Here is a 141,417-nt window from a genome sequence, read left to right as displayed (position 1 = left end):
TGTCGAAGATGAAGAAATCGCATCGGATACTCGGGATATGGGATATGCGGTACAGGGTATGGGTTAAGGGAAGTGGCGAACGGAGTAGAGCAATTAGTGAGCCATCGTCTCAATGTCGGAAAACTTTCACAGCGAAAAGCAGTCGCCTGGGAATATTTTATTTCAATTTATCTGAATAGAAGTGAGCATAAATTACACTGCATATCGGCACAATGCCATCTATATAGAGCGTATAGCGCGACAGCAACGGAAAAGGAAGTTAACGAAATAAGCCAGATAGAGAGATATAGATATGGCGACACAAAGCCCCAGCCCAATAAAAGAAAAGATAAATGTCGAGGCGACAGCAAAAAAAACTGGCAAGGAAACTGGGAAACTGGCAGGGGAGGGGGAAACACAGGTAAATATCGGCCAGCAGCCGAAACTCAATACCATCATCCGAAGGGCCAGATGAAGAAATTGTGCCTGCTACTGCCTTCGAGAGTAATAATTTCTGTTGTTTTATTCCTATTTGGCTTATATACTGTTTGCATCTCGTTTTCGCTTCTGCCCCGGATCGTATCGTATCGGATCGCATTTCACCTTCTTCTCTTTCAGGTGTCACCGATAGGCATCTCTTAATGCCCACGGAGAGCGCCGGCGAAGACAAAGCCACAACTTTACAGGTTCTCCTCATTTGTGCCCCTCCAGGTCGCCGGTCAATGTCGGATCCGGAGTACATATGTGTGTCTATATGTCTTTTGGGTATATCTTCTGTGTGCTCCGCGCTGCCGTGTGGTCCGAATTCTCATTAAGCGAAATATTCACATAATCCCGCATTTATTTGATATGCGATAGTGCACGTGGAGAGCGGAAAAGGGACCAGCCAAAATATAAAAATATAAACGCCGAACCGGGTACAAAATATCCTGTCCACTCCATTCATCTGCTCCTCACAGGTATAATAGCTCCTTTTTGGCAATGCCGGAGCGAATTGAAGTTGAATGGCAGCGAGATATGATTAAAATGTTAGATAGGGGGATATGTGCTGAATTAATTTGATTAAACTGGCAGTTGGGGAAAAGGAGCAGGGGCAGATTGTACCAGCAGGATATTAAGCAAGGGCTTCATTTGACTAAGAATGTCATATTACAGCTAGCTAAGGATGTTCATATTAATATCCTACTTTTACTTATTCAAATCCATGCCAATATTTATTATCAAAGCCAAACAATCAATCACACTGTGCGGCAAATTAAATTGGCTACTGATAAACTCCCTGATCCCCTGAGTTATGCGATCATGCAAATAGCTTTATTAGCTATATTACACAACGCATTCTCATTTGGACAATGCCTTCCACACAAGACAGCTGTGTTGATGACGTCAGAGAAAGGTCTATCCGGGGCGAACTTGAAATATTTATGCACGTATTATTTAATCTAAAACGGATGCCGATCGTCTGCGACTGGGTTTCCCCATTCGGAATTGCCCTCGAAATAAAGTGAAAATTACTCAGCGCAATTATGCAGATCATTGCCCTTGAGTTATGGCTTGCGTTGTGTTAATTTCTCCGATCTTTCTCCCACATGCAACCTTCTCCATATAGAACATAGAGGTACATAGATCCGAGGAACCACACCGCACTTTTCATTTGGAGTGTGTGCTCAATATGCAACCACACATGTTCAGCGGGGCACGCACGAAGGTTCCAGCGGAGATGGTATCGTGAGGGGATTCGTACTTGTACGATAGGTAGTTCCACTCATATAAGGATAAATAAATTTTTAAGAATTGTTTTCCCATCTAAGGAATGTTTATAAAGACTATTTCAGATGGAAACACAGAGTTTTTGATATATTATATGATATGATATGACCTCCTCACGCTGCCATCTCCCGACTCACCTATTTATAGCAATGCTCGTTTATTACGCCCGAGTTTAGGTTTTCCATTTGGGCTGGGTTAGAGCCACATGTGAGCGGCATGTCTGGGGTGTCGCATTCCCGTTCTGGTTCTCGATCGGAGCGGAGTCGCTCTCGTTACGTTTCGATTCGAATTGAGCTGAATGGCGGGCCGAACCCACATTGGCTGTCACATCAGGTACCGCGGCATCCAAATCCATCTGCCTGTCTGCCCTCCTAATGGAAATTGTCATCGCGACAAGAGAGACAAGCAGGGCCTGGAACGACCTCAAATGGAGTTCGAACTGAATCGAAGTTTGGGCCACGGAATCAACAATCCAACATTAGCTTTGAGCGCTACTCGAGAATGTGCTGAATCACACTTCCATGTAATTCCATCAGCACGGGAAAAGGGAGGCATACATACGTAGGTACAGAGATGAAGACGGTGGTCATTACCATGATCCAGAGCCAAGTCCGCATGTGTTTTAATTAGAATATCGTGAGTTGTTTGGCTTTCGATCATATAGCAAACAATATCCGTACATGCGAGTTCGTACTGTGTGTTTAGGCCGTGGGTGGCATTCCCAATGACTCGGCGCAAACGCAAGTTGAGTGTAAACCGAAAACAACAGAGTCTGCCAAAGAATTTCCATAATAATTATTATTCTTTTCGGATCAGGTCTTGTCCGCATTTAATAAAGTAATCAAAGCCCTCTCGAGAACGGAATTGGGTTGAGCATAATGAGGTTGTGTGCTTGTTTGGCAGGGGAATGAGTTTGCGCGAAGTGCAGAACTGACGTCTTCGAATTGGATTCGCTGAAATTTGAATACAATGCTGCTGGTATTTGGCGGGTTTTCTAAAAATAATACTCGTATAGGGAAATTGGCAGTGGTCATTAATAACACGATGTATATCATGGAGTGTATGACAGCTGAGCTGGAAATGATTGGATTAAGAAGGGTTAGGGTGTGATAGTCAGCATTTCCTATTAACCAACATTTGCCATTACTTTTAAGATACGTTTTCCAAATCGTTATTAATATTTACCATGTCAATCGCAGTCAGCTGCTCATGTTGCTCGAATACCTGTTGCCGCGTGTTGCTGTGGCTGCTCCCGCTGGCAACATGTTGCAGCTGGCACACGTGGCCGCAACAAGCGGAACGTAGGAATGAAACAAGATCCACACACAAGTCGCTTCGGTTTTAAATGGTTTGGCGTCGAGATTTGTGGGCGAGAGGAGTGGGAGGCTGGCCAGGTGCAAAAAAGAGATAAAGAAAACCCAGGTGCGGGCGGCTCAGTTGACTTCATTACCGGACACTTGAAACGGGGTGACAAACAGCGGGACAGTGCGGTGCGCCTAATGACACACGGACACTCCAGCTCCATTCGAGCTCCCCACACGATCCGCACCACAGATGGGTGCGCCCCCCAATCCCCTCTGGCGTGATAATGATACGACCCGGCACTGTTGACACCCAGAGCATCCTTTAAGCCCCCTTTGAGTCCAGTGTCGTGACAGGTGTGGAGGGAGCTGCCGCTCTGGGCGGGGATTTCCCACATGCAACACTCGGTGTCTGGGATTTGGCCGTTGCCATTGCGTGTCTGCAGTCGCCTAATGCCGCAAAACGCAAAAAGGCGTTGAAACTGCTAAATGCTCGGTTATTGCCAAGGGGACAATGTCCTGCGGGAGGAATCATACTTCATAACTATTGGTAATGGGAATAATTCTGGAAATATATTTATTTAGTTGCTATGCAGCTTGATTTTGTGTGCCCCATTTGTTAGAAATAAGGTTTAGAATCTCCGAAGCCAAGTCGTTTTCAGGAGAGGTGGTACATGAATCACCTCCCCCTGGGTGACAACTAAAAAGTCGATTTCAATAAATAAAGTTCCCATGATAATTAGCCGACCAGTGTTCAGAAAACCGTTCCTCCAGCGGCGCAAAATGCAAAGAACGCCGCAGAAGAACATGAACAAGTAGCTGGAGTCGCGAAAAAAGAATTATTCGAGGCAAATATGCTGCACTTGTGGCTGCTATCGTGGGTAATTAATAAGCCATGGCAGCGCAATTTTTTCCACTAATCGCTGCAACAAATTGCGGCATGTGTGCAGCACACGTTGCACGAATGGCGGGGCAGAGCATTTCGATTACAAATTGCAAATGAACGCAAATCGATTAAGTTGTTTGTTCGGAGAGCCGAGCGGAGGAAATATGAAATGATCATGCAAATATGAGGAGGGGTGAGGCAGAAAGGAGGGGCAGGTTGGCATGCACGTGCTGAAAGACAGCACATTAGCTTTGTTCTATGGAGTGAAAGTATCTCCAGCTCCTCGCTGTCTCTGACCACTTTCTTGCCCCGTTCGCCCCCTTTAAGTTGGCTGTCTGTGACCGTGGATCTTCCTCCTATTTGCAACTTTTCCAGCAAACAATGCTCCATGCTCGGTACCCCCACTCCGTTGACTCCATTCAACTGGGAAATGTTTATTTAAATGCGCAAAATGCGTTGTGGAAGCCCAACTAGATGCACAGTAGAGATCCGACACAGTGAACTTGAGCACGTTTTTAAGGCACAGTAAACTTGTGCCATTACGAAACATTTTATGGATGGTACTCTTTCAATATTCGATAGCAACCATTTATGTTTAATGCTAGATTTTTAGTTAACTACTTAAATACAATAAAAGGTTTAAATTATTATGATCTATATGGCCATTACCTTCGAGGGCTCACTGTGTGCTTACCTGCGCCTAACTAGCCAGCTTGTTGGACCCATCGAGCCTCGAAAGCCAGCCAGAGCAGCCATCCAGCCAAAAAGGCCTCCTCATCCCCATCCAGTCCAATCCCAATCCCAAGCCATCCCATCGCATCCACATCCACATCCAAGTTGATTGCCCAGGCCATTAAGTGCAGCCAGAGCCAAACTGCTGCGCATGCGCAGCCTTCGCTCCATTTGCCGGGGGGTTGGGGTCGCCCCGCATCCGCCGACCCCCCTTGCCGGCAGCCCCTGTGTAAGCGCGGCATAATGAGCCGCGCAGTTACATTTATTTTAAATCTGATATACATATTTCTCCCCGCCTGTGCCCCTCTTTTTGCATTGTTGTTACTCGTATTTTGGCCTTTGTTTTTGGTATTTATTTCTGCTTTTTGGCCAGACTGCAGCAGCGGCAGCAACTGAATGGCCATTGTTGCAGCTCGCCGTCCTCGATTCCGCCGCTGCAAGTTGTTGTTGTTGTTGGCGGTGGTGCCCCGACGCCGCTGGCGACTCTTACAAAGACTTTAGCGGAGACTAGCCTGGCTTCTGATAGATTCCAGGGTATTGCCCAGGTCCCATAACTTTGAGGAGGACTTTAACAGGAAGGAGCTTAGTGTTACGGAAAGATGCATTGCAACTTATATGTTCCTATCTAGATATATCTCGTTAATGATACTCAGTTAGTTCCAAAAACCATACTGCGAAAGGGCATTGCGGATTCGGTGCTCTGAGTGAGAAGTGGAAGTCCACCGTCTCTTGTTGTGATTGCGATTCGGCTGGCGGAGAATGAGCGGGCTACGCATGGCTGCCTAAACGCAAATGTATGCAAAGAGCCATTGAATTTGCACCGCCGAGCAAAAGCAAAGAATGGTTGCAGATTCTTGCGTCTAGATTTGTGTTTATTTTGCCCGAACAATGCACATGAATAATGTGTGTGAATCGCGGACCGAAAACCTGTGCAGATCTAGAGATCTCAACTCATACCATAGCCAAATAACCGATTCGACTCCATTGAATATGGTGTGTGTGCAGTTTGTGGCATTAATCAAAGCGCACTCGCCGACAGACGGAGTCGCCATCTCGTAATGACCAAATATAAGAAACGAAATAGGCCCCCGGCTGACCATTGGACCATTGGACCAGTGGACCACGGGACCTCTGGACAGACCATCTAAATGCATTGGCAAACAGAAAGGCAAAGGCATTTGGCATTTCACACTTTTACAGCCGAAAGGCAGCCAGTCGACCGCCCAGTCAGCGCCTATTGATTTAAACAATCTTTCTCTCATTTTACCAGATTTTCACTGTTGTACTTATATTTGGATTTTTGGGAAAGCGTGCACTTTGCTTTGTAAATGAAATGTTGAGCGAATCGCTCCCTGCTGCACTTATATATTTCGGATGTGTATGGATTATTCCTATCAAATATGAAAGTAGTCCATGCACCCATGCAGTTTGCCATTCCGCTAAAGCTGCAGTTGGATTATTCTCGCCCATGGCAGCGTTTACCGTTCTGGACTTCATTATCATTTCGAAATCCCAGTTTCCATGCTGCCGGTCGGAAACGGCCTTTTAATGGCCGAATAATACCGCAGTTGCAGTTGGCATTCGGATCGGAAATCTTTAGTCAAGGCGGTGTTAACATCGCCCCAAACTCGTGACCATCGAACCGGTGGAAAAGGCGGTGCAAACTCGGTGCCAGCTGCTCAGCGCAGACTGCCTGAAATCATCATACGATATACATATATTTGAACGGCTGCATATCGGGTCCTTCTATTCCAATTCCTATATATATTCAATTATTGTCTTTCTGCTTTCGCAGGAGTCAAGGAGCAAAGGAGTGTCGGGGGACTCTAATGGCAAGTGCAAGGAAAGTTTTCGGCCGAGGCAACTAAGACAATGAGCTGTAATCGAATGCTATGTCCTTAATGGATAAGTATTCCAGATTTTCAAACATTGACCTCAAATTTTATCATCAGTTCAAGTCTGTGTTTTCATGTTTTACCAATAAAGTACATTCCTTCTACCACATAATCTACCCACATGGTACGATTAATTCACCTACCACAAGCCAAGTCCATCGAGAACCCATATGCTCTGTCGCTCGGAATGTAGAACCCTTTTCTACTACCGGCGGCAACGGCAGCGGCTGCAACTGCAACTGCAACCAGAGTCAAAAAGTTGTGGCTGCTGCCGTCGATGCCTCTGCAGCTGAAGAATGCAACAAGAAGCATTGATTTCAAATAAATTTCGCTGCCGGCCAAATTGTATGCCGGTTGCTCTTTTCGGGATAGTTGTCGGTCCATGGGTGTGGGGCACTGAGAAAAATCACCTCAATCTGAATTTATTTGAACTTAACTTTCCAAAAAAAGCACATTTTAAATTGAAATCAAATCTTTTTATTTAAAGAGGAAAGCAAATATTTAAAAAATATGTATTTCGCCTATTTTTGCCCGAGTGTATTGACTCTGGCTTTCGAGGACCCTGGCTTGGTGCCTTCTGCCTTCTTCAGTGGGTGTGTTTTGGGTGCGCACAGAGACAGACGGCGAGATAGAGACGGACAGATAGACAGGGACGGGGATAGGGCTAGGGACAGGGGGCTTCGGGGGGCGGACGGACACATACACACGCCCCGATGCAGGCGCTGATATGGGATGCATGTAAATGCAATCGTATCTTACGGCAGTGCACTTTCTAGCCAAAACCCACACCCGAACCCATGCCACATCCAAAGTCAGAGCACAAGTTCAAGTTGCACGGTGCACGTTGCACGTTGCTGCTCTCCATCTGGCATTGTTTGCTCTTCATTGTTGTTTTGATACCCGGCGGATGGGAAGGTTAACAGGGTATACCGGCACTTTGAGTCACTTGGAAAATCACTGAATAATTATCCAATGAATATGCTTATATTTATCACTTATAGGTTGCATATTTATATCTCTGTCCCTTTATAATTTATATTATTTGTAGAGCTAAGTAATGCAAGTTCGAGAGAGTTTTAGAACATAATTTCCAATCGTTTCCATTTTTTCGGGGGATCCGCTGCCCGCTTATTGTTGTAGTTCTTGTTGGCGGCGCGGCGCTTTGGCTGCTCCTGTTATTCTACTAAGTTGATAACCATGTTCAAATAAATCACCTTTTGCGTGGCTGCAAGCGAAAGGCGAACCGCTACGGACATGGACATGGAGATGGAGATGGAGATGGCGATTGGGTGGCCAGGGGGGCACAGAAGGTCGGCGAGAGGGGGTACCGGGGGCGGGGGCGGACAGCATCCGTGGCATGTTGCGGCTGTGGCAGCCAACTATGAGTCGGTTGTCGTTGCATTTCGGCTTTTATCTTTTGTTTGCAATATTCAGATGCATCTCGCAGATAATTTGTTGCTTTGCTAACCGAAAAGGTAACTTAGCCTCGGTTTCGCGTTCAAAATCGGTCCCCTACAACCACATCCGAGGCACCACCGAGCACCACCCACCCAGATGCGCACAGTGGGTTCAGTGGCTCTGAAAATGGTATAGGTAACTTTAATAATGCATTGCAAATAACTATATTTAAACGCGTCACTTACACAGAAATGCAATAACTAATTTTCAGAGAAATACATCTATTATGAGCACATTTTAAATATTTATTATTAATTTAATTGGGCTTGTTAACCAGTTTTCGGTATATTATGATATGGAAAATTCCTTCTTTTGCATTCTGAATTTAAATAATGCAAGGATTCAATTGCTAAGTATATTACAATGGAATTACCATTTATTTTCCATTTCCCATACTTGTGTGCCACTGCCATTGGCCTATGTGCGATTATTTTAGCATAATAAAAATATATCTGCAAAATGTTTTTGTTTTCTGTGGCTGGCGGCGGCCTTTCCTCGGTCCGCGTCCCTGGATAATGGCATAATGTGCCCGAGCCTTTGATGCCATATCGATTTCAAGGCACAAAAATTGCCATATCCGCCCCCTGTCCTTCCTCCTCCCCCCACCACATTCCCCTCACGCCTTGCCTGCACTTGCCCCCTTTATCTGAGGATATCGCCACAGCCGTTGGTCTATCTGTGTCTTTGCAGCTGCCGTCAATTTTCTGGCTGGGGGAGCCTCTGGACCCGGCAACTGCGGCTCAGACTGATACTCAGAAACTTGGCCCGGGGCTGTTGGTCTCATTAGCCAAGTTTGGTGGGGGATGGCGAAGAGGGGGAGGATCCGGGGATCGGAGCTGTGGCAGAGACAAGTTTTTGCTACGTGACAAAGGCACAACACTTGACACACACGTTCCGGCGAACACAACAAATTAGCAGGAGTTACAAATACTTGACCTTTTGCTTGGCGGGTCTTCTGATTAAGTTGTTGCTTATCAAATGACATTAACTAATTGCGAAGAGTGTTTGTGCGCTGTCGTGTGTGGAAAGTAATGACAAATGTAAGTCAGGTCTATTCGGGGGCGGGAAACTCCCCGAACATTTATAAATTTAGAATCCTGGAATCCGCTTTTTCCACTTCTCCGCTGTTCCCTCCGCTAATCTCGCATAAATCCTTGAAAAAGTCCGATTTCGATTGTGTCAACCCCATTGGAGCGGAAAAGTTTTTCGCCATTTGATCTGGATCCAGTTTCGAAGGGCCAAGGGTGGCAAAAGTCGGCTCAGCTGCGCCAACAAAGAATTGTCAACAGGAGGAGGAAAGTTTTACTTTCGAATCGGGCGCAAACTTTCTCGGCAATTGTTTAGACCGACTTGAATAGATTTTGCCGAGCGTTAGCATAAAAGTCGACAGTTGATGTGTTGAAGGCAGGACGAACCAGATGGGAATCGCTGGGATGTGGGTGGTAAGCATATCCTTTGGCAGAGCCGTAGAGCCATACAAATTACAAAGCAAACACATTTCAAATAGCCCTTTATAGCCCTATCAATGATATGAGTTAAAACTAATTATTTTAAGTAATTTCGCATCTATATATAGAACTATAGTGTAATAACGAAATGAAATCGCATCTTACACTCCTAATTAGCTGATTAACAATCGCTTACATCTCAAAGGAGGCAGAGCTCCGGCTTTCACTAGTCAGATCTGTGACTTGTTGGCCATTATTTATGCCGCAGAGGAAATGTGTCTCGCATTTGGTCATGATTGTCATGTTGTCACACAAAACCAAACCGAGTTTAAGTGGGGACTCCTCCACACGGCGAGTTCAAAATATGGAAACACCACCGACATTGTGTGTACATAACCGAGGAAACCGAGGAGCGAAAACCAAAGTGCGGGGACCAGAGAGCTTTTGCAAACGTATTTAATTACATTTGCCAATTGTCTATGAATATGCTAGCAGCGTGCAAATACAAATAAACAAATTAATAAATGGAATGCAGCCAGCCAGCAGGATGCCATTGTCCTTGAACAGGCCAAGAGATAAACTCACGCCCGAATTTCCCCTTCGGTTTGCGCTGTGTGCACAAATCTGCCTAAAATGTTTGCTTTGAAATTCGGATACCATTGATAAGCCCCCGGTTTCCCCGCTGCCCAGTTTCCCGAATCACTCGATGGTTCCTGGTCACTGATTGAATTTCCAGCGCAGACCAAAATCGCATTTGCATGGGTGTGTTGTGTAGCAAATTATGGTTGGAAATTAAATACACATCTCTCCATTTAGTTTGAATGGTAATGAGGTAACCGATAGGCACCCAGTTCAGTTTACATCTGAGTTGCTCTCGGCCTGCTCGTAATTTAATTTAAAACTTTGCCAATTTATCCAAGTTTGTCGTCTCATTTCGGCTATAGTGTCTGGAATTTGCCTCTCAATTTGGGAGATTTTCCAGAGGAAAAGCGGGAAATGTATGGAATCCCTTTGTTATTACTTAGAGGTCACTGTGGCTTTTGTTTATTCTGCGAATTTTATATATTGCTATGCAATAAAAGGAGGCAATCTCTCAATATTCAAGCAGTTTATTATTGCACCAAAAATACATGGAAATGGTTTTCAGGGGGAATCAAGAAATATTGCCATTTATTTTACATTTTTTAATGCGCTGGCTTGGCTATCGCACATATTTCTCTGTGAGTCACTTTTCAGACTGACACATTTGGATATTTTTAGCGCCTTGAGAAGCTCAGCTTAAATAAACAAAGCGAATAAATGAAAGGAATCGGATTATGGCCAATGTGTTGGCATTCGAATCGTAGGAGTACGAGAATAAATTCACAGATCTGAGCAATATGTTTGTTTTTACATTCGCAGTGGCCGATCAAAACGAATTCAGCTGCCCGGGAATTTCATGTCATTTCCCTTGAAGTCAGTCCCCCACTGAATCACGACCGAATCGGAGAAAAAAAAGGAGCACTTACAGGGAACTATTAAATGCAAATTATGTCAGTTTCATCTGGCAGATGCCCCACCCTCGAAAAACCTACTTTCATGGCATACAAATTAACAATTATCGGGGGACACGACTACTTTGAATGGTTCTTTTTCTAACGCTTTCGGCTAATTAAATTGAATTCAATTGAAATTTAGAACGTTGCGCATGGCACGTGATTGTCTTTGTTTTCTTTTGGGCTCTTGGCTATGGCTTTGGGCCCTTTTCGGCCCAGTATAGAACGTAATTAAACAAGAGACAACGGTAAAAAGAAGGGCGGGGGATTCCCGTGTAATAATGAAAACTTTATGGCTTTCCGATAAACGGTCGGAGTATATTTTGTCTCTTTGGCGCTCTAATAAGCAGCTGAAAACGTGCTAGGAAATCCGATACCAATTGAATGGGAAAATGGAAAATATGTTGAGCCAATGGGGCGGGGAAAACCAAAACCGAATTCAACCGGAAGCCAATGTAAATAAAGTGGCGAACATGTTTGTTGGTTCCGTCAAAGCAGCAAGAAGCAGCGAGAAGCTCCGAGCTGCAGCCACAAAAAATATCACTTTGATCTGCGAGCTGCCCCAATCACCACCCCCATTTTCCACCCGCTCCACGGTTTTCCAGCTGCCCAGCGCATCAGTCAGCAAGTGAAAACTTTCGGGCTAAAAAGGGTTGCCAACTTGCCGCTTAAGTTTCTGTTTGGGAAATGTTCCCAAATTTGTTTACACTTTCCACGGGTGTCTGATTTTTTACTTTCGGGAGTGGGCGGCGGGAAATGAGAATGGAAAATGGGTGGGGATCGTTTGGTGGTGGATAATTAGCGGATGCGCCACGCTTTTGTCTGGTTTGCATTTCAAAGTGAAATTCAAGTAAATGAAATTCTTGGAAAAATGGGAGAAGTAGTTTGGGTTAGGAATGGCAGCGTGAGAAAGGAAGGACTGATCGTGAGGGGATATAATCTTACTTAGTAAAGAGAAAAGTATATTACAATATTTTGTAAGCTTTTCTGAGTGTATTAACCATGTAGTAAATAAACTCTTGAGGGGAGTCGGTTATTTCTTTCACGTTCTGTGAGTTGGCCATCTCCAATGATGCCCTAAATTTGATTTGTTTGTTTTTGGCTAATTTGGGGAAAGCCCCAGTTGTTTCCTCTTGTTAGATGCCCAGTTCCTCAATCATCGCCCTCAATGATTGAGACTGATTCAGTGTCCAAATGTTGTTTAACTCCAAAACAAATGAAGTTGCTGGCCCGCTGAGAGATGTCGGCGTGGACTGAGGATTCCCTTTGACAGGAAGTGGCAGATCAGCCCAAACAAGACGCCTTCTTCGGTGGCACAATAAAAGGGAATAAGTACAAAAAAGTGGGGAACCTAAGCCGCTTCACACTTGGCAAATCCCCAGCTTCCTCCGTGCAATGTCTACTAATGTCTGCAGATGTGCAGCCAAACATATAGAAAATGAAGATAAATATGATGCTCATCATGATCAAACTCCCACTTGGAACCACAATGCATTTCCCTTTCCCAGCTCGCCAGGTTGTGCTTTTCGCCCGAATCGCACTCTCGTTTACGTTTAATTGAGTTTATTGATGCATATTTGAAGTTGCCCCTCCTGCATTCGACTTCGATTCCGCTCTCGATTGTGGGCGGAAACTGCGAGGGTCGTTCCAGCACTTGAAAGTGCAAAAATGCAATTAATTAAGCGCATTTATTTGCACACTCAATGGGCCGTTCGATGAGTGCGTGGATGTTCTGGGCCAAAGTGGCTGCGATTCCCTTCGGCTTGGTGGTTCGCAGAACGCGTGCCGATTTGGCCATCTGTGGACGGCTTGATGGTGGGCCTATTAAAGCTGGCTAAGCATTGATTAAAGTTAGATATCAATTTTACAAACTTATGCTCATATCATGTTCATAACACATTAATACGCTAATGAAAATGTTCTGAGCATAAATCAAGGGGTCTCTCTCTTGGCTTTCAGGCCAAGATCTGACCTCCAGTGATATGCCACTTTGACCTTGCAACCTCTTCTCTATTTTTTCCCCTCCAAACTGACCGTTTAAGTAGAATCTCTTGCAACTCCCACACAAATTTCCCGGCTGCCTCGTGTTGCTTTCGAGTTCATTAAACGCCGAGCGGCTAATTAAGGCGCAATCGAGTTAATTTCTGTTCTAAGCGAGGCGGTTAATTAAGTGAGCAGACATCGGGAGTCGGATATGGATTCGGATTCGGATTCGGATTCGGAATTGGAATCGGGGGCGTACCAAAATTATGCACTAATGTGTCGGCATACACACACTTTTCCCCACGGCGCACTTTCCCGTCGATTGGCATTAAATTCAATTCCATTCCATTCGATTCGATGGGATGCGATTCTGCGACTGCAACTGCTACTGCGGCCAATGGTAATTCAATTAAGGCCTGGTTGCATTGTGTTTAGTTTGTTGAACTCGTCGGAGGAATCTGCCCCGATTGATCCGATCCGCCTTAGCGCTCAGCGCTAATCCAGCCCGCATCTGAACTCCACACTCTCGATTGAGAAAGAAGAGCACCCGCAGCTCCAGGGCGCCATAAAGAAGGTGACTTTACTGGCTCGGAGCAGTTGGCACTTTGCAGTTTTCCGTTTTCAGCTTTAGTTTCTAGCGGATAGTTGGTAGTCGTCCTCGCAGCGGGTGAGGAAATGGCTCAGGTGTGCTGGCCTACAAATGCGATAAGTTCAGCGCGGTGCGATCGATGAGTTATGGTTATGGGAGCATTTAGAGTCGCATCTCGTGAGTGGACATTTCGTGATTTGACTCGCTAAAAAGGCATATCTAAAGTGTTATGGATGCTCAAGGGTGAGGCTCATGAGTTGGCCAACTCAGATTTTTCATTGGCAAAAACAGCAGGCATCTGGCGATATATTTGCAAATATTAATAGCCCTTTTTGTGATATAAATATCTGAATTATGTTAAGGTATAACCTATCCTGTATATTGGAATTTTACTAGTTGTCCAAGGATTTCGCTGAGTTCTTGATCGCCCCTCGCTGTGTGAATGCGCATCACTCGATTGCACTTCAGACCACTCATCTTTCGCTGGTTCTGGCCATCAAACACGGCCATAAAATCAGCTAATATGACCAGATGCATTTGCGTGGCTCATACATATATCTGCCATTCGAAAGCCAGTTGCTCAACTCAGTATTTGCACATCTCACACTCAGGTGTGAAAATTATAATTGAATTCAATAAAGTTGTCGTGTGATGGCATTTGATTTTTCCTAATTGCCTGGCTCCCACTCTGTCTACATTTTTTCCCTTCCTGCATAAAGTGGCAGGTCTTACGATTTCAATTAACGTTCGATTCGATTTGTGGGTGCTGATGGGATGGGATGGGATGGAATGGCTTGGGATGGAGGTGGAGAGGTCATAGTCCATCACAATTCCATGTGACATTAAATTACGTTTTTATTTCGTTTGCCGTAAACCGGAAATTGCGACATACGCACGGAAGTCAAGTCAATAAATGGCGAAGCTTTCCCAGCTGCCGCACCCCCCTTCCGTTTTTCCATCCCCTCAGCGGCTCAAAACTAGTTACACAAATTGCTGGAAAAACTCAATAACATTTATGAAACTTGAGCGAGGCGAACTTCTCCGACCAAAGCCCCTTTCCGCCCCACCCCGCCCATGTGTTCCGAAAAAGAGAAATTCCCAAAAAGAAAATCAGGGGAAAAAGCTGCCAAGGAAAAAATTGTTTTTCAATTAAAAAGTTTATGTTACTGCTGCTTCTGCTGCTGCGTGCAGACAAATTTGCCATTCAATTTGCCCGCTGGACACGAAGGGGGTCGTCCAGGATATGGAATGTTCGATGGGGTTAAGGCGGCCAAGGGGACCAAGGGGTTAAGGTGGGGCCAGATGCCTGTGCCTGCGCCTGTGTGGTCCCACTGAACGTGCTCAGGTGCAACTTGGTTTGGCTGCGAGTGTGATGCATGCTGGCTGCCATAAATTTCAGAGGAATGCGTCTGATTTTCAAGTTAATTGTTTCTGTTACAGTTTAAATGGATGTGAAACAAATTGGAAAACATGTACGGGTTACGACGTTTAAAACGTACAGCATCACAGCAAAAAATAATCAATGAAATGATCAGGTCTATATAACATGTGGTATATATTATAATTTACATATCATACTGCAGAGGATTTATTAAAATGCATTGAAGTGTACCCAGTGACCTCTTTACCTTGCTCGTTATCTGTGATCCACGTCGACCACCCACACGGCCATCAAGGTGTTAAACAAGCCCTGAATTTCCCGGCCATTTCCTTCGAGTTCGTTTGCCCAGCAGAGAGTACAAAAAATAAAAAAACGCTGATAAGTTGACTGGCTGTTTTTCCAGCCAAGTTTACATAGCATTTAACACTCCCTTCCCTCGATTTTTCTGTTTGGTCTTATGTGCCATAAATTATGCAGAGTGTGAGCATATTTGATGTCCTCCGCCAGGCGACTGGATGCCAGGAGCACCTGCTCTCCGACTTCCTGGCCATCATTAGCAGTCAACAGGCATGCGAGAAATGGAGAAATCCAACCGAAAACCGAAAAAAATCGACATTTTTTGTCGCCCGCATTAGGGATATATGGGGGATATGTATCCCCTGTATTATTAATGCCTGGCACGTCGATGGTGTGGAAAACCCTTCTCCCCCAAAACTTTAGTTGTCCCCCAACCGCGACTAAAACTCGATAAGCTGCTTTCTGTGGCCGGCTGTTGTTAATCTTAACACAACATTTAACTCAGCCTTGTGGCTATCTTCGGGCGACCAGGGGCAGCCGCCCACGCATCAGCCACCACCCACCACCCACTTTTAACCACCCACCGGGAGTGCAACATTCGCAAGGCCACGTGTGGCACATTAGATTCGTCGCCGAGCACGCGGCGCATTTGCTGTGCTTTCGGGCAACTTTTGCGTAGCTCCGATGCAATTGACTTGAACTAATCCAAATATTATCGCCAACAAAAGGGGGAAACGGGTGGATGTGGCAACAATTGCGATTGTCGCACGCCAACATCATTAAAAATTGTTTTGATTAATAACCAGAACGCAGGAGCACGCGTCGGTCCTTGTCTTTTGATCAGCCCTTTTATGTTGTTTCTCCCTCCCTTTATTTTCAGTAAATATTTGCAAAATGCGGAACTCAAAATGTAGCTCAGGGGAGAGCCGTCTGAAGATTTGGTAATTCACCTGGGAGTTATCAGAGAAGAAACGGAGAAAATTTGTTTACCCCAGTAAAGAATTGTTCGTGTTTGCCTGCAAATTGTACAATGAGCAGCCGATGATATCAGTTTTGTACCTTTATAGGGGTAAGATATGCTAAGCAAACGAACGTGTCGGAAAAAATAATTCCCGGAACAGATGGAAAATTTGACGGCTATCGGGCTTATCTGAAGCGGAATAAGACCATTAGAAAGTGGGTCTTTCAGATACGATAACCGCGCTGCCATTAGCCAATCCGAAAGTTCTGATCAAGTAAGATCCCACTATCTGCAGCTTATTTTATTACCCATCAATGCTGGTATTCAAAAAGATCCATCTTATTCCGAGCTTGTTTTACATTCAACATTTCCATTTCCATTTCCAATGGCGCCTCTGTTTATGTTAGACTCAGCTGTTGCCCAAAATGAGATCCATAAAAGAGATACATTTAACAATTTGTTGTGTCGCTGGCGGATCGCTACGACCTCTTGACGAATGCAACGAAAAGCGCCACTCAGATCGGAGAGCCATCAGGTTATTGGGGCTAAGTGAAAGTAAATTTTCGGTATTTTTATGGGATCCATTGGGCTGGAGACAGATGCCATTAATGTTGCATTCCATCTCTTCGCCGGCTGGAGTGTTGAAAGCTCTTTTGTCCGTCGCCCCGCCACTTCACACCGAATTGCTTAATCAGAGTGGTTCTCTTGTGTGCATATCACATGAATATCGCATATATATCGGGCATATATCGCACAGTCGCATTCTTGGTGTGGTCGAGACGCAGTGGCTTGACAAAGGCGATTAAAATAATTGGCCAGCGACGATTCTTCGATTCTCGTTCGTGGTAAAAGCCATTCCGAGCTGATTTATCGCATTATAAATTTGTGCGCATGCCTAGGAAGCTAAGATTTTGAAATTTTAGAAAGTTGTCCCCTCCCCGAATTGGCCCCACCTTCCCAGTTCTCCGCACTCGGATACTTTATTGGCTACTACGCATCCATAAATTACGCCTAATGAGCCGGCTAGACGTCGAAGACAACAAAAGACTCGGTTCTCCGGGTTGGGCCCTTTAAGTATATGTATATGGTGTTCTGAGTTGGGGGAAGTGGTGTGAAATTGTAATTGAATTGGAATGCGCAATGAGGCGGAAATGTAATGCAAAATGTTGAAACAAATGGATCTTGTTTGTCAATTAAAGTGTGACCATAAAACATGTCACAATGATGTATGCCCAAAGTGGATTTCATAATCCCCGGCACACACAGAATTACACGAGTTTTATACTTTTACGAGCGGCTGATACAATTGGAATTCGGTCGTTAATGAAGTGAGCGATCTTTCTGACTGGATATAAATTTAGAGGTATTTTAACTTAAAGTAATTACTTAAGAAATCTAATTATATGCAGGAATTAACAACCCCATCAATCCCAGGATACATCATTACCGATTTTACAGTCCCATTAGTACGGAATAAACCCCTACAACTTATACTCTATCAACCATGAGCCTAACTGAATGTAAGTCCAACTCCTTATCAAACCTCAGGGTCTTCGAATAGATCACTACACACATCACTTCTCCTATCAGCATCACCATCATCATTTCCCGGGGTCGAATGGTGTGTTAGGACACATGAATTCTGGGTAAATAAGAACCCTTTTTTAGCCAACTGGCCTAAAAAACTAAGAGTGAGGTTGGGGAATGCGGGGTCATGGCGACAGCTATAATTCAAATGGGAGCAGCATTACTCAAAGCGAGTTGTGTGTGCGGCTGACAGTCGGCGGAGCTAACGAATGGAACCCGGCTTCTTCCCTTGGTTTTGATTCATGGTCGTTGGCCACTGGCCCGCTGCCCCTCCTCCGCATCATCATCTCTTGGCCAGGCCTAATCGCCTTGGCGACACCTATTTTCGTAGGCGCGACACCCCGCCCATGCCCATGCCCCTCCACCGACCACTATCCACTCGATTTGGGACCCCAAGTCGCACTCACATCCGTGCGTATGAGCATCATCAGTTGGCAGACCGTAACTAAAATGAGACGCCAAACAAAAAGCAATTACGTGTGCTGCCTGGCCCTTGAGTTACATAAACTCGCACTCGTATAGTAGTAGGTGGACCATGTTCGGGGTTAGCAGCCCTGAATAAAATTCCTTATCGCCATGCAAGTAGTACCGAACAGGGATATTCTCGGGGTGGGGGCGTGAGATATAATCGGTAGAAGGAATATTTTCAGATTCATTGTTCACTTTTCATTCGCGTGGCTTAATATAATAAATATGTAATACGTAATACGCAATGTACTCGATGAAGACTGTGTACCATCTCTAACTTCGAGATGCACAGCTCAGATACATGAACAACAGAGGTGGAAGCACCGAGAGGCCCGAGATACGAAGTCGCCGAACAAAAGGCAGCGGCAATTAATCTTCGCTTCTGAGTTTGGCTTCAAGGTGAGTTGTGTGGCATGCGCCCGAGGGCCAAGAGCCCGACGTGTTTGGGCCTCTTCCTTAACCCATTTGAGCCCCGCCGTCCTCCGCGCCCCTGCTAATGATGGTGGGTTAAATGCCGTGCTGCATTCAACTTTAACTCATTGAATTATAAATTATGCCTGCCTCGATTTGTGTGAACCCATAGGAGGAGGAGGGCGGGGGTGGAGCTGGAGCGCAGGAACTTTTGGCATTGCCCAATTGACAGCTATTTTGGGGATCCGGACGCCCTTCTCCTTCAGCTGTGCGCACCCGAAAGCGGACCATATGTACCCGAAGCCACGACCTGGGTAATTCGCTTTATGATCCCTGCCCGACTTTGGCCTGGAATCTGCTCGCCGGGCCGATTGCCAAATCCAGGACCCAGGATGTCCGAGAACGTGTGAAACATCCAGTCAGGCGTAAGTGCGCACGGCATAATTTTTGGGATAGGGACTCGGTTCAGGTTCGATTGGGAATGGCGCTCTGGGTTCAGTGCACGTGGAAAATATGCTCCTGTTTCGGGCCCGACCGGCATGCAAAAGGATCGAGTGGAGTTCAGTGGAGTGTAAGGCATGGACACACACAGCAAATCACCTGGAAGTAATGCCATCGGTGGTATCTCCCGAAAACAATGACAGCCTTTCTGCAATTTATTGATTCTGTCTGACATTGAAACTGGGGCTGCTGATGTCTGCATTTGCTCGGGTCGTCATGCGGAGGTCTAAACGGGAGTTTGATTAATGTTTAGTAGCGATTCTGGACTGGCCAAGTCAGAAGGCAATTGAAATGATAAAACGCATGACGGAATGGCGGTAGTTTGCATGCCAACCCATGGGGACTGTCGCTCTAAATTCTGAAATTCCATTTTGCCAGCTTTTTAATAACCAACCCATATAGGAACTTGAAGTTTTTTGAACCCATAGAATATTCTGAGCATATAGATTCCAATGCAAGCCGCAGGCGAAATTGTCGACTCTGAGATGACCCACATATTACCCAGACTTGGAGTCGTATCCCATCTCATCTCACACTTCTGGGGGCTCTTCTTTTGTCTTCGGTCTCATTTTCCCCAGCCTCTTGGCTTTTTCCGTTGTTATCTTAAGTGCACTTTTGAAGTGTTTTATTTATTGCACGACTTTCCTCTCGCCGGAGTTTCCCTCCCCCCCTACCACCTAAATGCGGAAAGTGTTTCATAATTCGGAGCCGGGGATTGACTCCAATTCGGATTCGTATTCCCATTTCCATTTCCCCCGCCCAGACGCAGCTCCAATTCCTCACTTGGCCTGGACCACACGTCGTCAGAGTCGCCAAGTGTCTCCCTGGCTGGATATGATGGTATCATCTCGATTGAATCCAGGGGCGCTGGTCGCCGCGATATGTGTGTGGTTTTTATGGGCCAGCCCATAAAAAACTGAAAAAAACCAACAAAATACGTTCTTTCTTTGTTATTTATATTTGTTACAGTTCGAGCGCATCTCTGGGACTTTTCCTCCGGTTTTTATCTATCAGGGCGCTGTCTCTAATTGCATAGAACTGCGACCGCCCGTTCCTTCAGACGATATATGGGCATCTTCTCGTTTGGCTCTCGGATGGCTTTGTTTTGATTGCTGCTGGTCGAAATCTGGAAATAACGTTTACGATGATGCGATTCGGTCCATAAACCAGCCGGACATTAGATAAGCAATCGTTTGTCTTGGTCTTCGACAGGGAAATCGGTCAATTCATCAAGTGGTAGGTAGGTGTTCCATTATTTAAATATTATTTGGGATCAATTAAATAAAATTCATAAATAAGTAGTTGGGATGGAGTATTTGAGTGTGGTCTTTTATTTAAATAGGTATTAGTTCTCTGAAAAATAAACGATTATCTGGCGGGGAATATCTTTCCAATTATTCATAATGGTATCCCATGTGCTGGTTTCATTGGATTCCACACTTTTGGCACCCATAGAATTTGCATTGCCTTCCACAGTTTTTGTACTCATAGACTTAAGTTTTTCCTCTAGTTTTGGCTTTATGACTTCCTTCATTGTGTTCCAGAATCCTGGGGAGCTCTGTTGATTCTTGAAGTTGCTCTCACAGACCTTGAGTTTTTCGTCATTTTCTTTTAGACTTTTTCTTAGTTGGTCCAACTCCAAGATATTCCCACTATTGATCTTAATTTCATCCAACTTCTTTAACAAGTCGTTGATCTGCGACTCCAGCAATAGCAGTTCCTGTTCCTTTGATTCAATCAGTTGACCATAACCATCGATAATACTTTCCAGTCTTTCATTGGAACAAAAACTCGTTTTTAGAATCAACAAAAAAGCGAAAAGTTCTATATATTTCCTCATTATTATGATTTTGCGCTGAAATCTGATCTGCTGTTTACGGCTCTGCGAACTGAACTAAATTGTACGCAATCTTTACTTAATTTTTGCACTGCTCAATGTTCTTCACAATCAATGTGGACTATTGACTATTGACTACACATATGTAAATGAAATGATTATAAGATCTAATTATAAGTTGTGTGACTTAATTTCCAAGGGATTGGCGGGTTCAGTTGTCAAGAAATTGTAAACATCTTTAGCATTTGCCTATCTTCCATATGTAAGCTGTAATAATTTTTATGGAGCTCCTCAGTTCTTTCCCAAATGATAGGCAACCTTAGTTGCTTATCAGCATTAATCACTCTTTGTTTATACTTCCATTTTGCCTCGGGTTTTTAATGGTTCATTTCAATTGGAATTTGATGCTAGAAGTACCCCGAAAGTTGAAACATGAGCCGCTAAACATTTCGAAAGAATATGAGGTTTAATTTTCTTTTTTTATTATTTCAAAGTGCAGTTGCTTATCTCGCAGCCTGATAACCTTCACAAGTCTGGGCGCAGAACAAAGAATAATAGAGAGTGAAATTGTAATATTTCCCCATTCCGATTTCGATTTCGAGGCCCGCACTTCAAGTAACCCTCCGGATGAATCCCGTCCCTTGTTCGATTCCCACAACTCGAGAACTGGAGGCAATTTGCAAAATGTGTTGAGAATCTTTCGGGTGATTAGAGCCCGACACCGGGACTCGAATGTCACTGCCAGCCAATTGATTGATATTCGAGCCGAGAGGGAGCGTACTAGATATTTACCAAAGTGATAACCTTGGTTCTGGGCCGGATTATGTTGTGATCCGATCGACGTGTGCGCTCAGTTTTCCCATCACGTGCCACACGCGACCTTGGCTTTATTTCTGCGACATTTTCTGCAACATGCGGCAACCTCTTGAATTTCAGTGGAAAGTGTCGCATGCTCAAAGGGGGAGAAGTCCGGGGAACGGAGGGTTCGACTCTGGGTTTGGCGGCTCTTCAAAGCAGCTGCAGCATTTTCCTGGCAAGCGAAAAACGCCACAGTCTCGCAAATCCTTTCGCCTGTCTGCGGCTGCTTTCCCCATTTTTCCCGGCTTTTCAGCTTCAGCTTTTTTATTTGGCATCCTGCACTGTCTATGCGGCAATAAACCAAATTAAATTCACAAATTAGCCTGCTGCAGTGGCACTCAGTCGGCAAACTTATGCTTTTCTATGATTTATACTTCAGACTTTGTACGGATTCGGTTAAAGGCACGTTAACGTTAAAATTAGTAATAGCAACTGGAAACAATTGCAACATTAATGTTCAGCCACCGTTCTCACCCTGATTTTTCATCCTGGCCGAAAGTATCTACCCCGACCCATATTGTGGAAAACAATCACAGTTTCTTCAAAACAAATTCTTAACGCAAAACCAATAAACAATTACGCATCACCTATGCGGCACTCCATTGTCATTGTCATCCCCTGGCCACTCGATTTCCACCCCCATTTCCCCCTCCTCCCAGCGGGCACTTTTCCCGAGGACCCTTGGCCAGCGAAAATGTGGAAAGCCGGCAATCAGTGGCCATTGAATTGCATTGCCGTTGCCGGATTTATGCGCCATTATTTCGTGTAATCCATGTGAAATAGGGGCTCTGGACATGCGACTGCAGTTCACTTTGGGAACACTTTTGAGGCATCGCGCCACACGAGCGAAAATGTTGCAAAAGTGGTGCGCAAGCGTGAGGACCGGAACCAGAAATGGAACGGGATCGCATTAGCCGGATGTCCGCTATGGTGGCCAGCTGTCTCTGGCCACGTATCCCGATTTTCCACCCCCTCAGAAGCCGAAGGATATTCGCAAACAATGCGAATGGAATTGGTACATGCAATTTCCAATCTTTGGAGTGCCGTGCAAATTGGCGGGGGTAAAAATGTTTGACAACTTGATCACTGGCCGGTTGTCCGAACAACAAAGTTGTGGCATTCTTCTCCGGCCACGCCCCCACACCGCAGTCCGCCCTACACCTATGTAGCTACAAATCACTCAGCCCGAAAGCCAACTCAAGTCAAGTCAGAGAGTCGAGAGCACGGCATAAATGTTTAACAACCAAACTGCAGTTTAATTGCCCAGCCGAGGCGGAGCAAAAACAGTGTTTATTTTTCCTCCAGTGCAGTTGGTTGGTGGAAATGACAGGCGATGCCGGCGGAAGAAGAATAGCAAAAATAAAATGTGACCCAAACAATCTGGCAGATAGGCTCGTAAAACGAGCGGTGCCAACTAAAAGACAAAAAATAAGCTGGAAAATAAAAACGAAAGGTTTTTCTGCGGTCGAAAAACTGAACACTGAAAAGATGAATACAACAACGCAAAAGCAAATTATGAAGAAAACAAAGCCCGCTGCATGTCGCCATACAAGGCCCCTCGTTACAGTGTCCCCCGACTAACAGGCAATTAATTAGTTTACATGCTGAAAAAGAGTCGAGATTGCTGCAATTCAGCTATGTGGTGTTGTATGAGCTACAAGCCATAGAGGCAAAACAGTCATTATCCTTAATGGCAGGTTGGCGTTGGCAGATTGGATGTGGATGGGGATTTGAAGGTGGGTCTACTTTGAATAATCCTCCTTATCACCTCAATCAATAACAGTTTTAGATTGAATCGAGTTTATCTAACGATTATAGCTCGAAAGATACATTAGTATCTCAACTATGTGGCACTCCCTTTTTATACGATTTCAACCCACTGTGCGCCCTGCTTTTGGTCCCCCCTGCAAACATGAGATGGCTGAATGGAGAGATGCAACATGTGTTCCGGGAATGAGCCGCGTGCCGTTTAATACACGGTATGTTATAAATTTTATTGTTGTGTGCGTGTTCTGCCGTAGTTCCCGGATTCGGTGTTCAGTGCTCAGAGATCCCAAGTTCCCAGTGTTTGTATAAGTTGCATGCACCAGGCCTTGCCTTTCCGGCCTTCTTTGAAGCGCCTCACCACATCCAGAGAGCAGAAACGGCGGAGCGGAGCAGTCAAAGGGCAACCGATCGTAAAGCAGCTGACATTTATGATGGATATCCATGTACGCAGATATGGATGCAGCGATGGGATAGACCGCCTGGTTAAATGGGCCTCTTTTCTGGGCATTTTCTTGGGCATTCCGGCTTCGATGGCCGAGAATTCTGCGCCATTTGGGACTATTTGTCGCCGACTTAGATGCATTTTTCATCTTCCTGTGGTGGGGCAGTTGTGCTGGTTCATCTGGTATTTCAGTTCAGTGGTGTTCCAGTTCATGTTGATGCTGTGTCGCCCACACAAACTCGCAATTACGATGTTTATTCTCGGCGACAAGGGCTGAATGCATGCTAGAAATAAAAACATGCCAAAGGAGCTCGGCAGCAGCATCATTATTATCATCATCCTTTTGTCATCGCATGCAAACATCCCGACATGGCTCTCAAATTGTAAGAATCAAACGGCAAATAATGCAGACAACTACATAATGACAACGGAAAACACAAAACTAAGAAGCACTAACCAGAAGACAAGAGTCATTGGCGAAGTCTAGATGGTCTTTCCCCTGAAAGGACCATGCACTTGAAACAATGGAAAAGCTATCTAAAGGTATGAACACATTGTATATTTAAAGTGATTTTAAAGAAATGGAAGTCTTATTGGGCCATCTTAGTGGGATAATGGGATGTATGTATCTCACGTAGAAACTGAAATACCCTTTCGATATTTTAGGACATCCTTATCTAAGGATGCCACGGAAGTCAGAACGACAATGCCTTGTGCCATTTTCCACTTGCTACTCCGCCTTTTTCTTCTTCTGTGTCAGCTGCTGGTTTTTTATTTGTGCACAAATATGCACAGAAAATGAAGAAATAATTTGAAAATTCAGCAGCACAGAATGCACATATAAACATGGCAGGATTTCCATGGATTTCCCGTTCTGGTCGTGTGGTGTGAACACAATGGCGCCAAATTATTTAATACTTCAAATGTCTGTCCCTGGATTCCACTCTTTTTATTTCGTCTCTTTTTGCCTGGCCAAATGATGGCAAACATTTTGCAATTGGGCTGAGTTGGCAGAGTGGGGCATCATCATTTCTCTGAGTGCAATTTGGGTTTGCTCTCGGCTCGAGTCCAACATTTAATGAAGCCCCATTTGGGCGGCTTTTGTCCGAGCGTAATGCAAAATGTTTTCCCCAAAATGGGGATTTTCTTCGATGATTTCTGTAATTTGTTGCACTCATATGCCGCCAGCAATTGTCTGCTGCAAAAGCGCCGGGCGAATTCAAAGTTGATTTTGTGGAAGGAAGTCCCGGCTTCTCTGTGAAAGCGACTTTTCACTCTACTCCAATCTTTTTGCCCCGGCAAAGTCAGCAAATTCCTGCATCATTAAGTCCTGCAAATGGCAAAGTGCAACGTGCAATCGCAGCACAATTCAACTTTAACAAGCAATTAAATCGAAACAAACGCCGGCAGGAGGCGATTTTCAAGGGGTTGCAGTCGGAAGAGTCAGTGACAGGGGGTTGGAGCGAGATGAATTCCAGTTGACATTGATTTATTCTAACAATTACAATGCAACGTAAATTCTGTAATTATTGTCCATGTAAACAAGCAACTGAAAAAGGTGAGAACTGCGGCCAAATAGAAGACTTCCAGGGAAATGTTGTTCCAAAGCGACAGCTGCTGAAAAAAAACAGAGACATTCAGAAATGAAGGGGTAACTGAACCCCTGGCGCCTTGCATTTGCTTGAAATAATTACTTTTCGAAAGCGGACCCAGCATCCCCGCCTCCTCTTCATCCACCCCCTCCTGGAAAAGCAGGACCACCACCCCTTTTCCGCCTGCATACATATGTCGCCTCGTTGCGATTTTAATTTTGAAATTTATGCTAACAGCAGTTTGAGAAACTGCCGCAGACAGCGGGGAAACGAGTGGAAAGTGAAGCCCCGTCTAGACCCAGAAATACCCTTTAAATAAACGATGAGCCAAGTGAAGCTTGGCTCGGAATATATATTTTGATATTCCCTGTAATCCAAACTGAGTCTGGAACTGATAACCCCATCACTTAAAGGACACTTGCGGCAGGATAAACCGCTTGCACTAGCAACATCGCTGGCGAAGCAGCAGGTTGCCAAGGGGTTGTCCTTGTGGGGTGGTGGCGAAAGGCCGAAAGGAGTGGGTGGGTTAAGGCAAATGAGGCAGCCGTATGACATTATTTGTGCAGCACTTTTTGCCATTCACCACCGCCGCCTGTACGGTACACCCTCGATATGTCTCCGTTCGCTTTCTGCCTTTTATTTCTGCCTTTTTTTGTCGCTTTCGCCAAGGGGCCACGAGTGGCTTCATCAATGGACCGTCGTCATCGGTGTCCTGTTCATCAGCCTCATCAACGCAAAGTAAATATTTGCATAATGTGCAGCTGTGTGTGCCACAGCCACCCACCTACCACCGCCCACCGCCCACCGCCCCCTTTTAAACTGTATCTACATGCATGCGTGTGTAATTTGTGGGTGGCAATCGGGCGGCAGCAGCACTTGGCATGTTTAATGTTTACTTTACAAAATGCAATAACAGAGACAGCAAACGCAACTGCGGTGGAAGGGGGCCAAGACCATGATAAACAAAACAGCATTTGGCCAGCCTCGGAAAGCAGAGCCGAACCTCGCCCATTAACTGGACGCCCTTAGCGGGCTCATTTGAGTGGATAACAATGTGATCAATAATTATTCGGAATCGATCTTCAAAAACCCGCTCGAAACTGAAACTCATCACCGGGAACATCACCGACGTGATGTCATGGAAGAGGTTAATCCTGTGGAGTGCCTTTCTGGGCTTTTCAAGTGCATCCAGCGGCGAGCGATGAATCATTATCAATGGAGCCGCAGCGGATGATTGAAAGATGGGTTCTCGGGCGGTTGGGGGGTATTTGTTACCGTTTGGCTTATTGTCCGAAATGGGAAACATTACCGGGAACACTCCTAACGAACCTGGTCGCATGATCTGCGGGAGACGTGATCGGTGAAATAGTACAAAATGCTCTTAAGTGGCCATATTTCGGGTAATAGGGGGCCTAAATTGAAATGGGTAGCTTGGCTCAGCTCATGATGTAGCTGGTAATGAAAATTAAATCAGTTTTACAGTAAGTCATGTTACTCAGTACTCAAGTTGAGAAAATGGCTTGATTTGGGTAATAGTTAGTCCGCAGGAGAGCCGCAGGAGAGATGCGCACCTATTTAAAACATAATAATCTAAGTACAATTCGGTGTTAGGGGGCGTTCCCGGCTATAAGTACTTCAGATTGCTGCAGTTTCCCACAGTTACTTAATCACCGAGAACCATCATCGAGTGGATACTTATTCCCAGTGGAATATTGCCGTTCTGGATAAACCATATGTACCACTTTTCACATTTGTCAAATGCAGACCACCTACTCGAGCAGCTGTCGCAGGATCTCGAGTGATTGGAAGGCGAGCATAGTGTCGAAACCATATCGAAACCTTCGCCACGCCCCCTTTTCGAGGCGCAGGACTGCGAAGGGCACTTCAGGATTCGTCACGTGTGATGCGAGCTTATGTAAATAGACGAAGACGCTGAAGGGTGAGTGAAATTGATAGTTGGTGAATGCCATCGACACGCTGTTGCTAATTAAAATGGATGATCGATCGCGGAGGCAACGGGGAGGGTGCCATTAAAAAAACAGCCCTTGAGAACCAGCTCCGCGCTCGGAGGGTGACGAAAGTAACGCCTGGTATTATCCTTAAGCCGACTTACCAACACCTCTCCAAGCCCCGATCACAACTATTCGCCTTTCTTATGGCCAAATTCATTGCAGTCGCATCCGGAGGTTGAGCAACACGCAAATCTCCTGCGACAACATAAATAAAAGCGTGATTTAAGAGTTGCGGGATCAGCGTCAAAACTACAGCTGGGATTACAACTGGGATGCTGGGTTCCGAAATCGCCACGGGGCTCTTCCATTTTTTAGCATTCCTCCTCCGGGGGTTGTTCCATGTTGATTAGCCTTCTGCGCACAGCGGAAATGTCCCATTTCTATGCCCTCCATTTTTTATAGAGCACACACATCCCATCGTACATCCCATAAATTACGGCTCCGAATTGGGTCCGTCCTTTGTTGCGATCCGTGTAATTTGGTTTTGGCACGGCCGCCGTCGGGGGTTCATAATCAGGGAATAACAAACTGCGCAGGATAATTGCATTCGAGGAGTTGTGTAAATGTGTTTGCTCGCAAACAACGGGTAAAGGTTGATTTTTCCAGTGGGTGATCCCCCCACTGCCGCTCATAATTTGATACAAAATACAGGCTTTTCATAGGCAGGGTGAGTTTGGAATGGGTCAGAAGCATTTGATGCATGCGAGCAGTACATACGAAGGACTTCTAGTCTGGAAGGATTGATCTTAAGGTAGTAAGTAGTAGTATTTACATTCATACTTGATGCTGCTTGGTGGTGCTCTTCTTTTATTCCATCTACATATGCCACTCCCCTTAAAATGCATTTGAGTCCTTAAAGTGGGGGAGTGGTGTAAAATTAGCACACGGCCCGACCCCAGCAACTAATTGCATTAATATGTCAATATACAAACGCGACTGACTGTTTATGGCTGAGACTCGGATGCGGAGTGAGTGCGAGTGCGAGTGTTTTTGTGAATCAGTGTGAGTGTTTGAGTGTTTGAGTGTGCACGCCGCACTACTTAAGATTACACAACAACAACATTTCGAAAAGTACTTAAAGTTTTTATTTATTTTGCGTCGCTCTGCTCGACACGCAAACATAAAACCCGAGGATAGAGAGGAAAAATAATAAAATTGATGAAAGCAGCGCCAGGGAAAAACAGAAATTAATTCAGTTGCCACCCACTTGGTTGCTCGGTTGCTTGGCGCGCTTCCCAAAAATGTTTTCTTTTAGATTTCGGAAAACTTCGTTTCTATTTGCATTCGCTGCGGAGTGAAAATGGTTTTTACTTTGCGGGAATTCCTATCTTATGATTTATGCCACATATCTAGCCAGACCGATCGCCCTTAGCGGCCCATTAGCCTGGCTCAGCCCCAGAGAAAGGGCCTTTGAAGTGCTGCTGCTCCTGGTATTTTCCCCCCGCTTTTCATCCGCCGAACGACGTGCTAATTTGGCAAAATAATAAAGCAAACAATTAAAAACACATTCTGCCTTGCATCTGCCTTTTGGGGGGCAGAAGCATCAGCACGAATATGTGAAATTTATGACGACGTGCTGAAAGGCTTAATGGCATCTTTGGGTTGCATTACGTTGCATTATCGATCATTCGATATGTTGGAAAATATTTTTAAATATTAAAATGAGTTTTGAAACTTGAAATATGAACGCTACTTAAGTTTAGAACTATTTTTATCAGCGACCAGCAATTAAATGTATGAGTTAACCCATTTGTTGTACATTCCATTTTAATGTTTATTGGATCCCAAGAACTCCCAGTGTGAGCTGTGCGTACGAAACTTCCAATTTAGTGATGTTGCCGCCAAAGCCTTGGTGTGTCAGATTATAAAGCCGCCAGATCTGTGCCCCAAGCAACTGATTGCGCACATCAAGTTGCTGTAGGAACTGGAACCCTTCGATCACCCCCTCTGGCCATAAACAATGCAAATGTGGCACAGGCACTGGTCTCACCCACTCGCTCCCAGTGTCCAAAAATTTAATTTATGCGCGGGCAATTAAACATGCATCATTTACGTTCGCATCTGAACGCGAGCGACATCGACATGATTCGACGTTCAGCATTCGCCGGCGACAGCGGAGGCGGCAACAGCGACACGAGCGGCCCTCCCAACATACACTGAGAGAAAATGGTACTCCTTTGAAGGCCTGCATGTTAGGATTGCTATGCAACCAATGTGCAATGCAATACGGAATAGAAACTTACCAAGCTGAACCTATACTTCAAGCACATGGATGGATTCACTACCTCCTTTTCTCCCTGTGCATAATCCCCAACTCTCCCCTGCATCCGAGCCCATAGATCTCTCAACACTTGGCGCATCGACGAGTGGAACAGCGAAAGAGGGCGAAATAGTGGGCTCCACATGACATCTTGGCATTGTCCATTCGCCAACGCCCCATCATTTGTCAATATTAACTTTAATTAGCGAATATTTCGTTTCTTGTGGCTTCATTTTATGTATATTCTGTGTCCCGATTAACTTGACATAGTCGGCGACCACTTCCTCCTGGTATTCTAATGAATCACAATTTGTTTTATTCGATTGGCCAGCGTTTTTTCCATTGCTCCAGTCAGATCAGATCGTTTATATTCATTGCCAGCGGGAAGTTCGTTTTTTGTGGGTGGGAAAATTATGTTTTTTATGGAAAGTTGAATGGAAGCGTCACCCTCACCGTTGTTAATTAGGCAACTTTTATTTAATTAACATCATTGAACTGGGAAATATGTGAATAAGTATTAGTATCTTTTATTAAACTTTATTCACTTTAAATGCATTATTGAATGAAGTTGCATCAACTGAAACTGTTGCCACATTAGAAATACATGCAACTTTGATTGCTAAAAATAGGTATTTATTTTATTTTCCCACACATGGTTGGCAAACCAAATAGCCATTAATTGATGAATTTTTAATAGAACATCGCTGGAAAGCCTTTTACTTGTTGAGTGGCATACCTTTAACGGATTTCTGTGTCAGTTTTTTCCCGATTTTGTGAAAGCAGCTCGAATGTGTAACCAAAACAGGGGAAACGGCAGCCGCAGCCGAAGAACGTGCGAAATCCGAAATGAATTGGTAATTTATTATGCAATGTCATGGCTTTCATGTGGGCCAGAGCAGCAGAACACCAGAAACCCAGAGGAGGAAGACGGAGGAATGGAGAGCTGTGGGCTAATTAATGACCAAATGGATCTGGTCATGTCAGCGCTTATCGTCGGCGTCCGGTATCGACAACATTTGCCAAATTAATGCAAATCATGCAAACACCAGAAGATCCAACCGTCCAGAGAGAAGGATGATTCCGTCGATGATGATGATGATGCAGTGGGTCCGGTATCAATGCGCGCCTAATGAGTCAAGTGGCCGAAAGGATTTTCGGTGGGTGCGGATGCCGATGCGGTTGTATCTCTGTATCTCCGTATCTCACTGTCTGGCCGAGAACCCCTGCCAATGTCTAAATCCCCAAGCCAGATAAATTGTGTTTTCGAGGGCATTACTGTGGCAAATGAATGAATCACATCCGAGGCATCCACACAGCCTCAGTAACAATATGTTGACAATAAGTCGGGGTCAAGACGGGCTAAGATAAGGCCCAACCTGCTTTCCATGTCGCAGATGAGTGGACCGCACAATGGCCACCAACAAATACACAATTTTGCCATTTGCCTTTATCAATTCATCCATCATTCGTCTCATTCATTCATTCGGGCGACTATTCATTAAGTCACGGCCAGAAGGGGCGTGGTCATAGCCCACAAAGGTATATTATATCTCACGTTGGCATTAATCATGTGACAATTGAGCCGATAGGCGAAATGAGATGCGTTTTCCATCAAAGGATGGGCAGCCTGAATCGCCCTTTAATTGATCGATTTAAGTTAACACAAACTCAACTGTTGAAAGGGGCATCCTAAGAATTCTTTCAGTTTTTTACATAAGAAATACCTATATTTTCAGCTGAATTCCTTCGACTTTCTTTGGCAAAACAATGTACCACAACAAATGTGGGTCATTGCAATCCCTTCAGTTAGCCAAATTGCAGCTTGTTCAAGTCACCAGATAAGAAGACATGCAAAAACTGCCACCGCAATATCTTTTGTGTACTCTGTGATCCCAGAAAACACAATCCATTCATAAAGGCAAACATCGCAAATCGAAAGAATGAGGTGCCAGAAGTTAGGTTGCCCTTTGTGAAAGTGTGAAATATTTGCGCGAGATGCCCAATGAATATCTTTCGCAGTGCGGGTATATTTTCGTCTTTTGTATTTTCGGATACGGATTCGCATGGCTTTCTGGCTTTCTGGTGAAATGGCCTGACACTTGACGTGGCCGAACATGAGGCATCGTGCGGAAGGGGAAGGGTGGGGAGGCGCTGAGTTACGCGCATCCAATGGCCATAAATAAATGCGAAATGCATTAAATGCCGCGCACACAACAACGAACAACCAACATCCAACAACAATCATCGGACATGGGGACAACTTCGGCTCGATTCCCGCATCGCACGTCTCAGTAATTAATTAAAGCATTAAGTGCTAATTTTACGACAACTCGATTTGTGCGTTGGCCCCCTTGCAACTTGCAACTTGCAACTCGCCATTCGCAATTTGCATGCTGCCATCTCACCATCTCACCATCGCATCTCCCGACATCTCGCCATCGGAATTTGGCAGCCGCTGAATAAAAAAGGAAAATTTGAAGAGGATGCAAAGTGTCGTCTGTTTGGAAATGGGAATGGCAGCGTGACTCACGCCGCAGATTGATTGGCATATCGGCGGGATAGGGTGGACAGGTGATCACCTGGGCCACCCAAAAATCCAATTCGAATTTAAATGATAACTATAACTTATTCTATATGAGCAAAGTTACTTATATATTACTTTTGGAATTTTTAAGACAATTAGCTGGCACTTTCCGAGACATTTTTTAAAATGTTTAATCAATTCGAGTATCACGTTACCATCGCCTGGCAATCCCTGCCCCTTGGCTCTTCCCCCGAGGTTTCCTGGCCAATGTCGACTATCAAACGTCAAACGCGGAGTCGCCTGTCAGCCAGACACTCGTCAGATGGAAATGAAGATGGAGACGCGGACGAGGAGCACCAGCCGAGATGTGGCTGGAAGAAGTTGGCCCATGCCAATGAGACGGTCTCCCCAAAGGCAATAATAACAGGAACAACAAGCGGGACAACAACAACAACTGTTCGACTGCTCAACTGTCGCCAAGATTTTCATCTGCGTCTTGGGTTTTCCACTCGCCACTTCCCGATTTTCCCTGCTGCGACTTGTGCCTCCCCAAATCGCTGCAGTTTGCAGTTCATATTTTCACTGGCCTTTGTTTGCTTTGATGTTATTTTTAAAAAGACGGCATAGTCGGGAAATCAGGAAAGTCGGGGAAATAGGGGAAGTCGAGGGGTTGAGACAACATAAAAATGCTCATTTGTTGTTGCTGTCACAGGCGGAGACTCCCTTGTAATTAATCATATGCATTTGCTTTCATTAGCAAGTCAACAAGAAAAGATACTCTTCAGCGCATCTTAGAGATGCGGTGATGGCTTATCGAACAAAAAGCCACTCGGATATGGGAAATAGGTTAAACAATGCCTTGGGATGATGAGTGGGGAGGCAAGTAAGTATTAAAACAAAATGCAAACATTATTAACTTATTTTTTTGCAATAATTGTTGGAAATCTGAATGCAATCAAAGTGCTGGATAAACTCCATATAAACCTGAGTCTTCATTTTAGGTGAATATATCGCCCAATAAAACATGGATTTATTTTGGTTCCCTATTTGGCTGCCACAACAAATGGGAGTTCTTAGTCATCGGAAAACACAATGGATTAAGCATAGAGAGGAAGTAATGAGGGAAATTTATCAGTTGGCCCCTAAGCTTTGTGCTTTGTGCATTTATAGTTGGCCATTAAAGGATTACGAACGCTGAGCGATTTTCTGGCCAAAGTTCTTCAATCTCCTCGTTTACCATATAGCCCAAGTTTATCCGGGGGATTATTGTGCGCTGGGATGGGAGATGGAGAGTGGGAAAGATCGGAATCGTTTGCTTGAATGATCACCGAGTCGGGCGAAACCACAAAATCGGAAAAAGATTTCACAGAGCCATAAATTTGCCCTTTGCATACGCAATCCAGGTAGGGAGACCATTAAATTTGTAGCACAATTGTGGCAAAAATGTCTGTAATTACGGCAATGGCCATGGAAACTGCGACAGAGGGTTGCACTCGCATTCTCGACTGCATTTCCGATTGTCCAGGATGTTCGAGGACACGAGAGTGTTGGTAAATAATTGGTTATGGCTCTCCGGACGGCAGACAATATGCAGGCCATGCCGGAAAAATCCGAAAACAAATGAAATGAAATACTCCATCGGTGGAGGGGGATTTTCGGGAGTGGTTCGCTTTGATTCCTCAGTAGTTATCTACGCATTTCTCCATTCTGACGTCTGTCAGCCGCATTTTATATGGCCCGATGCGTGTGCGTGAGAGTTTTGTTCAATTAATGCTTGTAAATTTGCCTAGAAATCACATAAATCCTGCTGGTGAAATGGAAACTAGCCTGAGTTATGAATTCAATAAATAATAAATGAAAATATTCCAGTGAGCCTCGTTTGCCCAGAATAAATTTGTTGAAAAATAAGGTGCAATAAATAATTATAACAAATTTTTGGGCTTTGAATAGTTTAATTGTTAAGAGCTGTAGGAAACCTATGGTGCTGCATAACAATTTCGTTATGGCTCTATTACCGAAAAGGTTATTGGTTGGGAAGTCATTCACAATGATTCTGATGTGGGAGTGCACTTGTTAAGTTATTGTTTATAAACTTACAAGTTTTGTGAAGAAATAATACATTTCATGGAACTTGCCCTCTTCACTTTAATCATGTCCACACTTCCTTCTTATAAATTTCCCCCAATTGACGGCCATGCACTTCCTTATGCAAATGATTTTCATCGGAGATCATTAATTTCAATTCCGAATATGCCACACAAAATCTTTGTAGGTATAATTAACCGCCGATGCACTCAAAGCCAAGCCAATCCCAGAAAGCCATCAGCACAACAGTTTCCAGTGACATCCATGAGCTACTTACTCGGGTGAGTTCTACTTAAGCCTGTTTGCGCAACATCCACTATATGTTCTGAAGACATTTTTGGCTGCGAAGGAATGTTAATGCTACGAATACAGCAAAACATATTCCGAGTCATTAGGAGGAGTCCCCCGACTTCCAAGGAGGGTTGGCAAACATGGCAGAAGGTGAACATCAATTTTGAAACATTTTCCCCAGCGCACGAAACAGTCCAAATCGATGTCGATGGGCACGCCCCACAGGGGATATCACTACAAGAAATATTTTTATATTCAAGGTATTATCTAGTAAAACGGATTTATATAGCAATTGTACGTTTCATATTTTTTTATTGATTAAAAAGGCAGATATTGCCTTCATAAACGCTCAAGCAACATAGCTCAATATTTTCCTAAAATTTCATTTACACTTTTTTCAGTGTATCGTGCCGTATCTGAGGCCTTGCTGATTTGTAGGTGTTGTCGTCTTCATCTCGCCAGTTTAGCTGGCCTTTCCGATTTACACTGTGGCCACACAATTATGCTCATCAACATCCGTCAGTTTCTTCGGCGGTGGAAAAGTGTTAAGTAATGAGTTAATCTGCAACAAGACTCGCATGATTAAGTGCTCTGGGCCTGTTCGCACTCGGGAGGAGGTGGAGACTTCGGTTGGGGTTGGTGTTGGGGTCGAGGTGGAAGTGGATGGGAATTCCGAATCGGAATGGAGGTGGGCGAGTTAAACGGGAGGTGGTTGCCGCTCAGAGTGGGTCTTTAAATAGATTCGTTCTGACCAGGCTTTGAGTTCACTGTGGTATGCCCTCTAATTCCACTAAAATCCCATGTGGAAATGGAGATCCACAAAGATTTAAAATGCATCATCCAAGTAAAGCCAGTAATCTTAACATATAAATAAGACGAACCATTGTCTTATACATATTACCCATTTATAGATATTGTTTGCCACTGTCGTCCCACTGTGCGATGGACCACTGATAAATTATGATTGTGGCTGAGCAGAGTGAGCAGACGATTTGCTCGAATGCTGAGCCGCGCTTATTATTTATCACGCAAATTGAGTTAATGTGGCCGAGATTAAGGACTAGCTGCGATCACAGGGCACCATTGATCATTCCACCTCCAGACATCGCCTCCCGGCCTTATCAATTTGATAAATTACGATATAGATACAATGGAGCTCCGGTATCTATGTAGGTGAGTGTGGGGGGAGGTGTCCCGGCCACGAGTGAAATGTGGTCAACGGAAAAGTGTAGTAGCCCCTAACTGTGATTGACATAATTGGGCGCGCCATAAACGCAGCAGTACAGTGGGGCCCATGGTTTATGATCGCCACAGACAATGATCAATTACAATGAGCAATCTGAATCATAAATATTGTCAGTTTGACGGCAGCGAAAAGTAAAAATAAGGAAAACAACTCGATGCGTTGATTTTCCTTTGTGCCGAAACTCCAATTAAAATTGAGATTATGATGGAGCACTGAAGTCCCAAAGAGAAGCAACAAAACAAACTTAAATAAATAAAAGAAATAACTGAAAAAGTGAAACGCATCCACGCTAAGTTGCAGTATTTTTGAAGAAGGTGAACCCACAGCGAGCCATAAATTATAATTATCGACGAGATTAACTCTTTGCCGCGCCACTTAACTGCGATGACACACGCTCCCCAGACGTCGTCCAAGTGCGACAGAGGGGGCTAATCGGAGAACGAGACGGGGATACCGGAGAGGTGGATCGCTCCGAAGACGCGTCTTCTGCTGACTGGAAGAAAGCAGCCGCAGATAAGCAACAAAGACGACACTAAATCGTGTGCGATAGCAGCGAGAAGATGCGTATTTCGGGAAAGGGTAGACGTACACATTACCTGTAACTAAATACAAATACTAAATATTTTTTATGAATTGAAGGGGCTGTAAGGTTCAGAAAGCCACTAGTTTGGTTAAGTAAACACATATATATAAGGCATAAAAATAATTTATTATGGAGTTATGACATACACCTGTGACTGTGATTCCACGGCTCCTCTCTTATTTAACGTCATTCTTCTTCAGTTGAAGTTGCCATGTCATTACCCCTTCGAAAATACCCATCGACGATAATTCCTATCTTACATGACACATTCCCAGTATGAAAAAACAACAAGAGACGAGAGAAAAGGGTTGCAGTGACTAAAAACAAAAATAAAAGTTATATTGCAGGAAGAAACAGAACTTGTATCTCCCCGAGGAACATTCTTTATTTTTTGGCGATAACTTTGGCTGGACTGGACTGCCGGCGGCTACTTCAATTGATATTTCCAGGCAAACAAAACGCAAGAAGCTCGAAAAATTTATGACCCCCTGCGGTTTTATCGACGCCTCTGCGACAGCAGAACCCTGATTCGGATTCGGATTCGGATCGGTGCTGCGTTCATCCGACGATTGAAATGCGAGCGAAAGACACGGGAATCGAATCCGACATTGTCACACAGCCGAACAAAAACTATAATAATCATAATGGGGGAAGAAGAACATTGTTTTTTGTGTCTTTTAGCTCGAATTTGCCATGGCGATGAGACGAGTTCGAGATCTGGATTTGGCTCTGGGGAGTCTGTTTCCCAGACCAGACCCATTTCATTCAGTACGCATTTCATTCATGGCAGCGATTCGGGATGCCCTCAACCCTGTAACAGAATGTGTATCTGTATCTGCATCTGTATCTGTAGCTGTGACTCTATCTCGTTGCGTTGGTAATTTTCAATTTTTATAGGCATCTTGGGTCGCCGACGCTCTTGACCTGCAGATAAGATTCGTTCTATCCCTGCAACGCCTCACTTTACTTTTCCGTCCCCGATTTATGACACACCACAATGGCTAATGCTTAATTATGGCAAATTGCAAATCGAGGCCGTAAAAAAATTAACACGAATTTCATTTGTGTGTGCAGCCCGCCCAGTTCCGCTGCACCGTCCCCAGCTAAATATTTTAATTAGCTCCGACGATCATTAAACTCGGGCGGGGAAGACTGAGCGTTTTACGATCCGCCAGAAGCAACAGCCCGGCACTCAGTGAGCTGAGTTCTCGTGTCGAAAGAGTTGGCACAATGGATCGCCTCGAAACGAAAACGCACTAAAACTTAATCATGAAACCCACTCGGCTAACTGGAACATAAACAGGGATCACGGATCAAGCCTGGCAATGAAATTCGAAACACATTCTTTGGGCCACAAGGGGATTAGTCAACAAACTTTGGCAGTTTACAGCTTTCTGTAAGGTATTCTCCCCTCACGAGGACTTTCGTCCGCCGTAAAAGTCAGATGTTTTCTAGGGGGTCTTAACTTATTCCGGCACTAAGATAAAAGTACATTATTAATTATTTGAGTTTAGCCTACTTAATTGATTTAGATAGCGAATTCTTTTCTATATAGTGGGTGTCTTAGATGAGGGGCTATGAGCAATCCTTCCAAGAAAACATAGGGATCACCATCATCATTATTATCATCACCATGATCGTTATCGTCAATATCATCAAAATCAATGATGGTCGGTGCTTCCTGTCTGTGTTTGGGCTACTCAAGTCGATCAATCGCCCGAAACCCATAAGACCCCGATGTCTGCATCTCCGCTTTTTTATAAATTCTCAAATTATCAGTTTATGGCTGCTTTTAGTTTTATGAACCGATCACGTACTAACCATTCAGACGCGATCATTTCGCCAGCGCCTTTGCCATTGCCAACGGCACTGCTAAAATCTGTCCCTTTTTCCCGGATGGGTACAGTGGTTGATGGCTACAACGAATCTGGTTCTTATGGAGTTTCTCAAAAGCGAAATATAAGTCATATGGTCAAATGTAAACCAGCCTTTGTGATTCAAGCCCATCAAATTATGGCCAAATCTTTACAAATTACTTTGTTAGAGTGATCACTGTAGTTCTATTTTCGCTCCTCTTCAAGCCTCTCAACGACCCTCTTTCTCCCAGAAGCCTGCGTGCGAATCTTCAGCCGACTGGCCGATGGGATCCGCTTCCCATATCTATATCTGAATCCCCTTCGCCGCCCCGGAGCGGATGCCTTTGGATTTGTTGTTGGCGGAGCCGATCCGCTTCATTTTCAGCGCATTTTTATCGGCTGCACAGCTAATTAAAAGTGAAAAAGAACGAAGAAGGGCCCAAACTGCGGTTCCCGAGGGTCTTCGTGGCGCTGTTGGTTTGGCAGAAATTTAACAAATTATTTAATGATAGATGGTTCTTAAATTGACTGGCCGTCTGGATGGCTAACAATGGGTTGTTGGCGGTATTAAGAGATTAGATGAGGGGAGCGGGGATCCGGGGCTTGTTTTGGGATTAGCCACGGCTAAAGCCCGATGAACTTTCAATCGCAATTCAATGGTACTCGAAAAAATCGAAATGAAACGCTACTCATACTCATATGAAAAGGGCAAGCATTAAACAAACAAATGACAATTTGAACATTTCGTAATCCCCCAGTGTCGCACAATTGAAATATGTAATTAATTATGCCCATAGGCGGTGGTCGCCTGCTGTTTATTTTCTGCTACCAGAAAACAACTAAAATGGAAACCGAAAAACAACAAACATTTTTTTCGATAGAAATCTACAAAACTATTTGCCACACATTGAAAAACGTCGGGGGTTTGGGACTTTTGGATTGTTAGATTGTTGGATTGCTGGATTGTTGGGTTTTCGGAGGGACCGCCAGCAGCTTCAAAAGCTTCGCTGGCTTTTTGTTTTTGTTGCTGCTCATATTTCGATTTTAATGAATCCACTCTATGATTATCTTGATTACGAAACTGTTCCCCAAACCGAAAAAGCGCCACACAAATAAACCATTCAAATGAAATACTCCCGCCCACTCAAACAAAAAGCTGAATGCACGACTGAATGCATGAAGAGTTATCGCCATCGCCGTCTCTTTCTCCGCTGTTGCCGTCTCGCCTGGTGGTCTTTTCGGCGGCGAACTACTGAAAATATTAATTAAAAGCCATAAAAGCAACAAATGTTAATAAGCAGCTATCACCGCCTGCACATCGAAATCCAAATTCATTTCAAACGAAAATTAAAGCGAATGCAAATTCAACAAAAAGCATTTGCAAATAAATGTGCTCTAATTACGAATAATATAGGGTAGTCGGGGTCGTTTATTTGGTAGTTTGTTGGTTTAATGAATTCCAAAGTAAAAAATAATGACGTATGCATTACACTTCTAGCTTAATGAAAGAAATTCGATATGGGGTTATACTAAATACAGCCCTTGAAAATTATTTATTTTTAATTACTACCCATTGGTATTAGAAACTCCCCAAATACGATTTATTCGTATAATTTGGTAATTAAATATAAAAACAATCATTTGGTTGCATTATGCTCGCCATATCCCTATAATTTACTCAAAAGTTATTATTTTGCAAACATTTTTGTTTTTTGTCATTTGATTTATTCCAGAGCCAACAGAATACAGTCGCTGATTTTTATTGTTCGAGCTAGTTAAACTTTTATTGACTTTTAATTTCATTTGTTGCATTTAGTTTATGCTAATGGGATTACCATTTTATGTGCAAGCTGCTGCATTTTCACGAATATTTTTGGGACCAGCGGGATTAGATGATAGATGATGTGTTAAAGGCATGGACTTACCCTTCCAATGAGCCACCTCTGAAAGGCGTAATATTTTATTGACACTCTCGGAAAACTTTTTAATTACGATCATAAGTCATTGTGGAAATCATAGAACAGCACTCCTGCCCATAAATTTCACACTCAACTCATTTCCTGCTCATTATCATATATCCAGCAATTGTACAAACCTCAGACGCAATCTCAATGCGTTCTGGGTTGGGCTTTCAGTTTTCTGTTTTCGTATTGGTACACTGAGCAAAACAAAGTAACGATCAAGATACTTTTATAGCATTGTCAAAAAAAAGAACTGATAGGCATTTGGGAATCGAATATTTTATATTTCTGTGATTCTTATTGAGTAAGTTATTGCGCATTTCTGTTCGACATGTGTAATTTTTTCGAGTGTATATCATGGGAAATGGGAAGGCAGAAGCATCCACACTCGTGGCCTGTCCAAAAAACCCACTCAATAGGGGTTTGGCACTCGAGTGGGCGTTCGGCGTCTTCGGATACGTGGTGCGTGTGTATCTGTATCTTTCGGACGTATTTCGTATCTGAGGCCCCGCATCCTCATCCTCGCTCGTGTGTTGTTTGTCCACGGGATTTGTGGATGGGCGGATCCCTGGAGATGTTGGGGAAGGTAATCATGCTGTCACAGTCGCTAATTTCAATTATCTTGAGTGTGCACGTATACGTAATTTGTTTACTTTTGAGCGCACAAATGGCCCGAGAAAGGAAAAGAAGGCAGCGCATCCTTCCAATAAACTTAAACACGTACATTAAAGTGCATTTATAAGTTTCGTGAGTTTCGCCTGCCTCTCATCTTTTTCGGCTTTGGCTTGACAATCAAAATGTCATTTCATTTCGTTTGGAAGCTCGCAAATCCGCAATTGAGACGCAACTTACATGTCATTAACAAGGCTTAAACCAACCGACATGACAGACAAACAGTCAGTCAGTAGACTGTGTGACAGAGAGGGACGAGCCGGTTGGAAAGAGAGGGCGATAGGCCCAAACATGACAAAGGCAGTGTCAACATTTCAGCCTAGATAACTCAGGGTGCAGTGCAGTGTTGCCAAACTTCTTGGCCCTCTGTTTTTGGTAAGGTCATGGCTTGGCAGGCTTAATCGGGCCAGCTTAAGATGTAAATATTTTGGGTGTTGCGGGCGTAGATCAGAAATCCAAGCTTGAATCCAACGGATAGTTAGCAAATGGGATTGTATTTACTTTAGTAAGGTAAAGGAAAGAATATATAGTAATACATCTATCGGATATACTTGCAGCGTTGCCCAACTTCATCCGAGTGCTAATGAAGCGTGGCAACCGGGCTCAGATATCTCGTCTTTCAAGCAGAGCAACTCGCCCTGGCTGTAAATTGGCCAATTATCAGCATTTGAAATATGGTTTACCTGCCACAAATTCTCTCTTTCCTCTACCTGGATTCTTCGCCTCTATTAAAGGTGAGCGGCAGTGGGAATCGGGATTCGAGAGTCGGGATCGGAGAATCGGGGGACTTGAGAAGGCAACAAACTCACATACGCCGTACGCACTTTGACCTTTCTTTCTCGCAGAGACAATGCACATTGTGATGCACTCTGAGAAGGGGAGGGGGGAAGGGAATCCACACCTGCCCGCTCCTAAATGCACGCACAGTTCCTTTATAGGAAAGGTACACACCTTTATTTTACACTTCTCTGCCCGTCGAATGTATCTGTATCTGCATTTTCTGAGCAACGGCATTAATGAACCGACTTCACACTCGGCCGAGAGACTCTACCTGGAGGAAAAGTTATTGATTATTTAACAAACGCTGGGAAATTAGGCAGCGATTTATAGAGGAAAGCCCTTTCGGATATGCACTTTGATAAATTAATACAATATCGTCTAGCTGGCCATTCAATTGATTTCGAAATTCATTAGCGCGCAGAGGCGTCTAGATATTGGGACAGTGTCCAAGAACGGGTCTCCACTTTGATTTCTATTCATCGCATTGTGAAACGGATCGTCTAGAACTGTGTCTGGCTTTATTGCAGTTTGGAAATAGATGAGCTAACAGCTGGAGAGTGAGTGGGGCACTCGAGCAGATTAGATAGGAAATGGTCGCCCCTTTGGAGGGGCTCTTTCGACGCTCTGTGTCGGCGAAGGGTTAAGCGGACACGACGGAGCTGGAGGGCAATAAAGCGCAACAAGTAGGGATTATCCGAGCTCGAAATGTTTTCGGATTCGGATGGAAACTATCGAGGCTGAGCGGCACAAAGGTTGGCAATTTGTTGGCTTGACAACGTGAAAAAGAGCTTGAATGATCGAATAAAATGGAAAAGAGCTGGAGATAAACAAGTTGGACCTGGAATGGATGTGGCGTGTTAAAGTCCGTTTGAATGTAGATTCTTTTGTAGGAGCAAATGAAGCAGATTATTCATACCATAACTTATGAGTAGCACAACTATGTGTTGTGCTGCAAAGAAATCCCCATCTAATGTACACAAATCAACAACTCCTTACTAAAGGAGTAAGGAGTCCTGGAAGTCAGATACCTATTCCACATTCACACCCACTCAATAGCAACATGATGATGCACCACCACCCGAAATGTTGCCCGACTAGACGAGAAACCTAGGGCACGTGGATCGGAACGAGTGAAGACGGAACAAAACAAACCGTCTTCGCACTGCATGCAGTAAAAGTAAACAAAGGTCCAACGCGTTCCACAGCATGCAACAAGCGGGACGAACTGGAACGCGGAACAGCGCACGAAGCGAAACAGATACAAGATGGTACTCGGAAACAGAGACACGAAGCAGTAGCCGAAGTGGACTTCGGGTGGCGGCTCCGAGGCGAAACGAGAATTCGTTCCTCAGTCGCATTTCGATTGTCAGCCGGTTCGCATGTGCCGCGGATACAGATACAGTCCATATATCCGTATCCGTTCGATCCGTCGGGTTCCGCGCGTCGTCGTTCCGGGAAACGGACTTAGTGGCGCCGCCATGGATTCAGATTCTAGCGAATAACTAACTCGGAGGAATAGAAATACTGTGTGTGCCAAAACAAGAAGATCCGAAAGATTGCGCGTATCGAGAAATGAGTGCAAATCTATTTTAAATGGTGTGCAATTAAGGAGGCGAAACGAGAATACTTGACAAAATGCATTTGTGCGAGATGCGTGGCGTGCCGCAGCGGTTGCAACCTCAGTGTTTAACCAACGAAAGCGAAATTCAAATTAAAATCAAAAGCAAAATCAAAAATAAAACTGCCAGCGAGATCAAACGCCGACACAGAAACAATCGAGATTTTCATGGGGAGCGGCTAAAAATAATGCCAGTCGATCGGAGTCGACGCGCAGTATTCCCACTGCTGCTGCTCCTCGCGGGATTAAACGGATTAACTCAAGTCGGAGCGCTCAAGGGTAAGTGTCAACAGATGCAAGATGCGTCCACCTCCAGAGTTGCATTGTGGGATCTCTGTATTAGTTTGAAGGGCAATATGACAAACTATTTCCTCCCGGAGCCAGGGAAAATCCTTCGCGGCCGCATATGAGTTGCCTCCTCATGTCGCTGCACTCCCCATTTATTTATTAGCGTCATTTGTTTCCATTTACGTTTTTTTTGTTGGTCGACTCCGTCTTTTGGCTATTTTTGGTTGCAACACACGCGGCCCGACCGAACAACAAAGTGAAATTAAGGCACTGCGGTTTATTTATGCCTGCAACGTTCGCTAATGGATTTTAAGGCCGCTTTATAGACAACGCGACATCGACTCTGCCCATAGACCCATTATTCATGCCTCTCTCTCCCGATTCTCATTAGAGATGCACGTAATGGGGCGACTTTTGGATGGGCATAGCTGGATGGTTTGGGCTTTGGCGGGGCATCGCAATCGGTATCGTAATTCCAGAGATCTCTCAGAAGTTATCTGCAGGTTAGGGAAGGTTAAGAAGTATCTATTAGTATGGATACTTTAAAAAACAATGCGGCTTATTCCTCACCCTCCCTTATCACCACATTACGAACACCAAAAAACAAATGCTAACCCACTGAACCCACTTAGGGATCACATTTGGGAAAACTAAATACAACTTCCAAAGAATACACAGATCGTATTACACATCGAACACGAAAACCAAAGTGAACAAAATGCATATGTGGAAACTCAGTTGGATGAGGGTAAATCCCCTAAGGGAGGATCTCGGGAAAGATCACTCATCAAAACCAAAACCGAACTTTAGATAAATGAGTAATGAGTTCGAAAGACTAATCAACCGAGTGTAGTTTCCCGCTCCAATCTCGCAACTGATTACAGGAAAATCAAACAAAGAATCGAGTTTGTGGCTTTTGTGGTCGAGATGGCAAGTTCAAAAAGAAAACTAAAGCGAAATGGTTTGAGGTTGGCGGGTTAAGGAACGGGAGTTAAGCAACGCTTTTAAATTATACCCTTTGGCGATTTCATGGCTCTATAGCTACGCCGATAAAACATATATCTAAATGAGCTTAAGTCGTCACACCCCTTGCAACGCTGAGAATGTTGTAATCTAATGCTTATTAAACGCTTTTTAATGCCAAACCAACGACGCCCAGTCCACTGATATCGTCCATGGACACACGCAACTCGGATTTGGATTGGGATTGGGATTTTTGAATTCGGATTTCAGTAAACACTTGAACACGCAACCTGAGGCTGTGTGTTGCAGCACCAAGTATCTGTATCTCAGTGTCCCCATCCCGAAAAGCCCGATGTGACGTGGCAAGTGTTGCACGCGACGTCGCCCGTTTGATATAATAAATTGTATAAAATTATCTGCACCGGCACACGACAGGATTTTGTTCCTCACTTCTGGTGGTGTGTGACCAGCGAGATCCAGTTAGCAGCCCAGCTTTTGGGTGGTGGGTCAATCGCAGTCGGCTTGAGAATCCGTCGGGGTCATAAAAATTATCGCCTTCAACACAAAGTTGCAGGGTTGACAGCCTTGGCAACCTTCTAATGCCACTCTGGGGAGCGTTTTTCCAGCTAACTGGACTGACTGCACTTCTCTCTCCCTTTCTGTTTTTTTTTTCTTTTTTGACTCCGGGGGTGGCAGTCTATCCTTTCCTTTGTCTTGGCCGTTTATGTTGGCATTTTTTTGTGTTTTTTTTTGGGTGCCTGGAAAAAGCCTTTCGGCTCTTGTGCAATTTTCTCATGTGCATTATGCGAAAATTGGGCTAAGTAGCGGTCTCTGGCTTAGTTTTCCTACTTTCCCGGGCGAAGAAATGGAGTCAAGTGCTGTGGCAGCTCCGTAGCATGTTATTTGTTCAATCACATGATTGCCCTACCAATCGCCCGGCACTCAACGAGATCTCCCATTTGCTCCCAGCTGCAGGCTAGATAATGAGGGGTCTTATGGGATAGTATCCATGCCATAGCTTGCACCGATACGTTGGCACACAGTTTGGGGCAGGAATGTGATTGAAAGTCGGGCCAATGTGGGTGGAGGTGTTGCAAGTCGGCTGGCGAAAGGTCTTGCGGATAGCGACGTACTTCTAGGAATATTCGAAAATACCGACTGGCACAGGAGTGATAGGTTTTCAGTAATATGTAGTTTTACTTCTAATAATGAAATCAATTTGGATCGAATTCCTTAGAAAACACATAGCCACTCCTTGGGGAAAAGCATTTACTTCTAATTGCAACCAACCGTGGCTTCAGTACGCCTCTCCTAAGAGCATTCGATCTCCAGTCGACTATTTGCCAGCCAAACAATAATTAATTATTTAAAACAACAGGCTTACGACGACGGCCAGAACCCAGAACGCAGAGCCCAGAGACATCGGTCTGGAACTCTGGAAGTCTGAAAGGCTGAAAGGCGACTTGGACATGGTCAGCTGGGTAGTCGGAGCCAAGTTTTGCCTACGCAAAGATTTTTGTTATTTCTTGCTTCCTGGAGATCTGGAGACCCAGGCTGACAGCCAGTCCAGTCCAGTGAACAGTGTGTATATGTGGGTATATCTGGGTGCTGGTCGTACTTGATATAGCCGTGGGTTTTATGTACATTTTGTTGCCGTTGCTCGGCTGCGATATTAAAAATAAAGGAAAATTAAGCCTGGCAGCCGCGTAAAATGCAAACTTGCATCCGAAATGTTGCAGTTATGCCAGTTGGCGTTTAAAGCCGTTGCTGTTGGCCACATTTTTGCATGCAATGCAATGCAGTGCCTGGAAAATGGTTATTCGTTTTTCGAGAAGGCGTTACTGCTGGATTTTCCGAAAAGTTTTTTCAGCCCGTTTATATTCGTTCGTGGTGCTTAGCTCGGAGCAAATCTGAGTCGAGCTTGGTGAGAAAAAGGTTCGCAAATTGCATTGGAAATGCTTTGTGCAAAGGAGTTTTTTGTGGAGAAAGGAGCTCGCGGAGGGCTGTAACTGGAGGAGGATATGCAATTCTGGTGGGGTCAATCAACATGGAAATTTGATTCACAAGTTATGGGAAAAGCAGTGCGGGAAACCGACTGGAGAGAGGCATATCTCTGGGAGATTCATTGAAATCTTAGCTTCAGAACTATCCTAAAGAATAAATTAATGCTAACGCCAAAAGCCAACCATTATTATCCTTTGCCTGCAGGAAAAACAGTTTACAGCTAGGCGAAATGAGTTAACTGGGTGGATCAACAAGTTTCGCTCGGCTAATACGTATTTAATTACACAAATCTGAAATTTCCTGCTGTCCCGAAAAGAGGTTTGTCTTTGTCTTTGTCATTTATCCTTAAGCAAGTCGTCGTCGCCAGAGATTTGCATATTTGCACTTGATGAGGTTGCTGCTGCTGCTGCAAGTCGCAAGTTGCAAGTTGCTGCTGTGGCAGACATGGCCGCCAGCAATCGCCATTTGGGGTTCGGTTGGAGTTCGGGCTGGGGCTTAAGTTTCAGCTGCCTACGCGCGGCGAGGAAATTATGAAAAATTTTCAAAGAATCGCCTTGAGTCATCGTTTGCAGTCAGTTGCCACAACGTTGGCGTTTGGGTTTTTCTCTCTCTATTTTTGCCTCTTTCTGAGTGGGTTCGAAAAGTTTTTATAATTTGTTAACAAGCCCAAGGAGATCGGCGCCGTGGAGTCCGCAATGCCGGCAATTATGACAAGTTGACAAACGGCTTAATCTCAATCGGCGACTTGCTGTGCGATCCTCGAATCACCGAAGATGCGCGGCATTTAAATCAATGAGAGTCCCGACTCTCGATTCGATTCGATTCACTGCGACTAGACTCGACTCGATTGTCCATCGCTGGACGTTTATCGCATTGCGGATATCTAATATCTGGAGGGGACTACGACGGCGACTGCGACTCCGACTCCAATGGGAACTCCAAGTCCAAGAGCCGTGTCTAAAGTCTTGCCAGCGAGTGCGACACATGCAAATTGGCCAATGTTGCTAAACAAGTTTCGCGGTTGTTGCATTTGCGGCTTGTACTCACCTGCGTACGACGACAACGGCTACAGCAACAACAGCAAGAGCAAGTTGCAACAACAGCAGCGGCCACGACAACAAACATGCAAAAATTGGATTGCTGACTCTGCGTGCAAATAAGGCAACAACAAGGTGAAGTTAAAGCCAAAGCAAGTTGGCTATAAAAAGGCGCTGCCGTTGCAGACAATCAGCCATAAATCTAAATGACTGTCAACCCAGGCGAAACCTACAATGGAGCCTTGTTCTTGCAGCAGCAACATGTTGCCAGTCCCCCCCACCTCACCACTTACTCACTCCCAACTCACGCTCATTTGCTGCCATCGGCGGCCGCTGATAAGACACTAAAATATGCTAAAAAGCTAAAATAAACTTGATATTGATATTGCGGTGGCATTGCCAGTGCCATAAAGCAGAAAGCATTTAGTTAGGGATCATGCACCAGATGGAACTCATACTACCTGGAAAAGGGGGATCCTACTATTGGCCATGCCTTTGGTGTCTATTATGCGGCAATAGACGGAGACACCATGTGGCACCAACTAATTCAAATGGTCAGCTAAATGTGCAGATAGCTCTCTTAGTAAGTGCTAGGATATTATTTTTACATTTTATGGTTATTATGTAGCGGTTCTAATTGCTTTTGGTTAGATAACGAAATGATCTTAATACTTTCCTGTTTTGTATTTATTTAAATACAACATATGGGGCACTCAAGATTACTACGTTTAAAATATTCAACAACTTCATTTCTCTGCACCACTACTCGTAAACCTCTCAAACAAATCACGCATAAATTTCCCATGAATTTTCTCGGGTAACCAGAGCCTGGTCACCAGAGTTAAGCACTTTTAATTCAGGTATCGCCGCATCGGATTGTGTTTTATAATTCCTTTTTTTGTTCTCCGCAGCCAACTGAAAAATAAACCCAGAGTGGGCCGGGTAACCTGCCCACGTCCGTCTGGAGATTTGGTAGCTTTTGCCATTCAACGAGTTTGTCATAAAATTAATTTGGTTTTTAGTTGGTTACTTGATGATGAGGACGGTCCACCGGGCAGTCAACCTGCTCTGCGGCGCAAGATTTTACTGGTTTTCCCTCCGCACTCTGTGGCTTTGGTTTTCCTTTATTTTGTGCTTTTTCACCGACTTAATTTATTGCACTTTTGCGATGACGGCAAATGGGGAAATGCGATATGCCAATCACTCCCCAGTGCGGCGACACTTTCCCAACTCCCCGCTTCTTCTGAGGGGCATGCATTTAAGATAAGGCCTCACTTGTCGCCTCTCGGCATTCCGACTTCAACTGGCCGATTCCGATTCGTCTTTGTTTTTATTTTAGCAGTATTTACATTTGAAGACCCTCGAAAGACGACTGTCTCCGTGGCTCTGGGATCGTTTCGAGTTACAGAACTCTCCGACATTTGTTGGTGGAATTGTTTACGCTTTGGTAAATGCCAGAGAACTGGCAAACATTGCAATCAGAATTTGGAACTGGGTTAGACGGCGGGTGTGTTCGTCTCCGGGGGAGCAAATATTTGGCTAGCTGACGCACCTTGTGGGAAATGGGTTTTGAATTTCGGGGAAGGCAGCCTTGGTGCAGTTCTGCGTACAATTATTAACCCCTGAGGGGAGCCGAGGAATCCGGCTTTTGAAAATAATTAAAAGTGCAGCGGCAATTAATCAAGCGAGCGAAGGGAGGCCAAGGGATCTGGGAATTTGCATAGCACAGATCGCTGATCGGCGATCTTAAAGTGATCGCCCGACAGCTGAGTGATCTTTCTTTATCTGAGATTGATGCACATCGCGTGCAGGGCCAGCCATCCAGACATCCAACCATCCAGCCATCCAACAGATCCACGGAGACCATATCTCGATCTCTGGGCAGCCGCAGCATGATCATTAATAAACCGCTGTGAGCTGTCAATAGGCATCAACGTCCAGCGATCCGCGATCTGCAATCTGGAATTCGGGATCCGCGATCTCTGGGGGGAGTGTGGGGAAAACTGGCTGAAATCAACACGAGGATCAGCCGGACTGACAGTGTTTGGCACTCGGATTGGCTGTGATTCGGTTCTTGTGACAATTGCCAATTGCTGCTGGCCGGGTGATAACTTTATTTGATCGATCTCAACGGAAATCGTTGCGGGAGCCCCGTCGGTTCATAAACATCATTGCATTGCAGCGCATTTTGTAAACATTCTCAGGCCGGGGCTAAAAGTCATAATAATTGCCCGACAGCAGACATCCAAACACGTCGTTGTCTTATAAACAAAAATTCAATAATGCATAACAAAAAAGGAGGAAGGACTGGGGTACATGGGAACGAAGGAGCCTTTGGGCTGCCTTCGGGTCTCTGCAACATAAAATAATGATGATGAAAACGTTGCACATGCCGGGCTGCCGGGATGAGTCGGCTGACAATGATGAGGCATGATGACAGACCAACAAATCGAAGGTTTCGCAGGCTGCATGCTGCAGGCCAAAGTTGCCACTGTTGTATGTTGTTGGCGGTGGTGATGTTGCTCCTCCTGCTCCTGCTGCCGCTGCTCCTTGTCGGTTTCACAATCGACAGCAATCGTCATCGTTACCACAACACAACACAGTGGAGCACATTGTAAAACATCCGCACAAAAGGGCTTAGGTCCATGGGCAGCAGCAGTTGCAACTTAGTAGGGGAAAAAAACGATGCCCCTTTCAATGATGGGAGAATTTGCGTTTGCGGCATGTGTGACAATCATGTTTATGCGTGGCGGGAAATCGTGAATACATCATAATCATAAAATCATTAGAAGACGGCCAAAATGTAGAATCAATTTAGCATGATCATGGCAACTCACATGCAGTTAGCATCATAATTGATTCATAATTTCCTCTATATATATATATATTCTCCCATATCGCCAGCGAATCCTACTCATCCGCTTATTTATCTCCATGCCATTCGTTTTTATGAGCAAATCCTTTATCAGTCAGCGCATAACGCATAAACCCCATTGCAATATGTATCTCCCTGATCCCCTCGAACCCCCATCAATTTTCTGTCTGTCTGCCCCACACGCACAGTAAAAACGACAGAGAAAACACGAAAAAAGCGAAAATCTGCCGTCGGGCAGAAATTAATTTTTCATAATTTTTTTGCGCCCTTTCTGCTGTTGTTGTTATCGCAACTTGTTCGCCAGCCCCGCTGACCCCTCCCAACTCCGCGCCACTGACTTTGGCCATGTTTTGTGAAAATATCTGCCGTCGGTTCGGGTCAAGGTTGAGTGAGTAAAGGGGGGCACGGCTTTTCGTGTTATTATTAAAGTTGATTGTCAAATGCGGCCCTTAAGTGATTTTTATAGGGCTTTAATTGGGCGAGGACCTCGGCGGCTGGCCCTTTTTGAAGCTGCCCCAAAGGGACGTCGACTGGGAAAAGGCATGCGGCTTAATTACTCACAGTAGCCAGAGGCCAGGAAAATATCTTTTCTTTTTGCCCCATTCCTCACGTATCTGCAAGGGGAATGGCAGTCGGGAGTATCTCATTCAAGGTGCAAACTTGCGCGCGACATTCTGTGTTGCTGCTGTCGATGTGGCTGCTGCAGTTGTTGCTGTTGGCCGACTGTTGACAGCATGACGTGACAACATGCAATGCAAATCGTGTGACACGATGCCCCAAAGGGTTAATGTATAAATTACATTTTTGCACTCACAAGGCCGGACATATCTCTATTAGCCGCGCAGATACAGCTCCGATTCGGATACAGATGCAGCTACAAGGTGGGTCAAGACCCACGGAATGCGTAGGGGAAGCAATAACAGAAGTTGCCTTAACCTGGCTTAGCGAATTTTCACGCTCTCCCACACACACGCACACACGAAAAGGAGGACTTGGAAAAGCAATAAGCAAGGGAAAACAAAGACCAGACATAAAAGTTGTATAATTTCGCATTGGCAGGTCTAATCCCACCAGGTAGAGAAACCCACACACAAAACGCACACCTAAGTCCCCCCACGAAAAGTATTTATGATTATATATTTCTGGCTGTTCCTTCGTCTTGGCCAAAACCAGCTGCTTTTGATGTTGTTTTTTCTGTTGAGCAAATTAAATTTTGTTGGCCAAAAGTTTTGGCAATAAAATTTAACAATTCCCCGTCTACAATTTTTACGATTAGCTCCGCCGCTTTTGGAGTGCTGCGGCAACAATTTCCATCTACAATTTCGTTTAATGCGAGACCAAGAAGTTGCCTAATTGTGGCGGGAAAATCTATTTCACTGTCCGCTCGCCTGGAAAATGGCCGCAAAGCAAGGTCAAAGGCAATTCGAGCCGCTCAAGGAGTGGAAAATCTGAGGTCTCTGCTGCGTAGGTAGAGAATTCCAATGGTGCAGCGGCATCGTCGTCTCACAGCTCGAAGAAAAGAAAACCTAGCCGAGCCAAGTCAAACAATGGTGGAAAAACAAGGAACGCATTCCCCGCATGAGCAAGTCATAAATTTTCCCCGAAAAATAGAGGAAAACAATAAAAACGAACCCAACAAAAGGAGAACACGAATCGAAGCAGCATTGAAAAGCAAATAGTCCCAGAAAAGAGGCTGAAAAGGTTCTCCATGGCGACAGAATCCGAACTTGAATCCCAATCCGCAGAGTAGGTAGGCGACCCATCCAGTCGATGGATAGATAACTGCACTCGTGGGCTGGCCAAGTATCTAAAGTATCTTAAGTAGGTTTCGCCTTAGGTAGTGAAGCCATGGATGCAGGTGTCATTTGGCCCAGGGCACAGTCTTCACTCGAAGATTGGCTGGAGAGGCGAAGGGAAAACCATATGCCGAGGAAATTGGAAAGGAAACTGTATTAGGATTAGATATTTGAGGAACTCCTGCTGACAGAGTCCTAAGATCTTTTGTGCAGATGGAGTACTATGCTTTGTAAAGGCAGCTCAGAAACCTGTCTTGATAAAAACTAGGCTGCTAGCTGTATTATAGGAGCTCCCATCTTAGGCAGCCTTACTGATCAACACATACTTCCTCTCTCTGGGTTTTCATGAAAATGTGCCGTTCAGACGGACCGCTGCTGATACATAAACTCTGTATGCAGGCACTTAAGTGATCGCTAAACGAACGCATTCGACCAGCCCCAAATCGCATTATTCGCATGCTCTCTAAGAGATACTTCCTCCTCGAGATTCCGGGCATGAAACGCTAAACTGCAAACTCCAGACCGCAGACTCCACTTAGACAAAGCGATCATTCAAATTTCAGTCTTTAGTCAAATTACAGACTCTTTGGGGTTCGTTCCTGGGGTCTCGTATCCGTATCTGTGCAATTTCGAGCTACAAATTTGGCGCCCACACAGATACACACTCAAATAGCCGAAAATGGCAGCTAATTGGAAGTAAATCGAGTTAAACTTTCTTTCGCTAAGCCGAAAAACAAAAACGCCGCGAATTGCACGCATGAAGCCCGGGGCATTTTGAGATACATGGTATCTTGTGTTGTGTATCTCATAGTTTGCATAGCTAATTAGCCAACTTCGGCTCCGCAGTTGCCGTTGCTCAAGTCGGTCTTTGATCATTGATCAGCGTCGCAGTGCCAAGGCTAACGAACCAAATGTATCTCGTGGAACGTTCTCACATTAGTCACGCGTTTAACATATTTTCGTTTCGTTTCGAGGTCCGTTTTAAATTTAATATATTTCGTACCTGCAGAAGAGGACAGGAGGGTATGTTCGGGGGGTCAATGTATGCAAATATTTTAAGCTGCAAATCCAGCGTGCGTAACCGGGAAGAGACAACAAAATTATACACTGCGCGGAAACTCTACGCAGAAATTTAGTCAACTTCAGAGTGTTTTAATCCAACTGTATAATCCTGTATAATCAATAATCCATCTTAATCGTCTAGTATCTGCACAATCATTCTAGATCTTCTCTAGATCCCCTAGATGTTGGCAAAAGTAGACTATTTTCCTCAGTGCTGAGATGGAGATCCAGAGCCAGACCCGTACCCATCTGCATATGCTAAACACAGGGTCCGGCATTGTTTCTTCCTTCCCCTCGGCGCAACTCCTCGCCCATCGCGAGCACTTTTCTTGTATCTGATTTGCGACAGTCAAGTCAAGCCGCGCTATCTGCTGCCTTGGCTCCTTTGGGCCCCCCTTGCCCCACCTCGGTGCGGCTGAATATGGTAAAGAAGCTTTGGTAAAATGCTAGCGAATTAGGAACGCGGAATGCGATCGATACGTGCAACAGGGAGCAGGCAGCAACATGTTGCACATGCCGCAATGTTGCTGCCGCTGCTGTGCTGCTTCGTTTACCTGTGGTGGTCAAGAGCAAGAGCGACTCAGCCCGATTCGTTTCCCATATTGCTAATGCGCGGAGCTCGGGCCGCAAAGTCGTGCTCTTGGCCACTTGGCCACTTGGGCAGCTGGACTCCTTGGACTGCGCGGCCATGCCAAATGGAGTCTCCCAATGGCAATTAAGGAGCCCAAAACGTTCTGTGTTCTGCTGCCTGTCCGAGGCATGTCTCTTATTGTTGCTGCTGCCGCTGCTGCTGATGTTGCAACTCGCAATTCTTAACGGTAATTATGTTGTTCGTTTTGGCAGGCCGCATTTTGCGTAGCCCTCTGAAATGGATTGAAATTCCCCAGTGGAGTGGAGTGGAGTCGCGGTTCTTGTGTTAAATTGGATTAATTTGACAGTAAAATGCAAATGAGCCAAATGCCCAATGCCAAATGCGAAATTAAACTTTTAGGCTGCCACTCGCGAGAGGAGTACAAGAACTTTGGACATGTTGCTGGCAACAAATTATCATGCTCCTCGCGAATCCATTTCTCCTGCTGCCTTTTAAAATAATCAACATGTTTTTGGGCCGCAACTGCAGCAGCAGCAGCGGCAGAGGCACAGGCAGAAGAGGAGGCACATGTTGCTGCCGTGCAACAAGCAACAAGCAAAGTGCAGCAATAATTTTAAATTGAATTTTTTGCTTTTGCTTCTGCTGCCGCCGAAGTAAAGCAAAAGCAAACAAATCTGCCCGAAAGAGCAGACAAGTTTTCTCGGTTTCTTGGCGGTTTTCATCCTGCCCCCCAGTTGCCGGGGGGCAAGTCTTGGAGTTACTGCTGCCCTTTGGCAACATGCATCACCGAAGTCGGCGTCGTTTTTCATATTTCTGCGCTCACATGAGTCGCCAGTTTGCTGTTCTTTTTTGCAATTTTTAATTCATTTTCCTTTCGGTTTTTTGCTTTGCTTAGCCAGAGATTGCTTAATCGATTTGCCATGACTCGGGCGCCAGCAGCAACTGATAAATTGTTTTGCCATGTGTTTATTAATTATAGCGAAAATGGAATGTCAGATCTTGGGGAGGGGCGGGCTCTAAGAACTCTATCAGTGGAGGCTCCTCCAGGTGGTCCATGTTGCAAACATGCTGCCAACCCGGGAACCCGCCAACGAGCCCAAACATTCGTCTCTGTGCAGCTCATTTTGGTCATTTACAAATGGAAATTGCATTGATTTGATGTTGCAGCAGCAGCGGGTTGTATCTCTGTCCATGCCTGCCTCCCATCGCCGATGATCCGTAGGCCATCCAGTACCCAGTACCTAGTATCCAGAATCCACTTTGATGATATATTGCCGCCCAGGTAACATTCTTCCCCTTCGATTGGCCATATTTGATGCCCGGCTACAAGTTACAAGTTACATGACGTTGTCGTTGTCTCCGTGCCTCATGTTGCCGTTGTCTCCGCTGATGTTGCTGCTTTGTGCTTAGAGTTGCTGCTGCTGCAAGTCGCAGAGTTTTTGTTTGCATTTATTAGCATTTTGCCCTTTGCTGCCGCTGTCGCCTGTCAGTTGTTGCTGCTGCTCCCGTGTGTGGCAACATTTTCAATTCAATTATATTTCATGTTCATGTTGCATCGATTTACATTATAATTTGTGTCTATGGCGGAAGTCATTTGTGAGGCGGAAAAAACTGCAACACAAACTGGCAATCAGAGACTTAAGCTGCAGTGGCAAGCCGTTTAGATATGGGGATATATACAGTTTATTCCGTTCCCAAATCATCCGCGCTTCTTAGGCCTCATGAGAGCCCACATCTTAATCAAGTTCCCATTCTCGGAAGATTTTTCCAGCCCACCACAATCTCACTCATTAGACTCAATAGTTTTCTGTAACAAATCGGCTCATAATTCCATGATTAGTCAGGCCAGAGCCTAGAGTTTTCCCCGCATATGCATTTCCCAGCCAATCTTAAGTGTCTCTTTTCATTGAGCGCATCGAATTTCCCGCGCGATGACAGCTGCTCCGAATATTAAACAAAAATAGACCTAAAATGCTGGAAATATTTCAGCAAGTAAAATAAATATTTCATCTGTTTATTTAAGAAGAAAACTTTCTCTGACACCTTTGACTTCGGCATATGGCCAGTCAATCACCCAATGCGCCCATCAATCAATCAATTAGAGCGCTTTTCTTTGGGAAAAGCCAGGTTAAAGCGCGTTAAAGTTTCGGCCGTCCAGCGCCGCACTCTTAATGTTTATCATAATAAGCTGAGTAAACAGTTGCTCCCAAGACTAATGAGGGGCCGAGTGGGAAAATGGGGGCGGTAGACCTTCATGATCTAATGTTATGACAGCTCATCAAGTGTCAGCGCAGAATGCTGCCAGCGCCAAAGGAGCAGCAGCAGCAGAGGATGGTCTCTAATGACATTTACTTTTAACGCTTATTAAATGTTGTGTGTGCCAGTGCCAAAGAAGCTTAAATCAGTCTGTCCGGGGCAGGGGCAACGGCCCTCGACTGGACGTTAGATGAGGATAATAAGGGTTCGTTTTAATGGCTTTTTGCGCCCCGAAATTAGCTCAAGGGTTGCAGAGTATTCGAGTGCCCGGGAGGAGAAATGTTTGCGAATTTTCTCGTTTTAGTTGCCACTTTCTGGGGCTTAGTTGATGTATTTTTAAAATGTAGTCTTAAATTGGGGAAATACCTTCTTGGAATGGAAGCAGCGCTTCGTTCCGCCTCAACCACGCATCTGCCCGCGACGCATCTCATTTCATTTAAAAAGTATCTTTGTAGCTTCCCCCTCTTCCGAACCAATTTGTATCCCTTCCGCTCGCGCTTTAATAACAGCAATTTGTATCATCATCAAGTCTGTTTTCTCGACTCCAATAATAACGCTTAGAATCTGTTGATTTTCTTCCACTTGGCTCTTGGTCCCCTGGTTGTTTTCTCTTTCGATGCGATTTCATGGCTCTTGATTAACGTTGTTTCGGCTTCGTTTTGTGTCGCTTAAGCTGCTGGTACTTCAGTTTTCGGACAATGGACCAGTGCCAAAAAGCCTATTAGCTTTTTGATTTCCTCTTTCTCGGGGCATGAGCCTCCGAATCGGCGGAGGAGGTTCAGTGAACGCTCCGTACGCCTTATAATTATGCGCTTTTGGCAATTAAACGACATCGGACCCGCCCACCGCCCCCTTCCACTGGCTCCCTCGGAATGGCTGGCTCCAAATATGGCTAGTGTCATAATTCTTGTCAAAAGCCAACCCCCAAGCGACTGAAGTCCGCAGACGACGACAGAAAAAGCGACGAGGGGCAAAAAAACTGCATAAACATTGCTGATTGAAATCAACTTTGGCATGAAATCAATCATCGCAAGAGACGGCAACCCTTCTTTCTTCTCCTGCTATATATATATATTCCCATTTTTTGGTTCAAGTCTCGCCGTTGTCCTGCCATCCGCTTATCCGACTTGGAAATCTCGCCCAGGGCCGATGAGGCTGTTTATTTTTTCGCTTTTTATTTCATCGCTAAGTGAATACCCTAACCAAAGGGTATTCATTAACAATAAGATCGCCTAGGAGTGGAACAACATTAAGAGATATAGAAATTGTTAATTAAATTAAATTCTTATGGATCATTGCCCAAAAGCTGAAAGTGTTTTTCTAAATCAAAGTCAACTAAGCACGTATGTTTACATCTATTGAACAGAGCATTAACTTATTGGTTCTGCAAATATGTGAAATCGATGCCTTTTGTTCAGAGAGTACCACGAAATCGTTGGGCTGGAAATCACAATACACCATCCATTAGAAATTTCACTGGAATACCATTCTAAGGGTATTTCCTCTTCGACCTCGTGTCTTAATCATCCCTCCATCTCGCCCAATCCCCTTGGTCAGTGTTGAGTTTCGCGCTTCGAGTGGCCCTGGATTGTGGATTCCCGATTCCTTCGTCTGGCCGCAGGACATGCAACATGTGACATTGAGAGCCCCAGTCCGCTTTGTTAGTGGCCACTCCAGTCGGCGGAGAGTCGGAAGGTCGGAACCCTCGCCCCAGATCGCTGGCTTATTTATGATCATAGTCGGACGGATGCGAGTATTCGCTGCCGTTTTTCAGCTCATTTATTCATATTTACATTTAACATGCGTTTTTCTCTAACGAAGTCGGCGTAAATCGATATTCAATAAACGACATCTGTGAGCATTTTTTCCGACTGCCTTGCCTTTTGCTGGTTTTTGTGCTGCCCCAAGTCGACCCGACCCTCACTCTTACCCTGCTCGATAATGATCTCTTTGTTGGATTGGAAGCAGGAGGACTGAGAGGCAGGCAGCTGGCGGTACGGATCCGGGGGTTATAACATAGATGCATATCTGTCAGGGATGTCAAAACGACAAAACATAATTTATGCTGCACATGCGACAGTCCGTCCCATAAACGAGGTTTATGTGCAATTGTTTTATGGCTCTGGTTTGAGACTGGTTTTCGGATTCGGGAGCTTCTGTTTCTGTTTGCCTCTCTGCGGCTCAAGATTTCCACGAAATCAACAGGGCTACATTTCCAACATTTTCCATGCAGCTCATGATTCACTAATAAATATACCTTCTTTCTTCTCTTTCTAGGTAAGCAAAAACAAACTCATAACGATCTGCTGGAGAGATCTATCTGACTGGCCACCGATAGATGGGAATTCCAATTCAAATGTGGAGCATTTCGGTTTTGGAAACTGTGTCGCAGCCATAAATCAGACAAGCCATTGACACATTTCCTAGAGCTTTCGGGTTGTATTTTTAACAGTTCCAACATCTATCAAAAATAATTAATAGAAAACTTGTCGAAATGTCAATGGGCATGACAAATGTAATTAATTTGAAGCCACGAGAAAAATTTGACAAATTATGAACTTTGGTGCTTTTACATCACCCAAATGAATTTATTCTGGTTTTTAACTCGGTTTCAGGTTTCGTTTACCGCACAATGCGAACTGTGAAATTGTTCAAATCGGCTTATGAAATAGGCAAATTAAAATCTAAATAAAATACAATTAAGAGATTAGGCCGAATGATTAATTGGATTTTGGCTCAAACTTTTTTGTTCCGCGCAGCCGTTTTTTCATCTATTATTTAGTTGTCACAATACATACTCTATATGGGTCGGGCACATTGGTTTCGATATGAAATCGTACGAACTTTGACAGGTGATAATGACAGACTTGATGGCATTATACTTAATTCTTTCGAGGGTGCGAGGACTTGTAGTTTTCTGGGGTTGTATTCCATATTTTTCAGGGTTAAAAGTGCGGAACTTGAGGGAGTGACTTATTAGAGTGAGCTCCATAAGTGTAAATAAAGTAGATATTTGAAGTTCAAGCCTGTATCTGTAGAGTAACTCAATCGCGATCTCCCACCATTCTCACCTTCATTATGCGCAGTATTCACCATACATCATCTTTATCACTTCATCTTTTGACAAATGATCTCATATTATAATGCAGATTTCGGATTAGCATAGCTCTTAGCTGGCTCCACAATGAATGGGTATGGGTAGGATAAGGTTGAGTTTTATTTTTTCGGTTACATCATAAGCCAGTTAAACGTTCTCTTGGCCAATGCAGTTTCTCAATAAAGCAAACTGCGGCCCACTCAGAAACCCTTTTCCATTCACACAAATGGAGCCAAAAAGGACGGCGAGATAGAAAACGAAGATATAAACTATATGAAAGAGTTGATAAAAAGCTGTGCAAAAAATATGACATTGATAGTCCCCTTTCCCAGCCATATGGGTCCCTTTTTGCGAGCACCTCTCATATATATTTATGACTGGGGACTGGATTGTAAATACGCTGGCTGGAACCTTTAAAAGGATTTCAGTGTTTTTCATTTATGAAATTATTGATAAGAGCCGCGGCGCACTGGCGAGCTTTTTGCGGCGGTTTCTTTTTTAGCTGAAATGCATATTTTGCTGATAAGCGAAGCGAGTGCGAGGAAACTTGGATCCCAAATTCCCCTTGGCGGAAAGTGGTTTTCCCCTCCCGCCGACAGGAAAAAACGCACACACTCACATGGGACTCGAATGTCGAATTTAATTAACAGCGCAAAAGTCGCACAAAAATGGAGCAAGCAGAGAACCCCAGGAAAACCCCTTCAGACAATGGAAAAGTTGCTCCATCGGATGCGGGAGGGGGGGTCGGAGGTCTGGGAATTCGTACCCTGTGGCGCCAAATTAACAATATGCGTACAATGTGCGAAAAAAATCTGCAGCGCCAAGACCAAACCAAAACTTAAGCCAAGATGGAGCATCTGAGAGACCGACGACTGTCTGGTCTGGAGCATTTTCCCTGGCACCTTCGGGCGATTTGGCTCATTAGCGACTCCGCCAGACTCGACTCCGCGTGCTCTGGCATAAATTTGACATTGAAAATGGGAGATGAAAACGCTGCAGACTAGACAAATGGCTCCGGGAACAGTGGTTAGTGGTTATCGGTGGTTCTGAGGAATCAGGAAAGTTGCCTCAGGAAATTTGACATTTGTACAGGGGAGTTGAATAATATTTTCAATATTCTTTCAAAACATTTACAACGTCTTCAAACCACTGTAGCCATCCCAAGTCTAGAGTCCTCAGCAGGGAGTCGCCTGCGGTTTGCCGTCTCTTGTTTTGCCTAATCAAATGCTGCGCCCAACGGGATTGACTCCAGATGGGAGAGGAGAAGAGGTCCTTGAGGGTTCATCTGGGTGCAGGGATTGAGCCATATGTTCCCCTTCTGCGTATTAATATGCGTGTATAGCCAAACAACATTTTGAATAATTTATTTGATTTTTTGATTTCTCGAGCATTCCTTTTTTGCTGTCGCCGTAATAACGAAAACAATAAAAGCCGAAGTCGAAGTCATCGAGGGGAAAAGCAGGGAGCAAGGACATAAGCGTATGAGTTTCCCGGAGGTTGTTGAAAATCCTCACATTATGGACCGTAATCCCTGTTGGTTTATTGCGGTTTTTATTGCTGCCCCGGGTTCCATTTGGGCAAATATTTGGCTGCTCCTCTGGCCGTCGGTGCTGGGTTTCCTTGCCCGCCCAGGAACCAACCAGAATCCAGTTCCTTCGAGTGTTCTTGGCCCGATGTGAATATTACATAAATGTGATAATGATTTATGCTGCCGAAGTCCGCCCTCCCTCCACGGCCCACTCTGCTTTCTTTTTTTCTTTCCCGAGTTGGCCCACATCCGCCGTGTTGGTAGGTAAATACCAGCATTTAAATAATTGGCAACCGGGCAGCTTCCGCTGCAGGATGTTGTTGTTCTTCTGAAACCCCCGGCTTGTTTTCCCTCCCGACCGTCTAAGCAAACAAAAAACAACAATAACCAGGAGGCGAAGACGCAGAAAAGCAAACGCAAGGCGCGCAAATACAAAAGCAAACAAATATAAACAGAAAACAATGAGTAACAAATTTTCCTGAAACATTGACATTTGAACGCAACGCGAAATGTGGCGACTCAAAAATTTCCTAAACTCGTATTATAACAAAAAAAAGTTCAAGTAATTACTTAATAATTAATGTATGAAAATGTACATAGAAAGACTTAAAAATTAATGATTTTTTTATCTCCAGGTAAGACCGAAACCATTTTACACCGACTTTATGAATTCCCCCATCAATATTTGGCAGTAAAAGTGAGGGAAAAATAATAAGCGTATTTAGTCTTCACAAAAGCAAGTCGGTAAACAGAAATCCGAAATACCCATGTAAGGAAATAAACAACACCCACTCGTTTTCCCATTTTCTTGTACAAAAGCTTAAGTGGCAAAGTTGTGCAAAAGGCTTACGAACTCCTCAGCTTTTGGAAAGCATACCCCATTTTCCGAGTTGGCTGCCTGGGCGAGTTGCATGCCCATTAAAAATTAAGCATTTCAGCATAAATAAATAAATGCTAGCAGAAAGTTGAAATAGCAGCTACACAGCAACCTCCATCAGCTGGCGGGAAATCAAAAACTTTGCTGTTGCTATTTTGTTGTTACTGTTGCCCGAGAAGTCGCGCTGCACTAAAAGCTTATAAATTATTGTTCAGTTTGTTGTTGAGCCAATGCAAAAACAATAAGAACAACGACAACAATATCGGGGAAAGAAAGAACACTGGAAAAAACAATGCTACAAACAACTTACTTCAAAAAGGAAAAGAAGTACCTATGTTGGTAAAAGCTTTCTGTTCCAAGTGATATATAGGTGGATAGATAGATGTACAAATGACCTAAGATTATAAATTACGAAAACTTGGTTCGACTTCAAGCTAATTTTTTTCGGTGTACGTTAGAAAGGGAGCTCCGAAAATCAAAATGGCACTAAAACAGGAGCAGGACTAGCTGGAGCTCAGTTAATTTTTTAACAGACCCTCCTCGCCTGACGTCACAGTTCCCATCAAGGACTTTTCCAACCTGTCGCTTTCCCCATTTTTAAAAATGTGGCAAAATAGAAGAGGCAAGCGCAAAAAGGAAAATGGTTGCAGCAGTACTCAAGCTGCCACAGTTTGACATTCTGTGATTTGTGGGGCCGAACAGCGAAAAAACTCTTACTTTCTGACGAGGGATGAACAAAAGTTTACTTGTGTTTAAGGAACATTTAAATAGTTTCAATAATGGATTTTTGAACATCAAATGCATATTAATGAAGCAGTCTGGAAACTTCGTTCAACATTTCTGTGGCATTTTGTGTTTCATTATAATATTATCATAAAGAATTTACAGGTCTTTGAGAGGAATATAAGAATCCATTGTTGCCCTGTCGAGAACATGTTTTCCTACAAAGCTCTTTAACTGGGAAAACAATAAATGCAGTTACAATAATATACGTACAAGTTTGTGCATCTTCAATTACCTGAACACATGTAGCTTGTATGATGGTTTTCCGGCAGGTTGCTCCCAACAACTCCACCTGTTTGCCGGCCACCTCGCCCCCCACCACCCTAAATTGCGGCTATTCGTTGTTTGATTACAAGTCTTGTGGGTGAGGAGCAACTGGCCAGGTTATTTGCATATGCATTTCGACCAGCTGCTTGCTTACACGTTTAATGTTGCCGTCAGTTGGGAAAGTTGTGATTTTTGTTCATGGTGAGCTTGCGTATGTTGTTGACATGCTAATAATGATGCATATTGGCATAAGATGCTTGAGAACTCCCGGAGTCTGGAGTCTCTTTTAGCACCTAGTGGCCCAAAGTCAAACAACGGGGCAACAGCAAATTAGCAGAAATGCAACAGCATCAAACAGCAGTAGTTGCAGTTGTGAATGCTTCTTGTCTTCTGGTACCCTCTCTTGGGGTATATCAGCTATAAGTTCGTAGAAGTAGTATAAATTTGGTACTGGAAATGATAAAGTCAACATTTTTGGGATGCATCCTTCTAATATCGCACTCTACCCACATACCAACTTTCGTAACGATTCGTCAAGGCGTTCTCGCAAAATCATGACCCACCTCTGGGTAGCTCCCAGTCGAGGGACACGCACTTAATGTTCTCATGTTGCTCCCGAGCTACACATTTCTTTTATGCTTATGTTGGACAAACAGACAAAAACGGCAGCAAACAACAACAAGAACAACAACAATATAAGCTAAGATAACAGACAGCAGCCAGGCGATTTCTTAACAGCGCCCATATACGAAATGCATTTCCTGTTATTATTGTTGGTTGGTGTTTGCTGCTGCAACCCGCAAAACTCCCCAACACGTTAGTGGCGCATTATGAGTTCAGCAGACACAGGCCCCTATCCCCCTCTCTCTCTCACTCTGCGCCCCATCTCGCCATCTCTCTTCCCGCCACAGCGCCTGTCTCTTTCTGGCCCCCAAATGTGAGCGCGATTGTTTGCTTAGGTGCATGCTTGCATGATTTCATCGCCGGCAGCACTTTTTGCCTCTGTTCCTGTTCTGTTGCTGTTTATTTACTCAAAACTTCTTTTACATTCTCCGGAGTTCTTTGCTTACGGTGTATGCATGCATAAATTTCCGTGCCACCCACACACATGTGCATATACTAGCTGTACTTTCACCCACATACGCACAAAGGTGCAGAACAAATGAAGAGCATATACGCCAAATGAGCGTAATTAAGTGCTGAGGAAAAATGGGTAATTGTGTGGTACGGCTGAGGATCTACTGGAAATTTGACTTACTAATTTTATTTTAAATAACATTTCAATTTAAAATTTATCGAAAATACGACAATCTATTGGCTGAAAGTTAGAAAGATCTTTATTTTATTTTCTATCTACTTATCCTTAAAGACATCTTTCTTTGTTAGCAAAGATCTTATATATTTCCGTAACTTTTGATGTCATGTCCTCGTGGAAAACTCCAAGTGCATCTGCCTGTCATTGTTCTGCAGTGCTCCAAGCTTTGCTGCTCGAATTTTCTTTCAGTTTCTGCATTTTTACATGCTATTATGAAAAACTTCAACTCTTTATTTAACAACTGCCGCAGAGACCGTGCGTGTGGAAATTCTTGCTGGAAAGTTTACATTTTACCTGATTTTATTTTTGCATTTCCTTTTGGCTAGCTTATCGAAGTCCTGTCTCCCTTTCGTTTTGCTCTTCTGTGTGGTTTCGTCTGCTTCTGGTGGGATAACAAAAAAATGCTGAAATATTTATTCAACCAGCAGCAGATTTTTGCTTAATTAAATATTTTGTTTGCCGGCAAAGAAAGTTCTGGCAGGTGTTGGTAGCAAAAACTGCAAAAATTCGTATACTTTGTGTGGCGCGTTTTAATAAGCTGAGCGTTGTTGTTGGCATGACAGAACTATTTGAGTATATTTCATCATTTAAATTAGCACACAAGAATGTAGCCATGACAACGAGCTCGTGCAAACAAAAGGGGCAGCACAATCCCTTTTGGACATGGCCAAAATCAGACAATGGCTCAAAGCTCACCACCTCCCCACTTCCCCCTGCCACTGTGAAAGTACAACAAAAGGCTGCTGTCCGGGTGGCAATCACAACAACAACGTTCGCAACGGCAGCAACATCAAAAGCCAAGTACAACAGCAATTGACAAATGTCCAAGGTGCAGTCCTTTCATTTCCCCAAGCCTCTTCCCCTTTTTTCGGTGAAACACATTTGACAAATGTCATCGTTCGTCTGCTGCTGGCTTGAAATAGAATCACTGGGTGCTGATTCAGTGATTTCCCATAGTGATAACAGTGTCACGATGCGATTCGATTTGCATACTGGCAGTGCCAGGGCTCAAAGGTCACGCCTCGGGTGTCGAATTGCGAGCAGATCTAGTTACTGCCTAAGGAAGGGCTTATCGAAACAAGAGATAGCTTAATGGTTAGTCTTCGGAATTAGTTAGCAAGCAAATATTAACTAGCTTTAAGCCCTCCCTCCAACTAATGTACCCACATGGTCCCTGGAAGTGCGTGATTTATTCCCTTTTTGCAAACAGTGATACTCGCCATCTCTATTCCTGTTTGCTCTGGTTTCCCGTGCCTCTCCTGAGCTGCAAGCTCTCATTACTATCCGCTTTCAATAAATCTGGAAAACTTAATTTCCGGCTGAATGATGTTACTAACCAAAGGCATTCCACCTCTGTCCGGGGATTTTCATCGCACTCCTCCTCCGCCGGGCAAACACACACATTTTTCACCTTTAAGCGCTTTTGTAATTACATTTCAGCTGTTCAGCTGTTCAGATGTTGGTTCGGATCCAACTGCTCTCGCCGTCTATCGTTACTTTCTGCTGCTTTTAATAAAGTTTATCTAGCGGAGTCCTTTGTTTCGTCCTTATCGACATGCACAAATTTATGTTTAGTCGGCGGACGGGTCCTTTGTGCGCGGAGCCGAGGGCGGGCAAATATTTTCATGAAGTTAATTGAATTTGAGAGGAGCAGTCGCCTCAAGTGAAATTTCGTTGCTGCTTAACATAATTTCTGGCAGGATTTTAGGGCCAAGGGGTCCTCTGGACCGTGTACTTAATGGCCTCTTAATTGCCGCTGCATTAAGTGACAAAACCTGTTAAGCCGTCAAAGATGAGTTTCGTTTAGGGAACGAGAAATCCCCAGAGATGATCCTCCACATGTGATCCTTTGGAAATCCAACACGCACTCAAGTGGCCTGCTCAGCGTAGGGTTTCCTTGCACACATCCACCTCCCTGGCTGGGAATAAAAGATACGATATTAATGAACGCTTCCTCCTCTTCCATTCCAGGTGAAAATCCACGCATCATCGAGCATCCCATGGACACGACGGTACCAAAAAATGATCCATTTACGTTTAATTGCCAGGCCGAGGGCAATCCAACACCAACCATTCAGTGGTTTAAGGACGGTCGCGAACTGAAGACGGATACGGGCTCGCATCGCATAATGCTGCCCGCCGGGGGTCTATTCTTTCTCAAGGTACGCATCATAACCAATCAACTCATTCCGCATCGGCTCTATCATTATGGCCCTTACAGCTGTCGAAGGCAGCGGCGAAGGAGGCGGATGAGGCGTGGAATTCCTTTATTTGGGTTCCCAGGCCGAGTCCTACTCCTCGAGTCCCATGTGAAACGCAACATTTGTGCATAAGCAGTTCGTGTGTCTTCTGCTGCTTCTGCTTTTTTCGGCCTGCCCATATTATTTTATGGGCTTCCGTCTGGTTGCACTTTAGTTGATAGGGAAAACAACCTGATGAACAAACAGAGATCTCGTTGGGGTTAGACGCCGAGCAACCCCTATATCATTTCGTGCGTGCACATTGCGCCATTTCAGCTAACGAGACTCCTCGAAGTCCCCAAACTCCGATGGAAAAGGGGTGTCGTCTGTCTGTCTCTCCATCAGCCATTGCAATTTCCTCGGACTCTGTTTATATTAAATTCCTACTCGTTTTTCTTTCTTTCGCCGCTATTTTCATTAAATGCAACAAATTCACTGTGCTTTTGTTATTGTTTTGCTGCAGATTAATAATGCCTCAGTGGGTCTTGAATTTGTGTTAAATTTTAAATTTAAATGTAAAAAAACAACCTACTAGAAGCCCTCGAGTAATTCGGCGCAAATGCTCAAGTTGAACCTCGAGGCGAAGCTCAAGTTCAGCAATTCACTTTTATTATTGTCCATAACAATTTGTATTTTTTTGGGGGTAAGTCACCCCGACCCCCGAGGAGATTCGGTTTGTTGCCAATTAAAATTGAAGTGGCCAAGTGATTAAGGCCCAGCTAGGCCAGAGAAGGATGCTACCCCTTGGGCTGGCCTGAATGTATTTTTTAATTAAATTAAATTGCGTATACGCAGACTGGACAATGGGCCCATGGCACGTTTCCCTTTTATTTGATTTCGGATGAGCGATTTTGAGACTTTTTGATCTGACACGTGACCCGGACCGGCCTAAGCCGCCCGAAAAACTACTTAAATCTCTTAACTCGTGTGTCTAATAATCTCTTTCCCCTCGATTCCCCGCAGGTTATCCACTCACGTAGAGAGAGCGATGCGGGCACTTACTGGTGCGAGGCCAAAAACGAGTTTGGAGTGGCGCGGTCCAGGAATGCAACGTTGCAAGTGGCATGTAAGTAAATGCGCTGCTGTTTTGGCAACACTAATTGGTTGAATGTTTTAACAGGAGTACGATTTACATGATAATACACATCAGTTTTGAGTTTTTCATTGAAATTAATTATGGCTTTACCGTTTTAATTTAAATAACTTATCCAGGTATTTCGTACAGTGCTTAGCCAATATAGTTAACCACATCAAAAGCGACACAAATGCGACTTTGATTGATTGAGCCTTAGAGCAAGCCAACATATCCAGCTAATTGGAGGGTTGCATTTTCTGAAAATTACCCCAAATCGGGCAGCTGCATATAAGTCCTCCCCTTTTTACGAGTATTCTATTCCCCTTTTACTCTACCTATAAAACAAAAGCAAATGCATTTATATAAGAAGAAATCTTCTTGCCCCGTAATCGATAGCAAGCTTATGAGAGCTGCGGGGATTGCAGGTTGTTCAAGAAGCAAAGATTAATTAATCCGGTAAGCCATAAAGGATTCCGATTTCAGCTGGGCTTAAAGCCATATAAACTTGACCAGGCGCCATCCTACAAACGTTTCCCTGATAACCGAGTTCGCAACGGAAAGCCAGCGCTGCTGTGTTTTTATTGCAGTGCCTTTGGCGCTCAGTGGAGCGCATTATGCGTTTATTGAAGTGCATTTTGCATTTCGCATTTTACATTTTGTATAGTCCAACCAGTTTGCATTTTCGCTCGATAAAAATGCGAGCACAGAAGATGCAAGTGGCTGGCCGGCGAATAAATAAAAATAAGCATTGCAAATGCCATAGCTTATTAATATTTCCGTTGGCTGTTTGCGAAAGAGAGTTGAGTTCGTTCAAAGCCGTAAACCCTGAGTCCGGCTATCATTACCAAGCTTTTATTGGCATATTGAGGTAGTAGCAGCAGCAGGATCGCGAGGGGGAGCCGGAGGGTCAGGTGGGCCAGGCGGGTCTGGTGGGTCGGGCTTATAAAATATGGAGGAGCATAGCTGTAGCCCGGCAAAGTGGACGGCGCCTCTCGTACACCTGACAGTTATTAATATTGAATCAATCAAAGCTCTTACTCCGGGCGCTTTCCCGTACCACTCGTCAATCTCACTGACATTTTCCCCATCTTTCGCCACCAGTTCTCCGCGACGAATTCCGTTTGGAGCCGGCAAATACCCGCGTGGCCCAAGGCGAGGTGGCCCTGATGGAATGCGGTGCCCCCCGAGGATCTCCGGAGCCGCAAATCTCGTGGCGCAAGAACGGCCAGACCCTGAATCTCGTCGGGAACAAGCGGATTCGCATTGTCGACGGCGGCAATCTGGCCATCCAGGAAGCCCGCCAATCGGACGACGGACGCTACCAGTGCGTGGTCAAGAATGTAGTTGGCACCCGGGAGTCGGCCACCGCTTTTCTGAAAGTGCATGGTGAGTAATCTGCGGGCTGAGAGTCCCTTTTTAATATGCAAGGTTATACAATAACTTACATACCTTGCTGAATGCCCTAGTTCTGCTATGGCCCGTTTCACTAATATCTCTTTAAACACTTTATTTATTTTCTTTTCTGTTTCAGTACGTCCATTCCTCATCCGAGGACCCCAGAACCAGACGGCGGTGGTGGGCAGCTCGGTGGTCTTCCAGTGCCGCATCGGAGGCGATCCCCTGCCCGATGTCCTGTGGCGACGCACTGCCTCCGGCGGCAATATGCCACTGCGTAAGTTTTCTTGGCTTCATTCAGCTTCAATTAACCGGAAATGGCCGGGCAGCCATGTTGGCTCTCTTACTGGGGCAGTTATTCACACATGCACAGGCCGCAATTTCAAATGAAATTAAAGCTTTTTGTTTACCCATGGCTCAAGTAGAGTCGAGGGTTCGTTACACACAGCACTGTGGACAGAAAAATAGGAAACAAAACAAAAAGTTAGTTTATGCGGTTACTTTGGCCAGTGGCTTTTCGTGTTGCCAATTGGCTGCGTTTACGGAGTGCACTGGAAGATATTTCCCAAGATGGTGTTTTTCCCTCTTAGTTGATTAGTTAAAACTACATAGTTCGATATTAACCATAACCACATGCACATGCTCTGAGATTATATAAAATTTGCTTTACTTGGTAGTGCTTGTTCAGTGTATGCAGTTTTTTTTGCAGTGTGGAAAACACCTCTGTAACAACACTGCTCCCCATTCAACTCCTCTTGCTGTTGTTAGTTTGGGTTGACGGTTTGGGTGGTGCGGTTTCGGCCCAGGGTAGCCACCCTCGAACCACTAGCCACGCCCCTTTTTCGCCCTAGCTGGGCAAACACAACTGTAACTTTTAATTCCGTTAATTGCCAATCTCTGTTGGCAGCAATCAACAATTTTGCTTGCACAACACTCGACTGTTGCAATGTTGTCCTTCAGACGGAGTCGCTTGCCAACCCGAAGGGCAGTGCAACTAACCCCTCGCTGAGGGAGACATCCATCCGCCCATCCTCCGCCTGGCCGGCAATTTTCTCCAGCTAGTTTACGCTTCTTTAAAGACCTCAAAGAAAATAGTAGCAGAAAAGATTCCAGTCTGACGTGGGGGAAGGGAAACGGTAGCTCTTCTGACTGTCTCGGTTGTTGTCCTAAACTTTTGTTAAGCAAACAATTGGCACAGTGGCTAGAAATAGAAAAGCGAAAAGGTGAGCTGGTGAGCTGGTGAGCTTGTGAGCAGGAGCAGCCACATTTAAAACCTATTTCGCAGTCAACCAACCAAAAAGAAAGCAGAGTCAGCTCGCCCCAAAACCTTTGTCTTTTCTTTCTGTTTATTGTACGGGGAAAAACCACAAAAGGTGCTCTTCTCCTGGGAGGGCGGTAGTTATAGTCTATGTCGTATCTTGTCTTGGCTTACTTTGCTGCGGTTATTTGGCTCTCCGGCTGTGGAGGATACGGCTTGGCCATTTTTCCGCCACTTGAACTACTAACGAAGTAGAAGCAGAGACAGACAGCCAGAAAGTTTGTTTTTCTTTCGAATGGTTCTGGGCCGGGTCCACTGCCCACCCATTCCACACATCCCCACACACATGATATTCATTTCCCCGATATCTCCATTCTTTCGACAGGTCGTGTGCACGTACTTGAGGACCGCAGTCTGAAGCTGGACGACGTTACTCTGGAGGACATGGGCGAGTACACTTGCGAGGCGGACAATGCGGTGGGCGGCATCACGGCCACGGGCATCCTCACCGTTCACGGTAAGTTAATTGCCCGAATGCTGTGGCCAGCTCCTGGAGTGCACTTGAAAAACATTGGGTGCCAGTTTCATTTTCCTAAACGTTGAGCCCCATAAATTCAACTATAAATGCTTAGCGTCGTTGTTCTAAGTGTACTAACATTCTTCTTTTCTTCATCATTTTAGCTCCCCCCAAATTTGTGATACGCCCCAAGAATCAGCTGGTGGAGATCGGTGATGAAGTGCTGTTCGAGTGCCAAGCGAATGGACATCCCCGACCAACGCTCTACTGGTCGGTGGAGGGCAACAGCTCCCTGCTGCTCCCCGGCTACCGGGATGGCCGCATGGAAGTGACCCTGACGCCCGAGGGGCGCTCGGTGCTCTCGATAGCTCGATTTGCCCGTGAGGACTCCGGAAAGGTGGTCACTTGCAACGCCCTGAACGCCGTGGGCAGCGTCAGCAGTCGGACTGTGGTCAGTGTGGATACGCAGTTCGAGCTGCCACCGCCGATTATCGAACAGGGGCCCGTGAATCAAACGTTGCCCGTTAAATCAATTGTGGTTCTGCCTTGCCGAACTCTGGGCACTCCAGTGCCACAGGTCTCTTGGTACCTCGATGGCATACCCATCGATGTGCAGGAGCACGAGCGGCGGAATCTCTCGGACGCTGGAGCCCTAACCATTTCGGATCTTCAGCGCCACGAGGATGAAGGCTTGTACACCTGCGTGGCCAGCAATCGCAACGGAAAATCCTCTTGGAGTGGTTACCTTCGTCTGGACACCCCGACAAATCCGAATATCAAGTTCTTCAGAGCCCCAGAGCTTTCCACCTACCCAGGGCCGCCAGGAAAACCGCAAATGGTGGAGAAGGGCGAAAATTCGGTGACTCTCAGCTGGACGAGGAGCAACAAAGTGGGCGGCTCCAGTCTGGTGGGCTATGTAATCGAGATGTTTGGCAAAAACGAAACGGATGGCTGGGTGGCTGTGGGCACCAGGGTGCAAAATACCACGTTTACCCAAACGGGTCTGCTGCCGGGTGTGAATTACTTCTTCCTAATTCGAGCCGAGAACTCCCACGGCTTATCACTGCCCAGTCCGATGTCGGAACCCATTACGGTGGGAACGGTGAGTTCTGAAAATCATGCGTTTACCCTTATGTTTCCATCATTAATACTTTATTTCGATTCCCTCTTCCATCCCCAGCGCTACTTCAATAGTGGTCTGGATCTGAGCGAGGCTCGTGCCAGTCTGCTGTCCGGAGATGTTGTGGAGCTGAGCAACGCCAGTGTGGTGGACTCCACTAGCATGAAGCTCACCTGGCAGGTATGTAATCGACTCACAGACGGCTCCATTGCCGCTTCTCATCCCATTGCTCATCGTCACCTCATTCTCTCTGCCTCCTTTCTCATGCAGATCATCAATGGCAAATACGTCGAGGGTTTCTATGTCTATGCGCGACAGTTGCCAAATCCAATAGTCAACAATCCGGCGCCCGTTACTAGCAATACCAATCCGCTGCTGGACTCCACATCCACATCCGCATCCGCCTCGGCATCGGCATTGATTTCGACAAAGCCAAATATTGCCGCTGCCGGCAAACGTGATGGGGAGACCAACCAGAGTGGAGGAGGAGCTCCGGCCCCACTGAACACCAAGTATCGCATGCTAACGATTCTCAATGGCGGTGGCGCCTCATCCTGCACCATCACCGGGCTCGTCCAGTACACGCTGTATGAATTTTTCATCGTGCCATTTTACAAATCCGTCGAGGGCAAGCCGTCGAATTCGCGCATCGCTCGCACCCTTGAAGATGGTGAGTTAAGCAACTTTTAAGGGGTTCACAGAGGGTTCTTTCAAATGCTATTAGCTCCTTTGAAATGGGATATTTAGAATGCGTACGCTGTTTTTCGGTGGATGACGTCATCAATATTTATCGAAATAGTCGAAGAAAATCGATGTCTTAAATAACCAGTAGCTTGCAATTAGTTTTTTCTGTTGAAATTAATTATTTGTATGAATTATTCGCTTGGTTTTATCGATATAGTACTTTCCAAAAGTCATTATAGCTCAGCGATTGCTATCTTTCAATACTTTCACTACCAGCTTTTTGGAATACTTTTTCCTTCTGTCAATCAGGATTTGAAATCGACAGTCTGCATTGTATTTTTGGGAATTTCCCCGCCCGATCTAATGAAGCATGTGCATCGAATCCAGCGCAATCCAACAAGCCGTATAAATACCTTTACAAGAAACAACCCCCGTGGTTGTGAGCCAAGGCAACTACAACCCCAAAACTCTGAGCCTCATGTGACAAATGCAGAAGGCGGGTTACGGGGCACTTTTTGCATTGCAACAATTACCCAAATTCAATAAAAGGATATGAGCGGAAAAAGGAAAACGGCTCGGCGCACGTAGAAGGGGATATCCTTTGTCCTTGGCGAACATCAGCTGCGCTCAATGCGGGTCGCATAATCGCAAATTATTTTTCGGGGGTCGCACTGCCCAAAAAAAGGGCGTAGGCAGCTCGGTAGGTTTATTGGTTACTTTTTTATCGGGGGCCAAGTTATAGGGCGAATAATGAAAGTATGTCAATCACCGAGCACCGACAAGAGCAAATCATGCGTAGGTAAATGCCAAACAATGTTAGAAGCGCCCAAGCGGCGAAATCCCAGCAAGGTAGGGATGTCAAATCCACGCGGAAAACAATTGCTCGAGGGGGGAGCACAACATTTCCGGTTGGGGAATCAAGAAGAGTCTCAAATCAAATGCGGTTTGTGCGCAGAATACTTGATGCTGGCGATTTACATGTGTTACATCCAGGGGAGTACGTTTTGGGGTTGGTTAAAGGATTGCCTGCAGCTGATCCAGGGAATTAGGCTATCCAAAAATATCTTTGACAGCCAGGGAATATGTCAGATAAGATTGTTCCAAGCGCAGAAACTTGCTGGGCAAGAAAAATGCAAACTCAACGGAAAAAAGGAAACTTTCCAGACAGGTTTATCACTTCATTCCATCACCCGTAAAGCTGCTCTGATATAAAAACTTCCGGCAGCACCGAAAGTGCAACGAAAAGTGAACAGTTCTTAGTCAGCCAAGGATCCTTCAAAGAGGGGACAAATTGAAAAGAAAATAATTAAAACACAAAAGCCAGTCAAATAAAGTGGAAACCAGAGACACTGGGAGACCTCTTACAGTGCCGCAAATAAGTCAACAAACCGCAGCAACATAAAATGCACCAGCGTCGCGCAGCAAAGCCAAATCTCTCTGAAAGTCCTCGGATGCACCTGCTCAGCCTCAACCCTTTCTGCTCCCTGCTGTCATCAAATCAAAACTCATTTCGCATGCATCACATTTTCACTTGAGCGTCTCGTCTGACTCCTGCTGACAACAACAACGGCTCGACTCAAAGAAATTGCCAACGCAATTGTGTAAAGATAAACAACAATTATTGCTATACGCTGTATAAGGCACTCAGTACCCAGTATCCTCGGTCTTTCACAGTGGGCCACAAAAATGTGCAGTGCTGGCAATGCAAATTTGATGTGCGTTTGCTTAGGCGAGGGGGGAAGAGAGGGCTGGGAGTCCTGGCAACATTTCCCTTTTCCCGCGACAGGAAACATTTTTACCCACGTCGGAAGTTGGCAAATAAAGGTGTGCTCCACCTGGTAAATGCTAGAGCGTAGCAAAGGCAGGTTAAAGTGTGTTTAAAGTTGGTTAAAGTGACTAGGGAATACTCTTCCAAACCGTACTAGATAATAACTTCAAGCTTGATAATTAAAACATAAACTATTTAAAAATAGAGCAAAGAATACGGGTTCATTGAACAACATTTTCTGCGCAGCAAATGTTTTATGCTTTAAACATACCCCATGAGCTTTCTCCTGTTTCGTTGGACACCGAATATGAGAGAAAAGGTGTGTCCACGCTCTCCATCAGTCACATGCAACCCAATCTGAGTCACATTTGCACTATCGACTTAACCCCCAAAACCAGATGAGTCACAATCCCGCACAGACAATCGAGCCAAGGCTGTGGACTGCCTCATTTAGATAAGCTGTCCTCGGTTGCAGCAGCATTTCGAAGTGATCACAGTGCCAATTTGGAGTTTTCAATTGCTTGCCAGAGTCTGAGACAATTGGCGAATCTCGTGTGCCCGGGGGTCATTTATGCCACACAATGGCAGATACGTGTTAAGCATCGCGGTGCCTCATCAGCGGAAGAAAAGGCGAAAAGCAGAAAGCACCAGGAAGAAAGCAAAGGGGTAAAGCAAAAAACGCCCGCATAGACAAAAGCTCGACAAGCACTTTAGCATGTCGCAATGTCCCCAAGGGAAAGGGGCAAATTCAGCGAGCTGGGTAACAACAAAGCCAAAAAAGACAGAAGAACGACTGCACTCCACTTCACACTCCGCTAGACGTTGCCTATTTAGAGATTTCACTCTTTCTCCGCTTTGTTTTCCCGAGCTCCCACATTTGTCTCGTTGAGAATTTTGCACGTGTGTGTTTATTTAAAGAAATTGCTTCACTCAGCCGCACACACAAAAAGATACAAAACCTGCGAAGGGGGTTGGAGAATTGCGCGAGTAGGGGTTGCACTCTGGCAAATATATATCTTTCCATCTCGGGAAAGCCGGAAAATATGATTTTCAAGATATAGTCATTGCACCTTCACTTCTCTCCAAAGTAAAACATAATATAGAATATAAATCCCTCGATGCGCGCCAAAGACATTTTCGCACTAAATGTTGAGCTCGTTTTGCCCAGTGTACCCACTTGTAAAAAGCGACAGCAGGAAACAAATAAACAAATGAAGATGAGCTGTGTGTGCTTGTGAAGTGGGATGGGAGAACGGAAAGGATTCTTTTCCTGCTTTTCAACCGTTTCCTCTTCTGTACGCACTCGATGTGCAGGCAGGATGTGTCTGAGCAGTGCAATGGTCGGGAAACCCTTGAAGCCAACACCCGGAACTAGTTGCAGTAGCAACTTCCCCTGGTAACCCACACACTAAATGCTAATTAATTACGGCCACCAAATCTCATTAGAGCGGACGTCAGCTGGGTGACATCACGCACCACAATCAAAAAGCCATTTAACTTTGCTCCTCAATCTCAGCCCAACCCAAAATTCAAATCTAACCCGCCCGAAATTTGTTTCCTTTCCAGTACCCTCTGAAGCACCATATGGAATGGAGGCTCTGCTGCTCAACTCCTCCGCGGTCTTCCTGAAATGGAAGGCACCAGAACTCAAGGATCGGCATGGTAAGTTCAATAGAAAATAAGTCATTCCCATAAGCACCACATTTTATATAATCGTACTTATTCTATGGTATTTTCAGGCGTTCTCTTGAACTATCATGTTATAGTCCGAGGTATTGACACTGCCCACAATTTCTCGCGCATTTTGACCAATGTCACCATCGATGCCGCTTCGCCTACTCTGGTTTTGGCCAATCTCACCGAGGGCGTCATGTACACCGTGGGCGTGGCGGCCGGAAATAACGCTGGAATCGGTCCCTATTGTGTGCCTGCTACTTTGCGTTTGGATCCCATCACAAAGCGACTCGATCCGTTCATCAATCAGCGGTAAGTTTGAGTCCTTTAAGACTTGTCTATTTTTGGTTTTGGTTTCAGCAGTGAGTGGATAATTTCTATTTATATTTTTGTTTGGTGCTTCCAGCTATCCCATCAATCAGGACCATGTTAACGATGTGCTGACGCAGCCCTGGTTCATAATACTCCTGGGCGCCATCCTGGCCGTCCTTATGCTGTCCTTTGGCGCAATGGTCTTTGTGAAGCGCAAGCACATGATGATGAAGCAGTCGGCCCTAAATACCATGCGTGGTGAGTACATTGAAAGAAACCCGCACTTGTGGTGCCCAACTTGGGGCGCAAAATGGCTTTATCAAAATAGTGTTTAGTCTTACTAGTTTAGTTGAAATATTGTTAATTTGAAAATACAAAAAGTACAATTTTTCTGTTGTGTAAGGACACCACTATTTCAAAACCCATATGCATACGCCTCTGTTGCAGGGCGCCTGTGATCTTCCGGGCCCTCAGGCTCTGCATCCGTTGCGAGCTGCTAGTTTTCGTTTCCTTCCTTGCCAGACACGCCACACACACATTTGCATATATAAATAACGCTAATTACCCATTGTTGGACACAACAACAACAACTAGAGCGGCAGGGCAAAAAACCGAAATAGGTGCGAATAAATATTTTAGCAGGCCGAGCATAGGAGCCCCTAGCACCAGGCACATCGCCACATCGGCGCACTCACATGCCACACATAATAGAAATTAACATTTTGCACGTGACGGCGACTTCCCCTAGTTCACCAGTCGGGAATTCCTCGACTCAACCCCCTAATGGCTGCCATTGCAATTATGCATTTAGTTTTGTGTGCATTATTAACCAACAAGTTGTGTGTGTTGTGTGTGTGTGTGTGCTGGTCAGGCGGCCAACAGGAAGAAGCGCGATATTTGTGTGCATATGTATATATATATATATATGGATATGGGAATGCGAGGGTTGAGGCGCTACTTGTGGTCTAATTGAAATTAGGAAGGTAGTGGTCTGTTGACTGGGGAATTGGATGAGTTTAGGATGAGTTGAGAGCGCGACTGGGGCTAGGGGTCCGAGATCTTCCTAATGAAACATATAAAAACCCATTTCAGTTTTAGCAAATTTAATCTTTAAAGCTGGAAGTGACGCCACGCATTTCAGTCGAAACTCAGCACTCAACAATAGCGTAGACAAGTGAAAGCCAAAAAATCCAAATGCTCCGAAACAGAGCGCCACAAAATGTTGCATATTCATGGGCGCCATTTACCATAAACTAAGCTGCAGAGAGGGAGATCACAATATTCACCTGCAGCCAACTGAAAAAAGGCAAAATATGAGGGGCTCCGGACCAGAGGTGGCGGGCTATAAAACACTCGCTTGATGCTCAGTTATAACCCGGGGACAGTTTAATTGGTTGCATTTTTTATGCGGCACCCGCGTTGCAGTTGTTGTGTTTTGTGAGCGGGCAATGCAAGCGGAAAATTGACAATAATTTATTTGATTTGGCAGCTGGCAGTGTGAGGTAACTTTCCAACTGGATGGGGATAATATTATTTTAATGTGTTCAATTTATAGACGCGGCTTGAAGCGTTCCAGCACTTTAAATCTCGGGCAATTAAACTTTTTGTAATTTTAAACGGATTTTTGCTGTCAGCGAGTGTTCAAAATAACTTTAATGAGTTAACTTAACCTTTTTCGAAAACATCGCTGTGGGTTTACCAAAATCCCAGTAGAATCCCATCGAAACCCTTTGCGGGAACATCCAATTGTCTAGGCGGCTCTTTTGTATGTTTTTGTTTAATTTCCGGAAAGCAATTTATTCGGCTCACAATTTGTTGCACCACATTTAATTGCTCTGACTGACGGCCCCCTTTCCCCCATTCTCCATCTCTGCTCTCACCTGCAGGCAATCACACGAGCGACGTGCTCAAAATGCCGAGTCTATCGACGCGCAATGGAAACGGCTACTGGCTGGACTCCTCCACCGGCGGAATGGTGTGGCGTCCCTCGCCCGGCGGCGACTCGCTGGAGATGCAAAAGGATCACATCGCCGACTATGCGCCGGTCTGCGGTGCTCCCGGTTCTCCGGCCGGCGGTGGCGCCTCTTCCGGTGGCTCCGGTGGCGCGGGCAGCGGTGCCAGCGGCGGCGATGACATTCATGGAGGACACGGCAGCGAACGCAATCAGCAGCGGTAAGTTTTACCCCGAAAAAACCAATCCGACAATAAAGAGGGACAGATAAAGGCGGTGTTTTGTTAAAACAATAACGTTTTGGGGATGCTCTTTATTTAATATTGATATCAATCACCTAAGAGATGTGTACTCCCATTTTGGTTACAGCAATTCCTTCAAAACATAAACGGCTTATCTTGAATATTATGCGTCTAAGGTTGAAAGGATTGATAATTTGATAATTTGGGGACAGCACCCAAATAACTAAATTTGGTACTACATTCAGTAAATTAGTGATCAGCGCAGACTGATCCAACCTTACGTGCAGTCAAAAACACCCTTTACAAGGCAGAGTGTTTCGTCGACCTGGCAGCTCAAAGCGACGACAATAAAAATTCACCAAACTGTGAAATTGCATTTTTCTGCCGCGGCGACTACCAGAAAAAAGGAGCATCCACAAAAAAGGGGAGCCCATCGAAAAAACTCACTTTTTGGTAGAGTTTTTCTTTCGTTCTCCCCGGGGCAATGGGGAAAATCAAGTTAGGAATAGAAATGTTGGCCACGCTATTTATGTTGATTTTTCACCAAAGCCCAGTTGAGTTCGCACCGAAAAAACAGAGCAATGTAATTATTGAGGCCTCTGAGGATCGGCATTAAGGCGACTTTAACTTTACCGAAAAAATTGGCATAAGGATTCGGGGCTGGTATAAAATATGCTATGCATAATTTGGCCGCGAATTTGCAATTAGTTTTGTGGTAGCTGGCAAATCAAAGTTGAATCCATGTAGCCAGGCTTTTGGCCAAGGGCGATCTAATTTATTTGTCTGGCCCCTGGCAAATGCAGGAAAATAATCAAATGGGGCAGTGAAAATATTGTTTCGACTCGAAAGTGTTTTGGCGCAATGTTCCTGGCATCGAATTGTAATTGTTATTTATTTGCGGCTGATTTTATGCCGGCCGCAAATTAAACAAAAATTATTTCGAGTGGTGAATATTTATGAGTTAAGTACTGCGGATTTGGGGAACTTTAATAGCAGCCACCCAATAGTCACTACTTTAAGACAACTAAATTAAAAAATATGTGACTTGCTTTAGCTTTAGCTTCGAAACCGATTTGTTTAAAAATGTGAGTTTTTTGTGCCATCCCAGCTGGCGCCAGCAATGGCAATTAAATGCCAATCAGCCATCAAAAGCTAAAGAGTCACACTAGAAAAAATGTTTAATTTGAAAACGCGATGTCTGGCTGTTTTTCCAAGCGACTACTGTAAATAAATTCGCAGCCCAGATAATTATAATTATTTTGCACACTTAATTAGCCATTAAAACGCGAATTGAAAATGGCCATCACCTTCTCACCAGTGGCCGTGTGCAATTTAACCGAAATATTAAAAATAATAATTGCAACAAAATGATAGCCATAACAATAAAAGTAATCGAACATTAAACGAGAGTCATATGTGCCGGGAAATGCGGTTTCCTGCTGCCCAGAGTGTAAAATACCCTACTCAGAAGAAAGGAAAACCAGTTTTTGAAGAGATCATTCGACTTGAGTTCCCCTCGCAAATAGCCTTGTGATAATTAATTCGCTTAAAAATTATTAAAATGTTCTTGCCCCGTTGAGCCAGACATTTGACAAGCTCATTACTACTCCGCGTACAGAACCAACTTTCATTCCACGGCGCCACTCATTAAGGGCATTAAGAGCCTTCTATGTGGAGTCCTGGCTTTATCCCTTCGCCATGGCAACTCCATCAATGCGCCGTATATTTTTACAAGCTTTTCAGAGAGTTTTAAAATCGTTTTTCCCCTTTTTGGGGCTGGGCTCGCGATGGCCCCGCCAGGTTAATCCGCTTTCAGTATTTAAATGTGAAAATAATGCTAAAAATGCGAGAATGAAGCGGTCGACTGGCGGGATGGAAACTGGGGCGGCTGCCATTGCGGAAGTCCGGCATTTTCACCTTTGTTTTAAGCTGGTAATTTATTTAATGGATGTAAGGATAGCCGTCTCCAGCACTATTTCGCCACCTGATCTCGGCCGTGAGTGTGTGTTCCGCAGTGTCTGTATGGGAAATCCAACTAAATTCTCATATTTCCCGCTCGGAAAAGCGCGCAGCAGCATGACCGAAAATGCAAATTTGCGCCGCGCCATAAATTGCACGAATTTATAACCGAAGTGGTAGGAAGCAGGGGCGCACCGGGCCATGGAGCCAGTGGGTCAGAGGAATATTGTAATAAACAAGCCAAGTAATAACCGAGTATTCTGTGTTTCAAGTCTGTTTGTTTTTATCTGTTCATTGCAGGTACGTGGGCGAGTACTCCAACATACCGACCGACTACGCAGAGGTGTCCAGTTTTGGCAAGGCACCCAGCGAGTATGGGCGTCATGGCAACGCCTCCCCGGCCCCCTATGCCACCTCTTCGATCCTGAGCCCCAACCAGCAGCAACAGCAGCAGCAGCCGCGTTATCAACAGCGACCAGTGCCCGGCTATGGCCTTCAGCGCCCCATGCACCCGCACTACCAGCAGCAGCAGCAGCAGCATCAGCAACAGGCGCAGCAGGCGCACCAGCAGCACCAGGCTCTCCAGCAGCACCAGCAACTGCCACCCAGCAACATCTACCAGCAGATGTCCACCACCAGCGAGATATACCCCACGAACACGGGCCCACCGCGCTCCGTTTACTCCGAGCAGTATTACTACCCCAAGGACAAGCAGAGGCACATCCACATCACCGAAAACAAGCTGAGCAACTGCCACACCTACGAGGCGGCTCCTGGCGCCAAGCAGTCCTCGCCGATATCCTCGCAGTTCGCCAGCGTGAGGCGGCAGCAGCTGCCGCCCAACTGCAGCATCGGCAGGGAAAGTGCCCGCTTCAAGGTGCTGAACACAGATCAGGGCAAGAACCAGCAGAATCTCCTGGACCTCGACGGCTCCTCGATGTGCTACAACGGTCTGGCGGACTCGGGCTGCGGTGGCTCTCCCTCCCCGATGGCCATGCTGATGTCGCACGAGGACGAGCACGCGCTGTACCACACGGCGGATGGGGATCTGGACGACATGGAACGACTGTACGTCAAGGTGGATGAGCAGCAGCCTCCGCAGCAGCAGCAGCAGCTGATTCCCCTGGTGCCACAGCATCCGGCGGAAGGACACCTGCAGTCCTGGCGGAATCAGAGCACGCGGAGCAGTCGGAAGAACGGCCAGGAATGCATCAAGGAACCCAGCGAGTTGATCTACGCTCCGGGAAGCGTGGCCAGCGAACGGAGCCTCCTCAGCAACTCGGGTAGCGGCACCAGCAGCCAGCCAGCTGGCCACAATGTCTGACCTTTGCTCCCTGGTTCATCCTTGGGCCAGTCTCAGTCCAAATCCCAGTCGCAGTCCCAGTCCCAGAGTGATCTGCAGTCCCAGGAACAGCTCTATGCTCGGGAAGTGCGGGAACTACTCGCCTGGTGCGAACGCTTCAACAACGGAGGAATGGAGAACTTTGAGTAGCCCGGTTAGGAAGGAAGGGTATTTGGAGGGGGGTGTGCTGAAGTAAAGATTGTGCGAAAGAAAGGGTATACGCATTGAAAAGCTGGGCAGGATCAAGGAACAGGTGTAGCGAATGGTGTGGTGGTCTGATTTCTGTAAGGGTTGAGCTTAAAGAATAACTTGAATACTTGTGTTTTTGAAAACATTTGACCTAAAATTTTGAATCTGAACAACTGGTAAATCAACCATGCTTATTGTATCATTTCTCCCTCATGATTTATTTGTATGCAATGTATTTCATGACCCTTCAAAATTCACTGCCCTGAGCTTTGCTTGTTCCCTGCTGCGTTTGTCACAAATGAGAAATGTGACCAAGACTGAGACTGACAGAGTGCGAGATTCGTGTGAGGATTACATTTAGTTTGATTAGTATTACAAGGTTTCGTTTCTATGTGAAGAAAGCCGAGCTCTGAACTCTGAGCCATCGGCCCTATGCTAGTGATAGACATATTACTCTTTCTCCATCTCTCCGGCTCAATCTATCTCTACTCGCGCTAATCTCCGACTAAGAACTGCTTTCGTTACACTTTAGACTAAGGTAGCTATAGCAAAGATCACTGTAAATGAAAAAAAACGTATGATAAGTTCCTCCAAGTATGCAGACGATGATAGCCAAAACGCTGCGTTAGCTTTAGAGTATGCATATATAGTGTATACACCCACTTAGATAGATCGATGGGCTGCATTTTGTTTGTTACTTAAGGGGTTCGTAATTAGGCTAAGCGTCCAGGCAGATATCAATTCAGTAGCCACGAATGTTTATCCAGTAAGTGTACATATTGTAATGCACTAGCTGTAGGTAATTATACGTACGCATATATATCTCTATAAATATCAAATGAATTATTCAATATAATTATGCAAATGTGAACACAAATGAGTAGACCTAACGAATAATATTTAACATGAATAGTTACAGACAAGTGAATAAATTGTGCATATAGTAATTTAAACCGTAATCATAATCATCGCAGCCCACACGCCCCACTAATTAGTTGTTGTTTAAATACCCGTACGCATACATACACACCTATCTAACCCGTTTAGTAATAGAAATACCACCCAGGCATATATGAAAAATCCTTCAATTTGAGCCAAGAAAAGCAAGAAGATCCTTTTTACTCCCTTCTTCGGTTCGCACTAATGAACTGCGCGAAAAGGCAGGCAATTATATATAGATGTATCCATCGATTTGAGAACTTCAGCAGGCACAGGTTCATTCAGCATGTTGTTTATCGCACCCCAAATGATGGAAATTAAGTGCGTTTTGTATGTGTGTCTATGCGTAATTGTAATTATTGATATCGAATACGTATTTACAATGTAGCAATTACAGAAGCAAAATAAAAATGCCATAATTATGAAATTAAAACCAACAAAACGTGAGCGAAAGCTGTTGTCTACTGTTTGGGTTCTCTGTTGACTTTGTGCTGGGTAAATAATCAGCAGCTGAAATGATTGAATTAAACTTGCGTTGTCTATTGATAATATCTCCCGGCTGGCTAAAGTTATTTTTGCTCTTAAATGGCTGAATAAGCCGGTCAAAAGGATCTGGATCCCCTAAAGTAGGCAATTGAATGCCCGGAAACAAACCGCACCGAATACGATTATGCTCCAGGTTGGCTAATTGAAAAGTCACAACTTGCCACCTGTGACTGCACCCCCTGCTCGCCGTTCACCCCTTCCTGAAATTCCTCAAATTTTCCACTCACCCTTTTCATGGCGCGACTAATTTCAGCCGGGAACGCGCTTTTAATTAGCTGCAAACTCCAGGACCCAAATTATGCATGACTCCCGGTGCAACAGTGTGGGTGTTGCTGTGCGGGTGTGTGTGGGTGTGTGTGGCGACCGCGCCCATTTTAACTACAAAATAATTACGTGCTAGGCAATTAATGGCACGAAGGGGTTAGGGTTACAAAAATCCGGTAATTTTTTGCCGCCCGAAGCTTCCACGTGCGCCATGTGGCAACATCCGGAGGCCATTTGTTGCAAATCGACAACCGTTTCCGGTGCATGAAGTTCCGGGCGGAGAGTGGGTTCGGAAAGCGGAACAGCATTTGTGAGCTGCGGTTTTTAATGCGAAAAAGAAGCCATCACATTGTTTAATGATAATTTAAACAGCTCTAGGAGGAGGCAAATAGACGGAGGAGAGAAATGTATTTAAATGATGATTAAACAGGAAACGCATTTGCGAAACACCAAAAGAAATATACCTAAGGAACCGGAAACTTTTTATCAGATTTTATGCCCATATGTTAACCAATATCTTGATTACCCCCGTTCGGCAAACTGATATCCTGTCTAATAAATGTATTATCATTTAATAGCTTGTGTGCCAATACAAAAGTCATTGTTTATCTTGTGCTCAAGGCGGAGCAAATCAGCCAGTCATCCAACATCCTCCCAAAGGACTCTCCAGCCAGGATTCGGGTAGACGGATGGGACTTCGGTGGGGCAACAGATGCGTTCGGCTTCAGCTTGTCACCTAACGTTTAACGATAAATTTGCTGACAGCGACAACGGATAATTAGTTTCACTAACGAGAAAACTTCCATCGGCTTCCACGAACCTCCCTCACACATGGCACTTGGAGCGAAGCCCAATCCCAATCGCAAGCCCTAGTGCAGCATGTTAACCCGGGGAGCAGGAGCAGGATCGCACAGGACATCAACGGACTCGCTTCGCTGAGCTCAGTTGATTCCACCGAATCGACGATGTAGCAACAGGATGGACCATCATGCCCCAGTGCATCGTGCTCCTTGAGCTAATAAAATGATTATGTGTTATTTTTATGCTGGCAGCACGGGGAATGGAATGCGAGGACGGGACGTGAGGATGGGCCAAGGACTTTCAGGAATAAACTCCTGCCGGCAATTGCCCATGATTGTTTACATATTAATCGCAACTTTTAATGGGCGGTGAAGCCATTTTTGTTCGAGCGTTTACATAATTGAAGTGGCTTTTATTCAGCTCGGGGGAATATTTAAACGGTTATGTAGCACGCGATGGCGGGAAAATTGGCTTGAATAGTAGTTGATTTTTAACATATATTTAGTTTATTTGAACAAATAAATGAACAACAAAGCAGCGAATTAATTAATTGATAGACCCAAAAATACGCCATTCAATCAACTGGGCATCACCTTAAACTCGACGAGCAACTTGAGAACTGTTTAACTAAATTAACAATTCCAGGCATGACAACTTTTCAAGTTTCCCTGTTCAAAGGCCCCATTGAGCGGAATTTTTTATTGTTAGGTGAAAGGCAGGCAAACAAACAAACAAATAAACAGGCGAACAAAACGCACGACAGACGGAGGACAACAACGGAAGCTGGCAAACAAGCGGAAGGCTCTCCTGGCACTCAACTAATGGCTACATAATGCGTTTATTGTGGGGGACACACGGCTGCCGGGGGATGGGAACCAGCTGGGGAATCCCCCAAAGAAGTGATAACCCGGCGCAAATGTCAACGCAAAAGTCAATCAATGCATTGATGCCGAGCAGATGAGTGGGGCAGGGGGCGTGGTCCAGGGTGGACTCCATTCCCAGGGGGTGGTGGGCGTGGCAGGAGCAAACTGGGGGTGGGCACAGTGAGAAAGCAAAAGAGTTTCAAGCAAAGAGTCGAAATACAAAGATACTTTATAGAATTGAATTTTTTTGTTTAAATAATATAAGATACAATCTGAGGCTGGTTACTATGGATCCACGAAGGGAGACCTCTTCTTTTATATCAGCTTAGAAACTTTATTTTCAGTGTATTAGGTGTGGGCTGGGCGTTTTTGGTTGTTGGTAAGTACGCACTCCTCAATGGTCCAAACACAGACAGAAGTCAGACAGAGCGCATTCAAAATCAATTCAATTGAAAAACATTTTCCCCCCTGGTTTTTTGTTCCTTTTTCGGAGGGTTGACTTTTCACTCTGTGTTTTCCTTTTTTGTGGATAGTCTGCGATGTCATCGCCGCTTTTTTGTCGGCTAAAAAATCACTTTAAGAGCTTACAAAGTTCAGCCGAAATTGTGTTCAATTTCGTTTTCGGGTGGAAATGAATGATTTCCGCGATGCATTCAAAACGTTAATGAGACGTAATGTGATGGCCGTGACGGGAATGAATCCCATTTCTCAGTGGACCACTCGAGGATCGAGTTTGCAGTCTCATCCAGTCGGACAATTAATTGCCAGAGACGCCCCGCCGACAATCGCAGTCGTTTGTCAAAAACTTTGTTGCATACTTGGTGGCAGCCAGATATAGTATAAACAACGGGCCAGAGATTGCCACATCATCATGCAAATGCCTCGACAGTTTTCAGATACTTATAGCTCATTAAGCATAGAGCTCTGGCATCGGGCCCAAAGTATCTGCCCCGTCATGCCACGCCCCCATAATGACTAAGCCTCCGAGGACCGAGCGACTGACTGACAAATTTTCACAGCTCAACGCTTATTAAACTCGCCTGAAAAGTTCAATTAGCTAGGGGGATATTATGGCTTGGAGCAGAGGAAGTGGAACAGATTGAAGGCACTAGAGAGGAATATTTTGGAAAAAGTAATTCCAGTTTAATTCTACTGTTAAAAGGATAAGGAAACGAATAATAATAAATTAGCTCCATCTAAAATAAATACCTGAGTAGTGTTATATCTTTCCGTAAAAAATCCATTTAACTTCAAAGACGCCAAACTATCGAGGAGTTCAATTAATTACCCCACCCAACACACCCACAGACCCAAACAAAATGTTTTGTCAGAATTTGGAAAATCTTTTTCGGACAGGCAGCAGGACATTTGTCACACGCTCGCTTTCACCAGCTCCATCATCATCTTGATTTGGCTGGCCATTCATTCATACATTCGCTACCCTCATCCCCCGATCCTCATGGAGATGCTGGTGCGGAGGGGGTCCTGCCCCAGCTTTTCAATATTAATTGCGCAGCTTCGGAGGTCCGACCAAGACGGATAAGATGGCGATGGGCTGGTCGACTGGGGGTCGGGTCAGTCAAAACCAGCACAAAGGACCTGGCGACTGACCCGTGTCCTGCCCCTGCGTTTGACTTTTGATGAATGGCCAAGAATTCGGCATGACATGAATGAGCATTTTAAATAAATTAGTTGTATTCGAGACGCATTTCTTCTGGGCTGATTGAGTCCTTTGATTAGCCAGCTATAAATCAAAGAAAGCTGACGGATAATGTAGGGCATTAGTCGAAGAAATGTATTTATTTCTTAGAAATCGTATGTATTTTTAGAACAGCCCTTCAAATGAACCTCACAAATGTCACTTGCTTTAATCCGCCCAAGATTTATGTCTGGGGGTTATTAATTAAGACAATAAACCTGCATAAAAATGGTTATAAGTTAATTAAGCTAAATGAAAAGCTCTTGAGCAGCGCCGCTCAAGGTGAAGACGAAGCACAAAAGTGCCAGAGATGAATTTGCCTCGAGCAGGATACCCGGACGACGGACCAGGAGAGGAAGACAAATGTCTGGCAATTTGGCTAAATGGCAAACTTGGCCAAGTAAAACATGCACGGGAGCATAATCAAGACAATAATTATTATTGTCATGTGTGTATTTTGGAGCCCAGACCGAGCCGCCACCAGCCAACTTCTCCCCAAAACTTTGGTTTGCCGTCCGTCTGGCACTCATCTCGTCAGATCTGCAGATCCCTCTGTTTTTCCTTTCGCCCGACTGACTGACAACGTGTGTTAATTATGGCCATCTGGGCGGGAAGACTCGAGTTTTAGTTTCGTCCCTTTTCGGCCCGTTTTGTTCTGTTCTCTTCTGCTCTGTTCTGTTCTGGGCCCAAATCGCATTAGGGAAATTACCCTGAATGGCGAATACCTGGGCAGACATAAATAGTTGTGCGTTGTTCTGTTGTTTTGGCCATTCTCCGTCTGGGAGCTGCTTAAATGCTTTCCGACTTATTTCCACAATGCATGGAACTGAGCTAGCTTTAGTTTTGCCTAATTAAGCGTGGCAATTGGCATTCTCCCGTTGAAGGAATCAATGGAATCGTTTCCCCAGGGCAGATATGCTTAAATACATAGAATCTGCCAGTAAATACACTTGGAGAAATATTTACCATTTTATGATTTCTATGTGAAATTGACAAAGTATAGTATGTGGGAGAAATTGCTATTTCTGTTTTCTGCGTGCTCGAGTCGATAGCCAATCTTTAACCGCTTAAGTTGGCTTGAAAGCTGAATGGTATAGATACAGATACTCGGGGAAAATCCAGCTGAGGAGTTATAATTAAATTGATGTACGCACGGTCACGCCGGCGGCATAATTGACTTGTCTTGACCTCAAAGTCCTGACCAAGCATCCACAAAACCAGGCCCAAACACTTTGCCAAGTTGCGGGGATACAAATTCATTTTGGCCCCACTAATTGCTATTGACAGTTATGGCTGGGCCCCAACAACAGGATGATTAAAAATTTAATGGGTCTGAGTGGCGGAGTGTGGGTGGGGGGATGGGAAATTTCCCGAGGCTAACCGCAATCCATCAGCTCGTAGTTGGGCTCACTTTCTGCCAAAAAATCAAGGATTTGCGACAGACAAAAAATTATGAGATGCCAGCAGGCATTTTTGCTCGACCCTTGTCGTAGTTTTGTTTGATTCCCCCATTCCGTGAATAAGTTTGAAAATTTGTTGTTCGACTTGTTGCTAAATACACAAATATAATTTGATCACAAAGTTCCAGGAACGGCATTAGAACGTATTTTGTCTGGAAAATTCGTAGAATTCGGAAACTTCTCAAGGTGTTGGGTAAGTGCAGCCGCAGGCCATTGGAAATCACAAGCCGAAAGCTGTTCAAGTGCTCTTCGCAGTGAAATGAAAAGTGAAATGATATTTGGTGGGATTGGAAAGAGGTATCTGGAATCCAAATATTTTACCGCTGACAGGCTGATGTATCTCATAATTCTTGTGCTTGCCTGAAATGAGATGCCGAATACCCTTCGGCAGAGTAAGGCTATTTCAGTTAGAAGATTTTAAAATAATATTAGATACTACTGATAAAACAAAACATAGGGCATGTACGAATGCGATTCCACCATTATACCATTTTTTCCAAAACATCCGTCGCTGTGTTGAATCCATTGCTGATGTTTGTAATTCGAGCTTAGTGTAATGGAATTTTTAAGCGAATGTCACAGAAATGCACAAAGTACAATGAGACAACAAGCTGCTCAAATATGCAAAGACTTTTACCCTGAGCACACGCAGACATGGAGGACACCTTATAGCTTATTACGTACACCCAGCCAAGGAAAGCGCCACCCACACAACACAACACACCCGCCCCCTTCAAGGACTCCCCGCTGAGCTTGCAGCATGGGGAGCTGGAAAAAATGTAACTTATTTTCGTAGACAAGAGCGAATCTTGTGTTTATTTGCGCTTATATGCACCTCATCTATCATCTATCATCAGGTGGTGTGTGGGCGAAGAGGCCCCACTTTGCCTTTCCTTTCCTTTCCCATTTCCTTGCTCTCTTCCGGAGCTGCATCAATTCTGCCGTTGCCATTATTATGATTGTTATTAACTTAAATAGAAAATACTTGACTGTTTCATAAATCTCACCCACTGTGGGGAAGTGGGGAAGGAGTTCTGAAGTTGGGGTCTCGCAGCGTCAAGTAGATTTATGTTCCTGCTGCTGTTTTGTCGTGTGGTGATGAGTTCCTTACTGGTTTATTTTGGCGAGAAGAACCCGTACAAAGGAGCTTAATACACCCGCAAAAAATTGAACATCTGCTGGGATAATATTCAAATCATCTATTCAAGATGGCTGGCAATGAAGTATATCTCTGAGATCGCAATTGGAACTATTGACAAATAGAGTAGTGATCTACAGAGCATAGAACTCAAAAGGTGTGCTCAGTGTCCTGACTTTCTTAACTGATTAAATACCTCTCAACCGTTTGTGCCCTTTGCGAGCCAAGACCGCAGAATTCAATTAAAGCGTTTTGCGTTTCACCTCAGGAATTAGGCAAACTAATTGGCTGCAGTCTCCCGGAGCGAAAGAAAAACAGCCTTTCCCGCCATTCCAGTCTTTCCCGGCTTTTCCGACTAAGAGTGCGTCTGAAGGCGCGGAAAAGTTTTAATAAATCCGCAAATTACTTTATAAGCAACTCGTTTTCGGGCTGCTTATTTTGTTTGCTCGGTGGGATGACAATGAGCGCGATAAGAAGTTGGCATAAACAACCCAGAGCCCGAGGTCCACCAAAGCCGTACAAAGTGCAGGCGCCTGGAGTGGGGAATGGGACTGGAATTAAGGCAGATGGCCGGAGGATGAAAGGAAAATGCGTCCAGTCTGGATGGACTGTACAGTATATATAGTATATAGCCGCCCATTCACACGACACGTTGACTGCCGCGTTGGCAGTTTTTATTTAGCTTTTGTAAGTTAATTTGTGCACTATTGTCCGGCAGGACCCGCCGAGCGAAACGTTTGCCTTTTGCACTTTGCTGCCCGGCTAGCTTTATATTCCTTTGCTCCTTTTTAATGTAATTCAATTTCAATGAAATTTAATCGTCCGTTCATACGGCAGTGGCCAACCAGCCTCCCACCGCCACCCACCCTTTCAGCATTATTTGCGTCATTTTGTGGTGGTTAATTTCAGTGCAACGCTTTTACTATTCAATTATGTTGCCGCTTGTCGCCTCATTCGAGCATTTTTTATGCACTCTGTTTATGATGAGGCAGTCCCTTCGAAACTTCCTGCTCTATTGTCCTGCTAATGCCGGCCTGTCCTGTTTGTCAGCCCGCGTGTCCTGCGTCCTTGTTGTGCCTTTTCATTGTTATGAAAAATTAAATGGGCATAAATCATGCTAATGGCGCATTCAAAATTTATTATGCTTTAAAGCCCGCTAACACACAGTCCTCCATCAATTTATTTATGTGTTTGCAATTATTTCTGCACGGGGTGGAATCGGTTCCAAGTCTAGTTCTGAATGGTTTTCGCTTTGGCTCGGCGTGGGCAAAGTACGGTTGATCTCATCTCGATTTCAATTAGATGATTGTTAGAATGTGAGGATATTTTTATGGGGGCGCACATCAGAAGAGCTGATGATGTCAGCAGCGATGCGGAATGGGGCAACGAATTGTTTTGAGTTGAGTATTGCACCCACTCTTGGAGCAGATGAATGAAGATATATTCATTGGGCTTGGTCATAAAAATATCATTGGGAAAAGAACTGCCTAATGCGCAAAATGAAGGTACTTGCAAGTATGTTTCCCTCAAGTATATTTGCATAATTCTTTTAAGAGCATAAATTAGATTCCTCGGAAACCGTGACCACTTCCTCGTCGAGTCCTTGACCATGACTGCCGGACGAATAGCCGACAAACTCGCGGTGATTAACCCACCGGCAGCGGAATACATTCGCCCACTTAACCGCCATAACTAACTCGGCAATCCAAAATTTCATTCGCTACGCAGCTGGCAACAATGTGCCCCGCTTAATCCGCCACATAAAAGAGGGGCAATCTGGGGGCTTGGGGAGAAGGGCGGCCCACCCACATAATGCAAATTGCTATTATAATTTGCACAGCAGCGGCGCCATTCATCAGCCTTAAAGGGGGGTTGGGCTGGAAGTTAGACAAATTTCCCAGGGATTATCTGCGAAGGATGCGCTGGCTGCACTTTGTTGGTGCCACGCCGATGTTGCAACATTCTCCTGCAGCTCAACGCGTTGGCGCTTCATTCCATTTATTATAACAAGTTTTTGGACTTTTTTCCGCCGTTCCGGGGGTTATTTTCACTGCCAAAAATATATATTTCAAGTGGGTTCAACTGCAGAGCGCTTTTTATTTGGGTTTAGGATTTTTCGCCCCGAAAACGCACGGGTTTGTTGCAAACTGTTTCATGCACACAAACTGTTTCGTACATGCAGACACATTGGCACTCTGCAGATACAGATACATTTCGGCCATTGCAGTTTGCAGATAGAGATACTCCGCTTGACCCCCCGCAGAGCGCTTTTCATTTGGTTTCTAGCCCTGCCTCACTTCGGAAAGAGTTCTTGAATTCGAAGGGGACACTGAATCAACTTGGATTAAATATAATGTTACATTTTTATTCATTTGATTTTCTTATTCAAGATCAATAATTTGAAAATATTATTGGGTTAATATCATTATCGATTTAAGAGAGACCACTCATTTGTATATTTATTGTAGTGCTGCCTACGATATATAAAACTGATTTATATATTTATCTAAGTACATTAAGCAGAGTTAGGAGAGCTATCTATTCGCCTATAGCCACAGGAACCGCAAGCATTCTAAGTTGATTTTTCTTTGCATTTCGGGTTTTCCTTTTGTTTTCCTGCCTGTCGCTCTTGGCTGCCAGTTTTCCCCCCTTTTCGGGATTCATTGGTCCACCTAGTGTGTTGTTTACATGTTCATTCGCGGGATTTTTCACTTGAAATTGGAAAGTCGACGTCGGCACAAAGAGTTAAGTCCCTGCATGTGCGGGAAAGGAATCCTGAGGGGGATTGGAATCGCTTATTGTTCTGACCCACACATTGTTGCCTTAAATGAAGAATACTCTTTCTATTTTTCGCTGATGCCCGCTTTTGCGGTTGTCTTTGCATTAAGCTTGTTATGGCTTTAATTTAGAGGCATCCTTGGCGAAAATCGCATCAACGCAGCTGGAGATCCTTAAATAATTCATGTCAGGCCGCTTCGAAATCGGAAAGTGGAGGGAAAAGCGGCGAGAAGCGAACCGAATCCGAAGCAATGAAAGCCAAATTAAGCAGTGGAAAACGTTTGGCCAGATGGGGGATAATCGGTGGAGGGAGTTGGATAGCTGGATAGTTGGATGGCTGGATAACAAGGAGCCAGCCAGGAGCCAGGCTTTCTCTCCAAGGATTTTCCCAGCTGGGCGCCGCAGGAGCGCCTGATTTACGTTGCAATAATTTTCATCTCATTTTCATTACGTTTTCGGGCTTATCCTGGGCAGCCCTTCCTGTTTCTTTTCTCCAGGACTCTCCCCTCTCCGGCTTCTTGCATAAGGCCAAAAGGTGAGAAGCTCGTTTGGCCTGCAGTCGCTTTATGCCGGGGTAGCCACTTGAGCCCGGCTATTTATCATTCCCCAGAAGCTCGTACATAAGTTCAGGCCGTGCATAGGCTTCTGCGTCCCGAAGTCCTCGGTTACCAGGGCCAGCCCCTCCTTCAGCCAGCAGCTGTGAAGTTTCCATGGTGTTGCTTTTTTCAGCAAGGGCCATCAAAAGTTGTGAACAAGTTGCAGGTTTGAAACAACAACGGCGACAGGAATAAAGGGGATCAACAAGGTACTCAACGCCAGCAGGAGAAATTCGAATGCCAACGAGTGTGGCGCTTCTCAGTGGTGACAGATTTACATCAATTATTGAGCAGGTGCGGACTAACAGGTTGTTCGGTGATGGAAGGGAACATTTTTGAGCAAGACCTGTTCAAAAAAAAAGAAAGAATTTGATTCCCATTTGGAGTGTGAAATGGGCATATTCAAAACATTTTATTATTTTCAAGATTTTGCATTATCTTGTTTGATATGATTTTTAAATTTTCATGATAACTTGAATGGTTAGAACAGATATCCAATTCCAACTTAACATTCCCATCGACTCTCACTGAACACTTTCCCTAGAATGCTTAACTTTTTGATTTGCGCCGAATGTTTGTGCCAGAAAATCCTCACATCCGCTTCATTAAGTACTGAGACCATCCCAAATGCTCGACCAAACCGAAGGAACCAAACCGATTTAGCTCCGAAAAAGGATTTGCAAATGCCAGGAGGAAGGCGGAATCCTTTGCAGGCAACTCAATTAGTTGCCGCATCCATTAGATATTCCAAGCACAAAACAAAAGAGTAAAGCGATTGCAAAGCCATCGAATAGCCGAAGGCCGAGGATCCAAGGAGGGGAATTCGGGGGACCAAGGACCCCGAAAGGAGATTATTTTTTGGCCGTTCAGGAGGTCAGACCACAAACAAAGATGTCACGCAGTGCGTTGCCCAAGGGGATTTAACCATTGGTACGCCCAAAAATATAATATATGACATTTTGTTATGAATACTAATGTGAGCTGGAGGGCCGAAGTGGGGGCGACTTAAAAGTTTATGCCAAGGACTGCTTTGCATAGTCCAAAAATATATTTATTGACAAGTGGACAGGGAATGCGGGAATATATTTGGAGGAAACTACGCCCACCGGACAGGATTTGATGGGGTAGGTGGTGTTTAAATATATATCCCTTACTCAAAGTAAACATTGCTTTAAGAATGTAAAAAAGAATTAATAGCAGAGTGGCCCTGAAAATAATACAACTTCTTCGCAGCGCCCGATAATCTCCTCCAGATTCCCACTTCCCCTCGAGCTACAACATAATCAAATCAATTGGCAGACAGGAAAGCGCAGACAGTTGGCCCAACCAACTGCGACTAATGCGTCGCCATCAGATATGCAAACAATCGGCGGGCAGACGAATCTTCTGCAGTCACCAAGTTTATTAAACCGGACTATGACAATGTTTTGGAGGCACACAGTTCCCTGGGAAGAGGTAGAGTTTCAGTGCGACTACTTGGTCTTGTGGGCTGTCCTCCTGCAGGCATTGCGCAGCACAGCGGGCAAAGGAGTGCCCGAGAGGCTCCGCACCTCGCCCGGCTGGATGTTTCCAAGCAAATTGAACAGGCGGTGGAACTGGTGGCTGGTGGGCGAAATATTGTTGTAGATCTTGTCGTCCACGTAGACTACATCGATGCCCTCTTCCATGATTATGGAGTGGTAGTGGTGGTTGTGCGGAAAGAAGTCCAGCAGCGTGCTCAGTTCCTTTGTGGCCAGAGAGTTTCTCATCTCGGCGGGCTGCTTGATCAGGAACACCACGATGTCCTTGTCGCTGTAGAGGCTCTGACCAGCCGGAAGGAGCGTCAGCTCAATCACAGCCCGCTGGACGCAGATGAACTCGGGCTCGTAGGGCTGCATGGCGTGGAAGGTCAGCAGAGTCGGATCCGGCTAGTGAAATAGTGGAATCAGTATCTCTAGCTCCTTCGAATGCAACTTACATTGAACCGCCTCTTGTAGGTGTCCAGCAGCTTTTCAGTGCTGTAGATCGTGCCATGCCACATCGGCGGCAGGTAAATCTCGGTGTCCGCCGATGTCAGCAGCTTAGTGCCATGCTAAAAACATGTGCTTTTGTTGAAATCATAAATATTGTAATTGAAAAATTACCAGATCGTAGGTGTAAGTGCTCATGGTTTCGGGTGTCACCTCCTTGGGATTTCCAAAGTCGTCCAGGAACATGGTTTTGACTTTTTCTTCACTACACAGCCTTCGAGTTCAAATAGAATTTAGCACAACTATTTTGATTAACAAGTCTGTTAATTTGGTTGCAATCTACTTTGATCAAGATTTATAACCTAAGCACGCTTACTCCGAAAGTTTGGATTCTAGTGTGGACGCAGTTCAATTCATAGAAAATCCTGTAACTCATCAGTGTTGTAAAAGTAATAAATTTTGGGGTTTTCTTTTAACTCGTATACCGTTTGTGCATAAGCTCATAGAGCTCTAAACAAAAATAACTTACAACTGGAGGCTGCATTTAGGGCAATTCATGTACCCATAGTTGCATTCCGATTCCCCAAGAGACGCCAGGGAGGTGTTTGCGTCCCAACTGCCACTGCCTTCCACTTCTGAGGCGATTATCTGGTTTCGCTCGGCCCCATAAATTTGTCCACGCCCATAACTGAGCTGACAACTTAAGTGCGGTCATGTTTTTGGGGTCCAGTTCTCCAGATCTCCAGCCAGAGCTCCCCTCCATTAGGAAAACAATTACAGACGACACTGACAGGCTCGAAATGCCGGGCGCAACTGAAACTGAGATCCAGGACGCATTCTACCAGCGGAAGGAGCAGCTAGAGGAGGAGTGGGCCAGGAAGAGATAGCATTCGGCGTCTGGCCGGGATGTGGCCATAAATTATGAGTTGTCGTCACATGCTGGCGGTCTGGTGGTCTTAGCCGGTGGTCATGTCTATTAAGAAGCCCTAAGGATATCCAACTGTCCAGCTGTCCGATTTTTGACACTCCTTCGGGTTTATTTTGCCAATCCTTTGGCTTTGCATATTTAGAGCAGCCCTCGCTGGCCGTTTTGCAAACTTTTCATAGGTGCTTTCGGTGGTTTAACCCTGCTCCCTCGGATTCAAATCCCCGAGACATAAATTATAGCCCCGAAATTTCCTGCTTCATTTTCTTGCTCACGAACTAGAGGGCGTCACATGTGTGTCTAAGTGATTTTCAATAAGTTGCGAGTTCTTGGGGGTAGGGTCAAAGTTTTTGGGGCACGATTTTTCACGGCCCCCAGATGTCTATATGTGTGTGTGTGTATATGGAATTTATATACTTATGTATGGGAGCAGCATAATTTATGGCGCCTTCGCATGTGGGTGTGTGTCTGAGCTGGCGGATTTTCGCAGGCGTCGATAATGACGAGCGATTTCTCATAGCCAAAAGTGAGTTTTGGTCGGGTGTGGGATTGCTGTTGGTATGGGAACTGGGACTGGGATGTACTGAGGAGGAGCTCTCATTTCGCCAAAGCACCAGCCATTTGCAGCAGCTGCGACCGACCTTTGACATCCCCCAGGCCCAAGTCCTCCACGTTCCCGGCCCAAACTACATGGCACGTAAAAACAAACTTGATTCTCGGCCATCAAAAGCGCCATCCGTCTTCCAGCAAACGTTCTCTTTGACTGCCAAGCTGCCAAGTGCGCGACGTGATTCAATATTTTTGCGAAATTATTTTTTAATCATAGTTGCACTGGAGTCAAGCAAATACAGAAGCTTGGGAGGCGACATGATCGAATACAAAGTGAGCAGTTGCCAAAATCAATAGGACATAGAGAATAAATTGAAAGGTGATGATATCCTTGAAACGGGATGAGATATATTTATCCACTTAACTTCACAATGTATGATATTAGAGAAGGAAAAGAATAATAAATGGCTGAAATGGTTAAGGTTAATGTAATTATAGAAGCCTCAAAAACCACCTAAAAAAACCTCGAACAATAGATGACAACTACATGTGTATAAACCACACCAACTCACACATATATAAATCATAAAAACAACAAAGAAGGAAACCAGAAAGTGGCAAGAAACTTTTGCAATTTGCAAGACTTGCAGCTGGCATCGGTCGCCACTCTCGGCTATTAACGCAATCGAATGACGTTCTTGGCTCGGATTCGGATTGGGATTGGGATTGGGATTAGGATTCGCCCTGCTCTTTATGGTAAATGCCCGCAAAATGTTTGAAGCGCTCAAATGGTAAAATGGTGAAATGGCAACCAAATCAGCGGATCCCATGCCATCCTAAAAATTGCAATTGTGACAATGCTGACAATCTGCAGGCGACAGCCAACACAGAGTTCCAACCGGAAGTCGGGGGAATCGGGAAGTAACTGTGAAGGATGGGGGAAACAGACGGCAATGGCAGTTCCGTCTACATCTCGCTCAGCTCCTCTGTACACTTAGAAAAAATTGCACTTTAGATGGGCTTAAATATATAAAAGCATTAATTGAATATTTCAGGTTGAATTGTGTGAGCATTTGAAGGACTTCTTGGTGGGGCAGTGCTATTTATCTTTGTTACTTCTCATTTTGTACAGTGTATTGTCCGTCTGGCTGCTGCCTTCATGGCAGCGTCAAGAAAACGGCGACACTTACAATCAGTATGAAATTTACGCGATTTTCATTGCGGCAAATGGTTTGCTTTTTTCGGTATTAACATTTCTCGCCAGGCATTTGGGGAGAATAAAGAAAGTGGGGGCTTGATGGGTGTTGGAAGCGTTGGAGGTTGGACTTTGGAGCCCAGCTGAAGTCGTGCCAATTTCATAATGCTGTTCATATTTCGTTGGGCATATGCCGATTCTGATGCTGATTAAAGTTAAGCACAATTGAGAATAATCTTTATTCTCAAGCAATCTTTAATGCAGTTTGCTTCTTATGTAGAGTTCAGAACGTATAAAGACCAGAGGTCTTTAGTCTGGCCGATCTCCCCGTGGACTGTGCAGAGTATTCGCTGTTCCCCGAAGGAATATGATTTGCTCGCCGGTTGGCTGGCTCCTTGGCTGCAGCCATAACCAGGATAACAACAAACGGGCAAACAGCTCGCGGCTGCCACGAGCCAAAAGTGGCATCAGCTGCGGCAGTTGGCGGTGTTATATCTAACCCCTCCCGCGCCCACGCCCCCGCCTCCGCCTCCGCCTCCGCCTCCGCCTCCGCCTCCGCCTCCGCCTCCGCCTCCGCCACCTGCCACCACCCCCCAGATCAGCCGACATATATCCTGGGCTGACTGACTCGAGCCGAGGATAATGCAATAAGCGTTGCCAACAAGCGCGCAACGTCTTCGTCCTGCGACTTTGGGCCCTCCAGCGATTGAGCCACTGCGTTTGTGGGTGGGCTGGGGCTAGGCGGAGCGGGAGGGGGCTTTCCAGGGGGGTGCACATGTGCGCCAGACAGGTTATGCACTATAAAAAATTTAAGAAATTGCTACCAACGCCAGCGCCAAAAACGACAATACTTACGAGCATTTCACAAATCAAAATACTTTCGAGAGTTGGTCCTTTTCGCAAGTACAGCCCTTCCCTGCGCTTTGTTGTCTGCCACCAGTGGTTATTGTTATTGTTCTTAATGTTGGCTTTCTTGTGTGCCAGACATTTCCGCGTTTTTCCACACTTTTCCCCTGAACAACACAACTGATGCCCGAAGGAGCGATGCGAAAAACAATGTGCTAAATAAATAAATTTGTCCAAGATTGCGCATTAAAAAAAGGTGCAAGAAGTCGGGATATGGCTGTGGGATGGTTTGCTTTTATGGCGTGGCAGGTGATCAGGTGGGTGTCATGTTGGATACAAGGATCAAACAGGACGATATGAGTATAATTCGAATGGGCGTAGTAAGGTTATTGAACAAACAAGCTCTAAAGCCTTGATGTTAGATGAGAAGGGATGTTAGCAAAAAAATATAAAACAGCAAAGGATCCAGCTGGGAATCCCTACGGACTAAGGCTTTAAATCTAAATCAATTATTCTTTTTGAGGACAGCAACTAGCAGAATGCAGTTTTTTCCCCAGACTTCTTGGCCATATCTCGGCTTAATGGCAGTACTTCCCAATTACCACCCGTCCCCAGGATCCATCCTAATCTATGGCCCATTGCGTGTGCAGGAGAACACGGCCAGTTGGTAATATCCTGGGAGAATGGCATGCAAAAGGACAGGCAACAAAAGCGAGCACAAATTGCGACATGTTTTGCAATTCCCACGCATTCTGCGGAGCTCCCCACCCACTTTCGCAACTCCCACGCTCGGGTTAAAGGTCGCCGGAGTGTGTCTCCACCCACTTGATGTTGCTGCTCCAGCTGTCCTCGCCTGGATGTTATTTAGCCGACAGTTTAGTGTGATCCCCCCAGGGGAATGGGAGTCGGGACTCCTTTTTTATGTCAACTGTTGATTGCAGCAGTGCACAGCTCCGAAAGGATATCAAAACGCAGCTGAACTGCAGCAATAATCAAAATTAATTCAATTTCGGCGGCTGGCTTTAAAGGTAGCCACTTAATTAAATGGCCACACGCGTGCTCCATATGTACACCCCGATATCCTGTGGCACTGCACTGATTTTCATGCATCTGGCAAAAATCTGCTTAAATCAAATTACATTCAACAAAATGCCCATAAAGCGAATGAATAACCACAAAATATTCGAGCACTTAAAATGGCAAAGTGATTGAATTGTGGGCAGGGTTTTTCGAGAAGCGAACGTGACACGATCCAGTTTTTAAAACCATTATGTTAATGAAGCTGCTACAAATGACAATCCATTTTTATTTACTAATTCAAGATACACACTCTTATCCAAGTTCGTTTTGAATATTGTGTTTTGGTGCATAGCTCTACGTTTTATGGTATTAGGGAGACTTTAGCAAAGTATACCCTATAGTAATTGTAAGGCATATTTGTGCTCACGCACTCATCTCCAATTGTCAATGCATTATAAACCGCACAAATGCACCACAGTGACAGGTTGCAATGGGGACCAAGCTGGGGAAATATTAAACATTGACCTGAATGTTTATTTAAGCGCAATGTCATAAGCATTAAAGGTAGCTGGAGAGGCTTGACCCCTCTGAACTACTATTGGCATACGCCCATGGCTGCACCTTCCGAAAACTGCACTTATGCCCTGTAATAACCAGCTCTCATCTGTCCACTCGCAGCTGCAGGCTTACGGTTGCCTTTGATCAAATTATCCCTGTAACCCCACTCCACCGGCAGCCCTCAAGGATTGCACCTGTTTTTAAGCTCAGATGTCCGGCAAATGCGTACATATTTTAAATTTAATTACTACACGCTGCATGCAGCAAACAGTGGCAGCCACAGCAAATCCGAGCCAGGACATCCATCCATCCATCCAAATGGGGCAAGCACAATCCTTTCGGTGGGGCAATGCGCTATGAACTCCCTTGCCCGAATAGTTGGCTGGCCATTCAAAATCTGCGCTAGCCGCACATGGATAAAAATATGAGTGCACCATGCGAGGGTGGATCGAAGACATTTGTCATACAATGGAAACAAAAGGACCAAGAAAAGGATTTAAATACTCGTTTGTTTTGTTCTCATTACAGGGTATTATTGATCGAGGGCCATATGATTTCTTCACAACTAATGATGCCTTCCTTACTTACCAATCCACCCCTGTCGAAACATATATCACCTGAAATGCCTCTCCCTGCCCCAAAAACCCCTTCATCCACACAGACGCTTCAGCGTTCGTCCTGCGGGCATTTTTGCACATGTAACTCAATTTGTGGTTTACATTTAATTAATTTAATAATATATGGGGAAATTAAATTCTCCTCCTTCCCAGCTGCAAAGAGAAAAACCGCAGAAATCTCGCCACTGTCAACAATTCGTCTGGCCAGTCCGAGAACGAGCTGAAGGATACGAGCTGAAGGAACCTCAAATATACGAACATTTGTACTTATTTCGACCAGCGCCGGCAAAGCGCTCAACAGATGGCGCTGGCAGAAGGGCGAAAAGATGGCGCCACAAACACAATCCACATGAAGGGAAAAGCTCTCCTGCGGGTGGATGCTAAGAAATACCATTTATTTATTTAATTATTTCAGTGGTTCTGTATTTTAAATATTTTAGTAAAATCAGTGTAGCATAAATTCCTTTTTTTATAGTGTCATAAAATAACAAATACTAAGAAGTAAATTAATATAAGTAGTTATATAAATGGTTATGATGTAACTTAAATATAAGATGTCTGATTAATACGAATGAAATAAGTGAAAAGGTCACTCTGACTTGCGAATTGAATAAAACATTTCTGCTTACTCACTATTTAATTTCACTTAGCCATATCAGGGCATTGAACCTATTTAGCCGCGATCTCTCTTAATTGATTGACCCCCGTAATTGCAGTGCAAATTGTTCCGCTTTGCATGCGGAAGCCCTTATCGAAAGCGAATTATCGCGATGTGCATACAGAAATTATGTGAGTTATATCGGGATTGTTTTCCATAGCTGCCTGGCGATTGTAACGAGAGCAGTATGTTCTGATTCTGCAATCAGATCGTCTGCATTTCACTTCGTTCACATGGGCAATCCGATTCGGCGCACTCGAAAAGCTCGCTCGCGAAAAGCAAAGCTCTCGCATCCAGCGTATAAAAGATACAATGCAGATGCACGAACCTCAGTTCTAAGCCAGAAGTAGAACGGATACCAAGTTCAGTGGATAGCAATCGCGTCTCCCAGTATATTCCAGAATGAATCACCACTCCAGGTAAGCGCCACTCACTGAGCACTAGCCCCAAGTTGTTTACTTTTCATTAATCATCCCCACAGTTCGCACCTGTTGCTGCTTATCTCCGTGGTATTTGGGGCTGTCTGGGTGGCCCATGCCCAGGTGCCATTTCCCGGCAAGTGCCCAGATGTTAATCTACTGGACACCTTCGACGCGGAAGCGGTGAGTACTGACCTTAGGACACCCATCCCACATTGCATGTCAATCATCTCATTCTCATAGATTTAGAATAGGGAAGTCTAAACGATCAGTTTTAAGCGAACATGCTAATGATGGCACTACAAAGTCTCAATAGTTATAAATATTAGCGAATATATAGAATTAAGCGTTGTTAGTTAAACTCCACATGGGTGAAAAATTGGGCAAGTTCGATTTTCCAAATTCAAAACTTCGTTAGTTGTGCAAAATTGATAGTTCAATGATCACAGTAGCGAAAACTATAATGATAAGATAATCAAATTGGTTTCATATTAATAAAGGGCATTGTTGTTACAGCCTTACAGGTAAATATTTGTATTTGGTATTTTTTAATTATCGGACCTTACTTATCTAATCTAACTATAATTATTCCCAGAATTTTAAATAATAAGTAAGCACTTTGAGGTACAGTTTATGTTACTTATTATGTGACCATCTGCTGATACTTAATATTGTTACATTGTGTTTATTATTATTTTTATTCGGATTACTTCAGTATATGGGTGTGTGGTACGAGTACGCGGCGTATCCATTTGCTTTCGAGATCGGCAAGAAGTGCATCTACGCCAACTACAGTCTCATAGACAACAGCACTGTTTCGGTGGTGAATGCGGCCATCAATCGATTGTGAGTATCAAGTAGTATAATCTGAAACACTCCATTTAATCAAAAAATCGATGAAAAAGCACCGGGCAACCCTCGAATGTAACTGGACAGGCCAAGGTCCTTGGACCCGGTCAGTTGGCCGTGGCCTTTTACCCGACGCGTGAGTAATGCCAACTTTAGGTGGTCTCTTCAACCAACATTTGTTTGCTTATGTAATACATTTTAGAGCCATTGACGAAGGCCAACTACCTGGTTTTGGGCACCGATTACGAGTCATACGCCGTCGTCTACAGCTGCACCAGTGTAACGCCTTTGGCCAATTTCAGTGAGTTAATCGGGTGTCTAGTCAGCTAGTCAGCATGTTCATATGCGAACTGTGTCATAACTAAAATGGAGTGACAAGCACTTACGCCGGAATGATAATTATTATTTTTATTGCAGAAATCGTTTGGATCTTGACTCGTCAGCGTGAACCTTCAGCGGAAGTGGTTGATGCGGCCAGAAAGATCTTGGAAGACAACGATGTATCCCAGGCCTTCCTCATCGACACTGTTCAGAAGAACTGCCCCCGGTTGGATGGTAATGGCACCGGGCTGGCCGGAGAGGATGGTCTCGATGTGGATGACTTCGTGTCCACCACCGTGCCAAATGCCATCGAAAAGGCATGAGAATGGCTCCGACGCCTCTACGAGCGTCTCTATGACATTTTTATGAACTTCCTAAGTTACTAAGTGTCATGTAAACACAGCGATCGTGTATCGATTGTTAAATGTTCTTTGGTGCTTCGATTTAAGTTTGTTGTACTGCGAGGATTAAATAAATAGAAAAACGATCATGTAAAGAGTTTATACAACTGAGATGGACACGATCAAGTGTCTCAATGGAACGGTTCCGCTTTTGTTTTGCGCATAATCATGATTATTTTGCATTAAGCCGCATCCAGTAGATTCAAATAAGCCAGACCAAATGATTCAGTTTTCAGTTTTACTCAAACCGTTCCAGCATGATCAAGTGGAAGATCTTAGTGTGAGTGCAGCCTCTGAATATCAGCTATATGAATATTGATTAGCCTACTTAATTCTCCGAAAGCCTTGCAATCCTATGTCTTCAATCTTCAATGGCCATGCGGGCCTTTCATGGCGCCTGTCCCTCCAACATGACGGCTGTTGGGGATTTGGACATGGAACGATTCAAAGGAAAGTGGTACACCCACTCGATATATCCTCACCTTTCGTTGCGAGTGGAAAAATGTCAGTCGACGGATTTCATGGAGGTGGAAGAGAATAAATTCAGCGTTGTGGCCCGCGAGCTGAACAGCCAGTGAGTGATTTTCAATATTTTGAGACAAATCTATAAGCCATATTCACAGAACTGGTACTGTAAAGATGAGAAAGGCAGACATACTGCGCGTGGAGCCAGAATTTGGGCGGTATATTTTGGACACAACTAGTACGGGTAAATTATGATGGAATTAGTTAAGCCAATTAAAGCGATTTATTAACGTGTTTTAATTTTGCAGCTTTTCCTGAGGGCGTTCTGATGTATGTTCTGGATACCGATTATGTGAACTTCGCCATCCGATTTATGTGCTTTGATGCCAGCAAAATATTCAGTTTTCGTGAGTGTAGTGCTGTGAATAATAAATACTTTGCCCTAATACGATCCTTTGATCCCACAGATTGGGCAGTCATCCAGACCCGAAAACGATTGCCCAGTGCCCAGGTGATACATATGGCTCAGTACTTTGGAAAAATGTCCGGTCTTGTTATAGGTGACATGAGCAAAGTTCCGCAGGAGTCGTGTCCCTATGATACCTGAACAATATAAACTTTGTTTTGAAATAAAAGTGTAACTTGCAAGGTTCAATCAGCATATCGAATTGATTTTGGACTCCCGATTGAGGAAATTAAACCGTTCTGGGAACTCGTTTTTAAGAGCTTCATTAATAAAAATCATAGTGATTCTATGTGAAACCCATTTTCCACCCACAAGACTGCCTTATTTGCTCGGCCTTGGTGAGCAAAACAAATGTTGGCCACAGAAACAAGCATAAATCACAAAACCGCACTTGGAACGGATGCGAATAGATAAGCCTGGCCCACCAACTCATCTCGCTCCCTGGACAGGAATAAAGAAAAAGGACAATTGTAAAATTAAACAGCGAAAAGGCAGGACGAAGGGTCCTTGCAGAGCGAAAACTCCGAGCGTCCATTGGGGAAATTTTATGGTACAACGATTTTTAGAAGCTGTACAAACATATACATTGTATATATCTATGTCTATATTTTATTTGCCCGCCTTCCATTTTTGTTTTCGAGTTTCCCAGACTGCGACAGCTCCTGCGGCATTCGAGCTGGTTGTGCAGCATTTGTTGCAAGGGTCGAGGAATCCGGCTAGGAATCGGTCGTGTGGGAGTCCCCGGCCAACTCACCTCTTTCCACCCAACGACTGCTACTCGCTATGCATACAAAATTTGTTTTGTAAACAAAGTAATGCCATTACAAACAAATTGGACTTTGTGCCCATGTTTTACACCCACCCCAGCCACGACATTGTTGCACTGGCATCCTTTGGGAAATCGCTCTGCGGAGCGTCCTGATGATTGAAGGAATATGTGACTGACATTTGAGCCTGCTCCGCACATAGACGGATAGCATTTATTGAGTGCCAAAGGACGATTCCTGCTTGCAGTTTTGCGGTTTGCCCGCCGGCTATTGGGTTACTCTTTGGAGATTATATCGTACCCTATTTATTCAATTTGGTATTCCTTGCGGTGCCCGAGGGCTCGGAACTGGACCGTCTGAGTGTGGTGCCTCCGATGGGGAAGGCTTTTAAAAGACCCCATTGAAGACAGTAGGTTTAAGATGCCTCTACTTTTATGGAGGATTCTGGGGAACAATATCGTGAGTTCGATTGGATCCAGCTAAAGTTCACTTTATTCACTTACGACATTCAGTTCTGATGCTGTAATTCATCCATTAAAATCCCCTGAAATTGACTTTACTTTGTTCTATCTGCACTTCACACCACATCCATGTTGGCACCTCCTTCAATAGCCTTTCATTTATCATCTCCTCAATGGAAAATGCCAAATCAGCTAAAGCAATTTGCTGTCAGCAAGGTACTGGCGATAAAAGTGGCCCACTCCACACTCGCAGATCCCCATTTGGCCACCACCTCCTCCCAGTCAATAAAATGCCTTTTAATTAATCGGACGGTTAGCCGGAGGACGGACAATTATCCGGACGCTGTGCGTCAGCTGTTGTGGCTACCAAATGGGAACAGGACTCCGGGAACAGGACATTCGAATGCAGCGACGAATTGTGTGCATAAATTATGCAGCCAGCCATTTTGGGAAGCCCCACATTTATGGTATTTCACCTTTTTTTGTACACGGTATGAGTAGAAGGATATGCGGCAATGGTAATTACAGATGGCAACTTTAATACAAAATATTTATGTATACCAATCACAGGAGATGCCTTAGTGGCTCCCAATTTGTTTCTACTACTATTATCAATAACGCCTAATAGTAGGCCAAGTATCATGTTATACAGAGTAACTCATGGTCTCAACCAAAGGATTTAACGAATTAACTTCCTTTTTTTGGCTTGGTTAGGGGAATTCCCACTTGGCTGACCAGCAACAATATGTTGCAAACGTTTAATTTGAACGCGTCTCTAATCGCTGTCCTGGCAACGAGGACTCTCCACCTGCCACCTGAAATCTGGGCGCTGTAATTGCGTTCATTGAATTGTTAACTGGTCTGCTTGTCTGCCAGCCTGCATTTCAGTCCCCGAAACCGCAAACTTGCAGCGAGGGCGGCCAAAAGCCGTTGTTATCCTTGCGGTCCTTGTGGCTTCGTGTGAACGCGACTGCGAGTGTGGATGCGGATGGGTCCCCTTGAGCTGATTTCCGCACTGGCTGGCGGGTCCTTCGATATCCCGGTCAAAGCACATCAAACTTTTGGCTCTCCCTGCGGGCCATCTGCATTTGGCATTTATTGGTATTGTTCCAATTAAAGTTGGACTCGGTCGTAAAATATGCAAGCTCAGTGAACCAGTTAGCCATTCGCCATCGCGCAACTTCTGGTTCGATTTGGCGGCCACAGTACATTAATGCATTACGGTCAATGGTTGCGACTGCAACCGAGCCAGCGCTGCCAATAAAAGGTAATAAAATGCCCCATCCTTCGGTAGTCAATGCGGATGGTCGAAGTTTCGCGATGGAGTTGATTCTGAATGTACTAAGTGGGTTTTTCCAGTAAGGATCAATTAAAATTGTGGCAAGCAAGATAGTGCGTTTCTTGGAATATATAAACTAAATGCAATATAAGTGTCTGAAATGTGGCCCCATTGATCTTCAATTTTATCCTTGATCCGAAGCCTATCAGCCATCATAAATTTCCGCTATCAACTCCCCCTGAAAGTCATCAAAATGCGCAAACATTTCGTTAACTCGTTTCATACGGCCCAGGTGCGCCTGGCTATTAAGCCCGTGCCAAAATCAAGCGTCGCGACGCATTCACCTTTGACCCGACACCCGCTCCACCCACCGCAGAAAGTTTCGCACCACATGCTGCATGCACCACCCACCCAATCTACTCTCCCTGTCTTCCCAACATTTTGCGGCACGTATTGGCCAAAGCCAAAGTTTCGGCGACGCGCTGGTGAAAACGTCTCTTGCGGCTTGGCTGCCAACTGCTTAATCAATTACGCAACTTTGTAACAACATGCGAGTCCTGGCCAAAAAGCGTGCGCCGCATGCATTAGACTTAGCTAAAAATACGAAAGTGCAACTACCCCCGAAAGGAATGAAATTTGATAATGAAATCAGGACCTCTTGGAATTATCTCTCAAAATTCTTAAAGAAAAATCAGTAACAGAAGAACCAAATTTTTGTATTTAGTTTTTGGAAGAATTAGGCACCATTCTGGCCAAGGCGAACCCTCTAAATTAAGGAGCATGCTGTGATATGAAGACCTTAGACCATTGTAGAAATGCCCTCCAAGAAGTGTTACTGCCCCGTCACTCACGTCATCTTTGACTGCGATGGAACCTTGATAGGTGTATTCCATTTAACGTATTCTAATTGAATAAATGGTTTATATTCATACTTTTCTTTCTCTTTTAGATAGCGAAGGTATCTACCTCAAAACGGTTCAAGACTTGCTGGCTAAATATGGCAAAACGTACACCAAAGCCGATCAGACGAACCATATGGGAATGGCCGTCGGTACATTTTGCCAACACATCGTCAAGGATCTGAAACTTCCGTTGTCACCTGCGGAATTTCAAAAGGAATTCGAGGCAGCTGTTGATAAGAGCATGGGAAGAGTGGCTCTGCTGCCGGGGGTCAGGGATCTGATTCTCCACTTGCACGAATACCGCATACCCTTCTGCATAGCCACAAGTTCGTTTAGACAACTGTTCAAAGTGAAGGCCGAGTCCTTCAAGGATATCTTTCTGGCCTTTCACCACGTTGTCTGTGGCGATGATCCGGAACTGGGACCGGGAAGAGGAAAGCCCAACCCGGATATATATCTCCTGGCCGCCTCGCGATTCAATCCGCCCGCAGATCCCAAAAAATGCCTTATATTCGAGGATGCTCCAGTGGGCCTCATAGGCGGAAAAGCAGCGGGATCCCAAGTCATCTTTATTCCACCTGATCACGTTTCCAAGCAGCAGAAAAAGGGCGCCACCATGGTTCTCAAATCGATGACGGACTTTAAGCCTGAGCTTTTTGGTCTCCCACCCTTTGACACCTGCTCCAAATTCGAGTTTGGATAACCCCTAGCACTCAAAATTGATCCGTCAAAATTAGTATTCTACTTATAAAATAAAAAATAATCCAAATTTCAAGTGTACTGAAATGTCGGAGGAAGAGGCGGGTTCCAGGATGTGCTCTTTTCAGCCAGTTACCCATTGCATTTTCGAACTCGATGGTCTGTTGATAGACAGCGAGCGTTTGAGAACGGAAACCGTTCAAAGGATTCTGGATCCCTATGGTCATACGTATAGCTTCGATCTGAAGATGCGGTGCATGGGAAAGCCGGATTCCGAGCAGGCTGCTCTCATCGTAAAAACCTTCAATCTGCCCTTCAGCATGACGGAGTTTGAGAACCAACAGGAACTCCAGTGTCGTGGCAAAATGGGTTTCATTCGACTGATGCCCGGTGTGGAGCGCCTGCTGCATCACCTCAACTCGTTCAACATTCCCATGGCAATCGGAAGTGGCTGCGGTCGGGATTCGTTTAGGATAAAGACGCGTCGGCACTCCAGGCTCTTCGATGTCTTCCACCACGTGGTTTTGAGCGGCTCCGACGAAGAAGTCAAGGAAGGGAAACCTGCTCCGGATGTTTTCCTCACCACCGCCTCTCGTTTCGAGGATTCGCCGGAGCCGAACAAGTGCCTGGTCTTCGAGTCCTCTTTAGTTGGAATGGAGGCTGCTCTGGCCGCTGGCATGCAGGTGGTCCTCGTGCCCGATCCTCTGGTATCCATTCGCGCAAGTGCTCCGGCCACTTTGAGACTGCGATCGCTAGAAGTATTCAAGCCACAATATTTTGGACTGCCACCTTTGTGAGATATATGTATCGTGTAGTTTGAAATAAAATGTTGCACCGTGTCAATAACTACAATTATAGGCAACATTGTTTCTAGTGTTAATTTTCACATTTTTAGACCTTGATACAGATAATGTTGATTTAAATTCGTTGAAAATTCCTCCAGTTCTAGAGCTCTTCTGGTAGAAAAGATGTGCACTTTTGGCTGCAGGACATGCAAATCTCAACCAGATTGTAATGGCTGTTCTCCAACGCGCTGCAGTCCTTGTATCAGCTACTGCATTTTCGATCTAGAAAGTGCTGTCTTTGGTGAGCTTAAAACTGGAAAATTGCCTTTATAAAGCACTGCCTTCTTCAGATACTCGCCACGTCTACCGGAAGGCTCTCAAGGAACTGGTTCGTTGTTATGATAAGAGGATACCAGACATTTTACATGTCCAGAGTGGTCCTATGACGATATCGGAGATGTCTGAACTGTTTTGCCGGAAGCTCGATATTCCGATGAGTTGGGAATCGTTTCGGTATGAACTTAACGAGCGGACCTCCCATTTAATCGCAAATCCCCCGTTTATGGATGGGATTGAGCGGCTGGTTCCGCACCTGCGCAATAGCTGCATGGAATTGGCCTTGATCACATCCAGCAACGAGGCCAACTACTGCTCGAAGATTCGCGGCCGGGAGGACTTCTTCGAGAACTTCTCCACCGTGGTCTGCGCGGATGATCCGGAATTGCATGCGCCCAAGCCCGAGCCCGACGTCTACCTGATTGCCATGTCGAGGCTAGGGGATGCTGGACCCGATTGCACCCTGGTTTTCGATGGCACTCCCAAAGGAGTTCAGGCGGCGAGCGATGCTCGTCTGCCCGTCATAATGTTGGCCGAGAAGGACCTTCCCTGCTGTTGGTCCGAATTGGCCGCCTTGCGCTTCGAGTACCTGGATGACTTCGAGCCGGAGATGTATAATTTACCCCCGTTTACGGACCCTGCGCCCAAGAGGCGATCGAGTCGTCGGCGCACGAGATACAGCCAGAGATTGACTGTAATCCGGGCCAGAGCGGCCGAAGCAGCTGCCGCGGAGGAGGAGGAGGCAGAGGAGGAACCCGCGGAACCACCAGCACCAGCCGCCCTACCATCCATTTTAAATTTTAGAGAATGAGTCAAGTTTTAAAGAAGATTTATAAGAAATCAATAATTTTATAAGTTAATAAAAATATGTCGGTTTTGCACATTCAACTTACTCCTCGATTTCTTAGCAAAGATGTGCGGCTGTAGTGTACATAATTGGTTAACTTTGTTTTCAATGCGGCACATGTCAGTGTTCGGCCAAAATTCGTAGAACAAAATTTGAGTTTTGAAAAATTTGTAAAGTCCGGCCCAAAAATGTGCAGTGCGTGCTGTAAGTCTTGCAAGGCTCCGCCGGGATGCTCCCTTTGTCCACCGATGTGCTGTAGTCCGGGTATTAGCTATTGCATCTTCGATCTGGAGAGCGCCGTTTTCGGTAAGATACCCTTCGTATATTTTCAAAATCAAATTAAGACCACATTTCCCATATAGACACCCGTCATGTCTACAAGAGGGCCGTAATTGAGCTGGCTGCGAGTTACAACAAGATTATCCCCGAAGCGGTTATGATACAAAGCGGTCCCATGGAAACGGCTGAGATGGCCGAGATGATATGCCGGAAATGCGATCTTCCCGTGAGTTGGGAGTCCTTTCGCTTTCAGCTGAATGAGCGGACTTCTGACTTGATTGCCAATCCCACCCTGATGCCCGGCGTAGAGCGGTTGGTCACCCATTTGGGGAGGTGCTGTATGGGACTGGGGCTGATCACCTCGTGCTCCGAATCAATGTATTGCACTAAGATCCGTGATAGGGAGGACTTCTTCCAGAGTTTTTCATCGATAATATGCGCCGATGATGCGGACTTAAAGGCTCCAAAACCGGAACCGGATGTCTATTTAATTGCCATGAAACGGTTGGGAGATGCCGGACCAGATTGCACCTTGGTCTTCGATGGCACTCCTAAGGGAGTCCAGGCAGCGACGGATGCCCGACTGCCAGTGGTAATGTTGGCCGAAAAGGAACTGCCCTGCTGCTGGTCAGAGCTGGCCACTTTACGTTTGGAAACCCTGGAGGAGTTCGACCCGACGGAGTTCAACATCCCGCCGTACAGCTGCACGGAACCGCCTCCCAAAAAAACCAAGGCTCCAAGTCATCGTAGCTCCCAAAAATCTGCGGGAAGTCAGCGGAGTTCCGCTGCACTAAAGAAAGCTGCTGCGGATTCAGAAGCTGATGAGGGAGAGGAGGAGGAAAGCGAAGGCCAGGAGGTTCAATAATTTTAATTGTCCAGGATTTTATTGTATTGGATGGGAAACGTATTTTAAACATTTTGATTAAAGCTAAATGACGTTTGTAAAATCAATGATAAATGCAATGGTATGATTTGAATTCTCAAATAAAAGTAACCAAGTCATAAGCCCTGGCTTAAATTGTCTCTTACTGATTCCTCAGGTATTTAAACCTTTCAAGCCAATTCATACGTAGTTAACAACTCAGCAGATTTGCGGTTAAATATATCTGCATCCAAATCCAGGCAATCTGCCTAAAAGCTTTTGCACTTCGCATTTCAGTAGAAATAAGCGGGAAGTTTTAACTTAAACGCTTAACAGATTAAATTACAGCTGATGTGAAAGATTTGCTAAATGCACGTGTTCATTATTTGGTGTTAATGAAGTGCCAATTAATTGCAGCCTTTTTCTTGATACTTCGGCTTGAAGCGAAATTGATCCATAAAACTGTGAGCTGCGATAAGCTGCCTTAGCATTATTATTAACTATTGAAAAGGGAATTGTTTGCTCTATCTGCTGAATAATAAATACAGTTTAATTGAAAACGTTTTCGGGATGACAAGGAAATTGAATGCTGTCGGCGAGCAATGATTTTACCAGCACACACTCATAGAAAAAAGGCAAATGCAAATTCAGATGGAGATTAAAGAGCATTATAAATAATGCCGATTGTCTGAATTTTGCCATTGTTCACCGTTCGTTGTTCATTGGCATTTGACTAGCTCATCAAGTGCTTTCAATGAAAGATGATTAAGCGTTTTCCATTCTCCGCATTCACAGGATTCGCATTCTGCAAGACAATAAATCCCGGTTGCGTTCAGCATTTTCTTGCCGTCATCTTTGCTCTGTCTCTCTGCCAAAAGCCAATTGTTTGACAATTTAATTATTCAACACATTACGCATACGCAGTGTGCGCCACTGTGCACCAGTGTGTGTGTCTGCCGGTGTCTACAAGGGTGTAGACATGCAATATGTTTGCCTAGTTGCAGATGCCAACTTGCAACTTTCAGCCAACTCCTGCCAACTTATAATTACTTAATGCTCAACTCGGAAAATGTGTCTCCTGCCCCCAAAAGTCGGGTTTAGCCCCTCGACTCCTAAAAACGTCAGATGGCGCAAAGTGAATAAACCTTTTAACTCTTTAGACACATTTTTTGGCCCTATTTTTTAACTTTTCCCTGGCTTTTCTTCCGTTTCTGCCTAATGAACGGGCGCCACAGGAAGCACTCAAGGGCGAAAAGCTCAGCAGAACTGAATGCAAAAAAAATAGTGAAAAGAAAATCGCATAAAATGGAAAGTGCCATGAGGAGCGAAAATAATAATAATTGTGAGCGTCAAAAGCACGATGCTCAAACAAGATCTGCGATTTTTTAACGTCTTAATTTAATTAAGCTAACAAAAAGACCCGCGGGGATCCCAGATTCAGTGAGAAATAAACTGACTGCTAGTAAATGGAAACGTTTTTAAGCCACAAAGTTAACAGTGGGGAAAAAACTATATGTAACATGAACATTCATTTATTAAAAAGTTTTAAAACCAATTTCGTGCGTAAAATCATTAATAGCCTCTTGTTAAGCAATGTGTAATTTTTGCATCATTACATGCCAATCGCATCGATTTTTGACTATGGAGGCGCATTGTTTCAGAGATTCAAGTGCCCTTGTGATTTTGGGTGGAACAACAACGAGGATTAACATGTGTCGACGAATGCTGAAAAGCTTTTCATAGTCTTACCCAGCATTCCGCTAAATTAATGTTAAAATGCAAGGACACAGGAGGTGGGTGGTTGGGTGGCCAGGCTGCTGGGCGGTTGAGGCCGTGAACCGCCATCCTGTGGTTTCTGCGGGCGTGGGTGTGCATTCGGAGCGTGCTTTGTGCGAGCCTTGTTATAAAGCATTAATCAAGCATACCTGCTGGGCAATCCCCAGTCCCAGTCCCAATCCCAGTCCCCAGTATCCCCTCTCGCTTTCCCGCCACTGCGTCCTTTGCCTTTGCTTGTTTGTGGTGGCGACAACGACGCAACGCCCAACCACCCAATCACCCAGCCACCCAAGCCCCCTTCCCCCAGCAGGCCACTCGTCCAGTGGCTCAACCCCACATCCACCACCATTCAAAAGGGCACTAAATTTCCGCTCATTATGATGGGCTGGCATTACACGTATGCCCTAGTGGTGACAACGTGACTTAAGGCGGTATTATTAACTATATGTAAACGTAGTATTAAATATTGGAGTGATAAAGGTTCAAAATAACTATTAAGTAACTAACTATTTGGCGATTGCATTGATTTTAATTCATTGAATATTGTAGGAAAAGAGCTCGGATTAATCATTCATGTGACTATTGTAAAATAGTTAGTTGGGGTACTTCTAGTTTCACGCTGCCATTTCTGCCTCTTAAACCAATTTGTGTACGTGGGTATGTGTCCTTTTGCAATTTTCCAGCTAAATGGCATACATTAATTAACGGTTTTGTGCGACAGACGACTCGGGTCCAGATCCAGGTTCAGATTCAGGTCCAGACCCCAGAATGGCATTCATTCCGAGCCTGAGCCCCCAGCACCCCACCCCACCAGCTCACGAAAAAGATTAATGGTGCGCTATTAATGTGTAATGACAAATGTTAGTGCCTCCAAATGCCACGCCTCCCGCCTCCCCTTCCAACTGGATGTCTCACCTCGGCCATGAACGGATTTCGTACCTCCGCCCATCACGGTGTCCATCCATTTGCGAAAATGATTGAAATAAATATTTAATTAAGGTACCAAAGTGCAACAGCAGCAAAAGCTGAGCGTCAACGCCAGGCAAACAAGAAAAAACCAACTTGCTCTAAATTTTCATAAAAAATTCAATGCCACGCTCCGCCAACAGCCGACAACGATATGCAATAAAGTGCGGGCAGCAAAATGTGTCACCGTGTTACAAATAAAACCAAATGGGGGACTTTCAAGGATGCGCAGATCGAATGGGGGATACCCTGGAAAGGGGAAAGACTGAAGCTTGAAGCGAGGTTGATACTTAACAACGTGCCTTGGAAAGAAACATTGTAAGGATATATGAATAATATAAAAAATTATTGTATACTTTACTTCCATTTAAATTATTTGAATTGGTATAACCGATTTATCCACTGATGCACTTTTCCAGCCAAGTCAAGTTGATCCACAGCGCACTATACCTCAGGCAACGACATAAAAACCAGGAGCAGCAACATCAAAATCCTTAGCAGCAACTCCAACGTCAGCGTCAAAGTGACAACAACAGAAGTCGGGCCAGATCGGTGCGAGGACTAGAGATATGGAGCTGGAATCGGAGGTGGAGCCGTGAGGTGGACACTTTGACCAACTGGTGTGCTGTTGCGGCAAACAAGTAAATAAATGACAAACTAAAGCCAAATTAAGTAAATAAAATTGTTGCCGCTGTCAGGGGCAGAAAGTGACGCCTGACACGGACACGAGAACATGAGGCCAGGACATGGGACACAGGACTCGGCTCCTGGAGACTGACAGGACACAGGTTGGGGATCTCAGACGCAGGACTTCAGAGTCCTGTGACAGGCCTGAAAATGTCAACAAGTCGACTGCGAGAAGCAAAAAAAAGCACACACGCCGGAAATGTTGCAAAAACTATGGTTAAGTCAAAGATCAGGCTGAGGTTAAAGGTTGCGAGAACTTTAATGCCTGACGAGGCATTGGAAAATTAAAATGAGAAAAGGACGATAACCTCCGAGGACTTCCAGTCCGGCCTAGACAAACCCAAAAGACTTCTGCTTCGCATTGGGCAGACAAACGCTGACATCTGTCAAAACGAAAAGCGCACAATTTATCACAGGCAACAATAACGAAAATAAAGCCACAAAAGTACTGTGGGGATCCAAAGAGGAGACAATAGGAGCTCGATAAGCAGGGGAGCTCTGGACTATATGATACCCAGTAGCTTAGTGGGCTGCAAATGTTCCTATTCCGAATAGAAATTACCCTTTTCCCACATGGAATAGTGTGTTGCGTTAATCACCACAAGTAAAGCTTTAGCCTTAAAGCGACAAATGGTAACAAAGGGGTTTTAGATGGACACCCAAATCCGGAGCTCAGGAAGGGTAGGAGATGGAAAAGTGGCAGGACGGAGCAGAAGAGCCTCGTTGACGACAATGGAGTTGGTCAGGCGGAGATAGTGGCCAAAAAGAAAGGGGAAACGAGACGAGACGAGCTCGGGTTGATGATACGTAAGCCAAATGAAAAATCGACTCCCCAAGTGGGTGACTTCTGCATGTGTCCTTGCGGGTCCTTGCAGCCTCATCTATCACACCAACCCGAAAGAGGAGCAAAAACCACGGCATGCAACTTCCTCCATTTCGCAGGGGCGATCACATCTCTTCGTCTCCTGTTTTGAGATTATTTTTGTTTATGTGCGCGATTATCCAGCGAAATGGGTTTATGGAAACTCACTAAGAAATTTTCATGTAGAAGGTAATGAAAATATCGAATTACTATTGTAGAAAATGGTGTATTTGCCATTACACACAACTACCTAAACCATTTAGCCATTCTAACAAATCCATTTATTTTGGAAACCCTTTTATATCCTTGGAACATTTACAGAGTGAATCCACTTCGCAGCCGAGCTCAAAAGTAACTTCCCATTTTAATTTTGGAACAAATTCGGTACATTTGTTTTTGTTTAATGAAAATTTTCCCCGACTTTTTATACGGTGCGGTTTTTATTGTTTGTTGGCTGTGTTCTGGGGTTTTGACCACCCACCACGCCCTCCGCCTGCTGTCTTGTTTGTGTTTCATTAGGATTTTTGTCATTTTGGAGAATGGGATGGGGTCTCCTCCGACCAGGACTGTGATAAAACTAATGTTGACTTTCGACTGACCCGCTTTTCTGGCTCATATATGAATATACAATGTACAATGTACACAAACACACGTATGTAGTGTGTCTGAGCAGCAAAAAATGGCAATAATTATAGCTGCTGAGGTCACAAAAAGTGAACATATCCGTGTGCGTATGTTCCTGTGGTTTTGGGTTGGTTTGGGTTGGTTTTTCTAGCTTTCTAGCGGCCAAGAGAAATGCAATTACACTCGTATCTATTGCACTCGCAATTGTTCCGCTGTCAGTGTGTTGGTGTATCTGTGCATCGGTGTGTGTGTGTTCAAGTTATGTTGTGCAATTTTATATTGAGGTCACTGCTACTGACAGTAATTTATAAAAGTTTTGTTCATTTTTTCCGCCCGGGGCACAAAAAGGTCAAGAGTTTTGCTCATTTGTAGTCACTTGATGGTGGTGGCTGTGAATGGCGAATGGTGAATGCGACTATGCGACTATGCGAGATTAAATTGGAATTATGTGGGAACAAAACAAAGCGGTGAGTGGGCTAAACGAATGTGCCAGCAGATTTGTAATATCATCTTTGCCTGGTTTGACCTTAAATATACGGAGATGATTGGGTAACTTGAGTACACTGTATTTTTTCCTATATATTCTTACCATTGCCCTCTATCCAAATCGTAGCAAACTTTTGCTTAAGTTGTGTTGTGATGTAATGAAGTTAGAAAACTTGAATGTACCTTCATCTCAAAAACGCTCTTTCCAACCTTTAGAAATCCGACGAGAACTCGATTTGAACTTCTCGCTGGCGCCATCTATCTACTCGCTGCTTGAAGAGTGCCACTCAATCTCATTTCTCCATTGCGCAGACTCAACTCATCCTGGAGCGAAAACACCACTCTCATTCAGCCCAGTGGAGGCAGAGACCAAGCAGGAAACAGCTGGACAGAGCTACACTTCGAAGATGAAATAGGTGGTCGCAGGATGTAGAAGCCCAAAGGTGGGATTCACTTTCAAGGGAAGCGGGACATTTGTGGGAGCTCTGCCTTTAATGGCGCATAATGTGCATAAAAATATGAGTATTCGTAAAAATATTAATAAGGGGTTTATTCGAGAGGCGAAAGGTTTAAACCTGATTGCGAGGCACTTCGATTTGATGGGCAGCTTTGGCCTTCAAGTGCGCCACTTGCCGTGTTTGCGCGGGCCATGAAATATGCATGAGAATCTGTCTGACCCAGCGATCCATCGAAATACGGATGCAATGGTTCGGAACACCGAGAACGGGGGCCAGATGGCGGAAAGTCGGGCAGACAAGGCCAAAAGTCGTCGAACTGTGAAAGCGGCTCAAACCAACTATAAACACCCACTCGACAAAAAACATTTTCATATGCCGAGCCTGCCGGCCAAGTGTAAAAGTATTTCGCAAAATACACACTCATATGCCGGCCCGCTGCGAACTTTATTAATATTATTTTTATGATTATTATTGCGCCCTGGACGTGAGCTGGCATAATTACCCGAACGACGTCCTGTCCGAAATTGGCCAATCGCCGTGATAATAAAAACGCATAAATGCCACCGCCGCCGGCACATGGAAGCTCGGCGGACAGCGACAATATTTTAATTAACTTAATTAAGCAATTTTTATTTGCCCACAGCCAGCCAGGTGGGGCCGCATCCGCATCTGCATCTGCCCGGCACCAGCAGCCCGAATTTCCCATTTCCCGCACTTTGCGTGCTCCCATTGTTTGCCTTCTGATGAACCGAAGGACACTATGAATGCAGGAATTAACCCAAAAAGCATTATCCAATGTTTCAGGTTGAGCGTATGCCGGGTGAAATGTGGGAATTCATAAGTAGTGAAGTCAGGACCAGTATTCGATTTAATTGGCAGCAGCAGAGTGGCTAAGTCAGCACAGTGAAGTTTTTGGAATTTGGCAAAACGACGTCAAGTGTGCGTGTGTCATTGCAGTGCAGTGCAGTGCAGTGCGTATGTGTGAGTGTGGATGCGTAAGTGTGCGTGAGTTTACAATTCAAGGAACAATAGTGTTTGGCGACTCATCCGGAAAACTTCGGTGGGCGCCATGGTGGAGCGGCTGTCAGGAGTCGAGGTGCGATTAACCGCTCTTGAAGAGCAGAATGGCCACCTGGCCCAGGTAGAAATAGATGAAGTGACGCGTCTCGTGGGTCACATAGGAGCCGAAGTTGCGGCCCACGATGCAGTGCCAGGTGGGGTTGTACTTCTTGTCGAACTCCTTCTTGATGAAGGCGGCGATGTCCTTCTCGATGTTGTACTTCTCCAGGGCCTGGGTGGCGCAGTCCACAGCGTCCTGCTGCATCTCCTCGCTCATGTCAGCGTTCTTGATCACCGCCTTGCGATCCGACATCTTGTCTCGATTCGATTATCACTCTTGCTGTTTATCTGCGGAAAGGCTTTGGGGCTACCTCAGTGTTCAGAATTCACTATTCGTATTATTTGATTTTTGCCGACTCACTTTCAGGCTCTGTCTATCCGGCTCTTGCTCTGTTGGTTGCTGATTTTTTCTGAGCTGCCGCTTTCGATTTCGAAGCTAATGTCAAACAGATGCCTGCTACGATGTTTCTTTTTGGATGTTGAAATCAGTATTACCATTCAAACAATAATCGATAATCGATATATTAAAAGGTTTAATTGGAGTATAAATATACCAATTATAAAAATAAATGCTATTTCAATTTTTTGATTCAAAGCGGTGTGCTACATATTTTAAGAATACATGTTGCCATTGCCAGCGAAACAAAAATGATTTCCCCTGTTCGCCTAGTTCAACTGAGTATTTTCTTGTTTTCGACTCATCTAGTAAGTAAATTTTCAATATCCAACGCACTATTAACGTAATGAAACACCTTTTTAGGTTATATGCAAACTGGAGTTTACCAACATTAAGTGCGTTACCTTCGATCCAGAGTTTGCCGTCTTTGACTATTGCTTTTTAAAATCAGTTAAATGTACATACAAGTACTATTCGCTAAAAGTGAAATTGCTAAAGACACCTGTTACCAACGTAAAAGTTTGTATATGTGGCATATAAAGTATTTTTATCACATGCTAGTACATATGTTGCCGTTTCAGATCAACATAGCAACATTCCAGAGATTAAATGGCTAATATTAAGCGTGCTACTGTGGACGTATTCGCCAAAATATATTAAGCCAAAAATAATTTAAAATAATTTAAAAATAAAACCAATACATGAAATTACTTCTAATATATTTCATTCTTCAACTTGGTGTTTCTGAATAGCTCATGAATACACAAAAGCTATGATGAATTATGAGCAATGAAATTTATAATGTTTTAATTCTTGTTTTTGGATGAATGGTCGAAATAATTTAAATTTTAACTACGTAATAGATAGTCACAGAGCATGAATAAAAAACTGTAGTGCGAGTGACCCATACTCATCAAGCAAATGTAGAAATTTGTCCGAAGTATTATATTTATTCATAGAGTTTCACATTGTGCATTAGTTTGAGCACAAGTGAAGAAAAATCTTTAGCGCACTGACTATTTTTGACCAATCCTCGGAATTGTTCCTAAGTACCGCCTTAAAATGGTCACTTCCCCTACTGTCCCTCCATCGGTCACGAGACCAACATGCAAATGGCATTACGTACATAGAGTGGATGGAAAAGCCTAACGACTTTGAGCTTCAAATCAGAATCGCATGACACGAGTTAGAGGCCGGAATTTGCACTTAATATGAAGTTCGTTAATTTCCCGCTGCTCCTTTTCCCAATCCACAGAGTAAAAGGTTGTTAAATTCGATTAGACATGCAATCAGCTCACGAGACTTCCAGTGCAGGACTAAAATTTTAGATTGAATTTTAATAATAGCACTGCGCGGACACTAATCAAGTAATGCAACCAATTTTGAACGGGATCGAGGTATATATGTAGTATGTGTGGTTCTGAGCCCCATGAACGACAACATTGTGAACAAATTTCTCTTGTTTTCCTAATGAAAACGCTAATTTATTGGACACACGCCATGCTAATGGTCACGGTTCTTGGGGCTGGACTTTTCCGAGCATGGTAATCTAATTTATAGCGGTTTCGCTGGGGCTTAAATGCAGAATTTTCCCACTTCCGCCCCAGGTTCCCATAACTCACATTTGGTCAAATCATTTATCACATTTTTTTTATTATGTAATAGGAAATGATTTTATTGTATATCAGCAATGGAATTAGATGTTTCCATGTTAAGTGTTTTAATATCAGTTAGGAATAACCTAATATAATAATCACTCAATACAGTTTTCCTGAATTTCTCATCAAACTATAATCGAATCGGTTTCTCTCTCTTTACTCCCCTACATCCAACTCATTTTCCTCGTTTAAAAGGGAGAGTCATTGGATTAATTAGATTATAAGTATAACTATTATAAAAGAATTAAATGTTATTTGAATTTGATTCTGATTGCAATCGGTGTGGGGGAAATTGTTCAAAAGAACACTTCGCCTCCCATTGTCAGCGAAACTGTTCATAACTGCAGTCAAAAATGTTTTCTCCTGTTCGTCTGATTCAACTTGGTTTTTTTCTCTATACATTTCACGAAGTAAGAACAGCTTGCAAATCCAACCTATTCACTAAGAACTTAACACCCTTTCAGGCTGTGAGCAAGCTGGAGTTTACAAACGTTAAGTGCGTTACCTTGGATCCAGAGTTCGCCTACTTTGACTATTGCTATATAAAGGCGGTAAATCGCACATACAAGTACCTTTCCCTTAGAGTCAAATTACTAAAGACACCTGTTACCAAAATAAAAGTTCGTAAATGTTGCATTAAAATTATAGTTATATTATATAAATATCTATTTCAGATCAACGTAGCAACATTGCAGAGATTGAATGGCTACAAGCCCTTTCTGTATAACATTACAATAGATGCCTGCAGGTTTTATAAAAACCAAAAATCGAATCCAATTGCCGGTTACTTTTACAGTTTCTTCAAAGACTACTCCAATATAAATCATTCCTGCCCCTACGACGTGAGTCTGAATACTGAGCCTTGTAGTTCTAGTTTTTTCTGCAAATATCCTCATTTTGCAGCACGATATCATTGTGGAAAAGGTTTCTATAAGTCATCTTAATACGCAAGTAACAAACGTTCTTCCAGTTCCCCATGGGGACTACCTATTTCACACGAACTGGTATGCCTACGATATTAACCGTGCTACTGTGGACGTATACGTCACAATATCCTAATCCAAAAGGGTTATCCTTAAAATATATTGAACATAAAATATTTTTCATTCGGAACACTGCAGCTTAGTAATTGCTAATGGCACATGAATATATTAAGCATAGCCTTTATTTATATTATTATAATGTTTTAAATCTGGTTCATGGATGAATGGCAGGTATAATTTAGAGTTTAACTATATAATAAAAAGTCACAGGCCTTGAAAGAGAGAGGAACACACATCTCACATATGTACAAATCTGCCCAACTTCAATAATATTATTATTAATGGTTCACACTGCTGAATTAGTTGGAGTTAACTGTATGAAAAATTCTCTCAACAAAAATATACAAAATTGTTTTCATAATGAAAACGCTAGTTATTGGACATATTACTATCTTTGGATTCTTTGGGCGGCCATATTGGTAATCATATTTATAGTTGGTTTGCAGGGGCTTGAATGCCGGATTTGCCCACTTCCGCTAGATTTCCTTTACTCCCAAATCATTTATCACAAATTATTTTCGTTCAAATCTGTTAAGAATCACCTCTTCTTATGGATCTGCTTGGCTGAAATGGCAGACCTGCTTAAACCAATAAGTTGTATCCCTGACATGAAGCACTTTGTGCCTGCTCTGCATTTTCTGACAGGACTCACTTGGGAAAATGAAAAGTAACTTCATAACCGCACGTTAAATCTTTGCTGCCATGCCACGCCCCCTTTTCCTGGCCGCCCTTTGCGCCACATCCGCAGCGGGCAAGAGCAACACAATTGCACAATATTTCCGGGCGAAGGTAATAAATAAATTGCATACGTAATTAAAATCGACGACTCTGCGCAGGACTCTCGACTTGGGCTTACCTCCTTCTCAGCCGCAATTACAGCGACGGCAACAGCAACTCGAAAGGAAAACCCAGTGGCAACAACAATAGCGAAAGGAACAATGCGAACAAAAGTTTTCTGACTTGGCTCGTGTGTGCTTCCCCTTTAACGTCAACTGTATTTCTTTCCCCATTTCCCATTTCCCCTTTTCCCCACTGGCCACACTTTCCCGCTCCTCGGTGGCTTTTCTTGCCTGTTGGCAGCTCTTTTGTTTTTAACCAGAGTTGCATGCGAACAACACGAAAATGGTTAATGGAGGTAATGGGGAAATGGGCTGGAAGGTAAGCCACGCCGCGCTAGGGTCTTTCCTGACTCGGGGAATCCCCTACTTTGCGATAGCCCTGCTCCATCTGCCTCATAGAAATTAAATCGCTCGTAAATCTTGGGCTTGTGATTCGTTTCCAATAAATGAGTATATTCAAAGACAGTGTCTCATACCAGCTTGCCCATCGAGGGTTATTATACTTAAGCGTTTATAGAGTATTCGGCGTCACAACTCGAAGACCCTAGCATTGTTTGCTTTTAATTTCAGTTCATGAGCAATCAACGTCACCGTCGACATACCACCGCCTTTCTTGTTCAACAATTTGCATGACAAAAGCCCAGACTCAGACCTACAACACGTCAAATGGCGAGTATCTTTCACGACTCTGTTGTTCTCTTATTTGACAAAAGTCATCCGAAGAATTGTGAAAAATGTAAATTTTCCAGTACAACTGCCACCTTTCATGCTATGGGCTTTAAGTTATGAAGGCTTAAATGCTCTGCTCGCTGTCGTCGGGCGAGCCATTAAAAAATCAAAACAAGTTAACGGCAGCGGTAACCGAACTAGCCGAGGCGAAAGGCAAACCGGAAACCGGAAGTGAAAACAGGGCTCAGTGCCGCAAGTTTGCGGTGGCGGCATGCGGCGTGTGCAGGAAGTATACCCGTACACACACAGTACATCTGGGTAACACAGCGCAGCACCGAGTCGATGGAGCCGAAGGAGGACAACAACCATCTTGTTGGGGCGTACACTCAAAAAAATGAAATACCTTGTTCCTAATTAGAAAACGCAGTAGAGCAATTCATCGAGTGCCTTTCACTTAAATGTATTCTGGCATACCTTCAGACAGGTTCAAACCACTAGCTGATTTTGAAGTGTAGCCTTAAATCCATGTCCTGTGACTCCAGACTCGCGATAAAAAAGAAAGATTATAGCTAAAGTGCCAGCGTGTGGGGCTGAAAGGTGTTCGTCTGAGTCCGCGAGTCCATGTGTGTGACCGATGGTGACATGGCCGACCCGTGTTTGCGACGGAGGACAACAAACGAGGGTCATTTGCCCGCTCCCCGGGCCTCCGCCTTTGGGGCAACAAGTCATCCGAGCAGCAGCCAAGGAGCAGCAGCATCGCCTGCCAGCCGTGCGCTTTAAAGGCATTCAGAGTAGCATTGGAATTGAGACACTCCTGCCCTTGGCCAACTTGACATTTCTAGGGATGGCACTGTGCTCCTGGCTCGGGCAGATGTCAGCGTTTTGGCATTATAATGCCATTAACTTTGCCATAATTCAGTGCAGTTTCGCAGCGAGAATTTATGCATAATGAGCACGGTCTTGTCCTGCTCCATGCTCCAAGCCCATGCAGCTGGAAGCCCAGCAAACATTGCTGGTACCGAGTAATTTAATGGGTAAGGTATTAACTGGTTGAACTCCAGTTGGCTGAAAATGTTTGCTGGGTGGCCGGGAGTCCTCGAAAATGAGCTCCTTGTTTGCAATGTCGCCCGCCGGGTAACCAACTGCAGTCAGCAGTAGTTGGCAGAGTCATGTAGCTATACAGTTGGCAACAAGCCGACATGGACCGAAATCCAGGCATATTAGCAGGACATATGGAAGCCGAGGAGCTGGGGAGCTGTGGGTGGCGGTATCCCAAGGCAGGTGCAATTTCTTGGAAGCAGCCAACAGAAACTGGAGCCAGCCTCGCTTTGGTTAACCCACTTGCACTCCATTTGTGGGTGAGCTTGCATGGGGCTCAAACTCACATTTCTCGACTCGAAAACGTCAGCGAAAATTGCTAGGCTATTTGCCTTATGCTTTTCGGGGTTTTTCCCTCGACTGCCAAATTTATGACAACGCACATACAGAAAGTAAGCAAAAAGGGGTACCATTTCCACATTCTGCATATTTGCATGGGGCAAATTAATTTTTCCTGCCGTATTTACTTATTCCGCTCTGTTATTTCTGTGCACAAGTGTAATTGTGGCTCTGCTTCCGTACAAACACATTTGGTTAATTAAAAACGGCTGTAAAATGACTTGACTTTTATGGCAAAATGCCTAGCAATCTAGTTAAACGGAAACTAGTTATCCTGGGATACTCATTTAAGTCACTGAAACTTGTTTTCAAAATATCATTTTTTATATGCAATCCGAGTATAAACAACATTGGTTTTTCCACTTCAGTGGGCAGAATCAATATGTGTGCCTTCCATCTGGGATATTTATTGTTCTCATTACTTTGCCAGAGCCAAGTTAACAAGTTCAAGTGGCGAAAATGCAACGCCCACGAAGTAGGAGGAAAATGCCATCACAGGCCATTGTTTGCATGCCCTTTGCATACTTTGCAAACTGCTTTTCCCGCTGCTGCGAGAGCATCGGGAAAACTTTCACATTTGTCTCTGTCGCACTGAAAGGCGATCAAAGTTTTCGGCTTAAATTTCTGCATGCACTTCAAACACGCAATTGGCATGTGACGACAAAACATACGAATCGAATTTTTCCTATCTGGCTTTTCCCCGCTTTGCCTGCCTTTTTATGTTGATATTTCAATTTGAAAAGTTTGACTTAGTTCCTCGGCGCTGGCAGCTTTTCGATTAAAGTTTTGCATGCGGCAGATTAAAACTTTCCCATCCCAAGTTGCAGCAACTTTTGTTCCTCCGCTGTTCTTCACTCTTCTGTGGCATTTTTAGCATTTCTTGGCTACATCTGTGGGTCGTCCGTGGTGTCCAAAAACGATTGCCAAGTGCAATTGAACCACCTACATATATGTACATATGAGCATTCTTTGGGTTACTAGAGGCACTTACTCCAAATCATTCATTCTCTCAGTTGCTTCTCAATACATCTTAAGACAGCTTAAATTTCCCCCCACCAGCGAAATAATAATAATTTTTCTTACACGCACCCACAGACACGCGGGGAAATTCGCTTTCTTTTTAATGTCATTAAGGACTTGTTGGCGTTTTCGCTTTTGACGGTCCACAAAACGGAAAATAAGTGAGCAGCAGGCTGGGAAAAATGTAAATTTTTAATGCTATTTCAGCGTAATTTGGCAGTTCGTTAGGCTTGCTAAGAAGGCACTCACACACACACACACGCGCGAAGCCTCGTAAATATGAATAACAACAAAGAGGCAGGGAGAAAGCAGGCGGAGAAAGCCGGAAAACCAAGTGCGATATTTGCGGTTATTGTGTGTGTGCTTGCCACATGACACATCGTTATGCTTTGTTAATGGACTTCGGGCTCGTTCTAAACAAGGTGAAATTCGGGGGCGGGGGGAAAATGCGTGGAAAGTCTGTCTCGGCATCAAATTATACTTAATTATTCAGATCGTGTTAATTTGCATACATTTAAAAGGATGCTGCGGGAAATTGTCGTCCATTACACTTAACTGCAAAATTGTATCGTAAAGAATTCAATTGATTTGCGATTTTGAGCTATAGCACATAATTTAATAAGCACTGCAATTCCTCAAATATTAATTTAAGACACCAAGCCACTCGCCCAATTTAATTTTCGACTTTGTTGGGCTTAAAGCTTTCGTCCTGCGTCCTTCCCATCGCTCCCAGACCAAAAGTACTCACCTGAGCAAATACGCCGAGCATTCGGGAATGTCTGGCTGCCACACCCACCGCACCAGCCGCCCCCTCTCCACGCGCAGCTAGCAGATCCTAAAATGTAACTTTAAACTGCCCGAGGAGAGGCAACAACATCAAACACTTTGCTCCCGGCTTCAGCTCGAAAACTGCATGCGTGTGTTTACTCTGCGTTAATGAAGTTGTGCGACGGCCGGGAGGAGTGAGGAAAATGGGTGGAAAACGGGCGGGAAATGGGTGGCAAATGGGGGTGTCTACGCATGCAGACAGCTTAGCGTCATCAGCGCCCTCGTTGGCAGAGGTAAATGGCAACTGTAATGTTAATACCGCTGCACATGGAGCGCAAACGAAATGAAATTGCAGGCAGGCAGACAGAGATGAAGCTCTATACAGCCACAGCTCTCTCTTTCGCACTCGGGCGCATCAGACATCAATGTCAGCGCGTGTCTTCTATGCAATTAGTGCTTTTGTTGATTACGCTGCAAATGTGTGTTGGGGATTTTCGCTCGTTTTTGCAGCCGCCGCTTAGAGGGTAGCAGGGGTAGCTTAGTACCGATCGAACCCGGCTAAGCCAAAAGTTTAAAACATGAAATAAGCTATACAGCTATATATGGTATTTCAGAAAATATTTTAAAATTTCATATAATTACTTTTTTCCTAATATCTGTAGAGGGTATTTACTACTTGCATCCTGGCATTTCTGGTTTTGGGAATGCTTAATGAAAGGGAATTCGAAAGTGATGAGTGAAGAATGTAATCAGGATTCATAAGGCTTGTGACTTAGGATACAAAGAGTTGAATGGCATAAGCGAATGACTCAAAAAAGATGTATCTTTAGACCCGTTTTCTAAGTATGTGCGGTTCTAGCCAATAGCCTGACCTATTTGAGCCAAGCACCCTCGTCACAATGATCTATGCGGCCAATCGGCAACACAGCTGAAAGAAGTACCAACATTTTAACAAATTGTTTGAGGAGCAAGCATATTTATAAATATTAAAAAATAAAAGGAAATCAAAAGCAGTAGCTGGGGATGAATCCAGTTAAGGGCGGCACAAAAAATGGGAAAACATTAAACAGATTTAAGCAAATTTGTTTTGCTGCGGGTGCCATCAATAACTTTGGCAGCATATTTGACTTCCTACCCGGTTTTTGGTCCGCCAAGGAGTTGCTCGCCAAAAAGGGTTACCCAACGAAAGAATATGCTTTCGGTGGAGCTTCGAACTACAGCTGACTTCTGCTAATGTTTGTCCTCCTCCAACTCCGGTTTCATGCAAATGTGCCCCACTTCCCCCGTTTGGACCTCAAATTGCCCGAAAAAGTATGCAACACTTGACAGTTCCTGGCAGCGACGTGGCCTGTGCTAATTTCGTGTTTCCTTGGCCCCAACTTCAAATCGATAGGCAACAGAGTGGAGCGCACCTACTTTGCCACCTTTCCCCATCTGCCTTTGTTTCGCAAAGTATATATTTTCGCATGAAAAGCACGAAGTAGATGTCAAAAAAACATTTTCAGTCCCCAACGAATTTTTGTTTTGGCCTGGCGGAAGTTCGTTGACAACGCCATCGGTCGGCCACTCGAAAGTATTACCACAAAGGGCGTGGGTGAGTGGGCGTGGCCACGTTTCCCAATTGCGGCATGAGCAATTTCCAAAGTTGTCAATGAAAAGTACAGAGTCTCGACAAAGCGATACCGAGTGATTAATTAATTAATTCCTGTAATATTATGGAGCAGCATATGTATATTTCATATAGCAATGTAGTGAACATGAAAATCATCGATTCGAAGCGAAGCTGCCACTACTCTTAATTTGGCGGATTTTATCTATTCGTTTTTGGCATATCTAAATGAATTGATAAGGATTATTACACAGTTTTATTAAAAACCAGTTCCAAGGTACTACCGTTTGGTCCAGAGGCGCGCTTTTTTGTCATGTTCTGCTCTATCCTTCAGATATTCCGTGGCAATATTGGCCACCAGCGGATCCTCGGGATTGCAGTCGGTGAGAAGGGAGCAAATAGATAGCAGAATATTCGAGATGGTCAGCGCCGGAGACCAGTTCTCCTTCAGGATGTCCAGACAAATGAAGCCCAGGCGGTGGATGTTGCAGTGATATATGGGCGTGCGAAATCTGACTGTTGGCGGAGCGAAAGGATACTCAGCCGGGAAGAATATGTCCAGATTGAATATTCCGTCCTCGTAGACGGAGTCCATGGGTCCGATGATCGTCGAAGACCACTCGTACAGGTTGTCCTCCTTCGGACCAGCACTGCAGTACAGCGGCGGGTCCCTCGTAATCTCGTCCAGCTCCTTCTGGATTCTCTTAAGCGCGGTGTTGCTGCATGCCCAGCCGCACGGAGGTGTGCCATCCTCGGCAGAAACTGACCCTTCCATATCTTAAATGGCTAAAGTTCTTAAAAAAATAAAACCCTTTGCTTAATAGTGCCGTATTATTGTATATGTGAATAAGTCGACCGATCGATTTGACAACTATGCTATGTTAACGTCTCACTCCTTGAACATTTGATAAGTGTTTCTGTTGGCTAAAAACTATGATAATATTCTGTACCAATGTTCTCGTGGTACTTTCTAGTACCCTGTAATAAAATCAGAGGCTTTTTTGCACTTCCTGAATATAGAACCAGGTTGACTAGAGGCAAAATATTTGCTGTTTCCTGCTCCACTTGTCACTTTCAGTGAGGTGGGCCACAGAAACGACCAAGGATTGACATATTTCAAGTGTCGAATATCGAATATGACGAAACCACATTTCGTATTCATGAGCTCGCAATCTTCAAGACTCAATTTGTGCGGGAATCAAGTTTGTTGAGTTCTTTATTCTTTATTTATTTAAATCAATCAGTTTTAAAAAGGTGGAGAAATAGTAAGAGAAACGACACAGCTCTAAAAACACATTCATAAGAACTGTCAAGTTCATGCAAATAATTAGAGTTTTAAGTTAGCATAAAATGAATGATTCAAATATTTTACACAAGGGGTTTTACCCCGAACACACAAGCTATAATAAAGGTTTTAACTATGTTAACTATTCATCCGCCGCAACTGAAATTACAACCAAGTTGCATTTGTGGCCAACTTGGCTTAAAGTTTCTTGCGATTTAAAATGTAAATAGCCGGCAATTAGCTGGAAAACGGCGGCATATGCAGGCTGAAAATTGTACACACAGTGCCTCACAGAAGGACGCGCCACCATTTTGCCGTCTGTCACCTGGCATCAATGCCCCAGATGCCGCAGGCGCTGTTTCCCCTCCCTGCGCTCTTCCTGCACCCTGCTCTTCCTCCACCTCACCCCGCAAATGAAAACCAACAATGCAGGCGGCCAAGTGGGATACCCCAGCGGTGGGCGGTGGGCGTGGACTCTGTCCCATTGTGCCTTTGTTGGCCACTTTTTTTCGCCCCCACTGTGCATGAGTGCGTGTGCACGGGGCATTGTTGGAAGTGATGCCCGACTCCGACTTGTTGCCACATCATCGTCATCATCATCATCATCATCATCATCATTATGGCCATCGCAGTCCAGCAGTCGGCCTGTAATGAGCTTGCCATTTTATTTTATTTATTTGTCCGCGCTTTGTTTCAGACGACAAACAGCGACAGCCGTGGAAAATTCCTTGCTGCATTTTAAATTCAAATTAAATAATGATTTAAGTGCCCCAAGAGGCTTTGTCAGCACACAAGTGCAGCGGGTGGAGCACTCTGATCCCCCGATGGGTGGGTCAGGTGGAGGAACTTCCTCAGGTGTGCTGTAGTCAGATAAGTCCCTTTTTCCAGGCATTGTTTCAATACAACCCGAGCTACAGAGCTGGCGAATGATGTCCTTTTTAATCATTTCAACACAGACAGAACATTTAACTGAAATTATATACTGTATAGTACAGTTTTAAGCGCACTTTGTAGTCATCATTTAAAGGTGTTCCCTCCATTAAACATTTTTTTTTAATATCACAAACCACTTGCACAATTTGTTGTCTAAACAAATTTCAGTCCCTTTAAATAGCTCACCCTCTTTGTTTTTGGCTTGACCCAGTTTTTAGTCCTTGAGCTCCGATGGGGTATATTCGGTTGCAAAATACGCAACTGTCAGGACTCGTGGCAAGGACCTCTGGGGCATGCAAACTGCTATAGAAATACCACTCAATCGGGGGAATACAAATTTAGATAGGGATAGAGAGAGGGAGATGTACGACAGAGGGAGACAGCCAGATGGAAAGTTGGACAGTCGGTGGCAAAAGGCAGAAATCAAATTACAATTTCAATATGCGATGCGTACTAAATGTCTGCTGGTGTCAGTTTTGGCTTTCAATGTGCAACATGCAACTTTCAACTTGATGCTTGCGATTGTGTGGGTAAGCGTGCGAGAGTGTGTGTGTCTGTTCCTGGCTGCAACATTTTGATTTGGCGCCACACAAATGGATTTCTTGCCTGTCCATTCAAAACGTTTCTATGTGGGGTCCCAACAGTCTAGAGATGCGTGTCCAAAGTTTTTTTAATTTATGGCAGGGAAAATTAAATCAACATAATAAGGAACTAATAAATATTTGTGTCAATTGTTAAAGAACCTACTTAACAGTATATCTGCTTTATTATCATTATTACTTAAGCTGTATTAATTCACTGAACAAACGAATAAGCAAGCTATTAAACTCCAGACTGAAACGTCGTAATTTACGGCCTAATGCCGACTGATTTGGCCATCTCTAAGCCCAGATACAGTTTACGTTTGCATTTCGTGTGCGTTTCCCTGTCACTTAATGGAATTTATCACATTTTAACTGTGTGACAGGAGCCAGGCTGCCGGTTGCAGGCTCGGACATTTGGCAGAAGCAAGCCCCCGCGTCCTGGACAGCCCGCATCCTGCACATCCTGGTGCTGCTCAACTGCATCAGTCGTTGGCATGCATGGGAAATGGTGGCCAAAGTGTCACAGTTATTGATTCGGGCCATAAATAATGCATGGCCAACAAGTGTGCCGGCTTGTTTATTTATTACATGATTTATTCACGCAAACAACGCTCCAATTAAGAGCGTTTTTAAGCGATTAAGTGTAATGTCAAATCCGGTAAACTGGCCAGAAAACTTTGCCCCAACTTAACGACTCCAGACAGCGATTATTAAATTAAAACGTGCACGGAAAACTTTCCAATCCCGACGAACGATGGAAAACTTTCAACTCGCTCGCATTTTCTTCCCCTATAATTTAATTTCAGTTTTTTTTCGCCTTCCCAACTGCAACGCATAATTTATTATGCGGAGCAAAATCTTGTGCACCAAATTTGTCACATGGGATAAATAATAAGGAAGAAAGTTTTTCCGCAAAAAATTCACGATGATGAGGAGCTGCAAGAGGAGGTCATGGGATTCGGGCCAGATTACTCATACGCCCGTTGGCAACTTGGAGGAAGAACAGTTTCCTATATAATAGTGAGATCGGGCGAGCGTGAAATTAGAGCTAAGCTCGGAAAGATGAGGCCTGGGAACGGGTGATTTATCATAGGTTTATCATCAGCGATGACGGTGGATTTTCCAGAAATAAGTGTGTCATCAGAAGTGTGTATAAGTATATAACATTTTTACATTAAATAACAAAACTATATAGAGTAAAGTTCACAGGTGATTTAAGATTTATGCTGTTACTTGATAGCTTTTTTGAGTGTCCTGAAACATTTATTTATATGACAACAATTCACTACCATTTCCCACTAAATCCAATTGTTCGAGGCTGATGTTGTGGCCTTTTTGCCTTTTTATATGCCTTTTTAATGGAGTAACAAGCAAATCGGAGCTAGATCTCTGAGCTTTTTATCGGCGAGACAATTGTCTTGGAACCGCCACTAAATATGTCAGAATAAAGGCAAATTTATATACAAACTGATAAACAGAAATACCAACAAAAGGAAAGCCGGAAAGCAAAAAGGAAATTCATTGAAGGAAAGAAAAAAGCGAGGGGGGGCACGAGTTTTTGGCTGGAGGGGTGCAAAGGCAAAGCTGCAACAATTCCTATCTTGACACTGTCATCTATCCGACTGAAACTGGGGAAATTGGCCCGACACCGGGTACTTTCCACCGCCCGCTCGCCCCGTGGAACACCGTCTTCATCTCCGCTTCCATCTTGGGCCGTTTGTTGTTGCCTTGGCACGCCTATCACTCGAATTGAATCAAATTACCTTGTAATCTTAACCTTAAGGTTATTTGCCATTGCCCACAAAAAGCGCTTTGTGCTCGACTGCGTTTAGTTACTATTTGAGTGGTAGCTGGAGGAGGAGGTGGAAAATGCGGGACTCCCCACCCTCGGGGTTTCCTTTTTCCAGCCCGCCGTGAAAGTTGCACCTTTCACACTTGCCCGAGTTTATATAAATGGAAATCTAACATTACGTCCTATCATGATTGCAAAGTTGAAGTGAGCTTGCGTCGAGTGCAAAGCTGCTCGAGATTACTGGTTTCTTGTTGTTTCAGAGCTTGGGGGATTTGGAAAGTGTAGCCAGTCAATCAAAGCGTTTGAGGGAAATCAGGTAGAGTATATCATTGCACTTGGCTGATCCCTCAAGTGGCTCTGTTTGGCAATGAGTCCAGCTCCTGGCTCCATATTAAGAATGTCCTGTATATACGCACTCAACGTAATTAAAAACCATTATAATTTGGAATGCTCGTAACTAGCTAAATATCTTTAATACTCAGATAAGGTAAGATTTAACTAAATACTCAACCAAGGAACAAATCAGCCGCTCGAAGTCCGTACCCATTACATTTGCAATCCTTCCATTCACTACTCACTGACACCATAGAGCGTCTTCATCAACTCGGGCACATATTCATCCCACCTGGACTGGAATATATTACCCGCCACTGGAGAGCCCATCTCGTATTTCTGGGTGAACTTCATCACGTCAAAATTGCTATGACCATCGGCATTGCTAAGCTCCATTTTCTTCTCGTCGAAGTCCAGCTTATCGGATTGCTGATACACCAGAATAAGATACCGCTGAATGCCACTATCCTTTGGAGGCAGGGGACCGAAGTACTCCGAAATCGGCTGCCCCTTCATTATATCCAATCCGGGAACATTGACCACCAGCCAATGGAGCCAGGAACGGTACATGGGATTCTCTCGGTTCGGAGCATCGGGACAGATCATGAGCACGGTGTAGAAGGACTCAGGATCCGCGTTCCAGTCGAGTCTCGGCTGGAACTTGAGCTCCGTCGGAGTATAGGTCTTGCCCTCCTCGATGTCAATGGTGTTGTCGTACTTGATCTAGTGATAAAATGGAAGAGTTCAAGTCGCAGAGATAAAAAGACTTTGAGCTTACCCTGAGTAACTCCCTAGGAGGCTCGTCCAAAATTTCGGGGATCACCTCCATTTCCTTCATTATCCTTCTGACATTCTCGTCGTTATCCTGGCTGCGAGCCAGGCAAATAAAGCCCAGGAATAACAAATGCAATGCAAGCAATTTCATTGTGAAGCTATAAAACTGAAAAGTTTGGTCTACACCGCACTTATATAGTCGATATGTCAATAGCAAATATTATTACAATAATTGAGCGGTAATTATGGCAATTTTCTATGGAGCTCTAAAACGTTTGAACAAAAGCTAGGCAAATATTTACAATATATTTCTGTTGATTGGCTAAACTAAAACTGGTGCAGTGCAATTGATATTCATTCATTCCGATAACAAGCGGAAATTATAGTCACGCAGTGTACAAAATTCTTTGGACTGCATATGGGTTAAGTTTTATTCGATATGTGCAGTAACTTCAACTTTTATGTATTTTTGTAAATTTAAATTTAGTACTTGTGCAGAAGTCTGCCCGTTTTCAATTTAATGAGTTCATTCAAGGTAAAACAATTAGTTCAAACTTAATCTTAATGACTTTTAGCCTTGCACACATGACTTAATTCTGCAAAATCCAAGGAAAAGCTGAAAAATTTTAAAATATTTCATTATGGCTGCAAGGGATTACATAAGCTGGTGCATTTACATGCCAATTATAAAATATTCCAGCTGTTTTACATGATTTCCCCATGCTGAGCAGAAAAAATGCCGGGAAAGGAAAAACCAAACACAATTCAGTTGGCAACATGTGCGTCTAATGTGCGCACATTAGCAACACAAATGCAGGCCGAAGGACGACGGATGTGGGCGCCTTCGAGCCAGAAATAGTAGATGGATCCACAGATTGGAGGCCAGGATGCGGAGGAGCCACAGGAGCGCAGGACTAGAGCCTGAACCAGACCCACTCAAGCAGACGAACGCACTTAATTTATGCAATTTGGTTAACAACGTTAAAATAGTAGACGAGGCCAAGAGGAGCCCAAGGATGCCAGACATAAATCAAAATGGAAACAATAACCCGCCAGCGCAGAGTCGGTTAGCTGCACAGCGAGAATACTCTCGAAATCTGATTCAAATCTGACTAAATGGTAATCAAACTACACCCTGTAGATGATCAATGAAAAGGACACACATTATCACATGATATGTTTTGGTTTTGATCTATTACACATTGACACAAACTCAATATATGACATTATGCACGGGACACTGTCATGTTTTTCTCGCGGTGCACACACACATGTGCAGACTGGGGAACTGTAGCGAACGGAGTAATAAGGATAATGAAGCGGCAGCGTTTGCGGCATGCAACCATGAGGCACTTGCCATGTAAACGATGATGAGCACGATAATGATGGCATTTCAATGAGCTCACACACACATGGAGCCCCGAACACGAATTTTCCTCGCTTTCCCGTCGACGTCATCATCGCAATTTCCATCGTCGCCGTCGCTTTTCCTGGTCCAATATTTGCTCAAATATTGGCTCATTATTTGACATTATTATAGATTAATTAGCTTATTAATTATTTCAACGCATGGCGCGGGGAACTCAACTGATGTTTCTGACATGTCGCAGAGACTTCGACCAAAAGTTATTAATATTGAGGCAATTAGTTGGGAAAAGAGAAAGTTTAATCTTGGCTTTAATTTGGCTTCTTTAATGGGAATAATTGGGGGCTTAATCCCGATTTTAATATATACAATAAGTAGGACAATTTTTATTTGATAACTAAGTAAATTACACTTAGCATTAACAAAGCTGAAATTATATGTCGATAAGTAGAATATAATTAACTGGTTAGTCAGCATCATCAAAGTAATTGCACTAATTTTGTCATTATATTCAAATATAATCAATTGAATGACAGTAAAAATGCTAAAAAAATGTTTTCCAAACATTTTTCGGTATTGAAAATTTGCTAATCAAGCGAGGAGTTAGCCAAGCAATCAGGTTGAGAATCGAACCTTGAGTGAGGTCAATAGCCCCCACACGAATATTCCTTTTGGGTATATGGGGATTCCCCCGCTTGCCCCCCTCGAATACTACTTAGTTTGTTGGCTGCTGCGTTATCTAGTTACTTTCACAAGTTTCCTCAACCCGCTCTGCGATAGAGTCTGCGTCCAGAGTTGGCAGTTATCCCGCCCAGGAAACTTTTCCGGAGCTGCGAGCTCTAGTTGCCGCACTAATTTGCGTGACCTCTCGTGGGTGGGACATTGTGGGCGGCAGGACGCTAACCAGGTAACCCAACTAACCAGACAACAGCAGCCAACCAACCAACTGAGAAGGCAGAGCCAGAAGCTGGAGCAAAAGCCTTTGAATGGCATTTCATTTGCGACGCCTTTCAACGCTAATGCCATGGAAAATGCATAAATTGTGGCAACCAAGTGCTGAACTTGCAGCCAGAACAATGCCAATTTGCAGGCGGGTGGGGATGCAGCCTGGCTAAGATATCAGCTCGTTTAATTTTCCAGCTTATCAGTGCAAGGGCTTCTGTCTGCGAAATGCTTTCAAAGAGTTGGAAACAGAGGAGCGCAAATATCTGAGGGTGGCATTCAATTTTGGGTTCTACTTCTATGGCTTTGAAGTGTTCATAGTTTCACTTAAGCTGAATTATTTACTTCTCTTAAACCGAACTGGAGAATAATTTTATAAATAAGCAAATCCAGTTTGTGTAACAAATTAATGTATCTGGATTTAGTTTCAATCGGTAAGCAAACACTGTTCGCAAATGAGTAAAAAAAAATGTGAGAATGTATATATTACTTCATCTACAGCTATCGAAATGATAAAACCAACAAAAGAATTGCGAGCAAGTCACAATTCAACTGGAAAGTTGAATGGGCTAAGAAACAGCCAATCAAAGGAGCCCTTCTCGTGGAAGAATTGGTATACTTTAAAGTGGGTCGCCGAGCTGGTGGGGAAACCCTTTGGAGCACTGTGCGATTTGCATACATAAATAAATCAAGATGATCAAAAACATATTCATAGTGCACCCACACAGCGCAGACACTTACAACAAAACGATTTTCCACTTGACATAAGCTCAAGTGGCCCACGCCCCTCTAGCAGGAGGAAATTCAATCTGTTCTTTCCATTTAAACAATTTTCAAAAAACTTGTTTATAACTCAATTTTCGCAGGCACACACGCACTCACACACACACACATCCACGAGAACAGAAAGTAAAACGAAATAACACTTAAATAAATAAACACAAAAAGTGCTTATCCAATGCCAAAGTTGGAAAATGAACAATTCCATTCTGCGATTGTGAATGTGTTTGATTGTGAATGGAAATGTTCGTTGTGGGCGGGGGAAAGTGGGAAATGGGAAATGGGAAATCCTCTTGTCTGAGTTTTGGTTCACACGCATGTAATACACAATGGCTGTAGCCATTGTTGTTGCAGCTCTTAACATGGCACGCGAAGAATCCTCCAAAAAGCGAAATGGATATACATATCCTGGCGCTTTGAGTGTTCCGTCTCCCTCCAACGCGGCGTGTTTGCCAAAGGATACAACGCCGAAATTGCCAAATGGCATTTTATGCATCTATCTGTGCGATTTTGGGGGCTGCAACCCAGCGGGGCGTGGCAGGCGCACTTTTAAGTGCTGCCCACAGTTTTTGAGTACTGTAAGTTTTTCAGATATTTAAGGCAGTACAGTAACTGGGTATAAAAATTGATTTAAACACTGCATACAAAAGTGGGAAATTCTCTAAAATATGTACGTAATGCTTCTTCATTCGAATTCATATCTGTTATTGACACTTTATGCATGACATTCCCAACCCATTTCCAGCTCATCCATGCTTTCAGCATCCTTATCCCATGTCAAGGGAACTGCGGACAAAAAGTTGGCCTGGAAATGACGCGAGTTGTCAGCGTGAATTAAAATAATTGATTTATTTTAACGCAAGTTAAGCGAATAAACAAACTGATGGAACGGCCAGTGGGTGGGAGCTGCTGGTTTGTTTTTGGGCAAAAGGGAAAATCATAAAAAGGACAACCGCACTCGAAGTTGTCAGCCGCAGAGGAAAAAGAAGAGCGCTCTCCTCTTTTTGCGCATTTAAAAGTAAATGTGAACTTAAAGACGAGGACAAGGACAAAGCAGAGGAAAATGTCCTGTTGATGAAATTATTAGCGAAATGGACAAATTACCAAAGGGTTTCGCCCCGAGGCACCTTCACTTCTTATCTCGGCGATGCGCAATGTTGTGTAAATTGTCAAAAATTATTAATTGCCCTCGTAATTCCTTGACTTGATGGCCAGGGGGCATGGACAGGCTGGCTGTTTCCCATGCCACCACCCAGTTTAATTAGCCAATAAATGCCCCGGCGAATGGGAATTAATGCCGCTTGTTAACCGTCGGCGATTTGTTATCGTTAACAGCGAGTATTTTCTTGTTATTTCGCTGCATATTTCCGGCTTTAGGCTCCTTTCGGGAGCAGTTGCTAGGACCCATCTGGGTTAATCGGTTTGTTGCCTGCTGGCTGCGAATATTATACCCACCCTTTTTTATTAGACGTCATTAATATTTTTATTGGATCTGGCTGGCAACTTTCGGTTGCGGTTCGTTAATAAAAACATAAACGCGAGTTATGCGGTTCAGTGGAACGGGAAAGGCATAATTCTCAGGATTACGAGCAGTTAACCTTACCAAAATTTAGAGTGGAAATTCCTAAATAAAACTATACTAAAATAACTTATATTCCCAAAGGAGCCACATTTCTTGCATCTAAAGGTATGCATCAGTTCTTTTAGTAACTTTTAGATGTGATTTTAAAACTCTGGTGGTTTCTGTGGCGCTCCTCCCATTTAAGTGCATTATTCGGAGATTTCAAAGTTCCCAGGTTGCTTTACGAATAAAAGCAGCCAACTCGAAATGGCCTGAGAACAATTTCGCAGAAACCACTCCAAAAGTTTAGGGCTTATTCGGTTCCATTGTCATACATTTATCCAGACATTTCATTTGGCCCATAAGCCTTGCCTATTGCCTTAGTTTTTATCTCGGCTTTTGCCACAAATTGCATTCAAATGCAAACCGCAGGAGTCACATTAGGATGCAAGGAGTCGTAACCCAATGCGGCCATACTTTGTCTTCCACAAAACCCCACAAAATCGCTTTTCGCCCAGCTCCAGCCCCGAATCTTGGCCAAATTGGAGCAGCTTCGGTTGGGGAAAGAGACGGCAGCAGTGGGCGAAAGAGAGGCAAGATGCCAGAGAGCGCCATTTCTGTTTTATTGCGGTTTATGAATCGGTTCATAAATAAGCATATGTGTGTGTGCAAATGCATTTACCATACGTCTGTGTACGTAGACAGTGCGTTTCACAAGCATATAGACCGGAAGTAGCAGTCACTTTTTTTGAGTACATATATATTTGTATATCTATACCTCTTGGAAATTAATTAATTATTTTGTACTATAATATTAACTCGGTTTATTGATAGTATTTGGTTGGCAGTCTCTTCAGCACTGAAACGCTCCTTACTCGGTTCGGTATGTAAACCCAATTTGCGTCAGAATAGCTGAATTTCTGCGGATTGTGGAGCTGGAGCTGGGAAACAAGTAGAATTTCACTGCTGACTGAGTTTTTGGTTGGCCCATTTCCTGCAACGAACACCTCACACGGGACTCATTTCGGGATGCGGCTTTAAATTTGTCCTGGACGAAAGATGTTAAAGTATTAAAAATTAACCACCAATTCGAAATACTTTGTTATCGAAGTTCGCTCCATTTGGATGCCTTCCAGCACGGCAAAAGTTTACGCCAATAAATAATGAAGAAAAATTTAATAATACTTCTGCCAAGACAAAACTTGGCCATTATCAAACATTACCGAAAGTTTGCCGTCCGAATTTTACAACAAATTTAACATTAATTTGACAATTTACATCGCAGCAGCCAAATGGCCCGAGGACTGAGACACAAAGTAAGTGAATGAATAAAGTGAACGAGGACGGGAAAGTGTAAACCAAATGAATATTCAATTTCGAGTTGATTCGTTTCGAGCTTAAAAGTTTCCAAATTATCCAAAGCAAACACTTTTTACTCGCCATTTCCAGGGGCAGTTTTTGATTGATATATGTGAGATGAAATGAAAGTGCAGCTGGCAAACAACCTACGATCCATAAAAATTCCACAATAATTAACCCAAAAAATGCCCTTAAATTTCGTGCATCAAACTCTTCATCAATAGCCCTTCATTCGAAGCACTCGAAATATTTATCACTGCACTGCGAAAACAACCGAAAAAGCGGGAAATATGTGTGCACTTTCATTGATTGAACGCTGGCGGAGCCGAAAGGGCCTCTATTAGGGGCCATTGCCAGAGTTCTATATCAAATTCCACATCTATATTTTACCCGACTCTCGCATGCACAATTCCCAAAGTGAAAAATCCCCCGAAAAAATGAAACTGCTCCAAAAAAATAGGTAACAACGGCAGGCGACCATAGAGACCATAAATTTTCCACTCTGCCTACGCTCATTTGCACAGCGGATTAAAGGGTCTCGTCGGGGTTTTGCACTCCCCAACTTCCCAGCTCCCAACTACCCCACCTCCCGATTTCCCGATTTCCCAGTTCCCCAACTCACTTTGTCTCGCCCACCATTTATTATGCCTTTGCGTAGGGATTTTCTTGGTTTTCGTTTCGCTATTTCTTTATTTTTTGTTCACGGCCCTCGCAGCGGAAAGCTTGCAAAAGTGATTAATGCAAAAGTTGGCACCATGGACTGGGGGCACCGGACTCATTCTGTCGATGGTTGGCTCGAATCCGAGTCCGAATCCGAGTCCTGGCCAAAGGACCAAACAAATTTGCCAGCGCGAATAGAAAACGCCGCACAACTCTGGCATTTTTATTGAATTGCGAGCTCCGGAATGCGTCTGCCTCTATGGCCAGTCCATTTACCTGAAAGGACCAAGGGACGAAGGGATGACGCGGCGGCACTGGCGGAGTTTTGACTACAACTGTGCGGATTAAAGCATGAAATACTCTGAAAATCGGCTTTTGGCAGCAAAGAGTACTCCGCACAGGTGGCAGCTTCCACAACAAAATGTTAAAGGTAGCTGCAGGTGCAAATATTAAAGAAATCATTCGGTGAATCGAAAAGTAATCACCCTTTCAAGGAGTATATGGACAATTTTATCAAAGCTAAAGTCTAATTTTAAGTTAAGTTAAAGAAATTCCCCGGACAAGTTCCACCGTTTTAAGCCCAAAGCAAACACATTTTCAATAAATACGAAACGAGCTGGAGACAATAAAATGTCAACCAAATCAGGAATCAAGGATTCCAGTGCTACAACTACGCCCCCACCCGGAAAATGCCGAAAAGGGAAGGGCCGAGGTCTGATGCCTATCAAGCCATCAAACTGGGAAACGAGTCCTGTCGCCAGGACTTAAACAAAAGTCGAAGGACCGGGCCAAGTGTCACTGACATCGACTGGGAAACGGAGGACTGGGAAAGCGGAGGAAATCTAGGTGGAAAAGCACCCTGGCGAGGCTTTCCCTGTTCGGGCTGATTTTAGCCTGCATTATTGATGGTAATTTTAAAACGTGCCCTACAATATTTTACACATTTGCCGGATTTACAGTTGCGCTCCATCTAAAAATTCCGAACCACCCCACGGATGAGTCCCCTCCTACTCACGGTTGTTTCGCTTCGATTGACGCTTATCTTAATGGACCAAACAT

At 44.5% G+C, this 141,417-nt stretch overlaps 14 protein-coding genes across 15 annotated transcripts; 8 read left to right on the top strand and 6 right to left on the bottom strand.

Annotated features, from left to right (window-relative positions):
* Positions 1-20,128: 20,128 nt before the first annotated feature.
* LOC117140210 lies at positions 20,129-21,087 on the bottom strand. The gene has a single exon (XM_033303001.1). It carries the CDS (start codon positions 21,020-21,022, stop codon positions 20,528-20,530), a length of 495 nt encoding a protein of 164 aa, XP_033158892.1. The 5' UTR covers positions 21,023-21,087; the 3' UTR covers positions 20,129-20,527.
* Positions 21,088-34,828: 13,741 nt separating this feature from the next.
* LOC117150544 lies at positions 34,829-35,139 on the bottom strand. Its single transcript, XM_033317475.1, has one exon. It carries the CDS (start codon positions 35,006-35,008, stop codon positions 34,829-34,831), a length of 180 nt encoding a protein of 59 aa, XP_033173366.1. The 5' UTR covers positions 35,009-35,139.
* Positions 35,140-43,583: 8,444 nt separating this feature from the next.
* Positions 43,584-82,784, top strand: LOC117148781 (roundabout homolog 2). The gene is made up of 14 exons (XM_033316425.1): positions 43,584-43,845; positions 66,278-66,468; positions 67,510-67,612; positions 68,723-69,007; positions 69,153-69,293; positions 70,660-70,791; positions 70,956-71,893; positions 71,972-72,091; positions 72,182-72,581; positions 75,930-76,025; positions 76,103-76,349; positions 76,444-76,607; positions 78,236-78,521; positions 80,802-82,784. The coding sequence occupies exons 1-14, from the start codon at positions 43,584-43,586 to the stop codon at positions 81,823-81,825; spliced, it is 4,389 nt and encodes a 1,462-aa protein (XP_033172316.1). The 3' UTR covers positions 81,826-82,784.
* An 11,711-nt stretch (positions 82,785-94,495) lies between these two features.
* LOC117146617 lies at positions 94,496-95,441 on the bottom strand. Its single transcript, XM_033312951.1, has 3 exons — positions 95,240-95,441; positions 95,074-95,187; positions 94,496-95,023 (listed from the first exon to the last, which is right to left on the bottom strand). The coding sequence occupies exons 1-3, from the start codon at positions 95,309-95,311 to the stop codon at positions 94,589-94,591; spliced, it is 621 nt and encodes a 206-aa protein (XP_033168842.1). The 5' UTR covers positions 95,312-95,441; the 3' UTR covers positions 94,496-94,588.
* Positions 95,442-101,748: 6,307 nt separating this feature from the next.
* On the top strand, positions 101,749-103,518 carry LOC117150622 (apolipoprotein D). Its single transcript, XM_033317592.1, has 6 exons — positions 101,749-101,852; positions 101,915-102,035; positions 102,568-102,698; positions 102,758-102,837; positions 102,904-103,002; positions 103,119-103,518. The coding sequence occupies exons 1-6, from the start codon at positions 101,836-101,838 to the stop codon at positions 103,343-103,345; spliced, it is 675 nt and encodes a 224-aa protein (XP_033173483.1). The 5' UTR covers positions 101,749-101,835; the 3' UTR covers positions 103,346-103,518.
* An 81-nt stretch (positions 103,519-103,599) lies between these two features.
* LOC117150623 lies at positions 103,600-104,543 on the top strand. The gene is made up of 5 exons (XM_033317593.1): positions 103,600-103,703; positions 103,767-103,997; positions 104,047-104,132; positions 104,197-104,295; positions 104,356-104,543. Exons 1-5 carry the CDS (start codon positions 103,681-103,683, stop codon positions 104,493-104,495), a joined length of 579 nt encoding a protein of 192 aa, XP_033173484.1. The 5' UTR covers positions 103,600-103,680; the 3' UTR covers positions 104,496-104,543.
* Positions 104,544-107,532: 2,989 nt separating this feature from the next.
* Positions 107,533-108,538, top strand: LOC117150740 (pseudouridine-5'-phosphatase). Its single transcript, XM_033317774.1, has 2 exons — positions 107,533-107,743; positions 107,811-108,538. Exons 1-2 carry the CDS (start codon positions 107,677-107,679, stop codon positions 108,464-108,466), a joined length of 723 nt encoding a protein of 240 aa, XP_033173665.1. The 5' UTR covers positions 107,533-107,676; the 3' UTR covers positions 108,467-108,538.
* LOC117150741 (probable pseudouridine-5'-phosphatase) lies at positions 108,534-109,319 on the top strand. Its single transcript, XM_033317775.1, has one exon. The coding sequence runs from the start codon at positions 108,549-108,551 to the stop codon at positions 109,257-109,259; it is 711 nt and encodes a 236-aa protein (XP_033173666.1). The 5' UTR covers positions 108,534-108,548; the 3' UTR covers positions 109,260-109,319.
* A 15-nt stretch (positions 109,320-109,334) lies between these two features.
* On the top strand, positions 109,335-110,471 carry LOC117150739 (pseudouridine-5'-phosphatase). The gene is made up of 2 exons (XM_033317773.1): positions 109,335-109,548; positions 109,598-110,471. Exons 1-2 carry the CDS (start codon positions 109,431-109,433, stop codon positions 110,392-110,394), a joined length of 915 nt encoding a protein of 304 aa, XP_033173664.1. The 5' UTR covers positions 109,335-109,430; the 3' UTR covers positions 110,395-110,471.
* Positions 110,472-110,559: 88 nt separating this feature from the next.
* Positions 110,560-111,708, top strand: LOC117143961 (probable pseudouridine-5'-phosphatase). The gene is made up of 2 exons (XM_033308898.1): positions 110,560-110,736; positions 110,793-111,708. Exons 1-2 carry the CDS (start codon positions 110,619-110,621, stop codon positions 111,572-111,574), a joined length of 900 nt encoding a protein of 299 aa, XP_033164789.1. The 5' UTR covers positions 110,560-110,618; the 3' UTR covers positions 111,575-111,708.
* Positions 111,709-118,280: 6,572 nt separating this feature from the next.
* LOC117141074 (dynein light chain 2, cytoplasmic) lies at positions 118,281-119,011 on the bottom strand. Of its 2 annotated transcripts, none has more exons than XM_033304376.1 (2): positions 118,911-119,011; positions 118,281-118,856 (listed from the first exon to the last, which is right to left on the bottom strand). In XM_033304376.1, the coding sequence occupies exon 2, from the start codon at positions 118,800-118,802 to the stop codon at positions 118,533-118,535; it is 270 nt and encodes an 89-aa protein (XP_033160267.1). In that variant the 5' UTR covers positions 118,803-118,856; positions 118,911-119,011; the 3' UTR covers positions 118,281-118,532. The 2 variants fall into 2 exon arrangements, with proteins under 2 accessions (XP_033160267.1, XP_033160275.1); XM_033304384.1 differs by having other exon boundaries at positions 118,281-118,837; positions 118,911-118,983.
* A 1,946-nt stretch (positions 119,012-120,957) lies between these two features.
* On the top strand, positions 120,958-121,663 carry LOC117150663. Its single transcript, XM_033317653.1, has 4 exons — positions 120,958-121,014; positions 121,069-121,224; positions 121,279-121,446; positions 121,508-121,663. The coding sequence occupies exons 1-4, from the start codon at positions 120,958-120,960 to the stop codon at positions 121,661-121,663; spliced, it is 537 nt and encodes a 178-aa protein (XP_033173544.1).
* Positions 121,664-128,088: 6,425 nt separating this feature from the next.
* LOC117145084 (ubiquitin-conjugating enzyme E2-24 kDa) lies at positions 128,089-128,870 on the bottom strand. The gene is made up of 2 exons (XM_033310604.1): positions 128,274-128,870; positions 128,089-128,213 (listed from the first exon to the last, which is right to left on the bottom strand). The coding sequence occupies exons 1-2, from the start codon at positions 128,762-128,764 to the stop codon at positions 128,195-128,197; spliced, it is 510 nt and encodes a 169-aa protein (XP_033166495.1). The 5' UTR covers positions 128,765-128,870; the 3' UTR covers positions 128,089-128,194.
* A 4,169-nt stretch (positions 128,871-133,039) lies between these two features.
* On the bottom strand, positions 133,040-133,841 carry LOC117148072 (putative odorant-binding protein A5). The gene is made up of 2 exons (XM_033315273.1): positions 133,695-133,841; positions 133,040-133,639 (listed from the first exon to the last, which is right to left on the bottom strand). The coding sequence occupies exons 1-2, from the start codon at positions 133,839-133,841 to the stop codon at positions 133,154-133,156; spliced, it is 633 nt and encodes a 210-aa protein (XP_033171164.1). The 3' UTR covers positions 133,040-133,153.
* Between the last annotated feature and the right edge of the window lie 7,576 nt (positions 133,842-141,417).

This window comes from Drosophila mauritiana, chromosome 2L (genome assembly GCF_004382145.1).
Source record: "Drosophila mauritiana strain mau12 chromosome 2L, ASM438214v1, whole genome shotgun sequence".
NCBI lineage: Eukaryota > Metazoa > Arthropoda > Insecta > Diptera > Drosophilidae > Drosophila > Drosophila mauritiana.
Note: the sequence above shows the minus strand (reverse complement) of the source record. Positions and strands in the feature narration are given on the sequence as shown.

Coding starts and splice junctions, on each gene's coding strand:
- LOC117140210 (XM_033303001.1), bottom strand. CDS start 21,022: ATGAGGAAATATATAGAACTTTTCGCTTTTTTGTTGATTCTAAAAACG.
- LOC117150544 (XM_033317475.1), bottom strand. CDS start 35,008: ATGTTCACCTTCTGCCATGTTTGCCAACCCTCCTTGGAAGTCGGGGGA.
- LOC117148781 (XM_033316425.1), top strand. CDS start 43,584: ATGCATTTGTGCGAGATGCGTGGCGTGCCGCAGCGGTTGCAACCTCAG. Junction 69,294..70,659: donor CGGCGGCAATATGCCACTGC/GTAAGTTTTCTT, acceptor TTCTTTCGACAG/GTCGTGTGCACGTACTTGAG. Junction 70,792..70,955: donor GGGCATCCTCACCGTTCACG/GTAAGTTAATTG, acceptor TCATCATTTTAG/CTCCCCCCAAATTTGTGATA.
- LOC117146617 (XM_033312951.1), bottom strand. CDS start 95,311: ATGTTCCTGGACGACTTTGGAAATCCCAAGGAGGTGACACCCGAAACC. Junction 95,188..95,239: donor GCACTTACACCTACGATCTG/GTAATTTTTCAA, acceptor ACATGTTTTTAG/CATGGCACTAAGCTGCTGAC. Junction 95,024..95,073: donor CCTACAAGAGGCGGTTCAAT/GTAAGTTGCATT, acceptor CTATTTCACTAG/CCGGATCCGACTCTGCTGAC.
- LOC117150622 (XM_033317592.1), top strand. Junction 102,838..102,903: donor CGTGGCCTTTTACCCGACGC/GTGAGTAATGCC, acceptor AATACATTTTAG/AGCCATTGACGAAGGCCAAC. Junction 103,003..103,118: donor AACGCCTTTGGCCAATTTCA/GTGAGTTAATCG, acceptor TTTTTATTGCAG/AAATCGTTTGGATCTTGACT.
- LOC117150623 (XM_033317593.1), top strand. CDS start 103,681: ATGATCAAGTGGAAGATCTTAGT. Junction 103,998..104,046: donor GCCCGCGAGCTGAACAGCCA/GTGAGTGATTTT, acceptor CCATATTCACAG/AACTGGTACTGTAAAGATGA. Junction 104,133..104,196: donor TTTGGACACAACTAGTACGG/GTAAATTATGAT, acceptor TTAATTTTGCAG/CTTTTCCTGAGGGCGTTCTG.
- LOC117150740 (XM_033317774.1), top strand. CDS start 107,677: ATGCCCTCCAAGAAGTGTTACTGCCCCGTCACTCACGTCATCTTTGAC. Junction 107,744..107,810: donor CTGCGATGGAACCTTGATAG/GTGTATTCCATT, acceptor TTTCTCTTTTAG/ATAGCGAAGGTATCTACCTC.
- LOC117150741 (XM_033317775.1), top strand. CDS start 108,549: ATGTCGGAGGAAGAGGCGGGTTCCAGGATGTGCTCTTTTCAGCCAGTT.
- LOC117150739 (XM_033317773.1), top strand. CDS start 109,431: ATGTGCACTTTTGGCTGCAGGACATGCAAATCTCAACCAGATTGTAAT. Junction 109,549..109,597: donor TCTAGAAAGTGCTGTCTTTG/GTGAGCTTAAAA, acceptor TGCCTTCTTCAG/ATACTCGCCACGTCTACCGG.
- LOC117143961 (XM_033308898.1), top strand. CDS start 110,619: ATGTGCAGTGCGTGCTGTAAGTCTTGCAAGGCTCCGCCGGGATGCTCC. Junction 110,737..110,792: donor TCTGGAGAGCGCCGTTTTCG/GTAAGATACCCT, acceptor TTTCCCATATAG/ACACCCGTCATGTCTACAAG.
- LOC117141074 (XM_033304376.1), bottom strand. CDS start 118,802: ATGTCGGATCGCAAGGCGGTGATCAAGAACGCTGACATGAGCGAGGAG.
- LOC117150663 (XM_033317653.1), top strand. CDS start 120,958: ATGTTTTCTCCTGTTCGTCTGATTCAACTTGGTTTTTTTCTCTATACA. Junction 121,015..121,068: donor TTCTCTATACATTTCACGAA/GTAAGAACAGCT, acceptor ACACCCTTTCAG/GCTGTGAGCAAGCTGGAGTT. Junction 121,447..121,507: donor ATCATTCCTGCCCCTACGAC/GTGAGTCTGAAT, acceptor CTCATTTTGCAG/CACGATATCATTGTGGAAAA.
- LOC117145084 (XM_033310604.1), bottom strand. CDS start 128,764: ATGGAAGGGTCAGTTTCTGCCGAGGATGGCACACCTCCGTGCGGCTGG.
- LOC117148072 (XM_033315273.1), bottom strand. CDS start 133,841: ATGAAATTGCTTGCATTGCATTTGTTATTCCTGGGCTTTATTTGCCTG. Junction 133,640..133,694: donor CTCCTAGGGAGTTACTCAGG/GTAAGCTCAAAG, acceptor TTTTATCACTAG/ATCAAGTACGACAACACCAT.